This window comes from Cyclopterus lumpus, chromosome 11 (genome assembly GCF_009769545.1).
Source record: "Cyclopterus lumpus isolate fCycLum1 chromosome 11, fCycLum1.pri, whole genome shotgun sequence".
NCBI lineage: Eukaryota > Metazoa > Chordata > Actinopteri > Perciformes > Cyclopteridae > Cyclopterus > Cyclopterus lumpus.
In genome coordinates, this window is record NC_046976.1 from 3932322 (window position 1) to 4067587 (window position 135266).

Consider the following 135266-nt stretch of genomic DNA (forward strand, 5'->3'; position numbering starts at 1 on the left):
GACCCTGGAGCAGCCATGTCATATGTGTGTGTGTGTGTGTGTGTGTGTGATTGGACGGGGATGGAGGACTCGTATCCTCTGTGTCACCATGTCGTCCATTTCCTTTGCACCCTGAAGGTTGCCGCTATCAGCGATAACTTCTCACCACACACACCTGCCGTTTGGTTGTTTCCCCCTTCAGCTTAGAAGGGAAGTTTGGGTTCTCTATTGAAACAAGTTGACTCTCAGGCCTTTATAACGTACGCATAAGTTCTAAAAGTTACATAATGGCCAAAAAAAAACACACATTCAACCTTTATTGTCCACGGGGGGAAATTCCTCCTGTAGCAAAGCACATTCAAATCTCGACCCAAAGACCAAAAGGTCGATCCTAACACAATTGCAGAGGATGAATGGTAAACAAAGCGGGTCTTATCTTCATTTTTAAAAAATCCTTTATGTTTGTTGATTCGTGTCTTTTTATTCAACAGCAATAGTCGTGCCCCCTATAAGATTTTTAAACAGTTAATATAATTTTGTTCGGCCTTAGATCAAAGTAGTGGGACAGCTGCGATTGCTCTGATGTATAGAATGTGTCTCATCTTGAAAGAGGAGGCCATCAATGTGAAGTGAATTAGGCGTCTGGTTAAAGGTCACGCAATGACCCAGCAGCAGACGACCTTTCAGGCCCCGGTTTCCAGGTCTCCATCTGTGCTTACGCAACATCTTTTTCTAGGCCTCGTCGCCGCGTGCCGAGAGTGCAAAGTCGCCGGTCAGGAGACGCAAAGACCAAAGCACACTGTCCAGGATCTTCAACCTGGTGAGCCCCTCCTCCCCCACCCCACTTGTTTCACTCAAATACTCTTCCTCTTTCTATCTGTGAGACCGGGCCTCATAAAACACTGTTTCCTGTCTGTGTTTGCCCTCAAATACAACAGTGACGCTCTCACCAGAGGCCAGTGAGTAATGAATAAATATACAGTATAACAATTCACCTTTTCACTTCATCTGCACGCTTCCACAGCAGCCTGTCATCAGAATGAACTCACCAGCTTCAGGGGCGACATTCCTCATGTTCACACTGACACCGACATGTTATTACATTTCTCACACACGTCTTCATTGATGTCTGCAAATGCCATCTACCTCGACTTTTTTTCCGAGGGGTTTATTTCCAGCGTGGACGATCTGCTAGAAACCCCAATGAATGTGAAGTACTCGACAATCAAACCGCTCGAGAAGTTTCCTTACGCACAGTTGTAACTGAAATCTACTTCACCCCAGAATGCTCTTATAGATGCCATCTCTGGGGATAGAAAACACACTTTTCTCTCAGCCACCTCATCCTCCTCCTTCTTCTTCTTCTTCTTCTTCTTCTTCTTCTCTCCAGGGTGAAACCAAGTCCCGTGCACCCCCAAAACGCTGGAGCACCATCTTCTAAGCTCTCCGCCGAGGACCAGACCGCAGATCCGACTCCCACGGGACGAGATGAAGGAGGGGATCGAGCGGTGGACTCACAACCTCAAGAAGCGCTAACCCACTAACACGAGCCCTCCTCTGTGAAACCAAATCCACTCTCCGGGGTTGCGGGTGCTCACTGGACCTCTGTTCTAATCCTACATATAGCTTGTCTCGCTGTTTATGATGGTTTGTCATGCCTTTAGTAAAACACCCCCCTGTAAGAATCGCCCATCCCTTCGAGTGTCTTGGTCCGATGGTGCTAGTGTGTTTTGTTTTTCTTCGTCTCCCGTCACGCTTATTTTTGTACACGAGTGGCGCTTTGTGTGTCCCGCTGACTTTCTGGAACCCGACGTCGTAACGTGAGGCCTAAAAACGGAGAGTGATCTGCTCGAGTGAAACGTATGTCGCAAACCAACTGGAAACCTGCGCTATATGGACTCTATATTGTTTTAATTGTGCTTCAGTGTAATTAATGAAGATGTACAGGATGATGTCATTCCGGGAAAAAAAAGCCCTTTTCAAATGCACTGTTCCATAACCAAAGAATATTCTCTGTTTTCTATATTGTAGCTTGTGCGTGGATCTCGTTTGTCGCGAGTTATCTGTTTGCATCTTGAATTGAGTTTGAGTTTTTAATGTCATTTGTGTTTCCTTCAGAAGACGACAGACAGCAGTTGGTTTGATGGTCAGACAGTAAGTGGCTCAAAGGCAGAAGCGCCCGAGGTGGAATGAGGAGTACTGGATGTTGCATTCAAATGTTCTGACGCGTATTTTGTCGATTTCCTTTTAATGTAATAATAATAAATGACCAAGCCACTCTCTGTTTATGTTCACATTAACGGGATGGTCTGTAAAGAACTGTAAAGGTGGGTTATGTTTCCTTTTTCGTGTTCGGCCTATCTAAAAACAAGCATGTTATGTCTTCTCTCAGCTATTAAATGTTTTAAAATATGCCACTTGTGTTGTCTTCATTACATCATACCTACATTTTGTATTTATGTCTCACTCTATTTTGCCTTCAAATATTTATTTAGCCTTCGCTGGACCCAGCAGACGATTAGCTTAGCTTAGCATTAAGACGACAAACACTGGGCCAATCCGCCTCCCGGCAACTCGCCAAGTATCCCATAATACAGTAACTTGTTTGTTAGCCGTACAAAAGCCAAAGTGTGTAGTTTAGCACGGTGCTAAAGGTGGAGCCAGGCCAGCTGTCTTTATGGTTGTGTGTCTATATGAGAAAGACTGGACACCTGTCCAGGTGAACCTGAATATGATAAGCAGTTCAGATAATGGAATGGACTTTATTAGAGCTGAGCTGCTTTATTATTACAAGAAATACTCAATTTTGACTCTGAATGGAACCCTGTTTGTAACCATGACGATAGCAGAGACTGCAGCCAGATTCAAGGTTTACTGAGCAGCTGAATAACTGAAGAGGGAAAAATAATTGGATTAGCCCCAAACTCAACCCATGATCCATAACTGAACACGGACACACATCTGAGGGTAAACCCGACATCAAAGTGTTGTACGGACTGAAAAAGGAAAACACAGATCTCAATTAAGTCCAGCTGTACATTTGGTCCTAGTGAATTGAACACAAAACAGGGATGATTCTCAGAGTCGGGAAAAACAAAGTTTCACATCATTAGAAATAATGCTGAGATCGAACTTTTCAAGGACAACTGCCTCTCAGACCACAATTAGCCAAGCGCTCCGTCTGCTCTGCTGTTCCTGAGATAATGGGCTCCGTGACACGAGATCCTATTCAATGGCTCGTCATCTTTCAGGGTCTTTAAAGGAATATGCCTTCTTCACACACACGTGATCACAGAAGAAGGGATTCTGTAGCGTTGAGCAAGAGAGACCTCTGGTGCTTCACTGTTGTGCTGCAGAGGAACTGTTCTGAAATGAGTCCAGTGTTTTCAAAATCATTTAGAAAAATCTAAAAGGCTTTTATGACCATGTGTAGAGATTCCCTGCCTTTACATAGTGTGAAGAGACATCAATGTGTGGCAGAGAAAACATTGTTTGCATTTTATAATGCAGATCAATGGCAACTGATTTATGTGCAAAATGCAGATGAACTTTAATTGGGGTCAAGAAGTACATTCACAACACAGATGTACAGTTTACAGGATTTACTGAACAAGAACTTAGGCTATGCGGCACTGCACAAATTAAAATGGGCCAATTGATAAAAGCATACATCAGAACATCCACGGCCATAAAAAGAAATTAAACAAAAGCGGCTGCTCACAGAAGCCGTTGAGGATGTTTGTGTCGGCTCTTAATGCCATCCATCGTTTTTACACTCAGTTTCACATGAACGTTTAATTTCCGGTAAAACTCTCACTCGCCTCCTCTTTAAAAACATGACTGTCGGCATCCAGGTTTTGCGACTGAGTCCGTAGCTCGTTCACGATCCCAGACACGCTGCCCAAGAGGCCGCGCATGCCCTCCTCCATCTCCCTGTGGAAGTCCACCTCCTCGACTTTAACTTGACCTCCCGTCGCGAGAAAGGCCTCGCCGTCTTCAAATCCGTAACTGAAGCCGTCGTCCATGTCCGCCGCAGGCGCGCTCGCATTGTTGCCGTTAGCTGAGGAGCTGGAGGCGAGTCTCTCGCATCGGGCCTGATGCCTGAGGAAGCTGTCCCTCCAAATGACTTTCTTCCCACACAGGCCACACTCGTAGGGCCGCAGCCCTCCGTGAGTCTTAAGGTGCTTGGTTAGGTGGTGCTTCATCTTGAAGGACTTTGTGCAAACGGGGCAGCCGAAGGGCCGCAGGTTGAGGTGCTGCATCTTCACGTGCCGGTCACGCATGCTCTTCAGGGTGTAGGCTTTGCCGCAGTGGCAGAAGTGGACCTTGCCCGTGTAGGGGGCGCCGGCGAGGGACACCGAGGAGGATGAAGACGGAGTCGGGGGCGAAGAGGGCGGAGGAAATGCGGCGGACGATGGAGAAAGGTGGCGGCTCGAGGTGGGGGTCGACGAGCTACCTTGTCCCGTACCGGCGGAGGGCCAGTTCACCTCCGACCCCGCCATGGTGAAGTCAGGGGACGCGGGCACTAAAGGCCTTTGAGAAACCTGTCCCGTGCCATCTTCGATCTCATCATATGTGCCGCGGCTAAACGTCCCTTCTGTGAAACATTCAAAGTCTGCGTCCTCCTCCTCCTCCTCGTCTTCATCCTCGTCTTTACTGCAGCTGCCACCCTCTCCGTCCTGCAGCCCCTGCTCTTGCTGAGACCAGGCACCCGTCTGCCACTGCAGCCGGGCGGAGACCGGACAGGTGGGGCCCGGAATTCCGCCACCTGTTTGGCAACCGTGACCACTGGGAGGGACTGAGGGGGGGTCTCTTCCTGCCAAACTTCTCTGCACTTTCTCCTTGATCTCCTCCACGCTCGCCTTCCCCGTGGCTTGTCCTACACTCTCATCTGAAATCGGGCGGAAGTCTGCAGAATAAAAACAAGATCAGATCAAGGAGAAGTAATACGTGACCCCCGCATCAAAGAACAGACACACTATAAGGCTGCAAGCTCATCTCAATACCTTTGTTGGTGGCATTGGACTAAATGTGTCTGTGAGAATCAAAATCCCAGATGCCAAAATCATGTTTACTTATTTCTTAATCAGATTCCTGATTGAAATCAACTTTAAAATGAGTTTGGTTTGTCAGAAATACAACAAGTAATTCATTAATGATTTAATTGAAAACGTTAATACAAGGAACTTTTATTTTGTGTTGATTATGGCAGTCCCTGTGATGATTTCAACTTGATGGGAATAGTGATGTTGACACATTTTATTGTATTCAAATGTCTTAGAGGTTTGGCACAAGGAGGTATCAAGATGATGGCAGACTGTGAAAAGAACCAATAAAATGAAAGTATTCTGGTTGCCGTAGGATTTTCTGCTTTTGAGCACTAAGGAAATCTACAGCACCAATTTCTAAATACTTTCACAGTTCTACCACACAAGTGTAGTAGTTTTATGACCCTCTTTCCTACGGCGGAGTTCCTCTTTGGTGTGAAATGAGGCCTTTGTAACTTACCGCAGTGCCCCATTTGTGCAAAGCCTCCTCCCTTCTTCTCCACCGCTGCTGCTTCTCTGACTCCCACTACTGCCTCGATCTCTCTTTTCTCCTTCCTCCTCTTCTCCTGCGTCTCGTCACTGTCCCCGCTCTCTCTATTCTTGTCGAGCAGCCTGTCACTGCCCGGCGGCACTCCTCGCTGTTGAAACCTGGCTTTCTGCTTCAGAGCCTCGCCACTGGGGAACCCCCCGTGGTACCGGCTGTTGTGGCCCGGTCCATCTTGAGCGAAGTGGCTCGTTTTGCTGTGGCTTGATACCCACGCCTCCTCGCAGTTGGCGTAATCACTCTCCGCATAGCCAGCGAGGGCGTCCAGCTGGGAGTCGGCTAAGTGCTGGGCCGATGAGGGCCGAGGTCGCCCCCATCTGGGAAACTGCTGCGGACGCCTCCACGTGGCTAAGGGGGGCAGGGCGTCCGGCTTTCTCTCCTTCCTCCTTCCCTCCCTTTCCAGGTACAAGCAGTCGGTGCTGCTCGGGGACTGCTGGCGCGACGCAGTGCCAGGGTGGGCCGCGGCAGCCTCCCCGTGGCTGGCTTCTGTCGAGGGCCGGGGCCTCTTCAGGATCTCCGTGCATTTGTCCACGATGTGCCACATCTGGAGGAAACTCGCCACAGTGACGTAGTTCACGATGTCATCGTGCACGATGCTCAGCTGGCCCGTGTAGGCCGAGCTCAGGACACTCTCGAAGGCCACCGGGTCCATAACCGAGGGGAGGGAAACGGTCGTGACATTCTTCAGCAACACCTGTCGAGAAATAGCAGAGACGACACACTGAGTTTTTGAAAAGTTGGGGCTGAGCGAAACCTTATTGTAAATGAATCAATCGGATCCGCACCGGCCCACCTGGTCGTGAAAGTAAGGCGAGGATGCAGCGAGCACACAGCGGTGGGCCCGGAACACCTGCCCTTGCACCTGGATGGAGAGGTCACACAGCCTGCCCTCCTCCCGCTGGCGGTTCAGATTGTCCAGGACGGCAGCACGGGCACCGGGGAAGCACACCTGGACAGTCAAACCAGCGGGAGCAGCAGAAGCACTGCAGGTCGCATCCATGGTCTCACAAAACTAAAGAGAAGAATAAAACATTACAAAGCGCAAATGGATCATTTCTAATATTTTGTCTCAAACTAGTAGATGTGGAGTTGTGCTTTTTAAAATATAAATCATAAAACATTTACTACACAAGGCTACATGCACACCTAAACGTCTCACTGAAGATAATAGGACACGACAGTCCTAATTGCAGTGAAAAACTTATTAACTAGAATCAACTGAGACGGTTTCTTAATCGCAACATTCTCAGTGAGATGAGCATATTTTTACATTCCCTCAGTCAACTAATAAATAATTAGTCAACTAATCAATTAGTTGATCAACTAATCAATTAGTTGATCAACCGAATGTTCTTCTGAAACAACCTTAGTAATGAAGTAATTACATTATTAAGCCAAAACAAAAGAAACGGAAAGATTTTCTCATGAAAGTGTGCCGAGTCTTTTTGGGGAGGTTTGAATTGTTATTTGGACAAATCAAGTATTATCTAATTGCTTGTTTTCCCAACGAACACCAACGGTACCTAAACACATGCAGCTGTCAAACAAGATAAACAAAAGCAGTGAAGCTGGAAAACACCCCTCAACTATACATTCAAATATACCGTTATCTTAATGTAATAAAGCTAACGTTTAACTAATCGATTGATCGTTTCAGCCCCATCCTCAGGTTGCAGTGGGCACTGTCAATAAAGATATCGATTTGTGATGAGCTTCCACCTGATGATTATCTAACGTTAGTTCGTTGGTCCCAACACGGCCCGTCACATGAACAGCCGTCTTTAAAATCACTATTATTAACATGAGCTCTGGTGTGTGCTCTCGTTCAGTGTGAAGTTAGCTGGTTAGCTCACACGCTAGCTAGCTAGCGAGCTAGCTGTTACCGTTATCTTCGTTACTTTACCTTCGGTGTGTCGGTGTGTCGAGCTGTTTGTTTTACTTTTATAGAGAGCTTCGCTTGCTATGCGCAGCACAACATTGTCATTCGTGAATCCCAGATACAACGTCACGTTGCCGTCGCTCGTTTGTGTCAGACATGGCGATAGGAGCAGGCTCGTGAGCGCCAGCAGCAGCAGCCTGCCCGGAGGCGTAGCTGGTGCGAGCGGGTCGACCAAAGAGCATCGCCGAACGCGTGTTTGGTGATAAAGTGGACTTATTGTCATATGCCGTCACACCAGCCGGCAGCTAAGCCCCACGCTTCAGCTGCAATATTATCTAATTATGACTATTATTGTTATAACGGCTGAACCAGTTATTATGTGTGGGCAGTTATTGTAAGTTACTGACTGACACGGAGTTAGGACTCCTGACAGAGTGACGTCAACATTAGCATAATGTAGACTAACCCCGCCCCGCTGAAGCTCTGTTAAAGGGCCAGTACGCCCTAATATCAACTGCCCCGACTGTCAAAGCCCTTTGTTGCTCATTTAAACGCGCTGTAAACGCTCCTCGCGGCCCCCGCAGTGGCCCCTCGGACAGAGCTGCGCTTGTTTCGGTGTAAAAACAGCGGGGCAGAAACCAAACAGTCGTCACATACACGCACGTCCGTTTTTTCTCTCCCTTCTTTTACCGCAGTGCATCTGCAGCTTCCTGTGATGTGGCGCAGGAAGAAAACACACGCACACACACGCACATCCACATACACGCACACACACACACACAGACGCACACACAGACGCACCGTTAACAGGGACAGGACGGATCTAATAGAATAGCTTTTATTATTTTTGGTGTGGAGGGCTGGCGTCTCAGGCAGTTTTACCTGCAATGCCAGAACGAGCTAAGCATCTCCTCTCCGCGCGTGTGGGTCATTAAACAGTCGGACATACAACGTCTTTCCATCATTCAGCTGTCATCACAGGGGAGGACGGGATTGTTGTCTTCATTCTCTTCCTCCTCTTTTTTTCTACTCGGAGGAGACGACTCGAGGAGAGGATGCCTCGATTTCAGGACAGTAGGCTCTGTGTTCGGTGATCCGATTAAGGATAATATTTGCCCATCATATCGGTCTGTGTGTAATAGGCCCATTGGTAGCATCTAACCTGCAAAAGGTATAGCCATTTCTGATTCCAGAGCATGCTAATTATTTATATATGCACTGCATGTGTAAGTGTATTGCAGACGTCCAGTCAGTAGCCTGCATGTTGCACATTATAGAAACACACATAACCTTTGTATATACCCTGTTATTTAGACACAGGAGAAGCAGAGCATGTGGCCCCAGGCAGGTCTAATGGTTTCTCGGTCCATCTCACGTTAAGACCTCAGGGGAAGAATACAAATCTATAATCACATTTTAGGGTGTATCCGGATTGTTTCATCTGCTGCTGGATAATTAAAAGCAGAGAAAGAAGCCACCCCTGGAATGCACCAGTGATAGAGATACATCAGGGGGCGGCTTTGGCAAAAAAAAGCATCAAGAATTTGTGTCCCAAAAAAATAATTCTGCAACCAATAGGGTATAATAACTGTTGGCTCGAGGACGTCCTATCGGCCTGTGTACGGATACACTTTACAATGCATGTTAAGCTGATGCCGGAGCTTCCTGACGCTTCATCCAGTCCTCTGAAAACAGAAAAAGAAAACTAACACCTTTCCTAACATCTGTTCAACTACTACAAAAGCGGGGGTCAAGATTGGGAGTGTCATGACAATCATTTCAAGTTTCAACAACAACAGTCTTTCTACAGCAGGAGCGCTGCGGTTGAAGTTGGTATTGATTTTTGAGGCTCCTCATCACATATAACCGCTCCTCCAACATCCGGCCGATATGGCAGCATCAAAGCTACTACTGCTCCTTACTCTCCTCTGCAGCATGTTTGGTGAGTCGAGCCGACCTGTGGCCTTTCGTCATGTGTTGCTGCATCGTGTTCAGCCAAAGTAATGAGTGCTTTTCTCTTTTTTTGTTTGCAGCATACTGCCGTGGGGCCTGTGCAGAGCCGGACTCTGACACAGAGGCGGTCGCAGGCAAGGGCTTCAAACTGGGATGCATCTCCTGCAAGAGGAGGAGTGAGGTGGTGGGGACCGCCACCGTCGAATGGTACTTCAGAGGGAAAGGAGAGGCCGACTTTGTAAAAGTGTGTAAATCATCCTCCCGGAGAATTTCTTAATCTGGTGCCGACACGAAACAAAACTGACACAGCACATTGTGGAGTACAGGAAGTGTTTGTGCTTCCAAAGGAGTTTAAGTCGTGCAATCTTCTCTGTCCTTGAGACACAGACTTTTTATATATGCATGCATATACAGTCCACGCCCAAGCTTTCTGATCTCTCTCACATGCCCTCCATCGGATCATAGCGCCCAGTGTCGAGGTCATGGTGCGGTTCAGAGGCGATCAATCGTTATATGTTACACCACAGGGATCATTAAAGCTCCAGAGATGACATGGCCGCGTTGACCTCATCCTCTGTTTGTACGCTATGGTTTACACATATATACACATAGTTTTGTCTGGTCTCTCCTAATATCAGTTTATATATATAAATACATAGCTAGTGCAACTAAATATATCATCAAGTTTGAGGATCTGGATTTCCGTGATGAATTTCAGGTGACCTTTTTGGTCTTAATGCTCCTTTATGTTGCAATAAAAACATGTATTGAAATAGAAAGATACATAAAGACAGATGCAGACACGTCAGGCTCTCGAATATGTGATCTGTTACTTTTGTCTTTGTACTTGTTGTTTTGTTTTTTATGTGTATCTGTTCTTGTGATCACCATAGCACAGAATGAACTTGTGTTCCCTGTATATTAATCTTTTTTATTTTCTGCTGCTGTTGTTTTTTCCTTTTTAAATATACGGTATATATATTTATATGTTCTTTATAGATATATGTTATATATATATACCTGTCTATGGTGGTACAAATGACTTTTAAATAATTAATACAACAAAAGAAGAAAGTAAGGAAATTACACTGAAAAACTATGATAACAATATATGTATGTATGTATATGTGCATAACAATATATGTATGTATGTATATGTCACAGCAGCATTTTTGACTAACCCTGATGTCTCTGTGGCACCAGATCTACACCTACAACGAGGAAGGCCCAAACATCGAGAGCGACAACTTCATGGATCGGGTGGATTGGAACGGAAGTAAGAGGAGCCCTGACATCCAAGACGCGTCCATATACCTGCTCAATGTCACCTTCAATGACTCGGGCACCTACCAATGCTTCTTCAATCGCATCCTCTTCTACACCAACTACGAGTACAGCACCGTCGTCAGCAAGGTGGTCCACCTCACCGTGGTCCCTAAAGGTAGGCGCTCTACTGTCCGACTGTTTGGCCTGAGATATCAGAGCAGATTGCATCACCAACAGGATTTGTGGCCGTGGACCCCGATCCCGTCGCTGCACCACGTGCAGGTCACATCCCGTCCCCATTGACAGTGATTCAGCTTCTCGGTTATAATGTGTGCAGTTTCACTGTCAGCACATGCTCTATAAATAAATGGCACAGTCTTCATTTGCTGCACACACGGCGAGCATATAAGACCTCCGTTTACGAAGGAACAAGGCGGTGGCCCCTTGTTATTTGAGGAAAATTGTGAGATTTCACCATAAGCGGTCAATGTAAGGGGAAGTGTAGCAACGGTTTATGCATGACTAGAAATGTGATCTGTGGAGTTTGAGATCTTAAAGATGATGCGTTCAGGATGAAAGATGACTATGATTCACAGGTAGCCTAAACAAAATCCCAGAGAGAAAAATAATAAATCAGGAAGAATATAATGTAGTGAGTACGTTTTTTAGCCAGACAACAAAATGTACAAGGGCTGTGGGTCAGTGGTTAGCAGGTCCGTCTGTCAATCAGGGGATTGGCGGTTCAATCCCCACCCTAGTCGATGTGTCCTTGAGCAAGACACTTAACCCTCAATTGCTTGTGTGTATGAATGTAAGAGGATTGTAAGTCAATGAAATGTAATGTCATGTACAAGATGTCTCCAGGGCTACATTTCAGTGTTTGGTGATTTTCTGGCTTTCATGTGTGCAGCCACCAGAGTGACGGCGTCCATTGTGTCCGAGGTCATGATGTACGTGACCGTCATTGGCCTGCAGGTCTGGCTCCTCATAGAGATGATATACTGCTACAAGAAAATATCAGTACACGGGGAAGAAGCGTTACGAGAAGCGGCGTAAGTGTTTTGTTTCTTTATTGCGTACATCTGTGTGCACATAATCAACTCACAACATGTAAAAACCTTGTAACTCCAGTTATGCATTTATTGAAGGATTTTACAGTGCTTTAAAAAAAATTGTAGATGAGGCAATTATTTCTTTGACTATTGCAAATTACTTAGTGTTTAAGCTAAACACTTAGACACAATTGTCAGTTCTTGAAAAGCAGACAATTTAGAGGTACAAGGTTTTTATTTAAATAACATTGAACCCTTTTACAAGTAGTATGTGTGTATGTTGTTGAGCACAAACAAAGTGCTGGATTCTTAAGGCAAATACCTGCATAGATATTTAAGTCTAACAAAATATCCAGTAACGATATATCACAACATAAACACACATGTTTATTGATCAGGCTACCTTAAATGTGGTTTTTAAATTACCTCAAATATATCTGAAGCACTTCCATGCTGCAATTGTTTGTTACTTATTGGCCAGCATTTACACTGCTACTCATATATTGGTATATTTAGTTGCTCAAAGAGTAAGACCCAGCTACACAAGCATTTAAAATGCCTACATTTTTGTCACATAATCAATTCATTCCAACGTGATCTGTAGATTTACTCTCAGGGGCGAAGGCTGAGAAATCTATGCTAGCTTACTAGCTGCAGGAATACGTGCATGCTTTTTAAGCCTTTGTGTTTTTAAAATGGCAGTTGCTTACAAGTAATGAGACTATAAAACAGCATCATGGCGTTGAGTACACCTTTACAGTATCATTACTCGCACTTATGCAACGGTGATGTAGTTCTTTTACTGCCTTTCTTTAGCTTTTTGACAAGAGAACCAGTGCAATGCTAACTTCCTGTAGCACTCTAGCTCCACTTTTTTTAACCCTCAGTCTTCCTGCTCCACCAAAGACGAATGGTTTGTGGACGGTTTTGAGGAGTCGATATTACAAATATGTCTCTTGAGTACATGTTAATTTAATGTCCTGTTAGCGAGTCAGTTACCGAGATAACCGACAACTTGCTTAACTGACAGTTAGCTTAACTGACAGTTAGCAAGCTCTTTGGAGGGAACGCTTTTTTTCCCTTTAGTGAATGAAAGAATGAAATACAAAATAATAATAAAAAATAATATAAAATAGAAAGAAGCTTGACGAGTAATTGTGAGGGACTAGCAGTAGTGATTTACCAGCTCATTAGCAGTTAGCGCACCTTTAGTGGCAAGTATTTGCTACAACACCAAGCTTCGAAGGAAATATTTGTTTCTGGTGTTACTGGGCCGTTACTTTAAAAAACAACTCCATAACTCACTTACATGTTAAAACTGACAATAATGTATGCTTTGAAAAGTGTGTATCTCACCATGAATACTGCTATATGTTATTCATGTTGTATTGCTGTGAAGTCACACCTATAATTTAAAACTTTGACTTTGTTACATCCTCTTTGGTTCATATTACTCTCCTCTACTTTATACCCGTTCTCTTACAGCACTTATTTTGAAGATTATCAATGTTTCCATCTAGTTTGTGCCTTTTCACTTGTCTGTCTCTTTGTCTCACTCCCTCTGTCTGTTTGTCATGTTTTCGTCTTGTCCGTCCCATCCTGTTATCCTCCTCTCTAGTAAAAACCAAAACCTTCCACCTGTAAGTCAAAGAAAATGAATCTGTCATAGCTGTAATGTTTTTTTGTTTTTTGTATTTTTCACCCATTTTACTGTGCTAAAATTAGAAGTTTGTTGTTGTTTCACAATGTCATTTATTTCTCTTTCTCTCCTAGAAATGCTGAATATTTAGCGATAGCCTCAGAAAGTAAAGATAACTGTGCAGGGGTGCAGGTCGGAGAATAGCACAGGTATGTTTCTGAAAGTGCATGCAGCATTGTTTCCAGATACACTGCTTCCTAGAGCTGGGTATCAAACCTCATTCCTTCAGTCGTTTGGTTCCAGCTATGCCCTTTCAGTTTTTTCAGTTTTGTGAATTAAATAATGATTTTGCCTATTATAGACAGCACAGACTATGTTGTACAATTTTGTGAAGTAAGATAAAACAGCCGGCTCGATGTTCCCAATGTCTTTATGCTAAGCTAAGCTAACAGGCTGCAGTGAATATACTTGAAGAGATCTCTTGGCTAGCAGTTAAATGAATTGATGATAAATACAAAACAATATTCAGGCAGAGATCTTGTGTTACTACTCTTTTTAATTAACATTGAAAAAGTTTGTCTTTTTTTTGTTAAACAAAACAAAACAAAAATTATTTCTGAAAGGTATCAACAACAAAGTAGTCGGCACCAAAACTCTTGATTATGAGCAAAAAAAATAATACCCAGTTTATTTTTAGAGGTTCTAGTGTTTATGAACAATCTGAACAGTGCCATTAAATCCATTAATACATGTTGTCTTTATCTTCAGGCTTCTCCCGTGGGCTGAAAACATCCTTCCACCCTCTGACCTGCATGTAGACAGCCTCTATTTTCCCTTTTCCTGGACAGAGATCACACATGGATGTGACGTACAAAGAGAGCATGGTACCAGCACTGTATATAGTCTTCTGCGCTGCAAAAGCATGTTCTGCCCTTATTGGAGCAAGCCGTCATGCATCAATGAGCCACACAGCATATACTGTACCCACAGCCTTTCTTTAAGTATATGTAGTCAAACATTTATAGCAAACTTAAGCGGTACTATGGGCGTCTCTTGGAGTCCACGCGGCTGATTGTCAAAGAAAGCTTTATACTACATAATCACCACCTAATGTATAAATAATACAATACACAACATGTACGGAAATTTACTTTAAAAAAATAAATAAATAGAATGTGATGGACTACGATAGACTGTCTTTCCAGTTGCTAGTTGTACATTCAATGAAATCTTAAGATGTACCAATAAAAACTGAAGAAAAGTACACGTGATGCAGAAGTCTTCCTTTCTTCAGAGGGTTGAAATGGACGGCTTTTGTTCCAGAAGTAATAACAATGCAGACCTCCACCAATAATCTTTTTGGTTATTTTTAATTTTGTGAAGCTGAGGCAACCACCACATCAAAGCGCTGTGCTTTCACATGAACACAAGAATCATCCACAGATTTATTAAAGCTCTATTATACCCACCGCCATCCACTCAATGGGAACAGATCAAATCCCCAACATTTTTATTTGATATATTTCCAAAGTTTGGACTGATACTACTCTCTACTCTATTCAGGACAGAGCTGGAGATAGGAAGTGGAAATCCTGAACGAACATAACGACATGTTCAAGTACAAAATAGTCATTTTTCATTTCTGTTTGCGTATAAATGAAAACAAGGCTACGTGATAGCTTGTGAGCTTTAGAAGTTATTCTATGCTTACAGAGCCAGGCTAGCCGTTTCCAGTCTTTATGCTAAGCTATGCTATAGCCTCCAGTGATAACAAAAAAAATGTGGATGAGAATTATTTCCCCCATAGTGTTGAAAGACGACACTCTTCCTCTCATTGGCCCCTCAGCCCTTACAGCTGTAACACACAGTCCAGGCCCGGGTACTGAGGCAGGTTGAGCTGGTACTTCCTCTCCAGGCCCGGAGGCACAAACCGCCCTCCCAGGAAGTGGTATCGTCCCCTGAACAAGCTGGCAGACTTCTTGGGAGCCGTGAGAGAGATGAGCATGTCAGGCTGCAGTCCATCCGCGCTGCCCTTCTCCACATCCCACCCTGAAAATAATATGAATAATAAAACAAACAGGATGTCAAAACCCAGACCAGGATTCTTCTTCTTGTAGGTAAATATGCACAGTAGAAGTAGTGAATATCAGAGCACCAGTTTTCAAGATATTTTGGTTACAGGAGGTTTGGTCTGATGCTGCGTTATATATATATATATATATATATATATATATATATATATATATATATATATATATATATATATATATCTACATTGGTCACACACAGATGAATGACCATATACAAATCAAACCCTTTCCACGAGTGCTAACTACAATTATTACTGAACTCGCCAAATAACTGATTACTTTCTAAATATCTATTTATGTATGTATTTTAATATAATTAACTATAAACTGTACCCAAATCCATATTCTACAGTATGTGAGGACTGACCTGAGGGGATGTCGATGCTGGCGACGGGGGCTGTCGTCTTCTTCAGCACATCCAGGATGGAACCAAAAGGCTCTCGCACCGCCCCCTTGAAGCTGAAGCCAAAGATGGCGTCTACCACCAGGTTGTAAGCCTCGTCGATCACTGCAGCCTGAGGATTCATGGTTGTTCTTTTATTTTACATATGTTGCAGATGTGTAACTTGGAAACATAAGTCAATGATTCTGCATCCGTAGTGATCAAGAATATAATGGACTGCGTTGTTCGTTGCAATAACATCTTTAATCCCCACAGGAATTATTAAGACTTCATCAACTCTGAACTGCAGCCTCCTTAAGCTACATCTGACGATGTGTAACACAATAGCCGCTTAGCTTGACAATAAAATGCACACTTGTGTACAGAATGAGCAGAAGGAATTGTCTTTGTGTGAATAGTGCTGCTGCATTATTGATAAACGGCAAACCTCAGGCATCTCAGTCAGGAAGGGGATCTCCATTTTCTGGCACTGCGTGGTCAGGCCCTGGAACAGAGGCTTGTTGGGCCTCTTCGGGTACAGGACGGTGGGCTCGTAGCCCTGCAGAAGGACACAGATAGTTTGAACATTGACAGCCACAAGTTAGACACAACAATGGTAATCTCCACGCTGCACTGACGGCTTTTACAACAAAGGGGCAAAAGTTACGAGTAGCTATAACTGTCAGATAACTATACTGGAGTCCAAGTATAAAATACCCTAAAACATAAACACAATAACTCTTCAGGAACTTTCCAGCACTGCTGCAGAGTCTGTCTTACTGTCACTCAAGTGAAGGCCACTCACAAAGAGTTTAAGATGTCGTGCACAGACCAGGCCGTCGCCTCCGTTGTTACCAGGTCCACAAATCACCAGGAGAGAAGGTCTGGCCTTGACCAGGGAGGTGATGGGATAAGCCTGTAGGTGGGGGGGGGGGGGGGGGGGGGGGGGGGGGGGAGTAACGCGATCATTGCAGCCTAACCTCATTTATACACATCCATGCTCTGTAAACATTTTATTTTTTATGAATAAGATCCCCCGGTTGATGTCTCACCCTGGCGATGGCTGTGGCACAGCTGAGTCCAGCCAGCTCCATCAGCTGGTCCACACTGAAGCCATACTCACTGAAGAGCTCCTCATCAATGTGCTGGGCCTCCTCCTGCCTGTATATATATATATATATATATATATATATATATATATATATATATATATATATATATTCTGTAGCATAGTATTTCTGCTGCTCTGAATACAATATGTAAAACGTTACCCAAGGTATTTGATGGTCTGGGCCATGGTGGATGCTGGTCTGCCAGTGAACCCGTCCTTCTTGTGGTTGTTAGCTGCAGCAGACAGCGGACATGTCCTGGTCTGAGCGAGGACCGCCGTGGTCCTTGAGGTCACCAGGAAGCCAATCCCAAACAGAGCCCGCACACTCAACATCCAGGTGGATCCAAACTGTTGGGACAGAAGAGACCACAGCGATCTACCCTGAACCACAGCAAGCCAGTCCCCACGTCCAATCAGGGCTGAGTGATCTAACAGAACCCTACAGCAACGAAATGATCCTGGTACAGTGGGACACTGAACACCCTACTGAACACTCAATATCTATTATTCTGGAGATTCTTTTGTATTCATTGAGTGTGTCAAATGTAAAAAATAAACAAACATCTACACAATTTCAGAGTCCAAGGTCAAATTGTTTTGTCTGAACAAATGCTGAGATCAGTCAATTTATTAATCAAAACTACCAGATGTTTATTGGTTCCTGCTCGGATGTGAGGATTTACTGCTTTGCTTTCTTTTATATTATGGCGAATTTAATTTCTGTTGGTCAGACACACAAAAATAAAAGAAAACGTCAACTCATCTCTGGGAAACTGCGATGGACATTTTACAGACTAAATGACATGTCATGTATGTCTATTAATGCAGAACTATTAGGCCTACAAACCCAGAATAGCACAAATGTTCTCATTTGAGACGCAATTATGTGGCATGTTTTAAATAAGAAAACACTATTGATGTGACAAATTAACAATTACAATTTAAAAAATTAAAAAATCTGCCACAAATATGATGAAATGTAGCAAACACTGAGTGATAACTCGTTTTACTTGATAACATGGGGCTCTACTTTGTTACTGCAACATAAACCTGATTACTTAGTAAGATCACATCATATCAATACGCGTCAGCTCCCTCTGTACCAGCTTCACTGAGTGACTTCAGCAGATAGTTAGCCCCCGATGGACATGACGTAAGAGTCTGCTCATTAAAGATGTTACAGTTTATAAACAAAATAATATATCCAGTTGTCTACAGACTGTTCAGTTGTATGTTTCTAGCTAACGCTCGGCTCGAGCTTGACTTTGTTGACACTCACCAAATGTCAGCGAGCCGTTCTTTAAAACAACATCTCATGCACGCGTTCTCTTAGAAACCACTTACGGGTCAATACTATACAGATAAAAGGGCACAGGGGGCCGTGCAACAACACTGGCGGACCAACGGTGTCTCCCACTTCCGGGTTTGAAATAAACGCTGCTCTTTTATTTCAAAATAAAAGTCCGAGTACTGAGCATTGTTTTGAGCAGCGCTGATGTGCAGTGGTGGAAGACGAATTTACTTTTTTGTATTTTTTTATCCAAATGCTCTTAAAGCACAAAAGGTAAAGGTAGGCTACTCATCAGAGTGTTATATTGTTATATAATTATATAATTATATATATATATATATATATATATATATATATATATATATATAGTATTATTATTATTGAATTAACACATAAGCAGCATTTCAATGTAGATCAAATATGAATATGTAAATTAACTTAAGCTGGCTGATTAATGTAGAAATCGAATAACAGTAGAAAGCTTCATTGAAGTGTCTTAAAATGGCACTTAAGTACATTTTTTAAGTAAATGTACTCTATAACTTCACTCTCAATTTAAACCATGAATATGAACACCTTATCACAATAAAAGGAAAACATTCACCTCGGATTTCTCTTGTTTTGAGTGTCACGATATCAGATTTTCACAACATAATTATCGTGGCCAAAAGAATATCACGGTAATAATATAATCTCGAGCATTTGAAAAAATTATCTTTAGTCAAATTCATCTTTCACTTTTTTTATTGTGCGTTTGGGCTGTTTTTGTAAATTATTTACACTCAAAATATGAGTGTTGGGAGGTGGAGAGAGTCAGTAACCATAACTGTATATATAAAATTCCGTCAATACCTGTATGCTGAAACACCCCTAGTCTGAAGTAAAAGTGTTTCTTGGGTTGATGTTTTAAATGTTGATGGTTTTAAATAGGCAGCTAGAAATATGTCAAATATTTACTTTTTGTTGTATCGTTTTAAAAGGACCACCATTTGAACAGCCTGCCCATCCTAATATTTCTGTACTAGACAGTACAAATACTGCAAGTACTTCGGCTATCAAGTCATTATCGTTGAACAATACAAATTCAGAAAACATGTTTATTGATATCAGCAAAAGAAATACACAACATTCTGCAGATCTGTAACAAGGTTGGGGTCAATTTACTTTAACTAAAAGCACATTTTATATAGTAAAAAAAGTGAACACAAAGAAATTTACTGCAACCCTGCTGCAGCAGTATGTTCATAGAGTGTACATCTGATTTAACTATGATATGACTAGCATAAGAAAGTGATTTGTTTATCATCTGAACTGTTTAAATCACCTTTCATATTCAAGAAAGTATTTACTTAGCCTATGTACATTAGAAAAAAAGCAGTATAAAGTTTTATTGCATAGAATAATTGAAAATGATTTCAAAGTACATGAACTGAACTAAATAACTACAACTGGTAACTAAAGAAGTAATAACTAAACTAAACTAAATTAAACTAAACTAAACATAAAGAGTGTTTCAGCGTGCGTCCAGGTGGCTCACATAATTGGACATTTCTCCATTCTGGCTCCAGTCTAAGAGGAAAGATCGACAAAGTCACCATCATCTCAATCATTTCTAAATAAAGCAGAATAACTTGTCAAACACTTTAAAAGAAGGGCCCACCTTGCGAGGGGTGCTGGCGCTGAACACGTAGGAGTGCGGCAGTAGACCCTCGGAGATCCCTCCGCTGCGGAACGAGCGGGAGGCCGAGCTCACGGTGCAGTGGCTGCCGGATTTGTCGGAAGGAAGTCCGCAGGAGCCGCAGACCACCGTCCGGCTCCGCAGGTTGTACTCGCTGTCTCCACAGGTGCTGTGAGCCACCTGCTGAGATCGGGCGTTAATACGAGAACACGTTATGGAGGCATTGTTTCATCGCTGTGGTGAAAACTGACCCAGAATAACGAAGAGAAGATTGTTTTATTTTGAAAGGAGCATTTATCATGACAATTAAGTAGATGGTGAGTGCTGCTGACTGCCTTTTGGTCCTGCAGATGCATAGTATGTGATCAATACGATTGCGCTCACCATGTCGTCATCTTCCTCTTCAAACTGTGTGCGGGTGACCTTCCTCATTGCCATCTCCTGGAGGAAAAACTCAGTGTATAATACAACTGAACTATAAGGTTCAAATAAAGAACACAAGTCTGATGGGAAATTTAGAATACCTCTCCGTTGGCACTGATCAGGGTGGTCTGGAACAGGTCTCCGGTGCCCCAGGAGGGCTGAGTCTTCCACACCAGGTCAGAGGGAGGGTTGTGGGTTCCACCAGCACCAGAGGCCCAGATCTGTGACCCGGGGTAAAGGTACGGCACAGGGTGAGTTATCTGTCGCTGTGTTCGTTGCTGTTCTTGACTTGTGCGTGTGCTGAGTAAAGGTGCTGCTTACCGTGACCCTCTGGCCGGCCTTCAGGGTGAATTTGACCGGGAACTTGAAGATGATCGGAGCACCGGACCCCACCTGCCGCTTCACCTGCCAGTTCCCCAAATTCTGATCCTGGTGGGTTGCACAAAAAGTCAACGTGTCAATTCCTCCGAGCTCTATTCTCGAGGTGAATATTCTGATCCTCCCATGATAATATCAGGAAACTGCTCGCGTTGACCAAACACACAGTGACACTGTGACAGAAACATTGAATCCCCCTGGCGTCTCACCTCATCTGATTTGTTGCTGAGTCGGACGTATTTCCCGTCCAGGTCCACCTCGTCCACAGTGACCCGCCCGCTGGCCGAGGCCTGCTGGGCGATGCGAGTGCGAGCCACGGCTCCGCCTGCGATGGTCGAGGCCTCGCTGTCGGTGTCGTTGGGGCGCTGCCTCTTGGCGGGGGAGCTCTGGGCGCTGTAGTGGACCGAGCGAGATTGAGCTCCCGAGGTAGAGGAGCGACTCCCTGTCATTTTGGCGGGCGGGGGGCTGGGAGAGAGACGGAGCCTGCAGGGGCAAGAGGTGTGAGAGGTGGCGAAGAAGTCGAACTAGCAACTCTGTAGCACAGAGGAATGGTAGGACTCTTATTTTGGTTGGATAACGTACCTCTGCTCCTCTCCCTCCAGCAGCTTCCTGTACGCACATATCTCCATATCCAGAGCCAGCTTGACGTCCAGGAGCTCCTGGTACTCATCCAGCTGCTGTTGCATTTGCTGCCTCATCTCGGCCATCTCCCTGTCCTTCTCCCCCAGCATGCGGCGGCTGGAGTCCCGCTCCCGAGACAGGGCGTCCTCCAGGTCCCTTAGCTTGGCCTCGCGTGCCGCCAGCTGGATGGAACAGAAGGATCACACAGTCATCAAAGTCTGAAAGCCCAGCTTCATAGGAGCCACACACAATGAACATGCAATGTAATTATTGAAATCTGCACATGTTCATCGTGATGCAATGCACTGTGCATACAAGCATCTTGCATACGTCCCAATAAGAACTCTGGATGTGATCTGTGGGAGCTGCTTGTTTCCGGTCACCTGTTTCTGCAGCTGGCTGAGCTGAGAGGACATGGACTCCAGGCGGATCCGGGTCTGCTGGAGCTCCTCGTGTGCTGCCCCCACCAGGTGGCTGCTCCGGTCCGCTGACTGACGAGCATTCTCCAGCTGACAGAGAGAAACAACGAGGTAGAGCATGATTAAAATCCCAATGGTCACACGACTCTGCAGTCTGGATCTCTTTTGGCTTCACTGGGACCAGTTTGTAGCTCCTCCAAAACAAAACAGTGCGTTCCCTATTTTTATAATTGTTTTGACATGTTACGGATATTTGATCTTTTTGTACAACTTTTGTAAAGCTGATGGTTTACCTTGGAGTTGTAGGTCTTCTCGATCTCCTCTTTGTACATTTTGATCTGCAGTTCGTGCTGGCTGCGCATGTCCGTCAGCGCCTCGGCCAGCTTGCTTTCAAAGTCCTGCACGTGGCCGTTGTCCATCTCAACCATACGAGACTCATGACGCCGCTTTGTCTCCCGCAGTTCCTGTTGGAGGATCACGAAAACAATTTCACTCCTGACCACACATTTATGTTGATGCTGATGTGATCGAGACGAAGAAATAAGCAGTAGAGAAAGTTCCTTTTTGACCATGATTTTTACGTAATAAGAACTTTTCTCAGGGAGTCTGACCTCAGATTGGAGGTTCCTGCAAAACTCCAGCTCCTCTTTGATTGTCTGGATGCGATTCTCTCCGTCGACCCTCCTCAGCATCTCATCCTGCAGCTGCTTCTTGGCATCGGCCAAACTGGTGTCCAGCTGAGAGAGGAGCAGAATATTAGTGTGAAGCGGTGCAGAAATGTGAAGCAAATACAGAGTCTCTTTACTGAGAGTAAAGAGACTGTTCTTCAATCAGAATGTCTGAGCTCCAGCAGCCGTGACAGAAAGGCTGAAGTCAGCAAAGAAAACCACACACCAATACTGAAAAATAGATTTTACTTTTACTCGCTTTCAAAACTCCCAGATAAAGAGAAGCTAGTGGCAGAGGCAGAAATAGGGTTGTGAAATGGATCTCTGATGAGCTGAGATTGATGATCACAAAGTGGAAACAAAGAGTTGTTGAGCTCGTAGTCTAACTAATTGCAGAAAGATTGACCCCAGATGTGTTTCCACGGAGCCCGGAGTTGAGCGTGGGTTTTAGGTTACCTTGGCAACCTGCGCCTTGAGGTCCCTGTTTTCCACCTCGAGGCTTCGCTTCTCTCCCAGAGCCGTAGCCAAGGACGCATCCTTGTTGTTCAGCAGAGCCTCCAGGTCTTTGACCCTCTGCAGCGCTGTGGCCAAATCGGACTCCTTTTTGGTGTTCCTGCAACAGACAACACGGGTCTCAGGTGTTAAGTTTCATCTTCCCGGTCTGCGTTCACAAACACTGAAACAGGACATCCCCCTGAAACCGACATCCATTTTTCTTTGGAACTTTGACTGGAAAGTTCATTACTACAGTTTCCTTCACGCCGTCAAATGAAACAAACGCGAGCTATTTTTGAATAAGGATGTAGCCCGAGTAGGGAAAGACCCCGGTGCATATGACTCACAGGCCACAGTGATCCTCGTCCAACCCCACGTATGCCGTCGCCACAAACCACAGCCGTTGGTGTTTAGCTGAGACGCTGCCATGGCAACAGGCTTTGCCAAACACACATCGGCCCCGTCGTTTCAATATTTATGGAAAAGATAATGGAAGCCAGAGCGGAGCCCCGTAAACACTGCCACGTATTGTGTGCATAGTGATTACTGTGGCGAAAGGAGGAGAAACTAGGGAAAGAGTTAGTCATCGGCGTCTGGATGTGGCGGTATGGGAAGGAGTCGGATTCGAGCTCCGACGTCAGACTGCAGTGAGCAATGAGGAGGGTATGCTGGAGCCAGGGAGTGGCCCCGAGGCTCGCAGGGTGTCAGCAAATAAAAGCATGGGCTATTCGAAGCTAATGAGTAACTGTGTTCTACTGCTGTGGGCCGCATGCTGACACGTTGGAGCCATTAACGCAATCACAGACACCCTCACTCGCGCTTTAACAGGCACATGGCGGGCCTTTAACTGAAGAAGATTTGGATTTCAGAAGCCTCGTGCCAGCAAAATATCTGGTTTCTGGAGAGTCTTCTCCATTTTATTAGAGGGCAAACCAGGCTGATTTCTTTTATTTTGGACCAAAAAGCCTGCAAGCTGGGAAGGGAAGCAGCTAGTTAGACAATGCTCGCACAGTCAGTTATGCTGTAAGTCCAAGAAAGTTTGGTGAGTCTCGCTTTAAAGCGAGACTTTGTTACTTTAGCTGAACAGCTGTCTCTGTGGCCGAAAGTGCTTATTATGGGATAATAATGAATGCCCAGAAGAGTAGTGGAGAAAAGAGGCATCGGGACAGCAGTTAAATGAAGTTTGCTACCGTTAGCCAGCGTTAGCTACTGGTCGTACCAGACCACATTACTGTTAACTTGGTGCATTGAATTGAGTAAAAGTGCATTCGCTTGTTTATGAACTCAGCTTTTTTTTATAAGTATAATGAAATATTATAAAGTTTATAGTCTAAGAAACTATGTCTCACAGACACACATTGGCGCTTTAAATGGGTTCAGGAGCTTTCAGGTGCTGACGCACCCCTAAAAACATCCTCCAGCCCCTCAACCCTCGTCCACGTGATTTACAGTTTGAAGATATTCCTCCTTCATTGGGATTTGGACCGGACCGATGTGCTGCGAACCCACCTTGCCTTCAGCTCCTTGTAGTCCTCCCGCAGCTTGCCCAGCTCCAGCTGCAGACGCGCTCGCTCTTTGGCCACAGAGTCCAGAGTCTGGCGGGCGTCGGCCAGCTCGGTCTCGTAGGCGGCCTTCAGGCCCGACAGGCCCCGGCTGACCTCGGTCTCCGACTCGGTGATGCGCAGACGCAGGCCGGCGTTCTCGCTCTCCAGAAAGCGCACCTTGTCGATGTAGGCGGCCAGCCGGTCGTTGAGGTTGCACAGGTCATCTTTCTCCTGGAGCCGGGTGATGCGGTTGGGGGACAGTGGTGAGTTGGCACCTCGGGGAGTGTTTTTGGGTGTCGACGTTGCCATTTTAATCTTTCCTGAAACAGAGGACCAACTTAATTATCCTAAAAGTTTGTTCTTTTCATGCACAATAAAAGCACAGGGTTTTTTTTTTTTTATGTACACATGCATCAATAGGCATTGGACTGTTCAATGTGCCGGCTATAATTAACACACAGGAGGATGGATGGAGTTGGCTACAAATCTACATTCAGCATCCATCACTGTTACTATTCAAATAAATGAAACACAGGCCAAATCCGTCCAAGCGGATTTTTCACATTTAAGGAAAAGCATGGATCTGTGAGTATAAAAAAGTCATAACTTTTTTCTAAAGTTTAGAATTGGAAAAGGAAACATCATTCTCTCCGAAGGGGGTCATTATTTCCAGAAAAGCCCAAACTCGTTTTGAGTCCAATGACATCAAACGTGACAAAGACAAAGAGCACAATTGAGAGAAAATTGTCGACTCCACCCTAAAATCATAGTAAAGTCTCGGCACAAATGATGCCCAGGTTCACATCCAGGCCTACCTTTTTAGTGCTGGTCAGAAGAAGATAAACGTCTGTTCCGAGTACTTTCGTAGACTTTTCTGTTAATCGCCTTTGAGTTATCTTGTGATCAGAGTTTCCCCTCTTAGTTCTCCAGCTCGGTTCGGTCTGTTACTGCACTCTCTGCAAATCCATCTGTGGGTGCCCATATAGGAAGGAATGAGATGGGAGGAGAGAGGTTGGCCTCAAGTTTGGCACTGGTAGGTGGTTGTTCCTCCCTCCCTCTCTCTCTCTCTCTCTCTCTCTCTCTCTCTCTCTCTCTCTCTCTCTCTCTCTCTCTCTCTCTCTCTCTCTCTCTCTAATGGGTGTGCAATCTGAATGAATGAGTCACCCGCTCCTTAAAGAAATGCACAATGCCATGTGATAGATACACAAGATAATTTTAATAAGTGAGTTCTATTCATTTGCTGTGTATGGCTCAGGCTTCCTATCCGTGAAGTTAAAATGAAAAAGTTATAGAACAGGTTTAAAGTTTCCAGAGCCTGATGCCTCTTTATATGCACGCCGACTCGATCCCACTCTTATTCTTCAATTAAAATGTCTGAAAGGTCGTTTCAGGAATGGGTTTCTTACATAGACTGGGGCACAGCCGACCCCCCTTTTGCTGCCCCCGTGTTTGAAAGAAGTCCTCCAGGATGCCCTTCCAGTGAAGGAAACAGTGCAGTGCCATAAAGGCTGACCTACAGGCCAGGAAACTGGGATGCAACTGGTGCCGTCTTTGTCTTTGTTTCACCCCTGAGAATATACGCAACGCTTTTGGTGTGAACGCAGCATAAGACACGTCCCAATACAACAAACACACTATGTTTTTTTTATATGGTTAGAATGATTTTATTTTACATTTTGTGTGTTAAATATACATTCTTGTATTAATAAATATATATGTACACTTTTCAAAATATGTATATATACATTATTTTATGTATATATATATATATATACACACATTATTTTATATATGTATACGTTCCTTTTTTATAAAATAGTATATATATTTGTATAAATAAATCTCTATATAAATATGTATACGATTATTTTTATATATCTATTTATTTATATTAATACATTGTTTATTAATAATATGTATGTATATATACATATATATAATAATAGTAGTCCTTTTTTATAAAATATAAAATGTATATATTATATATGTATTTATATGTATGTACATGTATGTATTTATATATATGTATATATATACACACATCATTTTTATATATACATCATTTTATATATAAATTCCTTTTTTTAATAAAATATCTGAATTTATACATATTATATATGTATTTATATACATACATTTATTTATTTATATATATATATACACACACACATATATATACACATATATATATATATATATTTTTCTGTATGTATGTATGTATATATATATACATATATATATATATATATATATATATTTATTTTTCTGTATGTATGTATGTATGTATGTATATATATATATATATATATATATATATATATACATATATACACACACGCACACAAACTGATTTTGAAGTAAAAGTTGTCCCAACGCGACATAAAGCCTGTGTGTGCGCGAGCGGTTGCGGCTCGACGTGGACGATCCCTGTCATGTGGTTTGTGGGAAAACCCGTATTGGATCTCCGTGGTCACCTGGGCAGGGAAGTGAGGGGGGAAAAGAGCACGCCGAGGAGCTGATTGTCAGCGATATGTCCGTCAGATATGTACGCATTAAAAGGCCGGCCTACATTTATAAATATAGATGACACGGTCTCAAACACGCAAGGCAAATAATCCACGCGCGTGGGAGTGTTAATGCAGAAATAAACCGTGAATAAACACGACGGATCCATTCGAACCACCGCGTGGTGTGAATGTTGGGTGACGACCGCTGACGGCTCACAGAAGCCAAACGAAACCAAAAAAAGACGCGCACTCGTGTTTTTTGTCACATTATAAACGAACAAAATAGTCCACTCCGTATCTTATCGGCCGCATGTCGCAGCCCGCAGCTCTGCGCGGATAAACAGCAGCTGTGCGCCGCGGAGCAGCGAAAGAATAAAAAAGGGAAACCCAAGGACAAACACATTCCCAGCGAACGAATTGACAGGAAATGATCTTCCACCCGTTCATCGACATTACTCCACGGACCGGAGCACCGCCGCCTCCGCCGCGCCGCGCAAACACCCACAGAGGGGTTGTTTTTTAGTCTGTGTGTGTTTTTTTTCCGCACAGACGCAGTCGACCGCCTCCCGCTCAGCAGCGGCCTCCATTTTAGCTCCTTGCCCGGCCGCCGCCTCACGTGTCCTGGACTGTCTTCCTCACATGACCCGTGTGTTTGTCCCCGTGATCAGCGCTTCCATCTCCGTAAATCAGTGTGGTTGAATATCCGCGTGTTCGTGTCCCTCCGCAGAAAGCTCCATGGATCTGCTGGAGCAGAGTCTGGACAGCTCGGCGAGGTGAGAGGCTGCCGGCCGCTTCCTGCTCGGCACCACACGGCCTAAAACACACGTACACAGCCCTTGTTTCTCATCGCGACACCAATGCTCTGTTCACAACCACTGCATGATACCTTTTTGAAAAAAAAAATACTTTTGATATCTGTGCACTGTTTTTTTGGGGGTTTTTTTCGGGGTTTTTTTCTAGTAGTTTCCTCCGTGGGGTTGATGGTGCTCTTCGGCTCCCGTAAATACATTTCTTTCAGCAATAAACTGCGCCGTTGTGCAAATCTGTAACACCACGATTGCTGTTTTATTTACCTGACAAGAAATGCACCGCTGTAAATCGTATACATATTATTAGGGCGCTATTTATTAGCACTGTGTTGTTACTGTACGGTACGTTTTTATTTTTAGGATTTAAATGCTTAACTCTAACTAAGAGGCGTTATTAAGAGTTATATTTGATTGTTAAGTTAGTTTCTCATAGTGCCGTAAATCAAACCACTAAAGCTTCGGTTTTGATGATCAAAGTTGCAGTTTTCCGCCTGGAAGTTGCAGTAAACATTATATCTGTCACGCTTGCACGTTATGCATCACTTTTATTTATGTCTTATCCGTAGTGTCCCCCTCGTGACCACCTGGGGGCGCTGTTCACCCACAACTGAGATCTGGATCCACATTAATACACTCATGCTGATTCATTTTCTTTTTTCTCTTTTTTGTTTTGTTTTTTTTAGTCACGACAAACAGGAAACGGAAGAGGTGGTGCAGTTACAGGAAGGTGGGAGCCTCGTTTTCTTATCCTGACAAGTGAAAAACAAAAATCTGTTTTTAATTTCTAAATGTAAAGATATGTGCTGCAGATTCAGGTTGTTGCCTCTTTTTTTTTTTTTTTTTTTACTCGTAAGAACTGAGATTTGATCTTAAACCCATATTCTTGTAAACATGATAATCCTACTTTGAGCATTTCTGCGGTCTTTCTTGCAGAAGTGCTGCATTCCTCTCGCGTGTGTTTTTTAATTGATGGTTCTGCCCCGGTGCACCTCCACACATGTGAAACACCTTGACCTGTTGGTTGCAGGAGAGACGGTGGGGACGGAGGAGCAGACTGCCGTGACCATCACTGGTGTCCCGCAGGCTGCGTTCACTGACCACAATGTGCAGTACCAGTTCCGCACTGAGAACAGTGGAGGACAGGTGAGCATGGGGCAGTGTGTTTTATGTTAGTTTAGTTCCACCCTTCTACATGATAATATGTTAGTTAGCTACTCTCCTACATAAAATATGTTTTATATATTGGTTGGTTGGTTAATTAGTTCAGCCCATACATTCAGGAAGTCTCATTCATTTAAAAAAAAAAAAAAAAAAACGTTGGAAACTTTCCACGGGAATAAACAGGAATATACGGGAATTAACAGGAATAAACTGGACATTTTGGGGTAATTTAATTGTATTTACCTTGTCATAAGCAGACATGCATGTAAACATTTATAATACAACTTTTAAAAATGACATTTTTGACATTTTGTGAGTAGAACTTTATTCTTTCATCGAACAACAAAAACATGAACGTTGAATAAAAAATATGTTGCGAGCTATAATTTAAATCTCTCTGTCTGCAATACCGTTCTTGGCCTCTACGCAACTCGGCGCTCTCACACTTGCCAGGCATACGGCTGAAACGTTCAGAAGCAACACTGATGACAAAGACGTACAAAAACGTTTATGTTTCTGTCAGACAATGTTCCCAACCAGCTGCATTCAGGGTCCAGCTGAGCTAGGCGTGCATAGTCTTGTTCTCAACTACATTTAAGTTCCCTGTTATATGCTTTTGCAAATAAACTTTTTTTTTTTTCAAAATTCCCGATACAATATTCCTGTGGAAACTTTCCGGAAATTTACCGGAAACTTTCCGCCCCTTTGCAACCCTAGTCTAATGTGACAGAAACATGCTCAGTTTTGTAGAGCTTTCACGATATGGCCCATTTGTGTTAACGTGAGCTGGTTAGCGTCAGCTAAACTCGGTATGACTGCGCTGTGATGAATCACTGCTGGTGTTAATATTGACACATCTGACAAAATCTATAAAAAAAGTGACATTTTATGGTTTAAAAATAGCTCGACACACCAGCTACTGTTTAGACCATGAACGTTGCAAGGCCGATGCTGAGAGATTAGTCCACACTGGTTGACTCCATGACATTTATTTGTTTTGTAAACGCCCTCCATTCATAGGTGGTCAGCCTAACCCTATTCAAACATTCGCTAACATTAGTCTTACACTTATGCCCTTTTGGTTTCGGGAAGAAAGCTAGAGAACGCATTCCGAATTCTTAGACTGCTGACTGCTGCACTTTCTCCAGTCGCTCTCGTTCACTCCTTCAACGTGTGCGTTCACTCCTCTTCAGCGTGTGCGTTCACTCCTCTTCAACGTGTGCGTTCACTCCTCTTCAACGTGTGCGTTCACTCCTCTTCAACGTGTGCGTTCACTCCTCTTCAACGTGTGCGTTCACTCCTCTTCAACGTGTGCGTTCACTCTTCAACGTGTGCGTTCACTCCTCTTCAACGTGTGCGTTCACTCCTCTTCAACGTGTGCGTTCACTCCTCTTCAACGTGTGCGTTCACTCCTCTTCAACGTGTGCGTTCACTCCTCTTCAGCGTGTGCGTTCACTCCTCTTCAACGTGTGCGTTCACTCCTCTTCAACGTGTGCGTTCACTCTTCAACGTGTGCGTTCACTCCTCTTCAACGTGTGCGTTCACTCCTCTTCAACGTGTGCGTTCACTCCTCTTCAACGTGTGCGTTCACTCCTCTTCAACGTGTGCGTTCACTCCTCTTCAACGTGTGCGTTCACTCCTCTTCAGCGTGTGCGTTCACTCCTCTTCAACGTGTGCGTTCACTCCTCTTCAACGTGTGCGTTCACTCTTCAACGTGTGCGTTCACTCCTCTTCAACGTGTGCGTTCACTCCTCTTCAACGTGTGCGTTCACTCCTCTTCAACGTGTGTGTTCACTCCTCTTCAACGTGTGCGTTCACTCCTCTTCAACGTGTGCGTTCACTCCTCTTCAACGTGTGCGTTCACTCCTCTTCAACGTGTGCGTTCACTCCTCTTCAGCGTGTGCGTTCACTCCTCTTCAACGTGTGCGTTCACTCCTCTTCAACGTGTGCGTTCACTCCTCTTCAACGTGTGCGTTCACTCCTCTTCAACGTGTGCGTTCACTCCTCTTCAACGTGTGCATTCACTCTTCTTCAACGTGTGCGTTCACTCTTCTTCAACGTGTGCATTCACTCTTCTTCAACGTGTGCGTTCACTCTTCTTCAACGTGTGCGTTCACTCCTCTTCAACATGTGCGTTCACTCTTCAACGTGTGCGTTCACTCCTCTTCAACGTGTGCGTTCACTCCTCTTCAACATGTGCGTTCACTCCTCTTCAACGTGTGCGTGAATCCAGAGCTTGACAGACCTGCCATACCGAGTTACAGAAGCTGAGCTACGATTGGACGCTCGGCAGAGGGGTTTAGCTAACGTTTAGTTTCAGGTTGAAGTTCAGTGTGCCGGTAGATGATTGCAAGTCCTTTGGTAAATGTGTGTGTGTGTGTGTGTGTGTATGTAAGATTGTGTGTGTGTGTGTGTATGTATGTAAGATTGTGTATGTAATATTTATCTTTGCATCAGGGAAATTCAGAGTGACTAATTTGAATGGGAGTACTTTTTCAACTTTTTTTTTAATTCCAATTGTACACGTTTTATTTGCATATATGTTGGCATGTATGCATATAGTTGCATGTATTCTTTTCCATCTGTAATGCGTGTTCTCTTTAAAGATCAAACCGTCTTCTCTCTGCTCGGCCCCCAGGTGACGTACCGCGTGGTACAGGTGACCGACGACCAATTGGAAGCGACGGCTGACGGGACCGGAGCCGTCAGCGTCGTCTCCAGCGCGGCGTTCGCCGGAGCCCCTCAGGCTGTGGCTCAGGTAAGACCGGAGAGGGACTCGTCGAATTCCCACGGGGTGCAAATGCGTTGCGTAGAAGAGGAAGTGAGGGATAGCGGAGGGTTGGACTATTGATTATCTTAGTAATCAAGTATTCTATCAATTAATCGGATAATACATATGTTTGCCTTATTAAAGAGCAATCGTAAAAAATATAAATAAGAAGAAAAAACTAATTGGTTTCCTCAGAAAAATCTTTTTTTTTTTTTTTTTTTGCTTAAATTGCTTAGAATAATATTGTCTGTTAAAACTGAACCCTGTTAGATGCATTTTTGAATTGCTTTCTGGGTTTTAAAGAAAACGCTTCCTCCGCCTTTTGCCAGGCTGTCATCCAGAACCCTTTCAGTAACGGGGGCAGTCCCGGCGGCGAGACGGTGGGGGGCGAGACGCGCTTCGCTTATTTCCCTGCCACCACCGTCAGCGATGGGACGGCCGTGTCCGTGCAGGCCACCGCCGACCCCACGATAGCACAGGCGGGAGGTGAGGAAGCGGCGGCTGCCCCGCCTGGTTTTCAGTCACGCCAAACGTGCACGTCGAGCATCACTCCAGGGGAGAACCTCATTTTGGCCTCATTTTCTTTGTCTCTTAAAAAAAAAACCAGGCCAGTTTTACGTGATGATGAGCCCCCCCGAGGTGCTGCAGACGACGGCCCCCCGCACCATCGCGCCACGCACACACACCTACACTGCGTGAGTATGACCCAACACTTCCCAGCACGTTCCTCCCATCCCTGAAGTTACCAAATCTCTCTTTCTTTCTTTCTTTCTTTCTTTCTTTTCACCCCCTCCCTCCACGTGTTTGGCCGACTTCTCACCCCCCCCCCCAGCCCACCCTCTCCCATGTTAACTTCACGGTGGATCGGATGTCCTTTACCTCTTCCTCCCCTTGCTGGAATGATTAGTTTTGTCATTGTGTGTACAAATGAAGATGCCTAAAAATAAAAAGTACAACTAATAATTTAAAACGTCCACCATCTGAAAACCACACTCTGTCCTACTTACCTGCCATCCCCAGAGACCTTGGTGAGAGCGAGATGTTGCAGCATGGCAGTTCAAACTGGTGAGAAGAAACTTTCACATATGACCCCGCCTCCCTCACCCCATCCATGTGTTGTAGAGACAGACGTCTGGTGGCTCACTAATCAATCACGAGCACCCTCCTGTCAATCATTGTATGTTGACGGGTTTTAATTAACCGGCAGCTTGAGGCTTAATACCTGTGACTGGATTTTACTGCAACTAAATAGGAAAGAAGGCACTGTAAGGCTAATAACTAATACTCATAAGTCCTTCAGAGAACCCGAAGGTTCAGCTGTGCCTGCACCTTCTTCCCCGAGGCTAATAAAGACCAGTTAGAGGACCATCTGGGCTCTTCGTCAACCAGCCCAACATAACGGCAAAAAGGAATTAGTTTGATGCATCTGATGATGTATATTCTCTTTTCCTGGTTTCTGAGTCAGGTGTTCTATATTTGGTTAACACAGAGTCTGAAGTATTAATAATTTCACTGTCAAGTTTGTCTTGCTGTGTCTTGACAGGAAGGTGGAGGGTCCCCGGGCGCCCAGAGACGAGAGGCGGAGAGCACAGCACAATGAAGGTACGCCCCACGCGTGTGTGTGTGTGTGTGCGCGTGTGTGTGTGTGTGTGAGATGATCGTTGAAGTAAAAGATAAAAGTTCCATCTGAAAGTTCTGCATTTAAAATAAAAGGACTCGCAGTTTATTTCTTTCACAATTGTTTTTCCAGTTGAAACCAGTTTCTTTTTCTTTTTTTTCTCCGCAGTGGAGAGACGAAGAAGAGACAAGATCAACAACTGGATTGTCACACTTTCCAAAATCATCCCCGACTGTAGCATAGACAGCCGAACTGGAGCGGTGAGTGCGGTGCACAAATCGGCCCTCGGAACAATAATATTCTCTAAAAGACATTTTCCAAAGCAATGTGAAATAGTGTCCAAGGCTTCCCTTGGATGCAAGAATCGGAGCATCCTGTCTTTTCACCTACCGCATGCATAAAAGATGTCGAAAGTCATATTTAAGACAGCTGTTGTAACCACAGCCACGGACTCGCAGTCTCTGGAAATGTGGCAGTTGGTGTTCATACTGGGTTCATCAATCCGATATCGCCCAACGTGTAACCAAACAATGGTCTGGAGGAATCTGAAATGGGTTTAGTCACGAGATGTTTGGAAGTGCTGAGTCATGTTTGGCCCATTTGTTTAGTTTGAACATCTGGATGTGCGGTGTTTCTCAGAGTAAAGGAGGCATCCTGTCCAAAGCGTGCGACTACATCCGAGAGCTGCGTCAGGGCAACCAGCGACTGCAGGAGAGTTACAAAGAGGTGGAGCGGGTCGAGATGGACAACGAGCTGCTGAGACAACAGGTGAACAATTACATAAATATGTATATAGACATAAATAAAGTGGTCCAGGAGCTCTCTTTTCTTCCTGCTGTCTGTCTTTCTGCTGAGTGATAAAACAATGTCATGACAGTAACTTGGTTATTAATGATCAGATTCACGTTGTGAAACGTGTTTGCCAAAGAAAATATCTAATTTTCAGGAGAGAAATAAAATATGAATCTCCTCTTTCGTTTCCGTGACTCCCAGTTATCCCTCCTTTTTTTTGTTTTGTTTCTTGCCTCCTAGATTGAGGAGCTGAAGAACGACAACGCGCTGCTTCGAGCGCAGCTGCAGCAGCACGGCGTAGAGGTCAACGGAGATGCGACGCCACAGTGATCGTGGACTGGACACGCGTAACGCCACAAGCACAATGTCGCATCGTCCCCGCCACCTGAACAATATCGGGAAAGGAATAGAACGAGAGACAATCTCCATCTGAAATTGGACCACGCAAGAAGAAACGCGCACGGAGAAGACCGCTGAAGGACTCCTCCTCCTCCAGCTGTTCCGAGGCCGAACGCTCTAAATGCGTTTACTGTGTAGCTCGATGGACCTCTCGCCTCTGCGTGAAAAGGAATACGACCTCCGCACAGCACCACCACGCTTGCGCCAAACTTTCCTTTTTACTTTTAAATTATGAACCCGCCACAGAGAAATTTCCTTTTAACGACTTCACCATTTTATTTTTTGTTGACTATTTGAAACGACTAAATGTGACTCGACTGATGGCTCCACTTTGCTTTTAATTTATTAGTGTTTAAGGAACGTGTGCACAGAAAGCTGATTGTAGAATTAACTCTTTTTTTTCTTCTTTTCTTCCCCCAGCAACAAATTCATAACGGGCCAATCAGATATTCTCATCCCCCTCATCTGTCACCAAGGATAGTTAAATATTACAGTGGGTCGCGCGTATATATCGTTGATCTGTGGGAAAGTTGAGGTAGCTTTTTAAAAATCTATGCCTCTTTATACTGACAACATAATCCAAGGTCGGTAAATATAAAATCTATCATATTTTTCAGATTTGATGGCACAGGCATGCAGGTTGTACGTTTAGCCTGAACAGAAGCCAGTGGGAGAATCTAGGCGTTGACATAGCTCAGGTAATCGGGATCGTGCACTGGCAAATGGTTCAGTCTTCACACCGTTTAGTTCTCTCTCGTTAGGTGAATGATGATTTGCATGGTGGGGAATCTTCATTTTAACGGGTTGGTTTGTGTATCTGCTTAATACGTCACTGAAAGAGAGGTTCAGTCATGAGAGGTCTTGGTTTGAGACCAGCCTCTGGTTTGACTCACTAGTATTGCTGCATCTTAGTTGACGCCTGAGGTGGCTCTTTTGTTTTTGTTTATTTTCTCCTCTCCTCTCCCTCCCACACACACACACACACACACACACTTCCCTAATCTCTAAACGTTTGGGACAGAAGACCATAAAGCGACCACGGTCAGGAATGCGCTGAGAGCGGTCCGGATGCGAGTGATGATGGTTGTAACTAACCAGCTTATGTCTACACTGAAAGTCACCACAGCATGGAGCGAGAGAACAAACTATAACCACTGGCATGACTAATTCTGATACTCCAATAAAACAATTGTTTATACCCTAGTGTTGTTCGCCGCAGGTCCATTCTGTGTGTTTCTGCAGCGAGACGCATCGGGGAGCAAATGAAACATGGGTGTCTCTTCTGGCTTTGGTTTTTCAAATATCAAATGTTTTCACACCAAGTTCTAGGACACGTGATGGGCATTAAAAATATATATATATATATATATAATGCTCCTATAGTATTTATTACACAGGAGCACACATGTTGTTGATTATTGTATGAATATATGAATACCTTTTAATATGCAGATGCTTTTATCGTGTACTTGGTCATTACCTCTCCTGACAACGTTTGGTCGACACTTTGGGTGTCATATTTCACACCTATCAATATAGAACGTGTATCAGCTATGAGAGTAAGGGTGATTTTAAAAAAAACAAAAAACTTCTGAGGTATCAATACCGCTAAAATTCATAATGACGTCGCAGAAGTTGGAGTTTCTATGTGTTGCATAGTGCCGTTAATAATGTGTTAATACGTGACCGTCGCTCCGTCTTTACGGTTTTCGCGGAGAGTGACGTCACGAAAGTTGCCGCTGTGTTTTTAATCATTAAAGAAGTTGACGCGAACGTTGTGAGCCCCGTTGCCCCGGAGACGGCTCAAGCGCTCGTTGCTGTCGGAGACCCGGTCCGGAAGAACAAGCACACGCCGGCCTCTTCTGAAAGCTCTAGAATTCCGGTGAGTAGAATTCAATAAGAAACTTTGAAACTCAAATTATTATTATTTTTGTTAACGTCACGGTGTTTGAAATCCAGCTGCGTAACCCGCGGCTAGCGGTGCCGTGTTGCGACAGGTAGCGGTCACTTTACGGCCTCGTCAAGGTGAACGGTGATGTGCTCTTTGTGGCGTCTCCTAGCAAACGTATCAAACACGGCACGTGAAGTTAAAAGGCTGCATTCAAACTAACCGTACACGACGCGTTTATGGGAACACTACACTCATAACTAAGTCACTCAACAAGGTAATTGTCCTACAATAGTCAAACTTTAGGCTTAGAGCAAGACACGCACTTTTTTTGGTTAATAGTGCATCACATGAAACTTGGGAAACTATAACAGGAAATATCCAATTAAAGCGTATAGTGCTTTTAGGGAAACTTAATTTTCCTATACTGCACGTCGTATGTTGTACATCATGTGTCAACTTGTAGTGTTTTCTCGGTCTTTCGGGCCGAATGCTTTCTCTTTCCTCTTTTGAAAGTAACATGGTTCAATTAAAATTATTTTGCATAGCCCAAAACAGAAGTACAAAAGTTGTCATGTGACATTATGACATGATGATTTTACTCTGTAAACTATGATTGAAGAACCGTCTCAAATGTTGCATATCGACTACTTCTGCTGCATCATCTCTTTCTGTTGCCAAAGTAGCTCTGTTGGTGTGCCTCTGCTCACCGTGAACCTCCAGAGTATTAATATGCTAATTCCCCCCCCCCAAAAAAAACAAAACAAATCCTGCACATGTGACCGCTCGACAAATTCGGTGTGTTTTCGTGTCGCTGCAGCAGTGGGATGTCTGCACTTCCTGCAAAGCCCGGCCTGCGGCACAGTGTGTCCGAGTCAAACGGCAACAACCACCAGCTTTCTGCCACGGCCCAACGGGAGCGATTGGTTTCCAACGTGATCCGGCAGGAGGGGAGGTCGCTGCGCAGCGAGACCGACTGTAAGGTGGGTCCGTGTTGGCGAGGAGGCCTCCCGGAAAACATAAGCGGGTCGGCGTCTCTCTCCAGCAGGCAGGATATTACACAACGCCACGCATTGTCCACGCATTACTTAATATGGTGTGTTTTCCCTCCGCAGACGACCTGGGATGAAAGCGATACCTGTCGCAGGCTGAGGGACCGGGCGTGGGATGTCGCCCGCTGGAAAGAGGAGCTAGAAACCTGCGCACAGAAAGTGGATGAAGAGATGGAGGCTCTGACCTTGGTGATTTATCCAAAGACCTCCGAAACGACTCAGTTTGTCTCATTCCATGTTTATAATAGTACAAAGATGTCAGCCTTTTTTTATATATGTGTGTGGTTCCCTGAGTCAGTATCAATATTCCTGGAATCAGTTCAATATTAAAATTCCAAGAGAACTGTGAGCATAGATGTTGCTTGAGTCTGACAGAGCCGACGGTGTGGTGACCTCGGCCTCGATGTGTGTTGGGACAGTCCAAAGAGCAAACCGAGCACGCCCTGGCTGCGACTGCCGTTCCCCTGGAGGTCGGCAGTGAATGCTTGACGCTGAGGGACGGGCGGCGAGGGTACGAGCTGGCCGCCGACCCCGTGGACGAAGAGCTGAAGCGGGAGGTGGAGCTGATTGAGAGGATGCAGCAGGTTCTGCAGCAGCACGTTGACAAGGCCTTCGAGCACCTGTGGTACGGGAAGCTACGGCGGGAGGCAAACACTTGCTGAGGCTTTTTCTTTGTTGTTGTTTTCTCTCCTCTTGACAACCGCTCCATGTTCTCGATCCCAGTGTTTTGCAGGAGGCTCGGCACCAGCTGACCGCTGACCTCCAGAACAAGATGGACGCCCTGGACATTGACATGTCGTGCCTGTCTCTTACTATTAAGTCACCTCAGATCTCCCTGAAGACCAACCCAACTCGCGTGCCGTTGGGGTAAACTCGGGATGTGTGTGTCTGTGTGTCTGTGTGTGTGCATGATGAAGTAATGCTTTGTTTTTCCCAACTTTCCTGCTGAACACAAGCCTCCTTAGTTTAAAGGGCTGAAATATCCTTGTTGTAGTTCCTCCACCCCTCAGGAGTGGGTCCAGTTCAGCCAGTACAATGTGGCCCGTGCCCAGGAGGCCATGCAGGTGTCCCAGCTAATGAGGGAGGACTTGAGCCTCACCAGAACCCAGGTGTGCATGATGTAGATCCACCTGTCTGTATACTTTCGCTCCGGCCTGAAGGAAACACAGTTAGTGATGCAGGCGACGTCAACTCATTTCTCCTCTCGCGGCACATCGGCACTTCATTCCTTCTCCATCCTGTTTTCCTCAGTTGCAGAATGAGTTGAACGCTCAGCGCCGCGCCACGGAGTTTGCTCTTCGTAAGCGCACTCACCACGAAGAGCAGGCCCGCGACGAGCTCGAGTGGCAAATAGGAAATGTGAGTTATCAAGTAGTTCATAATAGCAGTTTTGTATTGTTTGTGGATTTGAGAGAAAACGTGCAGAGGTTGCAGCAGGTTTAAATCCAGCCATGTTCCTAGCTGGCAAAAGATGGCTGTTTATAGTTTAAGTGTCTCTGCCTGTAGACCGAAGATGAAATGGCAGAAATGGAGAGAGACATCCACGGGCTGGATGCAGATCTGCAGGGAAAGATGGCCTCCCTGAAACTGGCTCACACGCGACTGGAGAACAGGACCAACAGGCCTGGCATGGATTTGTGCAGAGACGAGGTTTGAAATATAGAATATTAGCAGGGGAGGCGGCGGTCGTGATTCGGTCAGGGTCGGGGTCATTGCGCATTCATGCAACCTTTATCTTTTCCCTTCCCGTTTGCCTGCAGGTGCAGCACGGCCTCGTTAATGAAGTCCATCAGCTGGAGGCCACGATCGTGGCTCTGAAACAGAAGCTGTCTGAAGCTCAGTAAGTCTGATCCCCACGTGGATCTTATTGGTGAACGTGTTGCACATACAGGGACATCAAACATCTCGTTCAACGACGTTAAAGATAACTTTCATTCATTCTGCGAGTTTACTCTACAGCGTGTACTGTACATGACGCTGTTTGAGACCCGGCAAATGAAACACAATGAAAAATGTAACTAACAGTTGGATTGTTTTGAATGCCAAAACCCTGGAAAGAAATCCCTCTAAAACGTTCCCCCATGCTTTGCTCCCGCCCCGCTGCTCAGGCACTCTATGCAGAAGATGAAGCGCCATCATTCCCACATGTTGCAGGATCTTTCCGGGAAACAGGAAGCCCTGTCTCTGGAACAACGAAGCATGAACACCCGCTCCCGCCTCGCTCCACCCACCTGCAGCGAGAAAGCCCCGGTGCTGCTGGTTCCACTCACCAACTCCAGCGGCAGGAGCAACCTGCAGCTGCTGGCTCAGTGAGATGAGCTGCTCTCCAGTTTGTGGGAGGGAACAACTCGGCACATTCCTTCATGTTCAGCTCAGACTTTCTGTCCACACTTGAGATTCATTCAACTCTCTTAAAGTCTTAAGTTAATTAATCGTCCCCATTACTGCTGGAGGACCAAACACAATGTTATCTATTTATTTCAAAAGTATTCTCCTGACCTGTCTCGACCTTTTGTGTGTTTAATTTGCTCTTTGTTGTGTTTTATAATCAATTATGTACTTATTCTGTGTCTATTTAAATTCCACAAAATAACTATAATGTGGATTATATGCGTCTTAATTAAACATTTAGTCGTGAAGATATTTCTGGTGTCTGAATATATGTTCACAAAAATAATAATTTTGATAATATGAATATGAATATATTTATTTATTTATATATATATATATATATATATATGTGTGTGTGTGTATATATATATATATATATATATATATATATATATATATGTGTGTGTATATATATAGTGTGTGTATATATATATATATTTATGTGTGTATATATTTATGTATATATGTGTGTGTATACATATATTTATATATATACATTTATATATATATATTTATGTGTATATATATATGTGTATATATTTATATATATATATATATATATATATGTGTGTATAAATATATATGTATGTATGTATATATATATATGACGTATATATATCGTCCTTCAATCAGAGGATCGGCGGTTCGATCCCCGTCTCCGCTAGCCAATGCTGATGTGTCCTTGGGCAAGACACTTAACCCCAAAATTGCTCCCGTAGCTGTGCCTACGGTGTGTGAATGTTAATTACTGCTGATGTGCAGGTGGAACCTTAGCTCCTCCCATCAGTGTATGAATGGGTGAATGATGTCATGTTAAAGCGCTTTGAGTGGTCGGAAGACTAGAAAAGCACTTTACAAGTACAGGTCCATTTACCATTTACAATACTTCAAAAAGAAGAGAAATTGAAACACATACCTCAGTATCCAATTTTCACAGTTGCTTTTCGATGGGCATAAGACGTTGATTTTGGCTCTTTGCTGACGGCCAGAAATGTACCCAAACACAGCAAAATAAGAAGAAGGACTACAGACAAGACACCAACACTCACTTTTGTGATTGACTAGAGATTTCTTTCTTTTTGTTATGCTGCATATCATACCTTAAGCACAATGCACCTGGTAATGCGAAAACATATCCTACCTCAGATCATCAGTGAGAGATATTTCCCTCAGGTGGTGGAGACCAAAAACAGAGACAAAAGAAAGTGAGCTTTCGACTTACGTTCATCCAGTGGACACAGACTCCAAATGAACGATAATATTTCTCCGAAACTGCCATAAGAACTTAAAAGATGATACGTCAACGTTGTGTTCACAACCTGTTTCCGCTGACCCCAGGTGTCAAGAAAATTCATATTTGTAGGTTATAATGTATATTATTACTGCATCAATTAAGAGGTCCAATGTTTTTGCCATGGCTTAGGAATATTGAAATATTTGTTCAACCAATATTTGTGAACATAAGCCAGAAAAGCAGAGAGGGAAGTCTCGAACTTGGGACGTCATCAAGTATAATGCACATGAATACCCTTCTGCTCGCCCCTTTCTTTCAAAGTGTAAGAGAACTACGGTGGCCTTCAGGTAAACACGGGAGCGGTTCCAGGTTTGTCCGTTCTGGGCTTCCTTAGAAACATGGCGTTGCAACCAGGCGCACTCTGTGGACCCGCTGCCTGTGTAGATATGATGGGCTCATTCTAATTCTTAGTTTCAGGCGATTTAACACAAACGTAGTTACGAATATCATAATCAATGTATTTATTTCAATAAATCCCCGGACATCATCATCCTACACACTGCTCATTTAAGTGTTTGGTTCTTGAGCAAATATTTAGATTTAGGGGAAATAAGAACATTAAAGAACATTGTGGGATTCATGCCTTATTTCAATATGAGCTAAATTAATCATTGAGTCAGTCTTCTGTGATTGAAACTTAGCTGGCGATAATAAATGGTCCTCGTGATGGGAACACCCACAGCAACCTCCCGAACGCTTCCTGAAAAACACGACTGAGAAGAAATATGAGAGGTGAATGACGCCCCGTACTAACTTCTCCTAATAAACGAGGTGAATGTGTTGTAAATACTTCACTAGATATCAGAAGAGTAACTCATACATTTTGAGCAGTGGTTCAACCGACCAATCCAACTGCTCGCATGTTTTGAACTTCTGCAGGTCTTTTCTTGGAAAAACCCCCTTCTTGGTACCCGTCACCCTGCTCCTAATAAAATGCTCCTGCACCAAGCCGCGGTGATTTTCTGCTCCATTTTCTACACCGAAAAGCTCTCTCTGCACGGCGCACCCACCTTTCACACGTACTCAGTAAAGAACTCATCCTCCACCATAAAACGGAGAAAAGCGCCCAACGCGACACAAACAAGTCAACGTTTCCCAAAGCCCAACCCATCCTGTCCTCGCATCGACCATCAACTTCAGCACATTTATGACTTTACTGCCCCGGCCCTCCAGTTCATTTAGACAGCCTCGGCTTTAAGGGGATGGCCATGTGCTTCCTGACACGCTGAATTAGCCTGAATCATTGCACTTAAGGGCCCAGATGCTACCTGTCTGTTGCCCTCCACTGAGAGGGCAATTAAGGCAGCCTGGTGCCTGCTAAAGGCCCCCCCCTTCTTCTGCATGACTGGATGCGTCTCCTTATCTGCATCTCTGTCACGATGTCGTGTGCACCTCCCCTTCCTACCCACTTTGTGGCCACCGCCTCCTTTTTTTTTTTTCTTCTCCAGTTTCAGAGTTGTTGTCCACCTCTCAGAGCGGAGTTTGACAAACCCTGGAACGACAGCAGCTCTCCCACCAGCTCGGAGAAGGACACGGCGGCCCCAAACGGACCATCTGTGCTGTTCGAAGACGTGGTTGATGGATGGGGAGGACACAAGCACAACCGTACACCTGCCCCTCAGATAATTCCATGATTTGCTCCTTGTGTGTCGAGACCTTCTTCCTGTTTTGAAGACACATCCCTGTCATGGTAAATTGGAGCCAGGGCTTCCCTTTGCTCCAATGGCCCTTGGCAGCGTCGACAACTTGCAGGTGTCTTCCAAGGATTGTGTCGCCCTCTTCGTCTACATCTTCACCTTCCTGCTGGGCCTCCCCGCCAACGTGCTGGTGCTGAGCGTGTATGCGCGCAAGGCCCGCAAGCGCGGCGCCACGCCCAACGTGGTCTATGCGCTCAACCTCTGCGTGGCCAACCTGGTGCTCGTGGCCTGGCTGCCCGTCAAGGCCCTGGAGACTTTGCTCCAGGACTGGAGGCTGCCGGCATCCGTGTGCCCCGTCTACAGCTTCTTCCTCTTCTCCTCGCTGTATGGCAGCTGCCTGTTCATCACCGCCGTGACGGTGGGGCGCTACCTCAGCATCGCGTTCCCGATCATCTACAAGAGGTACCGCCGTGCTCGGATCTCCTGCTTCATCAGCGCTGCCTTGTGGTTCGTGGTGCTCCTCCACCTCAGTTTTGCCCTTGTGGCCGAAGGAGGGGCTAACTTTGTCTCAGTTAAGGACGACGTCTCGGTCTGCTTCGAGCACTTCAACGCCTCCCAGCTGGCTGTCCTGCTGCCCCTGCGCCTGGAGATGTCCATCGTCTTCTTCATTTGGCCTCTTATTGTGACGTCCTTTTGCACGCTGCGCTGCGTCACGCTGGTGTGGCGCTCAAACCTGCGCCCCATTGGGAAGAGGAGGGTCCTGACGGTCGCTCTCTCCACGCTGGCCGTGTTCGTGGTGTGCTACGCGCCCTACAACGCCTCGCACATCGTGGGGTTCGTGTTGGAGGCCAACGTTGAGTGGAGGACGTACGCCATGCTGACGAGCTCCTTTAACGTTTTCCTGGAGCCCGTGGTCATGCTGATGCTGTCGCCAGCGGTGTCGAGGGGGATCGTGGGGAGAGTCTGTGGACGGCAAAGCCAAGTGAGCCGGAATGAGGGGTGTCGGCATCCCAACGGGGCTGCTGCGCATGTCAGGGCGCCGCACACGCTGTCCGAGAGGAGCCAGGTGGCGGCCGAGGTGACGAAAGAAAGTCAGGAGTGAGGTCACAGTGACTTCAGGGATTGAGGGGTGGAAAAATAGTGACAAATAAGAATTAAAAAAAGAAATTGGACAAAAGATGACCATAAGTGTGGACTGTTGATAAATCCCATTTCATGTCAGTGGTTTTGCTGGTGATACAAAGTGACTCATTTCACACATTGGGACTGGCCAACTATACAGACCTGAACCCTGCACATTTAAATGGAAATGTTCCCTTTGATTCAGCACGACTCGGTTTTAAAGCCGTCAGTGGAGAACGCGGCTGAACACCAGATGAGGTCGACCGATGTGCTGTCCGTCCCTCGCTGCTCGCTGTAACCGGGGAAACACTACAAACATCGTCATGTTCTCTTTTGGAAAGTGTTGTCAAAGCTTTTCCTGCTGCGACGAGTCGAAACCGCTCCACTGAGGCCTTTCGTCAACTTTTGTTTGACGTTTTAATTAATATCTGCTGGTGCATTTACCGCTCGGTTTCTGAACATGTTAATTATCTTTTAGGTCTTTTCACTTGTAGAATGATGTCCGTCAAAATAAAGTATGTTATTTACAAATTAATTTTTTTAGGATGTTTCTAGAGGAATACAGTATATATATATATATATATATATATATATATATATATATATATATATATATATATGGAATGGTCGTTTTGTATCTAAATATATACTATAAATCAAGTTGTATAAGTTATATTAAAAATGAATATACAATTCAAAAGGTTTTGCCCAAAAATTGTGAAATAGACATTAAATATGCAGGATTTTTTTCTATCATCTCAAGTGTGTCTATCAGACATATCTGAGAAACCACATTCAGATACAGTGTGTTCCTCTTCAACCCTCCTTACTGTTTCATTGTCTTATGCTTGACCTGTGACCTTTTATCAATTTCGCTCAGTTGATGAATGACTAATTAGCACTGAGGGCCCAAGATGACTGCCCCTCCTTTAGAAATCCACCATGCTTCATGCACTGGAGATTGGCCCTGACAGAATAGAGGAGACCTTGTTGCCCAAAACACGTCTTCTTATCTTCACTTGGCCTCACCAGGCGTCCATTCAAATGGTCATAAGATGTCACTGTTGCTGTTAGTCATCCTGACAGTAAAGTCAACACAGAAAAAACTACAATTCATCACACAAAACAAACAAGACATTTAGATATCATGACCATCACGTTACATCGATAAAAACAAAACGCAGGGGAGTTGTAGAATGCAAAAGACGTGAGGTCATTTTATTATGCTCAATTTGTGAAGAAGAGGCGTGAAGACGTTTATGCTGAAAAGAGAAAGAGAAGGCGGGACGTCGACATGATGAACGCATCATAATATAACTCTGTGAATGCAAAACAATAACATTGAGTACAGAGTATATTACATATTGAACACAAAAAAAAAACGCATTATATAGCCCCCTTAATAAATCAATGAGAAAGGTACACATCTCTGCTGTGTTGTGTGTAAAACCAGAGCTGCCAACTCTCACGGTTTCGCCGTGTGACACACGCATTTGATTGTTTTCACACGCACTCACGCCACACAACCAATTTCTCACGGCAAAAACTAATTGTGATTTTGGGCAGAGTGGGAGGTCTGTCCCCGAGACGCGTTCGTTCCTTTGTAAACTCCCCGACGATAGGTGGCGCTAAGGAGCGCATCTGTAACCCTGTTCGCTGCATAGACATCCTATTTATCCCAAAGAGTCCCGAAGTTAGCAACAGAAGAAGATGTTCAAAGAGACACTCGGGAGGAGCAGAGACTAAGGTATGTTAACTCTCTTAAACTTAGAGACTAAGGTATGTTAACTCTCTTAAACGTAGAGACTAAGGTATGTTAACTCTCTTAAACGTAGAGACTAAGGTATGTTAACTCTCTTAAACTTAGAGACTAAGGTATGTTAACTCTCTTAAACTTAGAGACTAAGGTGTGTTAACTCTCTTAAACTTAGAGACTAAGGTATGTTAACTCTCTTAAACGTAGAGACTAAGGTATGTTAACTCTCTTAAACGTAGAGACTAAGGTATGTTAACTCTCTTAAACTTAGAGACTAAGGTATGTTAACTCTCTTAAACTTAGAGACTAAGGTGTGTTAACTCTCTTAAACTTAGAGACTAAGGTATGTTAACTCTCTTAAACGTAGAGACTAAGGTATGTTAACTCTCTTAAACTTAGAGACTAAGGTATGTTAACTCTCTTAAACTTAGAGACTAAGGTGTGTTAACTCTCTTAAACTTAGAGACTAAGGTATGTTAACTCTCTTAAACGTAGAGACTAAGGTATGTTAACTCTCTTAAACTTAGAGACTAAGGTATGTTAAGTCTCTTAAACTTAGAGACTAAGGTATGTTAACTCTTAACTCTCTTAAACTAAGAGACTAAGGTATGTTAACTCTCTTAAACTTAGAGACTAAGGTATGTTAACTCTCTTAAACTTAGACTAAGGTATGTTAACTCTCTTAAACGTAGACACTAAGGTATGTTAACTCTCTTAAACTTAGAGACTAAGGTATGTTAACTCTCTTAAACTTAAAGACTAAGGTATGTTAACTCTCTTAAACTTTAAATCTTTAAAGAAATGATTTGTTGTGTTTTGTGTGTTGAATGTAAACTCAGCTGTCATAAAGCAGCAGGAGAGCACCTTGTTAACCTCTTGTATTCTGCATGCTCACAACATCATAGCATTGTTTATTAAGGCTGCTCACATAGCATTTATCTTTTTATTTACAGGCCAAAGAAAAGGACCCTCTCAATCATTTTCCAAACAGCACTTTGAACAGGTTCCAAAGAATTTAACATAAAGACAGGACATTTGTGCAATAGAATTAGGCATGTTTTTGTAAATGAGAGTAGTTATTAAAAAACATTTTAATTCTTTAAGGTAGCAAAGATGCCTCATAAAAGACCTTTGCCTGGCAAAATGTATTATATTATTTAAAGAACCAGCCACTGTCAGAACAGCCAGAACAGTTTATAGAAACAACAGGACAACAGACAGAGGAGCAACAGACAGGACAGAGAGAGATATGAAGAGATATGAAGAGATATGGACAGCTTCTGGGCTGGAATGGCAACAAGGAAACATAAGGTATACATTTGTTTTGGCAGGTGTGGCTCGACTACATCTGTTGCTTGTATTGATGCATGCATATAGTGTCATACATGATGCAAACTATGCATATCTGAAGTGTGTTACAGTATACTTACAGTATTAATGAAAACAAAATATGGTATGTTTTTCCATTTTGTTCTTGGTTCATTTTCAATAGGTGACAGGAGCCAAAGTATTTTAGAGGCTTGCTGCCGTCGCCAAGCTGGTCCTGGTGTTGCCCCATTCAAATGCAGATGCTGAGAGGGTGTTTTCAGTTGTGGGACTAAATAAAACAAAGACCAGAAATAGCCTGTGCCATAAAAATGGCCAACCTGGAGCCCTGCTTCAGATGGGAGCCCCCCTCAGCGGTCATCAAGGCCTCCAAGAAGGCCACAGGCCAGTACAACCTTGCCCACAAATCGTAAAATATTCTGCTCTCCGATACCTCATTTTTTGTTATTTAATTTATGTGTTGAACCATTGTTTTGGTTAAAAAGGCTACTGTTTAAGCACTTTATTTGTTGCACTTTTTTGTTTCATAATGACAAATATTTCTCCCTAACTAATCTTGTGTCATTTTTTGCTTTTTTGCTCTTAAGAATACAATTATTAACAATATAGGTTAGGTTTCAGTTAAGAATTAGTTGAATGTCATTGTAATCAAAATGTCAATCAACCTACCTTGGTCAAATCTTAAACACAGGTCTATTAATTTGGCTATATTGTGGTACATAGACAGACAGTCATTGAGGCACAACAATAGTTTTCTGGTTGAATGTTTAGCTCAAGTCTAGAAGGCCCTGCAAGTCATGAGCAGATGAACATGAATCAGAATAAGTTCAGGTATTGCACAACTTTAGCATACCACCCAAAAATCCTCTAGAATGCATGAAATAACATCTACTCAAACCAACATGTCCTTGAGGCGAACCACCATGTCTTTGCTTCACAGAATGTAACCAATGTCGTCCATCTCCAGTAGGCCGCCCCTATCAACGACTATGGGCCCCACAAACCACCAGAATGCAGCGCACAACATGGGTACAACGCCAAATGAATTCCAATTTCCTGATCTTTGAGCCACCAACGTGTGTACATTTTGGTCACCCCGACAAAATCTCACTCCAAGGTTTTTTGAAAAGTTGGCAACTCATGTCAATTAAAAACATGCAAGCCCTCGGCTCAAAGTCGTTGCATAACACACAATCTTGCTAAAAACTAAATGAAGTGAGCAGCAGAGCGTGTGTGTACCGGTGGCTCCAGTAAGCTGTTAATGGTTAGCCAAAACGCAGCGTACAAAACAACTGACCACTGGCGACGTGAGCCACTAATGGGCTGTAACACGAGGTCACACACATTGCACTCAAATTTAGAAACAAGCAGTCACCGGGCTGCGTGGCCGAGGTGCAGCAGTGTGTGTGTGCGTGGGAGTTGTGTTAGCCGTTAGCGAAACAAAAGCATACAGCGGTACCGCAGAGCAACAGGTGTTGGGAGACGCACTCGGCTGTGTTGTCACGTTGTGAGCTGTGAGTGAGGAGCCGGGAGGCGTGTGAGAGAGTGTGAGTCGACCGCAACCACAAGAGGCCGTTGAGCGTGCAGCACACATATTATGCGGTCTGCTGCGGCAGAATGCGGGATTAGCCGCGGACAGACGTAGAGGTGCACGCACACACACACACGCAGACACACCCATCGCCATGATCCTCCTGGTCGGAGATAATATGCCAAAGGTCAAATGTCAAAAACCAAAGGACGTGGAAACAACCAAATAAATGCAAATGATCCAAAGTGAATATCAAGAATACAAAAAAATGATATTTTGAGAATAAAAAAGATTCTGATTGGATAACGTTCTCTGCTGAAGACTGCAGCCATTTGGACAACAAAGACAGACCCACTAGATCGTGGCGTGTAAACTGTCAGATAATAGATAGTTTTTATGTCCCCCGATTACACACTCATCTGTAAATTAAAGTAGCGAAGCAAGGCGTAACTTTGAAGCCAATGCATATTTGCTTAAGCGTCGCTGTGAATACAAAATAAAAAAAAGTCGGTCTTTATGGGAACCTCTGGTGGGCAGTGCAGAGAGATGCCCGTATTCAACACCTGCTCTGCTCTTTGTCGCCGCCGTAGCCTTTCACACACAGAATAGTTCATACGACACATTTTCCAGCTACATCACGGCGAGAGTTTGGAGCGGTTGCTGAGATACGTTGTTTGGACAGGGAGGATCACAAAGATTGTGTCCGGGAGCTAATTAAACCCCCCCCCCCCATCCCATGACGGTTATGTAGCAGATATTCAGTAGGACGTGCATATCAAGTGAAGCCTTGGGATCTGATCCGACACTCTGCTCCCAGGAGGCCACGCATGCTGCCACAGGGCTGCAGCGTCTGGCAGGACAGCCGGTGATGGAGAGACGGGTTCTTCAAGCTTTAAAGAGGTGAGTTAGCGTATCAATGATGTGTATTCATATTTCCGTCTTGTTTTTTTAGAACCGATGTGGGCCTTGTTTGATAGTAAGGTGGTGAAGGCTGGAATTCAAAGACTTTAGATGTTGACAGTCCATTAGTTTAACTTGAAGGAGTGTCGGTTTCAAAGACTTCCAGCGAGTATTTTTAGAAAAATGTTTTCTAGTATTTGTGACTTTTTCATTTTTATTGATTTTCTTTAAAAAGATGACCCTTTCCAGGCTCGGGGCTGAGTGCCTCAGACGGGGGAAGTACTGGAAAGTATTTAAAGACCGATTAACATATTGCTGTTTGTCTTTTCAAAGGCTTTTTTTGACATTAAGAAATATAAAAAAAGAATATAGAGTAACGTATCCTCGTACCCCGAAACCAACTCGCACTTTTTCAATGTTGAATTCTGTATTCTCGCCTTTCTCAAGTTGTATGCATCCACTTAGATACCTGATTTCAATTGAAAGAGAATGACTATTTCAAATGAGACAGTTTGTGAGATATTTGACGCAACACTTCTACATCTTTACTCGCAATAGTTACAATGAGCGAGAAGAGTTTATTGGAATAAATAATTAATCATTGCCACTAAGTTGTTGAGGCATTTCTGGAGCAACTTGGAACATTTTAATTTTAGGGGATAGAAAAGGAGGATAAAAGACCCATTGCCTTTCCAGCAGAACTAAATCTGATTGATATTCAGATGAATGTAACATCCAGGGTTTCCTTTTTTTTAAATTAATAAGCATGCTTACATGCTCCCAATGGCAATGTTAACATGTTGAGCAGGTATAGTGCTGCAAGGATGACGTACGTTATGTTGCACTGGTTCTCGTTACACAAAGCCAATGGGATCTTTCCATTGGATTTTAGATTATTTACAAACATATAATAACATGTTTTGATACGTTTTGTTCAGCAAGATAATCTTCACAAATAAACGCCACTTTTATGATTATTTTGTTCAACCACAAATGGTGGATACACACAATAAAAACACAAAGTGCAGCTCAGGCGGATGGGAATGTGATTAGTTTTGCTTTGTTTTGGTCAAAAACCAAAGCATTGGAGCCGATTACAACTCATCCTCCGGGGACCATGAGCGTTGGTTCATTGTCGAGACACCTCACTCAAAACCACAAAGGTCAACCCCATGGTGGCGCCAAAGGTAAAATCATCAGATAAGCAAAGGCATTAGGATTCATCCTCTGGGGACCATGACTGTCTATCCAAAATCCCATTCCAATCCAATCAGAAGTTGTTTCCGTATTTCAGCGGCTGGTCGAACTACAATACCCGTAGAGCCATAACCAGACCAAACTTTAGAAAGCCCTCGATAAATGTCATCAATAACAGATTCAGAATATGTTTCTAAAATATAAACTATTCAGCTTCAATTATTCTTGTTTTCTAGTGTCTGAGAGAGTCCGTGCTTGGTGTGAGCAGCCGCCATGTTGCACAGTCATCGCCTGTTGCTTGCCGTCTACATAGTCACCTTCCTGATGGGGGTCCCTGCCAACATCATGGCCTTCTGCACCTTCTGCCGCAAGGTGCGTCGCAGGGCGGTGCCGATAGACGTCCTCCTCCTCAACCTCACCATCTCCGACCTCATCTTCCTGGCTTGCCTGCCGTTCAAGATGAAGGAGGCCTCCGACGGCATGGTCTGGCTGCTTCCCTACGCCCTGTGCCCCTTAACCGGTTTCCTATTCTACGTCACCATCTACAACAGCACCCTGCTCCTCACAGCCGTGAGCGTGGAGCGCTACCTGGGGGTCGCCTACCCCCTCAGGTATTCCCTGTGTCGCAGACCCCGCTACGCCGTGCTGGCCTGCGTCCTGTTCTGGGTGGGGACCTCTCTGAACCTCAGCATCGTCTACATCATGCCCTACGCCCAGTGGAGCAGAGGAGCCGAGCGTGACAACAGCACCATGTCTGCCTCGCCTCCACCCACATGCTACCTGAATTTCACCCAAGACGAGCTCAGCATCGTCGCGACGTTCCGCCTGGAGCTCTTCCTCGTTCTCTTCTGCGTCCCCTTCTTCATCTGCTGCTTCTGCTACATCAACTTCATCCTCATCCTGTCGCGTCTCCCAAACATCGGCAGGCGGCGGAGGCTGCGCGCCATCGGCCTGGCGCTCGGCACCCTGATCGTATTCGCCGTCAGCTTTGGGCCTTACAACGCCTCCCACTTGGTGGGCTTCGTTCGCCGGGAGAGCGAGGAGTGGAGGAACGTGGCGTTGCTCTCCAGCGCCTTCAACGCCTGCCTGGATCCCATTATCTTCTACTTCTCCTCGGCGGCTGTCAGAAGCATGTTGAACCACTGCTACAGGAACATCATGGCGAAGCTGCACATCCTGAGGTGCGGAGCTCCTCACCAGAGACCCTCCAAGACGGACAGATACAAGGAAGCCCCTCTTCCTTGAACGTTCTGGAGAAATGTTTAAACGTAAAAGGTCTGTTTGTTTATTTCATGCAAAAAAAAAAAATGGACACGATGAATAGTTGAGAATTGTTATTCCACTCTAATGAAAGAGGCTTTGGGCAAGTTTGAGATGAACCAATCCCTGTGGCTAACAGAGCGGTCGGTGTCCTCGTTTCCCGTCATGTTGGTACTTTGAGACTTCACTTTATTAATCCCAAAGTGCTCCACCTGCTCCAGAGCTTGAAAGGGATGGAGGAGTCACTTCAATGTGCACGTTTAGTTTTCAGGTATTTATCTGACGATTCAAGCTGCAACATTCAAAGTTTAAATTGAGTGGTGTCAGCGGAGTCATTTCCGTGCTCATTAACACTAATTTAATACAAACATAACATTTTGGTTCCACCGTAAAAATAGGAAAGAAAATCGTAAGTTAAGTAAATGCACAGTTTGGAACAAAAGGCAGTTAAGAGTGAGACTTCAGCATGGCGTCACTTTCTTAAACGCTCTGGGAGTCAAACTGACGCTCCACTGAGCGCGTGGGTCACACCGTGAAATCAAACAAACTAAACTTCAAATAAATAAATAAACTAAGCAAAATGTAAACAAGGTGACATAAGTACCGGAAATAACTCAACGGTACTTTCGGACTCACACACCGGCTTGAGTCCTGCGTTTGCTTGATTTTAGTGGTGGACAGACAGAGAATCTCTCACTCACTCACTCTCACACACACTCTCTCTCTCACTCTCTCTCTCTCACACACACACACACACACACACACACACACACACACACACACACACACACACACACACACACACACACACACACACACACACACACACACACACACACACACACACACACACACACACACGACCTTTGGGTACAGGTGACGCAGGAAACCGTTTAATCAAACTTGAGGGTTTAACAGGAGCGAGGGATAAAGCAATTAAAAACCAGCGGATGTTACATCGGCAGGAAGTGGAGACGGCACACCGCCGAGCTAATTCGGAGCAGGAAGTGTAAACACCGAGATTACACAAGGGAACAGTTATAAAGTATGTCTTTCAAACAAGAGTATGATAACCGCCCTGTGGCCACTTCCTGTCCAGTAATAGTGAAGGCAGCGCATCCTCTGAAGGTGGAGTGCATGAGCACACAGATAACATCCCTTTATAGTGTCCCGATGTATGCTGCACCGCCACGGTTCGTTTATGAGTTTATTGTGCACGCCTACAATGTATAAAAACACCTTTATGAATCTCATCTCCTGTTCCAGGTAGTCTGCTGCAGAACGCTGCATGCTGGATGCAGTCGGCTCGACCTCCAGTAGAACCGCACTACGATAGACGGCTCAGAGCAGCTCTTCCTTTCACGGCTCCCAAAGTTTTCAAAACCATTTCCTTCGAAAAGTAACTCATTTCGGAAAAAAATTGTCGTTAACCTCACGATGGCGCAGGTGGTCGACCAAAATCATGAGGATGCATCGTCTGGGGACCATGAATGGTTATGCAGACGTGTCCCTCTGGACAGATCTTGCCAACCAGATGATAAAAACGGAGCATCCACCTCAAAGGCTCCGTCCTCTTACCTGCAGCGCTATTCATCCACCAGGGTTGTTTTGGGGTGAGAGCGCTATCGGCCTTCTTTCCAGTGGGACTGTACGACCTGGCCCTCGGCATGTGGTGCTAGTAGTGCACGCGCCTCGTTGGGAGGAGTTTTGTGTAGGAACTAAATCGTTCTTTCACCAAAACTAGATTGATAAGTAGCAGCACAGGTCAGATGGAACAATATGGATTTTTGAAAATGTAACTTTAAATTCAAAGTGCAGCCAGTACGCCGTGACAATCCGTGAGCTGCTGATGTCGGCTAAATATCAAAAACAAAAAAAAACACACGTTTCATACATAGAGTATTTATTCCAAAAAAAAATTAAATATGACAACGGCTCAACTTAGGACCAGGATCAGATGAGTTAAGACCCCCAAAAAAGAAAAGAAAAAAAAAGTCTTGACGGACAGTTTTACTTCTAAATGTGACAACATTTAATAATCAGGCAAAGAAAAAGAAGAAAAAGCACATTAATATACTGTGAAACCCAAACACCGTTTTCTTTGTGTATGATATGGAGCCAAGCACAGAATTATTGTTGTGGGGAATCCCTCAACGTGGGAAACGGGCACTCGAGTAACAACTCAACCGAAGAGCTATCGCGGGTCTGTAAACGTCTAAATAAAGATAAAGGAGGAACATACAAATAAAAACAAGTGGGGGGGGGCTAGTAGAGACGTGCATACACTGAGGGAAGGCAAAACTGGTTGCACAGAAATCTTTAGGATTGCCTCATTATTGCCGTCCATTCAAGAATGAACACTGAAATCAAAAAGAGAAGAACGGGTTTGGAGGAGTCGTGTCTCGACAGAAATAAAAGATAAATAAATACTGCTACAATACGTCTAAACTGAGCTACTCGTTACCTACAGAGTCGTGAGTGTTCCCCCATCTTTACTGTATCCGTTACGAATGTTAGTTCTCGGTTGTGCTTTGAGTGCCCGTCCACTAACCCCACCCCACAGGCCTTTTGGTCCGGTCAGCTCCACACTGATCAGTTCTGCATATTTTGTGTTCTTGGCAAATGTCAGAGGTAGCCACACACACACACACACACACACACACACACAAAACAAATACATATATGCACACAATCACGCCTTACAGTATTGTCATGTATCAATATATACTCGTCAATGTAGACTCGGGCCTGTGGGCCCTTTTCTGAAAGTTAGGATTTCTTTGATTTACTTAGTACACTTTACTTTTTTTCTTCAGCACCATCAGGAAAGGCACAGTCCGCTTACGGATAAAATCGGTCCGAGGATGAACTTTCAACCCTCCTCCGCCTCTCATGAATACAAGAGAAGAATACAAAGAAGAAAAAAAAGGCTTTGCTTAGCAAGTGCATTGAGAAATTGATCAAATTCAAAGTTCACTTCTTTGATGAGCTTTTGAGATGATAAAATAACAGCAGAGGGAGGTCATCACAGGTCGTCTTCACAGAGGAGGGTCGGCGGGTCATTCCCCCCCAAAGCAGGTCGACGGCGCAAAATACACATCAGCTTTGCTTTTCACACACGTAAACCTATTGCATCATCAAATCACAGACCACCACAATTATTAAACGGCCATATTTCCACACAGCTTCCGTTTCAAATAGGACTTTGTTAGAAAAAAATAAGTGGTGTGTGCATTACATTAATACATCTACATATAAATATATCTCAATATTTATTTATCAGACTTAAAAATGCTTTTTATTTCATGAGGACAAACGGCATCTGATGTCCAGCTCCGTCAGCCAAGCGGCTCTACAGGTGGATTTACTGTACGTGGCTTCATGGGCCGTAAAAGAAAAGAAAAGGGGACTAAGGCTCCAGATAGACTTTAAAAAAAACAAGCAGAGCATTAGCCAACAATGTTAGACAATTCACGACTAATCCTCTTCAAGTGAAATAAAATGCTGGTAATGTCTGACATTAAGAATCGGATGCAACATGACAACAAACAGAGGGAGACAAACTGCTCGGATATATCCTCAGAATTAAAATGTTTTAAACCGTGGGCGACTTCGAACAAGAATCCTGTCTCTGTCTAACCATAAAAACTACTCTTTAAGTGCAGTAAAATACCATTATTCTCTTAATCTCTCTGTATTAATATATAGCCTATATGCATCTGATGAAACATTAAATAAATGTGTGTTTTCTTATAGCAGCTCAAGTTTGGTTGTGTTGACACGTGGCTTGCACAGTTAGCAGTACAGAGCAGATCAGCTCGATGCTGTAAGGCCCCGCCCCCAAGTCCTCCACCCACCCCCCACCCCCCTGACCAGGCACGTTGGTTTGGTCCAAGTGATGAAACCTTGAGGCTTCGCCTGTAAACTCTACTGCGAGGCCGTGACTTACCACATTTCAACAGCTGGGCATTGAACAACCGCGGCGGTTATTGCAATAATGGCAAATTAAAAAAAAGGCGTGAAAATTATAGATATACTTCATAATGTTGGTGTTTCCATTTAAGTGATATGTGGGATGGATTAGCAACCAGTGTGTCCAAAAGTAGCAGAAAAATCAGTTTCCTCTACTTTTCTGCAAAGTAGAGGACTATTTCTCAGAACGAGGGCAGCAGTGAGTCGCTGAGGAATTCATGGAAAGGAAAATAATTGAGACCATTTCGATTAAAAATTCATAATTAGTTTTTTCAAGCAAAAAAAGCTCAACATTTTGAGAACTTTGAGCTTTTTCTTTGTCATATATGACAGTAAGCTGTGTACCTTTGGAGTTTTTGACATCTCCATGTGGGGAACCAGAACAGACATTTCTGATACTTTTAGACAAAACCATTCATTGATGGTGAAAACAAGCAATTAGTTGCAGCTACCACTCAGAACTGTGAAAGAACTGAAACTGATGCCCAGACTTCCTCTGAGGACAAACGCAGCAAAGCCACCGTAGGAGATGAATGTGAACATGAAAGTCTTTGACTGGCAGTGAGTCCTGTTTCCGTGCACCAAGTGAAGACAATCCAATAGTCCAACACAACCGTCCTGCAATAACGTCTCCCTTAACGTTTGTAAAGTTCTTGTTGACAGTCAGAAATGTCTACATTAAACTACGCGTCAACAAATAAAACCAACATATGCACCATAAAAGTAAACTGTATGGCAGAACCAAAGTATCAGATTGCAATATATGACTGGGGGGAGGGCGTTCGCTAAGTGTTGGAACAGAGGCGACCCAACAAAGCTTTCCATCCGACAGACCGCTCACACTCTTAACCGAATCAGGCACTTTGTTTAATCTCCGAACGCCACCAGACCTCACGGCCGATCCTTCGCGTCTGCGGTCGCTCCCGCTCGTCCACGAGCGCGTCGAGCAGCCGCACACGTACGTCTCTGAACGCCAAGTTTACAGCCACTTGCCAAAGCTCACTCATAACAAAACTAAGTTGTACCCACGCTCCCCACTGGACCTGCTCGCTCTGCGCCAACGCCGCATTGCACCGACGGAGTTTCTCCACGGTCTAAAACTGTAAAGTAACTGGTGAGAAGTCAAAAGGCTTGTGGTCGTGAGAAGACACCAACCGCTCTGCTCTATTGCCGGATGTCGATTTAAGTTAGAAAGAAAAGACGATTCATAAATAGCAAGAAGAGTAAAATGCACACGGTTTGGTACAACACAAAGTGAACTACGAGAGGGAAGTCTAAAGCGGTCTGTTCCGCCGCCATGGCATTGTATTCAAACAGTCGTCTTCATGCAGCTCGCCTCGCAGTAAGGCATCATGCGATGTACAATGCTTCATCGATGGCTGTACGTGGCTTTGTCTTAAAAAAATGTAATTACATTTTAAAAAATGTAATTCAGTGCTGTGCGTCTTGCGGTCTGGCTGAATGACAGAGGAACCACTGGCTTAAAGGGAGACAGGAGAGCAACCGCTGAGGCCGCCTGTCGTTTGGAGGGGAATCAAAACAATAAAATGGGTCAAGCTTTAGTTTACGAGCGTTCTGTTGCCGTGGCAGCAGCACATTCATGAGAGAGAGAGAGAGAGAGAGAGAGAGAACACAGACAGTATCTAGAAAAGCTGAAAAGTCACAAACAAAACATATAAAACCGTCTACAATATGAATCGGCAACAATCGGCTCAACGTGAGGCTATGGAGCGGCTCCGGTCCTCACTGGTTCTGCTTCCAACCACGCACCAAAAATCTTCAGTTTTTGTATTCGCCTTTTCTTTTTTTTTTCTTTTTTTTTTAAACACAAGGCGAAAAGAACAACTTTTGAGCTGCTGTCAAAACGGGAAAGCAGGGATGTGACTTGTGAGCTTTAAAAAGTAAAACAGAATCCATTGTGTAAATACAGCAGAGGAGGTAAAGGTGACAGAGAGATGCAAAACAACTGGCTGGTTTCAAATTGCATAATGTGGCTGTAACTCCTCTCTGGCTTACTGCACCCCGACGCAGCCTGCGGTCGCAGCCGTCCTCATCGGACGAAAAGCTGCACCGGCACAAGGAGGGAGGGGAAGGGGGAGCGGGCGGGGTCACTCTGCCCGATGAGTCGATGCGGCTGGTGGGAGTCAGACACCAAGACTGGCTGGGACAGATGGAGGGAAGTCGAGGGGGGGGACGTTCAGGCAAAATACATGGTCGTCAGTGTGTCGTGGTGGATCTGAACAGCCTTGGCCAGCGCCTGGGGGTCCCTGCCGTTACTCTGGCCTGAAACATGGCTGCCCTCCGCACTGCCAGGGGGAAATGATGGAAGGAAGGAACGGTGAGTAACATAGAAAAACAAAAACATTATTATAACTACATTATTTCCACTTAATAGGGTCAGCACTGAAAAAGTAATGAATCCCTCTTGGAGAATGTATCAAATAAATCTGACTTCACAGAAGAAAAAAAGAGGGGTTCTCCCCACCTGTCGTGCTCTTTGTCAACCAGGTGGTAGCGGGCGCGGAAGGCCACCAGGTGGGCGTAGTAGGCCGGTGCTGGGATGGAGACGGAGCGCGTGCATCGGACGTAGGTGTGGCACAGCTGGTAGGTGAGGAGCTGGAACTCGTCGCCGGTGAAACAGTTGTCGTCCCACAGAACGTGGTAGTGGGAGGGCCGGCTCGTACCCTGGAGGTATAACATACAGCAAATAATTAGTCATTTTAAAGAACGTGTCAGTGTAGCTTCAAAAAGGTATTTAAAGTAATAGTTTGGATGTTTTTAATTGGGTTTGTATTAAAAACAGATCCATAGTCAGAGCTTCGTTTGGAGAAACAGACTGAAGTACCGACATGGAAACAAAGCAATGTACTGCTGTGGATGGGGGCAGCAGCAGAACCTAAAATAAATAATCAATATCAGTTTTTAAATGTAGTCTATACTTAGAATATCTCTGTCCCAGAATTACACTTTGAGATCCCATTTATTCATCCATCGGTTTCCAGTTCTTCCTGGGGTTCCCTGAAGCGCTCCAAGGCCAGACGAGATGCATCATCCCTACAGCGCCTTCTGGGTCTAACCCCGGAGACTCTTATGAGTGGGACGTGCCCAGTCAACCTCTAAAGGGAGGAGTCCAGATCAGATGGCCAAACCACGTCAGCTGGCAACTCCTTCCGGACGTCAGACAACGGTAGCGGTACTGTAAACACAGGAAGGAATAGCGTACCTGGATTCCAGCGTGACTGCAGAGGTAAAAGTCAAACTCGTAGGGGTGGGTGATGTCTGTGTCCACTGTGGTGCCGGCAGGAATGTTTCCACTTCGTCCAACCTGAGACATGATTTAACAAACCGATTTAAGGGAGACGTCAAACTGCCTGAAAAAAAACACTTTTTATGATACCAGATCCCTCTTTAATCACCCCTTTTGATAGTTAACCTTCGACCCAAAATGATCAACTCAATCAAACAGACGAAGATAGTGGGCAGCCATAATATTTTACACTGATAGTGTCACTCCTCGGTGTTCCTCACCCGCTCGTTGCGATCTGCACAGAAGAGACGCGTGTGATGGCGTTTCTGTACAACAATGTAAGTAATCCCCGGCTGGTATTCCTTCTCTAGACTGATGCACGCCTCCCTGATGGCCAGCAGCTCATAGTACAGCACCTACACGGAAAACACCGTTAGACATTATAAGTAAATAAACAGGCAATGATGTGGTTTTGTGAATATGTTGCCAGGGTAGATTGAGAGTAAGAATTAGACAGAAGACAACATGCAACGAGTCAAGAACTTAAGATCTTGTGTTCATTCCATATAAGGAAACAAAACATGTACAATTTCAGCAGAAAAAAAGAAAAGAAAAAGAAACCTGTCTGAACTGTCCCTCCGAGACGCCGTCCCTGTAGAAGATGATCCTGGTTGGCTTGTAGCGGGTCGATTTGTAGAACTGGATCAAGAGCTCTCGCACCATGGAGGCCAAGTCCTGGATGACCTCCTGTCTCGGCCTCTGGACCCGCACCGTAGCACAGTACCTGCTGGGGTGGGCGTCCATGCTGCCCACCACCTGTAGAGGCACGGTCAGTCAGACGGGTCAAAAACTAAAATACATGCAAAACTATTGCAACGGAAGAGCAGTTGAGAAATGATTTCCCTGTGCTTCTCAATGCCCCATTCAAAACCCACGGTATGAGACCTGTACATTTTACAAGATCACATTAGAAGACCTTATCTAAAACTAATTTGTTCTGAATGGAGCTTGAACACACCATAAGGAAACTAAATCAAACTTAATATTTTAATGTTAGGACTGTGATGCCAACCGATGCTAACAGCTAACGTTAACTAGCTCTCCTCCAGCTGATTTCAACTGTTCACATGGAGCATTGTCGGAGGGGGGGGGGAATTTCAGCAACTACTTGGTTCCAAAGTGTTGGTTCTTGTAGCTTCCCTCGTTATAAACATTCAAACTAGGACCTACAAATGTACAGGGAACACTGTTCTGTGCTTTGTTGTAAAAAGGCCACAGCCAGGCCTTTACAGATGTAGCTTTGTACTGAATTAACAGTTGTGCAAAGAGTCAAATCAACATGAACACCAACATTGTTACTAAAGGTCCAACATTTTTTAAGGGCGAGAAAGTGCATTTTTTGGGTAGTAGACACAAGCTGATACGAGCAGTGCAAGTGAAGACAAAATAAAAGATTGTTGGCCATTTGTGTTTTTTTTCCCCCCTGAAGTGAAGTCTCACCGCTGCAATAGATGGCTTTTTCCCGTCTCCTGCTGGAGGATGAGTGACATCCGCCCCGAGGAAGATGACAGGCTGCTGGAACACAGATGGTCTGGATGGATGAAAAGAGGCACGGAATTATCTCACGATCGATCCGTCATGTTGCAACACGGTCTTTTTAACAACCAACAGACAGGCAGTGAGCAAAGAGAACAAGATTACTGTCAATGTGAAGCAAAATATCTTGTACAAAGAACAAAGAAAAAAATGAAAAACCCTGGTTTATCTTTATTTGATCTGTTAATATTTACCGCTGGTGTGGAACCAAGATGTTGTTGATGCCTCCCAGCTTGACGTTGATCTTGAGGCAGAGGTTGGAGAGGGTCTGAGGGGACGTCTTCACCACGTTCTTCACCTGCACACACTGGGTTGCCATGCCAAGGAGGGTGTCGCCTACTCGCTTCACCTCAGCTGTGGGTCAAAGAAATGGGATATTCCTTTTACTCTGCAACCACCGCTTACTGTATGGACATGAACGCCTCACAAAAGGTCATAGCACTGAAGTGAGCCTACTTTGAGCTTGTAGCTATAATGCGTAGCAGTAGCCTCGAGGTCAGCTCTGATTCGATACACCCCCACATGATTCACTTTTGTTACCATCGTTGTGCTGTTGGTTTATTGGTTATTCCTCTCACCATAGACAGGCGTTTTCCCAGGCAGGATTACGATGATGAGCTGTAGCCCAGCGTAGGTGTTCTTCAGGTGTCTGAACATGGGCTCCACGCTGTCGGCTCCCTGGGCGTATTTACAGAAACATGGCTGGCCTTGGATTGGCATCCCAGCGTCCTTTGAGATTTTGCGCAGCTGGTCAGTGAAACTCCTGAGCGTGATGACAAATTACCATCCATGAAAATGTTGTTTTTAAATGTCACTACCAGTAGAGTATTGGTTTAATTCGATCCATGGATGTAAAGTCTGACAATTCACTTGTCACTTCAGTAACTAATGTCATTATTAAAAGAAAAAAAAGAATCGGCAACTGAAATACCCTTCAAAAGTACTCTAAATCAGTATAAATTTAACTTTTTAATTCTCAAAAAAAAGGCCATGCTCTATTTATCTAAATACATTTGACTGTTTACTTTAAATGTTATGTTTTCATTTGTAAATACTTGCATCATCATGTTTTTTTTGTATTTTTTTCACTCCAACTAAACTGAACTAAGCGATAACGGTCATTTCTGTGAACTCACTTCAGGATCTCTTCTCGGCACTGCCTCTGGGTGGCAAAGCAGGCGATGGCCCACATCTTGATCTCCACTCCGGTGTGAAACTGCTTCCCCCTCATGTCCCACACGCCGTGGCTGGGCGTGGCCACCGTGCGGTTCTGCAACGACAGTGCAGGGTTGATCTGCTGGGACTGGCAGTCACACGGACACAAACAGTACAAAAGGACACAGACAACGTATGGATTCAAAGAGTCAAAAAGGATTCAGGCAGCCAGTGGGATCTCAAGTTCAAGTTCTACTGCGTGATCAATAGGCTCTGACATTGACTGATCATGGCTTCTCATTGGCTCATGCATTAATTGTATGGCAGACATGCAAAACAGAGACGACTAATGAATAAAAACAGCTTCTATATGTGGTCTCTTTACAAAAGCATGCATGTGTAAAACGAAAAATAGCCAATTCAAAACTGATTAAGACGTGTAAGATGCAATCAGAGATAACTCTGGTTTACAATGTGAGCAAATCAAATGTGAGAAACATAAAACTATAGACTGTTGTCACAGGGTTTCCCCAGAGTGTGGCTCGTTTTAAATGTTGCTCGTACTGATCACTAATAAAAGGACTGACTTTTTGGTTTTGGCACTGAAATTCAGAGCCATCAAATGAGTCAGGGTTGTAAATACAAATTAAAACTGGGGGCGGAAAGCCTACAGTCTCGAACGCACACAGAGAACAACACGCATGCAAATAAAGAGTAATATAAAAGGGAAAGTACCATAAAGGGTTCAGAGCTCACCCTGCCGCCATATTGCAGCATGGGCGCCGGCAGGACGCGGCCCGTCACCTGAGCCATCTCATCTCGCACGCGGAACTGAAACTCCTGGACGAACGGGTCGGCCTCGTAATTTGCACTCCTCACCTTTGCAGAGAGAAAATTATCTTTATTTAAAAACAGGAAAAAAAAGCGAAAGAAAGCAAGCTTTGTGTCATTTTGTCTCATCTAGTCACCAGTCTGCTGATCTCCTCCTGTCTGTCTGGGGCAGAGCGGGCTGTTGCTTTGATCATGGTCGATGTCTGGTTGTCCGTTAGTTTTTTGATGCAGCGCTGTCCAGGTACAATGTTGCACACCTAAATCATTTAAAAAAAACATCAGTCCAGGTTCATTCATATTTTAATCCAGCCTGATAATCAGACTGAATTACCACATGTTGTGGTCGCACTTGTGACCAGAAATCTGGATTGTGCGACGAAAGGATTTCATTGGTCGCCTGACATTTAGCTGGTCTGTTTGTGTGTGTGTGTATTATTACAGCCTTAAAAACGCAACACATTTTTATTTTTTTTAATCAAGAAAAATGCTGCGGTACTTGTTACACTTGTCCAATGAGAGGCCCAACCCAGACCTGACATTATTTGTCACTATGAGCATAGCTGGTCCACCTTAAAAGATAAACCCTCCTTAAGTGAGCCGGGCATCAATTAACTTTCAGTTTAATCAACAGGTGGCAAGACAGACAGGGGGGCACTTGTACAGACACAGCACTGCTACCTTCACAGCTACAACCTTACTGCCAACTGTGCGTGAAAACGCTCATGCACACCCTGTTGAAAAGGCCAGAAACCAGGCTAACCTTCACTCAACACTATCAATATGTTGGGTATAAAATGGGATTTATTATTCATGGTACCGATTGTATTTTTTATTTCACTGGTTCATGAGTAAAAGTATAAATGAGCTTTGAAAGAAAGATTTAATAAAAAAGATTTAATAAATCTCAGAGTAAAAATGTTGTCAAAAAGCTTGACCAGCATGTGGCAGCATACAGTCCCCATAGGTCCTTACCTCCAGGGGCAGGTAGGTGTGTTTCTGTTCCTGGCCCACCTGCAGACAAGGCAGGTGAGGGTACTTTAGCTGCAGGCTGTACTTCTCTCTGAAGTACTGCGCCACGGTACGCTCAACTGTCTGACCGCTCTCAAGCTGCAACGGAAATCTGTGGATTTGAAGGCAACAAAGAATCTCCTGTTAATGCAAGCCAGGGACAGCTTTGATTCAGAGTTAGCGGTTAGCGGGGTGCGATGTAGAAACATACGTCTGGAGGCTGGCAGGGCGTCGTGTTACATTGCAGACTCTGTACTTCCTACGCATGGTTCCACAGTGTGTCACTTCCACTTTAAGACCTGTGAAGATGGTGGAATAAGCATCAGCAACATTTAAGTGACTGCAGCTTCTATTTATAGAGTGGAACAAATGAACAGGCTTAAAATGCCTGCTTCACTAAGATTCAGCTTTAAGCAACAAATAAACTGTCAAAACATACAAAGAATAGATACAATTCATGACGCTTCCTAGTACAACCAGTTTCTCTTGCATATTTCTTAAAATGAAGTCAATGAAGACAGTTTTCTAAGAGGTACCGTAAAAAGCTAGATCCTGGTGAAGCTAAACGTTACTCACTAAGCATCTTTAGCCCTGAAGAGAGTTGCTAAGGCAAAGAACTGTGGGAAGAGGACTTTTAAGAGGAGTTTCTTAAGCAGAGGAGAAAATGATGGAAAGACAGAAGGAGAAATATTCCCCAAACGACTACAGATGAGACCGTCCAGGGATGATGTTTGTGGACTGATCTTGTTAGAGATGCGCTCACTCCTCCAACCCAACAATGCCAGAAATTAAAGTAATCCCAACACTAAGATATTTGGGTTCAACCAATCTCACTTCTTTAAAAAAATGTCATGTGGTCAACCACACCTCCTCACCTGTCCCTTCCTTGCTCAGGAATGCTCCTAAATCATTCCCAAGCTCGGACTCCTTTCTGGAGATTTCCAGGCTAAGCTAGGAGGTCTCTCAGAATGTTTGTGAATACATCCCCCGGACGGCAGGGCCACGGTATACCTTTTAATTATACTACTAGTATGCTCTGAAACCAATCCGTCAATCGATTGTGGGTTGATTGCACGTTACAGTACATACGACACGTTGGAAGGAATCCCCTCCAGGTGTTCCTGAGATATCGCATTCATGTTTCTCTCTGTTCGCAAGTACATCAGAACAGTAGCTTCCCAAACGACGACACAAAAAGCCAAATAGGGCAAGGCAACACAAGCTGCCTTTGCTTGGCGACATACCTTTGATCTCTTTGGTGAACTTGACCCTGTGAGAGTCAGTGAGAGGGCGGGGCTGCTCGTCAATGTTGTGAATGTCCAGGACCTCACACATGAACTGGATGACTGGCTGGGCTTTGTAAAAAGCTGTGGCTGACACTGAAAAGACATGGGAGGAGATAAAACGGTCACTATGGCAATAGCTTTTTGGGGGTTTATGTCGAGTCATGAGGCGCACAGATTACTCTTTGGGGCTTAATGGTATTGATCTACTTATCACCTCATTTGAAGCTGCAGCCAGCAGAAAATTCACTTAGCATAACAACTGGAAAAAGCTAGCCTGGCTCTGTCCAAGAAAAAAAATCTAAAGTTCTGATTAAAATGCGGTTTGGGTTTTAAGATGGTTATGTGCTGGACTATTTCTCAGCCTGGTAAAGTAATTTTCTGGAGTCTCCGCTAGCTGATGGTAGAGAAGAGTATAATGGTCCAGCACATACCCCCACAAGGTGTTGTTTACAACCTTTAGTTTTTGTACGGATTAAAAAAGGAACAATATATATTGTGTTAACTACAGAATTTAAAAAGGGGCTCATAGGTATGTTTCCTTTGGACAGAAGCAGGTTAGCCGCTTCCCCCGGTTTCCAGTTTTCTAAACTAAGCTTACCAGCTGCTGGCTGTAGCTTCACATTTACTTTACAGACATCCACATAAATGCTCACCATCGATATTGAGCATCATTTTCCACATAGCTGGCCGCACTGACTGATGGAATCCAAACCAAACCTCTCTCCCTCCACCTAGCGGGTGGTCGTAGCCCTCTGGGGACGAGAAGAAGGATCGTCCGACAGGCGTGTACCTGGCGAGGACAGACAGGGTCACAACGGTGACACACCGGTTAGTACCAGGATAAAAGTCAACCTGGGATTTGAGTGTAGCATAACACAAGCCCGAGGTTTTAGGATTGTTTATGTTACTGAAAACTATTTCAATTAATGGATTTACCAAATGGCAACTTGAGGTAGATTACATGAAAGATGCTTTTAATCTTTTCTCTCAGTGTTGTATTTAAATCCCACTTGGGCCAACTAATATGATAAAAATACATCTCCAAACTACTCGTTAAAACATGGGACAAAGTTGTAGTTGTTGTAACTAATTAAAGGAAGCTATACGGCAACTCTAGGATTCAATTCAATAAGATATGATTGGAGGAATTTTAGTATGAGGTCTGAATTTCTTTAATATTCTTTGGAAACATTCCTAAGAAAAGGAACCTACAAACAAATCTTTCAAGGGAGAAAACTCACTTCATGGAGGGCAGGTGTCGAAGAACCACGTCCACGGCGTGAACGGGGTTGGTGCTGATGGGTTTCTCCAGGTCCACCGGCTCAGCCACGGCGCGTCCCGTCAAGACTTCGTGCAGCATGTGCCAGCTGACCAATGACACAAACCTGATGGTGACTTTAAAGGGGCGGTCCTTCCCACCGTCACCTGGCAGGGTGACATCAAGATCGACCTGAAAAGGAAAAACGAAGATTTAGGATCAATAAAAAAAAAAGAGGCTCCAGCCTATGAGCCAATTTTCAGGATGTCTCAAGCTGAACTGTATTCTTTTGTTGGCCAAGACAACACAAAACACCATTCTACAAACATCTGATGTCATGTCTTACCCCACCAGTGGCGACAGGAAGTGGGCTAGCAGTGTAGAGGCTTCTCTTCCCATCGTAAACTGGCAGACAGTCGCCAAAGATGGTCACCTTGAAATGCTGGACCATGGAGTCCACCACCTCTCTGAAAAACCAGTCAACATGCAGCATGAATCTAGGCCCATATAAAAATAGTGTGATTCCTTTGTGTTTTTAAGAAGTATCAACTCTGATAGATTGACATTCCAACTGGTCTCCAGCTCTGTCTGGTTACCTGTTGACCCGGCGAGGACATTTATCAGGCTTGATGTCCACCTCATACAGATAGACATCGATCTTGGGTATTTCCACCTGGAAGCAGTTGGCCAGAAGCTTGATGGGCTTCCCAAGGGTGCCATAGCAAGGCCGCTTTGGCAACGAGAAAAGGACTTGGGGTTCAGCGGCTGCTCCAACGTCTCCTACAACAGCAAATACCAAAAATAAATAAAATAACACCACACATAAATGATGTATATTGTTGTAATGATAATTTAAATATGCTTGTATATTACAGGAACTATCTTGATAATTCAAAAGCATAGTGTTCGGACTAAAGGTGAACGCCAACGTGGCGCCACGTCTGTTGGACGTAGTTAGGACACTGTGCACGGAATTCATATCAACCGCATCCAGGCTTGGCATTTATGTAAATTCGGGACCATCAGAGTCCCAACATTCAACGTAGCCCTATAATAGAACCTAAACCAGTTAACATTAATATCTTCTACCCTCTCAAAGGAGCTGAGAGAGGAAGGAAGTGGTTAATAAGGTGGAAGGAGCAGATGGTGGGTGCTGGCACAAAAGATGGTCAGAGACGATAAACATTGACTCATGTCAAACTGACAAAACCGAAACAAAAGGGCCGACGCTGTGTAGACCATATAGAAAAAGGTTACGGAGTTAGTTGACATTTTAAATAAACACCCGCTCAGCGGTCACAGGCTTCTCCTGACTGACGTGGCCTTTGCCAGACGGAAGGAGACGTGGGCCGGTGACACACCACGCCACGCCAATCTGACACCAATTTTCAGAAATGCCAAACTGGAAAGTACTCAGAGCAAATCACACAACCACACAATTTCCATACATGCGAGTCAGAGACCCACACACATGCACACAATGACCTATATGACAATAAGTCTGCACACAGACCTCCAGCTGTTCTGATGCCAAGAGGTGCGCTTTGTTTAGAATAGAAGAAAACTTTAAAAACTGACCGGTTGAAAAAGAGCATTAACAATGAAAGTGGCCAAGATGAGGGCGACAGAGCAGCTGTGGGTTGAACATATAAAAGCTGCCGTCAGTGTCGAGGGCTGACCCTGAAATTGCCGTAACAGCCAGCAACAGAGTGCTCTTCCTGCTGATACGTCCCCAGGCCGCCTCTTCCCCTATGCCGTTGCCATGGCGATGATGCCCATGTTGCTACAGTTTCTCCATGGCAACTATAGGCACAGCAAGAGGGGAGAAACAGGTGCACACAGATTTGTCTCTTTCACCTTGGAGCTCAAGTGACAAAAACTGTTATAATTTTCTTTGAAACTATATTTGACTGTATTTGTATGTTCAGTATTTGTTGATTATTGTGATGTCATTTTGATAGCTGTTTTCTTGGTTACTTCATTATGTGATGCACTATTGGTTGTTTTCAGTGTTTCTTCTATTTACCGGACCTGTTTTTAACATTTCAGAAATGATGAAGATCCTGTTACTTCACTGGAGATCTATGTTTTAACCAATACGCCTGACTAAATAAGCTTATAATCGAAAGTGCTCACCTTGCTCAGAAGAACATTTTCTTTTATGCAAAAAAGAAAAGAAAAGGTAAGCCAAAAAGTGACAATAGGAATTACACCTTCAATTTCTATGTTGAATTATGGAAAACATCCACAAATATCTACAGACAGATAAGCAGCTACTGCACCATTAATGAAGTTCACTGTAGAATGAGCAACAATGCAGATATAAATGACCTCTAAAAATATATATACACCGCACATCCAGTAGCAGACCACAAAGAGATGACATTCAACCAACCCACACACTTTAGGAGAGTTCTTCACTGATGAACCGTCTTACAGTCCGAATGTCGCTACTCTAATTGGGGGCAGCGGTCCTTGGGGACTTGTCTGGGGAACCACAGGGTCCCCGATTCAAGTACGGTGTGTGGACTGATAGCTGGAGAGGTGCCAGTTTTGCCTCTAGGGCTGAGGTGCCCTTGAGCGAGAAGCCAAACTACATATAGGACGATATGGAAATGTTATGTCCCGATTATCCTGCCCAAAATAATTCAGATTGCCCGCAATATTATAGCGTTATCATCAAAATGTGCTTAAAATTGCACTAAACCAAAGAGAAACCCTTTACCCAACAACTAGTTATGAAACAGATATTGTACTGCATCACAGAGAGGACGTGTACATTGTTTTTGTGAATGTTACTTTTTACAAATTACACACGGACTCAGAGTAAAGACATTTAATTTCCCCCTCTGGGATTAATAAATGATGTATTTTTCTTTGAATACTGAAGACTAACAACGTGTAAAACTTAACTTGTATGTAATTTACATTTACAATTTACAAGTTTTAAATAAACTTGTGAAGTGCGGACGTTCTGAAAAAAACAAACAAAAAAAACCAAAACATTTTAAGCTTCCGGCTTCTCAACTGCCATGAGCTACAGAAACAAATCAGTAATACATGTATGTATGTATGTATGTATGTATGTATGTATGTATGTATGTGTGTGTGTGTGTGTATGTATATATATATATATATATATATATATATATATATATATATATGGTTTCTACAGTTTGACACTCAAATTTCAAAATGTATGTTATTGTATCTTGGATAAAACGATGTTCTTTACTGCTCATTCTGTGAAAAATGGGTCATTTCAGTGAACCAGACCCAACCCGACTCCCAGCCCACCACTGACCCCAACAACAATCAATAATGCACAAGCTGTGGCTCTCAAATTGTGGCCCTTGGCAATACAAGTAAATCGACTGCCATACTCAATTGACTTGTAATTAACACATGCAGCGGTTAAATGAACATTATGCAATAACTAGGGTTGCTATGACAGCAGCTGGTGTGAAAGCCTGCCACACACACGAAAGTGAGCCTGTCTCTTTCAGGCTTCACGCACACCTGATGGGTTCACCACCTGCCTTTGACAGCCCATGACGTAGACATGAAGAGGAAGATGATAAAAACGTGAGACGTTTGGGACCTTCACACACACACACACACACACACGCGCACACTGAGGCGCAAAACTGACCGGTAAACCCCCCTCAGTCCACTATGTTACGCCTGTTGGATCTGGAGATGGGAATGCAGTTTATATAGAATACAAGTGTTCACAAAAGCCTGGCAACTTCTTGAAACACAAGTGTTAACTTGCACCCCCCGAATACTAGCCTGGGGGTCTCACTCGTGTCTCGCACTGTCTGCAAATAACCCAAGTTATTAACCATGGCGATTATTCGGGGATCCCACCTGTTGTTCCGATTTCCATTCATGAGGTCTCTGTCCGGATGACCCGGCCCCCAGTGATTACTTCTCCCTGCGCAGGTTCAGACTTCAGCACGGCCCTGCTGGCCGACACGCCGCCCTCCGGCTACGCGGCCCCCCTGCTCCCCGGCTTCGGTCGCTGATGTGGAACCGGGCCGCTCGGGGGTCCCCTCGGCCGTAAGTCTACTCCCGCGACCCGCCGTACCGCAGCTGACAGCTCGAAGTTGCACGAAATGGCCCCGCTCCCGTTCTCTTAAGTTCTTCCCGTTGTATCTGAAAGAAAAACCACCATTGCGTCCAGCGTCGGAAACGTCAGTGACAGTTTCGAAACGGAGTTGGTGAAACTGAACAGAGTCGCTAGCGGTGAGCTAGCAGCGATAGTTAGCTTCAACAGTTAGCCGACGAAAACTAGCAACTCACGAGCAACTCGACACACGAGACCGAGGCGAGTCGTTACCCGGTCGGTGACTGAATCCGTCGTCCCGGTTGGTCACCGTGACAGTCCGGTGAAAAGATACGAGGGCTCCGGTCACCGTAAATCCACTATCCCCCGGCGTTCTCCTCGGTATCGGCGTAACCGGTCTAAAATCTGCACTTACACCGCCCTCACGCTCGCCGACGTAAAACTCACCAGAATATAAAATACAAGACTTCCGGGAAATTGTTTAAAAATAAAAGCATATATATCGAACATCTTGTGAGGTTTGTTGCAAAGCCGATGTTTTGGCGTCTGTCTAATAGCTATTATTGTTCAATACTAATAATCAGTGGTGGAAAGGACATGTACTCAATAACTAAATTACTTTTGTTTTTCAGATTAGGATTTTACAAACCATCTTGTAAAATATGAAATAATCCAACCTTTGAAATTATGTTTCCTTACAACTGCTCATAAATTGAAGACCTCACTGGGTGATGGTCAATAGTCCATATTTAAAGTAAAAATACCAGACAAATAAGCACAATTTTGTGCAGCAGAAATATATAAAGTATTTGTTTCTACTTTCCAATTCTGCATATTCTCAACCCCCTTCAGATTGGGAACCAGATCAAACTACACTAAATACACACTTACAATTATATTTAAATTATATCATACACATAATGAAATACAATCATCTCAGAGGGCCATTCTGCACTATTAGTATAGATGTTTGATACAGGACATGTTTCTGATGATTTTTACTTGACTTGAATCTGAATGCAGGACTTGAACTTGAAACCTTTGTACTTTTACTTAACTTTTACTATTACTTGCATTTACATTCCAATAGTATCCCCCTGACTGTAAAATGTAAATCTGACAGGGACGGTTGTGGGATCTCCAGTATTGCCCGTTTTAACTTCGTCTAACTTGATGAATCTCGCTCCCTCCTCCTCCTCCTCCTCCTCCGAGGGAAATCCGGCAGGAAATACCAACAGTAGAAAACAACGTCACTTCCGGTAAACTTTCTTTTTTTTCTTTCCCAACTACGTTATGTTTTTAAATAACAGCTTGTATTTAAGGTTGTGTGGATTTCCATTCTGTCCTATTAATCTATGTACCATAAGTCTTTTTTTTTTTTTTAAATAAAACGCAATACACACTCCATACAGTAGATGTCTCCAAAATCCATATGTCATTTCTTTTTTACAGATCCATACAAAAACATAGAAGAAATACAACCAGGAAATGTTACACTTCATGAGGAATCGTCACTGTTTTCCTGGGAGAAGTTGATGGAGCTGCCAGCAGCAAACAGGTGTGACTTGACACGCTCATAAATACCTGGCTGCAGTCCCAGCAGATGTGAATCAGTCTTCTCCATCGTGTTGAATCAGAATGGAAAAGGTGATCAGCTGTTTCAAGAAGAGCCCAGATGCTGTGGCCAGGCTGATCTGCTTCCCCTGGGCAGGTGGAGGCTCCATACATTATGCACGCTGGGGGAATGTCCTCACCAGCTCCATAGAAGGTAACGCGCCATGTTCAATTGCTGCACTTTGCCCTGTTTAGCCATACGGGTTGGCACTATAATGTCAATAATACAAATGTAGTAAAAAAAAAAAGAAGAAAAAAAAAAGATCAGCAAAAAAGGAAACATCAAGGAACTTTAACTCTAAAAAACAACAACACACACACCATCACAAACATATTACATATTGTAACGTTTGTTCTTGTCACTTTCAGTGTTTGCTGTCAAGCTCCCGGGCAGAGAGAGCCGCGCCAAAGAGCCCTTCTTTGAGAACATGCAGCAGATCGTGGACGAGGTCATTGGTGTGTTGTTACCGGTGCTGAAAGAGAAGCCGTTTGCTCTGTTTGGACACAGGTGTGATAACAAGGATCGGGGCTCCACGAGTAACTTCAAATCCATCATGACATCTTACTACTTGTTTTTCCTGTTATTGTCAACTCTTCCCTGATCTGTTTTCTAGTTTTGGTGCCTTCACCGGTTTCGCCGTGGCAGATGCTCTAAAGAGACGGCACAACCTCGAACCAGTTCACATCTTCCTGTCCGGCGCTTCTGCACCTTACGTGAGTGAATTAATTACGTTTAACCGTATTGGGGCCCGGATTATTCACTCGGCATCAATCAGTGTCAGTGTATGCATGCAAGGAAGATTGGAGTCTCTGCAAACTCTGTGGATTAAGTGTACCAATGTCCAGATTTCAGTTTATATTCTGAAGCCTGATGGGTCGATTGAAACTGATTGAAGAATGTCACCATAACAACGGAGGCTTGTAATTAACCTAAACAGTATCAAATCTTAACCATCATATTTTTACATCCCAAACTTTTGTTTTCAAATTTGCTGGGGTTAAAAATGAGAATAATGTGGTCCCTATGATGCTCTTCAAAGGTATTAAAAAAACTAATTTAAATTAATCAGAGACCAAACGATTAAAAGCTGCATTTTGAGGATTCACAGTTGTCTGATTTTAAATCCTCTAAAACATGTTTTTATTGTAATAAATCAATCAGTGCAGTTGAGATGTGTACACCACCGCCTGGAGACAAATAATGACATGTTAATAAGTGAATACATTTAATCCATCACGCAGCCATCTGTTCCAATATTCCATATATATATATATATATAATTTTAGGGTTATTATGGCTTCAGAATATAAACGGAAATCTGGACATTGGTTTGCAGAGACTCCAATCTTCCTTGCATGCATACACTGACACTAATTGATGCTGAGTGGATAATCCGGGCCCCAATACGGTTAAACGTAATTACATACATAAACACATACACACACACACACACACGCCACCATCGACACGTTGCCCTGTCAGTCAGAGACGCGTACCAAGGCCCCAAAGAGAAGCGAGCTGTCCGACGACGATTTCCTCAAGTGGCTGGTTTCGATCGGAGGGACTCCTCCCGAGCTGCTGGCGAACCCCGAGGTCCTGAAGCTCTTCCTCCCCGCCCTGAAGGCCGACCTGCACGTGGTGGAGAACTACAGGTAGCCGCGGGCTAAAGTCGAACCATCCATTGGAAGCGATCTGTGAGTGTCTCGTGTCGTGAGCGGAGCTTCTGACTTCTGCTTGCAGGTGCCACCAGCCGGACGGTCCGCTGCTCTGCTGCCCCGTCACGTGTTTCGATGGAAAGGAGGACGTTCCCCACGACTTACGAGGTCAGATACTGTTTAGGTTAATTACAAGCCTCCGTTGTTATGGTGACATTCTTCAATCAGCAATCTCCCGCTCACTCGGCCTCGTTGCACACGGGGATCGGGTAGGTTTGCGTGAGGCCCGATGTCAGACAGTGACGAACATTTGCAGCGTTTATTCACGCATTTGTGCACGATGCAAATACGGCTACTCATTTTCAATGATAGTTATTAATCAGTGGGTTTTATTTTCTTTTCTTAGTTAGTTTATGTGTAAATCACTTCGTGCCGCACGTCTTGTATGACAGGTGCGATACAAATCCTATTGTTGTTGTTCTCATTATGTTTGTACGGGGCTCTCTGTGCCCTCTGACTCGGTGGGAGTTGTCTCTCCGTTCATTTGTATTCTTTCCAACAGCTTGGAAAAGCATCACATCCGGAGATTTCACCGTCAGGATGCTCGATGGAGCTCACTTTTACCTGAAGGAGTCCAACAATGAAAAAACGATATTAGACTACATCACAAAGCAGGTGGAAACATCCGAAATGGACTATTTATGATGAATATTATACATCGAATGACTTCATTGCTGTTTCATTAATTCAAATGTGGATACATTCCAGAAGTTTAACATTGTGTAACAAAGTTTGATATTAAAAAGTAATTCATTCCATCTTGATTGTGGATATATCAATACTATGGCTGCAACCGAGAATTATTAAACAAGAGATTCATCCGATGGAGGTTATATTAGGTAATAGGTTAGGTAATAACAGGTTATTTTGTGAAATAGAAAATAGTCACAAGTTCCTTAATGATCTTACTTTCATGTGTTGGCTCCATCTCACACGTTAATTAACAGTGTGATGCAAGTTTGCTGCATTAAGCTAAAAGACTCATGCTCATCTGCCGGAATAATATATAATAATTATATTAAAAGAAGAAGAAAAGAAGCCATGTTTGACACATTAGTTAATAAACGATTAATTTTTTCAAGTAGCTGTGGTTTATTTTTATTACAATCTACTAATTAATGAAATGACTTTTTTAACCATTTCACTCCACAAAGACTGTTTTTTAAATTTTTATTTCTTAATCCATATTTAAATGCGCACAGTTCAAAAGCAGTCAGTAAAATGTTCTTTTTCGAAGGATCATAATATATATGCAGAGATGTCCACACAATACCAACCTTCATTTGTGAATAAATATAATATGTCTTTCTCGTATATGTACTAAATGAGAAAACACACACACACCAAAAATGTAACATTGCGATTATAGAGCTGGAATAATTTTCATTGGACTCTTGATTAAATGTGTTATCTTTATGAACAACGCAACACATAGATATCTACATTCTTGCATCACATTCAGGGATGAGATACTCCAGGGACCTGCAATGTTTGACGGGTTTACTGTGAACCTGAGGGGGGCAAATATGACAATGTTCAACATGTGCTGGTCGATAACCGGCCCGGCCCGTGCACGGGGCCTCTGGCTTTCGCGTGCAGCTTCCCTTTGCTCAGTGGAGGGAGACGTTAGAGCAACAGGAGGAGCTCAGGAGACGGGCACAAAGGTTGTGGGACTGTGAATGTTTGGTCAAGAGACTCGGCGGGGGATGGAGTAAGGTTAAGCAATGGGATGGAAACAAAAACATTCCCCCATCAATATTTTGAGAGTAGACGCTACAAAATCTGAGGTCAGGTGCTGAGCCTCAGGCGGCTGGGTTAAAGGGAGAAAGAGGAGGGGTGCTGGGTGCTGCTACATATGAGAGGGAGGCGGAGGAGGTGTGCTGGGTGCTGCTACATATGAGGCGGAGGCGGAGGCGGAGGCCTAAGCGTAGGAGGCGGATCGTCGAATGAGTCGGTGGAGCGGATGCTGATGCGGTGGGGGGCCAGGCGGCGCAGGTCGCTGGGCGTCCACGGCAGCCTCAGCTGGGCCCGCTGCGAAGGGGCCACCGGGCCGCTGTCGAGCTCGGCCTCCGCCAGCCACGGGGGGATCTGCGCCGGTGCCATGGGGTCCAGGTCCGGCATGTAGGCTGGATTCGCAACGCCAGCTGGGAGAAAGGAAGGAAACTGAGTCAGTGATGAGAGGGTTTGAGGGTTACAGACATTTACTCAACCACTGTACTCAACTGCTACTTTATACTTCTACTACACCACAATTCAGAGGCAAATATGTTACACTCGAATCCACCACATTTATCTGACAGCTGTAGTTTCATTTTAAAATGTTTTTACAAAATAAAATAACGTTTTTTTGGCTTGTGCCTATATATGAATGTGATACTATACTACAGTGTTTAGCTGAGGCCCAAAGAGGCAAAACAAATAAAGCAATGTTCCACAATACCAGCAAACCATGCCAAAGGGGCCGGACCCCCAGGTTCAGAACAACTGGACTAAAATACTAGTATTAAATCTTGCTCCAACAGCAAAATGCTGCTTCCACATCGAGGCAACCGTGTTAACGATCTAGTTTATTTGATTTTGACTTTTACATGTCATGGAGTATTTCTAGAATGCTGTCTTGGGACGTTATTTTAAGTTAAGGATTAACCATCGGTTGAAGATATGTGGACAAGATGGTGGATTCATTATACCTCCTGCTCTGTAGGTGGCCATCATGGGGAAGGGGTAGGAACCGCCCGATGCCTCAAAGCCAGAGGCTTTAAAAAAAACAAAATTAAGATAGTTTATTTAAAAGCACTTGGACAAATCAGGGCTAATGTATATTTTATTTCAACTGAAACACAGGTACCAACCTTCATCACCAGAATAGTAGCTTTTACTTTTGTCTGTTGATTTTCCATTTGAAATCTGCAGGTGGTAGAAGTTTATTTGTGGATTACATCGTTAAACAAAGTCACAAAATGTGAAAAGCGAATATGTAAAACACACGTTTGGACAGAATGATACTTTTTTCATCTATCTATTTTGTAATTGAAAAAAAGAAATCAAAGATTACACAAGAAATTGAGAATATCGGGTCCTCTGTGATCAGAAAATGAAATATAAATATTATTAGATCATAAACCTGGCCTTTTTGGCTATGGCAGTCCATGTCTGTTGAACTGTAGGTTGTCTAATAAAAATGACCTTTTGCTGCTGGTCTTTCTTTATGTGCTTGGTGATCTTATTTGGCGGAGCGACGCCCATCTTTGCAGACTTAAAGGACTCCAAACGATTCCTCATGGTCCTCTGGAAGATCTCCTGCACCTCGCCATCATCCTGGTTGACGTCGAAATGGCTCCGGCTGTATCGGTGCCGGTGCTAGATGCCAGAAAACAAGAAACAGAAATGTAAAGAGTCAGCATGACCCACAAGCTTGAATGAGGCCGGGTTTGCGCAGAGTTCCCAGGGATTTTTTTTAACCTTCTGGTTATATAATCTATATTATAGCACTGGCCTGACAGTTTTTGGGCTGTGCTGAACATTCGGTAGGAGAATGTCGGAGATCGTGTCACAAATATATATTTTTTGGTTTTGTAAAAGGGGCTCTGGCCCAAAACTGCGGCCATGGTTCAGGCTCAGGATTGGGTCAGTCTTGGACAGAAACTGCGGGTTCATGAAGGGTCGGGTATGATTTCTTTTTTGGGCGGGGGCCATCATAGCTTTTTCGAAAGCAAATTACAAACTGAGGGTGGATGGTTTGAAAGAAGTGGCCAATTATGAGGCAGGTGGCATCCAGTGAAACAAGCTACTTTGTTGTATTCTGGGGAATGTAGGATACAGCATTGAGACACAGTCAGGACTAAAAATCTCATACAATCTAATTTCTCTTATGGTGCAAAGCAAATAAATATAAATAAAGTGTGTATAGCTGACCTGTTTCCTGCCCTTGTACAGATGCTGCTGCAACAGGTGGTGAGTGTTAATGTCCTCTGTTTCCCTCACACTCTTCATGGTCTGCTCATGCATTTCCAGGCTCACCGATGGCACATGATCTCTCCCACTGAGGGGGAGGGGGGGCATGTGAGTTACTTTTTGTCTTTATCACACTAAAAGCACAGCTCTGGTCTAGGCTTCTCCTCCAAAATGTGTTGGGGGAAAGACATGCAGTAGCTGCTTGTGGTCACCAGGGAGCAGTGTCTGGACAGATCTTGGAAGTAGGTGTTCAATCCAAATAGTAGATCGACCCTTTTAAATTGTTCTTTTTTTTTTCCAGGAACAGAGGATGTTGTACATGCTGTACAGATAGATGAATAAATAAATAAAGCCCTCTGGGGCAAATTTGTGTTTTTGTGCTGTAAAAATACATTAAATATAAATTCATATCTGAACAAACCAAAATAAAATGGTTTTGCTCTCGTATCGTCAAACTGCCTTCCCCTGTGATGGTGGTGCGAATCGGGGATAAACGTTTGCCCACCTCATCGCGCCGTGATCGTCCGACGTGTCGGCTGTGATGTCGGGCATGACCTCTGAGAAGTCGTCGGCAAACTTCTTCTTGAAGTCGACGAACGCGGTGTCATTGCGGACAAACTCCAGAGAGCCTCTGCGTTCGCCCTGCAACATCGAGACCAAAGGACTTCCTTTACCGACTGCCAACAGGGCCGCACCGCTTGTACGTACACGAGACGGCGCGGCGGCGGCACGCGGCACTCACCTCAGCCACGTAGCTTATGGCATCCTTGAGGTTCAGCTGATGGAAGACGTTGAAGACGTAGTCGCGGGTTTTCCTCGCCGACGGCTTCATCAGAATCCTCGACATCCACTTCTCCTCAAAGTGATTCCACCTTCAGAGCGGGCGGAGAGAGAATTTGGAGCTTCATTCAAAACAGTTTAAATTGTAGGAGTTCAACGGTTCTGAGGCGTCTCTACATACTTGTCTCTCATGTAGTTATGTCCTATTTGTCCAGATATATCCTCTATGGCAACAAGCATGTGATCAAACACCTAAACAACAAGAGCGGAGCCTCTGTAATAGTTGCCTGGTACTTTATGCTTCTTGCTGTTGCGCTTGTAGAAACAGATTATTTCTATCTTTACCTTGTTCTGCAATTTCTCTATGAGAGTGAGCTCCGTCGCTGAAGCTCGTTTGACTTTCAGCCAGTTGACGAGAGGTTTCATCGTTATTCCCTGCAGCAGAAAGAGATTCACAAGAAAGCTATTATGCGCTTTGTATGAGAAAGCTACACAAACTAATGTACCACCATACTGTTTTGAACGTGGTTACCTGGAGAATGACAGTGAAGTACACTACGATGAGAGTAGTGGAGATCATCAGATTCTTCTCCTTTATCTTGCTGTCATCCAGCATCGCAGCCAGGCCGTATGCGACAGCACCTCGCAGGCCCCCGTAGCTCATAATCACCTGATCTATAAACTCCACGGGGACCAGTCTGAACTTGTTCAAGATCCAGGTGAGGAAAAAGACACCTGCAGTACAACAAACAAAGCCTGCTTCATGACCCCTGACATCGGACCGTTTGCACTCAAAACTGACGGCGAAAGACGAGAATCCCACCGATAATTCTGTACACAAAGATGAAGAGGAGCGTGAGGAGGATGAAGCCCGTGTTCCACACCCAGATCGACTTGTCAATGGCTGAGATCCCGAGGAACACGAAGATGATGGTCTCCGATCCGTTGGCGAGAACCTTCATGACGTATCGGACTGTGGCGACGGACTTCTCGTCCATGTTCGCATTGATGTACTTCTGGCAGCACATGCCACAGAAGACGATCCTACGGAACAGAAGCCACAGAAATAAATATGTCATTCTTCTTCCATAACACGAACAATGAACTCAAAAAGGGGAGATGTTTGTCGTGGTTTACTCACGATAGGATGGCAGACAGGGAGAGCATCTCAGCAGTGAGGTAGGCGAGGTATCCCAGGACGAAGACGAAGGCTGGCTCAATGATCTGGATGTTCTTAGTGCCCCGGGTCAGGAGAGAGATCAGCAGGCCGAACACAAAGCCCACGAGGGAACCACCAAACGCCACCACAAAGAAGGAAACTGGAGAAATAGGGAGCACACGTATGTTATCCATCATATACAACACCTTTGTTCAGCTTAGTCCTCTGTAAACATGTTTATATGTAGAGTGTAGTTAGTCAAGCAGGACTAGCTGCACCACAAGCACGTGTTACATATTATTCACTGGCAATGTGTAAATAAATGTCACTTCTTACTGATTCCTTTAATGATCTCCACAGCATCAATTCCAGATCCTCCCAGTGACACGAACGCGTCGAATACATTGAAGAGCACCTAAGAGAAGAAGAAGATCAATCTTAAAATAAGGTAGAGTAATTACTGGACTGATGCACATCTATTCATATCAAATGCTTTCTTCCAGAGGTATAAGTCACATGACTTGGCGAATTTGATGACTTTAGACTCGGCTCGACAAAACCGAGACTTGCAGCTCAACTTGGACTTCAACCCCAATGACCCGTGACTTCAGTTGGACTTTTGTCTTGAAAATATTTGATACCGTCGTCGGAGCCCAATGATTAAAAAGTATTATAATTGTTAGAACAGCATCTCGCTAATTAATTCCATTTCCTGAATCTACTAACGTTAACGCTATTCATTCCCCGCAACACGTCATTTCCCAAAGTCCTCTTTGTCTGAACCAATCTGACAGCATCCAATCAGGCTGATCGTTATATTAAAAATTATTTTGTTATATGCGTTATGCAAATGTCATCGCGTTATGTCTTGTTTAGGACTAAAAACTAGACGTTTAGGACTCGGGACTTGAGTGCAAAGACTTATGTTTGTAATTATTATTTATCTGCAGCTTCTATATTGATACACCATATATGAATCGCCTGTCACAAGGTTTCCTCAGTTTTTGCAAATTCTATTAGAATTTCGGCTATGCAGATAAATTCACTAAACTCTTTGTTTACAAAATGTATATTTTGAATTGAAAAACATTTTAGAAAAATGTTTCTTTCACTCCCATCAGATAAAAAAATATACGTATTATCCTCACATGTAGAATGACGACTATCCTATAGAAGATGGTGTGTGACGAGTCATTGCGGCTGATATATAAAGGTTTGTTTACACTCCTTCATCTATACACAAGGAGGAAAGGTCACCTGGGGTCAAAACATTGTCACGCCCATGTCGAATGAACGAGGAACTGGGAACGAAACAGCAGTGTGCAGATATCTAAGATTATTGAAGCCGCAGAGTGTTCAGTCTGTCATTAGAAAGGTGCGGAAAGTTGATTCATAAGTCATACACGCAATATTTCTTATTTGATTTACCTCTTCAAATAGCTTTTCATCTTGACCAGTGAGGGACAAAGTTCAGAGTAGGCCTTTATATTAGTTATTAGTTATACTTTATATCTTGGAAGTGTACCTTCCAACGATGTCTCAAACCAACTGTTACGAGACAAACAACAACGTTGCCGACGTACGCACCACTGTCACGCCGTCGTTGAGCAGCGACTCTCCAAACACCATGATGAAGAGGACCTCGTTGACGTGGACTTGCTCAAACACGGCGATGACGGCCACGGGGTCCACAGCAGCAATCAGACTGCCGAAGAGAAGATACTGCAGCAGGCCGATGTCCAGGTCACCTGCAGCGACGCACGCAGGGGCAGGAGGTCACACATGGAAATTTAGATTTTAATTAAAGAGGGACTAATCTCCCATCAATACACATATTGTGTTATTAATATAGTGACTGCCCTCGGCTGCTTGTAAGTGTATTGGCCGATCCGGATCCATGTGACGTATATGGAGCCAGCTTTCGTCACCAACTGACCAATCCTGGCTCTTTATTAATTTGATGTTTTGGCTGCGTACAATCATGGTAATAATTAGTAAAGCTCGTCAGACCTCTCAACAATCCCTCTCCTCAGATTAAGGTATTTCCCACCAATTGTGTTTCAGAGCCACCGTTTTTTTTAAAAAACCTTTTGGCAAATTGGCAAATTACATTGTATGTGTAATTTTTGTGTTGAACATTGGACATAATAATATCCCTTTTCTCCCCAGAAACTGTAAATTCACACTGAATCTAAAATATGTGTACCGTGACTGTGCGTTCAGTTGCTGGCCCAAAGTACAACAACTAACTTCCTGTTGTAGTTAACAGTTATTTATTTTTTATTTTTACATTTATTGTCACTCTGAATAAGGCCCCTTCCTATCTTACACCCTTTATAGAAATAAACAACAGAAATAAACAGCAGAAATAAAATACAGAAATGTATCTAAAAATGGCAGTGGGTCCCTCAATCTGAACATCCCAGAATGATCCTGACCCATTCCACTGGAAGTAGCAGGGCAGCCTGCTCAAGCGAAAGTCTCTTACCCATGGCTCCCCCCTTGTGGCACCCCCACAGCGACAGCCCCAAGCTGGCAGCGTTCCAGCAGGTCCCGATGACGGCGTAGATCAAGATGGCCCCCATGTTGCTGAAGAAGAGCTTGTTCGGCATGGAGTAACCCGCATCCAGGATGACTTGAGGCAACAGGTAGAAGAAGAACAACGTCGGGGTCAGCTTGAAGGTCTGCACCATGTCTGCACCCCAAATCATCCCACCCAGAATGAAGCCGAAGCAGATGAGCAAGGCGCTCTCTGGGATCACGCTGGTCACATGGTGGTTGGCCTCGATGACTAAGAGAAGATGAGAAGAGAGAAATCGATCAAAAACAAATACAATTTACTGTGAGGCTTTCTCTAGTGGGCTCCCACATGAGAACCAACAAGAGTACATTCATAGTAACCAATAATAAGATAATTTTGGGTCTTTGGAATGACAACGTTTAAAACTCATTGCATCATAAAAAATATATAAAACTAAAACATTGGGAAGTTGCAAAATGTGCAAATGATCAACTGTTGCGCTCGAGCGAGAAAGTGAGTTTTTTTGTTTCCGGGCATATGATTAACCAGCAGGGTGACGCGTGTGAAGGGTTTATTAATCTCTCTGCGTAACTAAAGACAAACTTTTGCTTAAGGTTGCCTGACAAAGTTTCCATTAAGTTTATTTAGTAATCAAACCGACTGAACCGTTTCAAAATGTTGATTTCTCAACGTTTGCTGTGCTGATATGATCCATTCAAAAGTGGTTGACGATTAAAGTCAGAAAACTTTGGATTTGTTTCAATGCTGGTCATATTTGTGCATGAAAAGTGGAAAGAAGTACAAGTTCAGTGTTGCCTTTAAATGTGGTCGGAGGACGGGGGAATATTAATCAACCACATGGTGAGGTGCAATTTGAAAAATGGCCGCGATGCCAAAACATACATTCTCACCATTGAAAAGCTGCTATGTGGTCGTTTGACTAGGTTTGCCAGTACTATCATTCTATCAACGTGCATACACACACACACACACACACATATAAATAGTCTTGCTGAAGCAGATAACCTGAGATTTTGTTGATCCAATCTAAAGGTTTATGCTTATTTGGTCTATCATACAGAACCACTGAGGTTGAAAATATACTTTCAGGGGTTAAAAGAAAAATGTTAAATCAAAATGAATTTTCGCTCATTTCACAAAACAGTTCATGTTTTTTCATTTAAGAAAGATGTATGGTTTCATACGAGATAGTGGGAAAGATTCCTGCACATGTGAAAGATCAGAGTCAGTCGTGGCAACAGGATTACATTGTCATCTTTTGACATTGTGGGTTAAATATGATCTTGTTTCACGGTGGAATCTGTCGGACTGCAACATCCAAACTATGTGTGGCATAACTCTGACAGGCTGACGCTTTGCTGTTCAAAAGATCAACAGTCATATGAGTGAATAACATAATGGTTGTCCATATTTACCAGTTTACATTACATCTCGCACATTCTATTTCCTAAACTGTTCGTTACGTACCCAATTTAGCCAAACCAGCCACCAATATCCACAACGCAACTAGATAGGGAGTCTCCACATGGTGCCACTTAAAGGTCACGACGGGTATTCCTGTGATGGCGACGGAGCCGTGGCCGTGTTCGGTCTGACTCCAGTTGGATGTGGACTCAGGTGGCGGCTCCAGTTGGGAGTCTTGGTGCGTTGGCGCCACGTCCCCGTCGGCGCTCGCGATCCCTGACGTGAGGCAGATCAACGACACCGACCACAACAGCCAAAGGTGCACATATCCGCAGCGTTGCATTTGAGGAAAGTAATGCACGAAATAGAGACGAAGAAAAGGAAAAGTCCTCTATCTCGGATGTCGAGGAGGTGAACTGTCTGTACCAAGGCCGGGCCGACAGTGTGTCACACCTTCTTATCCCTCCTTGTTTTTTTGTGGCTTTGTGCTTCTTCTGTCTTACTCACTCTTGTTTACTATCACTTGCTATCTTTTCCCTCTTTTCCCTCTAGTGCTTCATCTTTCTCTCTCAGTCTGCCACTTCGTAGCTTCCCAGCAGCCGTGCGGTGAGTTCAGAAGTGTGCAGAGCCTCGGACTCAGCCTTTTATATGTACAATATCTCTTCTCTGACCAAGGTTACGCTTCCGTGTGTGCGTGTGTGTGTGTGTGTGTGTGTGTGTGTGTGTGTTCTTAGGATTAACGGATGTGCAAGAAACGTCTCCGGTTATTCAGTCACGTTTGAAACGTTCGCCAGTCATTACTCTGGTTGTGCTTTCCGGCCTCTGAATGCATCCACTCAGGTTTGTTGTGTGTGTGTGCTTTAGTAATGATTGACGGTGACGTTACTTAATTCTGGTTAAAGACTCACGATCCCTTAACGAGAGAGAGATGAGAGATGAGAAAGCTCACATCAATAAGCCACACAGTTGAACTGGGTGACATGTTCCTGTCATTGTGATGCACATGGCCACTGTAGTTTACAACCTGCATAAAAATAGTTGAAAATAGTTCCCAGAAAAATGCGCATTTTACTCCCGTTTGAATAACTTTGGCTAAAAGCTACAGTGCCCTGCTGTTTAAAAAGGTAGGATTGGTAATCTTCTCCGAAAGCAGTTATGGAGGAAGGGCTGCCAGTTTTGCAGACTTGGCGAAATTTCTTTGCTAGATTTAGCAACTTTTGGAGCTAGCTACTTTCATTGGAAAATAGTTGGCAACACTGCGCTAGGATTTTAGGTTGGATAGAAAAATTGTAATCCTATATTTAGAAAGCATACTCTTATAGTTTCTCAAGGTTACCAACCCTCTAGCTTTAAGTTAATTACTAAACCCCTTTAAGAAAAAAGAAACTTGAGAGATTTATGTTGAAACCAGCCCAGCCTTATCCTTTACATGTCCACAACAGTGACATCACTCCAAAGTCACCGTAGATTAGTTTCCCTATCTGAACAATTAGGCTACATACTGTGCTTCTTCCCTTAAGAGTTGATTCGTCATGACGGTGGTTGTTTTTTGTACAGATGTCCCATCGTGTTCGAGCATGACAAGGGACAATAGCCTCAGTGTTGAGACCGGTTTAGTGATTCGATACGCAAGCTCTCTCGTACAATCACACACAGGTGTGAACCAGATATACAAAATATCTGAGGTTGCGCATATGGAAATATATTGTATTATTTGACTTGTATCACAGAGCATGATTACTAATCACATAATGACAGCTTCATGTGTGGGAGACAGCTTCTTGGTTTCTGACCGTGGTGGAAGAAGTGTTAAAAGTACTAAAGTCCTACAATAAAAATCTTACCGAAAGTAAAAGAATCTAGGTATCATCTGCTAAACAATCTTAGTACGAAAAGGGAAAGTACTCATTGTGCAGTAAAAAGGTTCCCTGTCAGTGTTTTACTATTATACTCTGGATTAACATAGTTGCTGTGTTAAGGCGAGACTATAGACTATGGTCTATTCTGCTTCCATAAAATGGAAAGAAAACATCTGAAATACACTTTTCTCCTAAATTCACCAATAGTTAGCATTAGATAATACCCCATTTGCATGTTTAAACATCATATTTCAATAGGAATTGTTGTCTTAATGGAAGTAATTAACTGGGGAAGATTCTTAGTGATAGCTATTTCTTTTTATCCTATTCACTTCAATTCACTTCAGTCGTTTTAAGCTTTGTGACGATGCATTTTCCAGCCGATCCAACCGGCTTTAAAAAAAGTTAATTTAGCCTCATAAGTAGGTGAATTCTCTCAACCCATAAAGCAAACACTTCATCCTTAAGTTTATCAGAAAAATTAACAATCATGAAAAGTAGCTACAGGTGTCAAATAGAAATAGTGGAGTGGAAAGTACCAAATAAATATCCCTCTGAGATGTAGTGGAGTAGAAGTATAAAGTAACATCAAATAGAAACAGTAAAGTACCTTGAATTTGTACTTCCGTACAGTAGTTGACTACACGTGCACTCCACCACCGGTTTCTGATGTGTTCGAAATTCTGTAGATCATCTTTATGAGAACGTCTGGCTGCACAGCCGGCCACGAGCGACCCTGTTCGGCCTTATTAACTAATGACCTAATATGTCTCGCTGAATAGTTGCTGGCCTTCAACTTAAACCGTTCAATCATTCTAAAGTGGCCACAGCTCTGTGCACACAAAGACTTGATGGTGAAATAAAGAGAGGTCGTAGAGGTCGTTTTTAGATCAGGAGTTACAACAACAAAAAATAATTGCTATATACGATTGCTACTCGTCAAATGAGTAATAGAATATAAAATATACCTAAATTACAACATCACCAACCACATAAGGGGGGCGGGGGGTGTTATTATAATATAAATTCAGTTTATTTTGTATAGCCCAATATCACAAATTACAAATCTGTACACATACGACATCTCTGTCCCAGGACCTCACATCGGATCAGGAAAAAAGTGCAGAAACCTTCAGGAGAGCAACAGAGGAGGATCCCTCTCCCCGGATGGACAGAAGCAACAGATGTCATGTGTACAGAAAGTCAAAGGTCAGAGACACTGACAGTGTCAGGAAATGTGAAAACATGTCCGTGAACATTTTGATTGTACAGAAAAGTATAACACCTAAAAAAGGAAGCTTTCCGGCCCGTGAGAGATACAGACACCTGCAGTTACTGTCCATTGTCCTTCAATTAGCACAGAGCAGAGAATGCAAGAAAGCAGGCTTTGTACATCTGTGAAGAGGAAATAAGGTCTGAAGAAACTCGTCATTGTCGGCTCTGCAAGCTTCGATGAGTACATATAAAGTCAACATTTGAATTGCGCACTGTTTGAATTCATGCAAGTTTACTCTATAAAGGCGATTTGTTCCTTTAAAGATAAGAAAACAAGCACAACATGAATGGAACAGCACTCCCAACCACAGTGTATATCAAGTTTCTAAATACATTTCAAGTTAAAGGGTTGGCTAATGATCTCCCGTTGCAGAGCAGTCAAACATTTATGAGTCCTTTTATCTCTGTGTCCATAAAGATTTAATCCCTATAATCAAATAGCGGATTTAGTGGTAACATTTGAGGGATGTGTCTAATCCCGGAGTCAATGTTTGATTTCTACACAGCCTTTGCTCTTTCTAACGTTTTTCTTTCGACAAATTCAAGTGTGGGCTCAATATTTCCTCAAGGACAATGTGGTTGTTGAATGTTTTCTTTTGCAATCTTGGGAAAATATTAAAAACCAATGCTCGCAAATATAGATTTTTTGCATTCAAACCAATGTAAACTAGGCTGAGTGAAATTTAAAGTTTGCAACCTCTCAAACTCGCAACGTTTGGAAGCATCACTTTCCACAAAACCTCAATGTACAAATGTCAGTAGCTACAGAAAGTCACTTAAATCATACATAACTGTATTTCCATGTTATCACTTATAATCTCTCGTGCAAGTTACTGTCAGTACAAACAAAGCTGTAACATTTTCAACCAGAGGCAGCACAGATAACCACTGAAGCTGCCAAGGCGTCTGATTTCATTGTTTGCTTTTCTGTCATTTCCTGCATCCTATACAGCCAACCACCGTCCCATATTTATGCTGGTGGAGGTGTACACAAACACATGCACGCAGACCCCCACACACACACACACACAAATGCATTCTCATTCATTTACATTGTCCACAGTGCCGCAACCCATTTGCATCTGTTGTGTATACATGAATTGCTAATGACCGTTCTAGGACACGACATCTGGCGAAGGTCGATCTCTCCTAATGCCTCCAATTGTGTCCAAAGCCTTACTTCAGAAGTGGAGTTTGTCCAATCAGAGCAATCAAATTTGATACACAAGCATCTTAGAAAACGTGTATCGTGACCTTTTTTTTATCCCCACATCTAAATATTTGACAAACCCAATTGAACGCAAACCCTAAACTTTGGAATGAGGTCGGGTGACACGATGATTGAATTCAACCCCCATAACCACATTAATGTTGTCATTTTATACTTTAACGCTGGCTTGTTTCCATAAAGACCACTCCGTCACCCCACGTATGTCATCATATACATTTTAATATACGGCTTTGAAGATTTTATACACATCGCCGTTGGTGGAAAGTAACAAAGTACATTTCCTCAAGTGTGAGGTACTTTAGTTAAAGTTACTCCAAGGAACTTTTAACTTCAGATTTACGGCATGAAGGTTCGCCAAAAACTCCTTCAGCTAAGACTCTAACAGCAGGAACCACCCAACGCAGACAGACCCAGATGTGGCTTCACGGCCGCCTTCCCCCAATAATTGGTGCTTTGACGGGAGGAGGAAAGCTCAGCTCACAGAGCCCAGCGGCTCTTTCTCCGGCCAGTAGCAGAACAACACTGACACCACGCTGCTGGAGGCCCAGGGTGGAGGGGGGGGGGAGGCACAGCAGAACCAGAACAAGGGCTTTGAGGGGCAGACTGTCAAGACCCCCAAATCCACACAAAATTAATGTTCCTCGTAGCAGCTTTAAGTATTTCTACTTATGTCATACTTCTACTCCACTTTTCATTGAAATAAGTGAGATGGACAACATATTAGAGAAGCCTCTGACTATAATGCGATACAAATCAACAACATCACAAACTCCAGCTTCCGAAATGACCATCAAGTTTATTCAACATCTCAAAAAACTGACCATTATAACCTACATGAAGGAAGGATTTATTGCAGGACCGTTGAATTGGACTGCATTCGTTTTAGCTACAGTAAATGTGCCTAATAAACTGTCTGCTGAGTAAATGATCAGCTTTTGAAATATGATGTTATTATTAAACTACCCAAAAGAAATTCAAATCAGCTCTATCTCACCCCGTTACAACGTTAAAATGCTAATGCGTCAGTAATAACCATAGACTTATGAGAAGCAGACGTAGCCAACGGGATGCCATCCTGTGGTTTGTGAACTGCCGCTTTGAAGCCTTGAGTTTGGCGTTTGGGCCGTCGCAAGCAACTCAAGGACTCTTGGTATCCCCGAAGGCTTAATGAGACATTTCTTGGCGACCAATTAATTTGCAGGACGTTTACTTGCTGTAGACTGTGGTATTGATCATTTGACTAAACTAGAAGTTTAGAGTACTTCTTCTAAAGCTGCTATCAATCATCGTCACCTCGGAAGTGTGAATTCTGCACTCTACTCACTGACAATCTAATGTTAACTCTAAAAAACTCAACTAAATCAGATTTACTAATAGACAATACTTGACTCACTGAGCTTGCAGAGCCAGCTGACCAGGATCCAAAGGGCCACCAGGTACGGGGTGGAGACATGGTGCCACTTCCAGCTCACAATAGGTAAAGTGGTTATGGGCCCCCCTCCATGACCACTGTCCCCTTGTCCACTGTCATGGCTGGAGTTTGTAGTGGTCTCCTGATGGTGGCCCGTCTCCTGTCCCGTGTCTGCAGTGCCAGTGTCGTGTCCCGGGTCTGCAGTGCCAGTGTCGTGTCCCGGGTCTGCAGTGCCAGTGTCGTGTCCCGGGTCTGCAGTGCCAGTGTCGTGTCCCGGGTCTGCAGTGCCAGTGTCGTGTCCCGTGTCCTCACTGGCCAGACTGGGGCCTCTGGACAACATCAGCAACATGCAGAGAACAAGAGCAAATCGCCTTGTAGCTGCCATGTTTGGGGAAAGTCACGACACAAAAGTTATTTAAACTGTTGACTCTCAAGTGCCCAGGTCAACCTTAGATAATGAGTCTTTCATTCCTCTCCCGTGTGCCCTCCTTCCCTGTCAGGTTTAGGTCCACATCTTCACTTGGCCTGAGCGTTGTGGCCCGCTCTCTCCTCTCTGTTAAGGATGCAGCTATTTACAGCAGGTGAAGCTCAGCCCATTCTGATGCTTGTCTGACTCCTCCCACTCTGCACCCAGACCAGCTAGTTTGGCTACTTTACTAAATGGAAGATTTGATCCTCTGGTCCTTACTTAGATATTATTATATTTTGGAGTTAACGTGTTAATCGGGTGTTCACTGATGTTAAACTTCCAGATTTATTGTTGTCCTATTTTAAGAAGCTTTTTTCCCCCTTTTGAATATATTTTAAGTCCGTCAACAAACAAACATCTTAATAAGAGCTTGGATAATGTTTCTCGATAAATAAATAAAAATCCCACACATCTTATTTTCTGAGATTAAAGGGGCACCCCACCCATTTTACACATCAAGCTCAGTTCACTAGTCATGAGTATAAACAAATACTTGATTGGTTGATTGACAGAATTAAGCAAGTATTTTGATAAGTTTCTCAGTTCTGAAGATTTGCTGCTTTTTCTTATATTTCTCATATTTTGGGATTCTAAATTATTCCTAAAAACAAGCAATTCAAAAACTACACCTTGGGCTTTAATAAGTTGGAATGGGCATTTTTCTTTACTTTCTGTCATTTCATAAACCAAACAAGTAATCAGTTAATGGAGAAAATAATGAAAATTGATCATTTGTACGTGTCTGAAAACATAAAGCTATCATACCAGTGAGATAGTAAGTGACCCATCAAGTGATGCTATTAGTAGCATTATGGGCATTTTTTTAACTTATCCCATATTATGTACTAAAAGTTAGGATATCTCTGCTGTACTGACCATTCATTAAAGATGTGGGTGTCCAATAGGGCCAGCAGCACAATCAAGTTTACCCATATTATCTAAAAACCAACGGACCAAGGCGTCAAATCTTGGGGACAACAAGATAATGAAACGGAAAGAAGACTTTGTTTTAATGTTTCCCTTTTTCTTTGTGAGATACCGCCTAGCTCTTTATTGATTGACATTCTAATAGAAGCAATAGAAACATCACTCTTTGGTTGGGCTGGTCACCACTAATGAGAGGTTACAGGAAGACGTGGCTTCATTTTAAGAGGCCAGAAGCCAAACATATTGGTAACCAGTGATCTAAACCACTTAGTTGGAAGGCACATATTAAAGTAATTATCCAAATTGTTTGGATCACTTCCTGGTTAAACTCTGACCCATCACGTAGTTGCGTGTAAAGACAGTTTTACAGTGCAAAATAAAAATATATATATAACACACATTTCATGTATCTTCACCTTCATATTTCTCTGTCACTTTCACAAGCAATATATCTACAGGAATGACACTTGTGAAATCTAGACAGAATGACAACGATAACTACAAAAATATGATCCAAGTTCTAAGAGAAATACCTTTCATATATTCTATGTGGCCTCCTGGAGCAAATGTTCTGTGGAATGATTGTTAATTATTTGTGAAATAAATAATTAGTTAGGCTTGTGATTTTCACTGTGTGTGTGTTTCTCAGAGTTTGACATAAATGTGTATTCAGAAAGAATCAAATGATGTGAGGGCAGGAAGGCAGTGTGACTCGTTTGTCTCCCTCATTGAAAAGGACCCCCAACATCCTCTTGGCCACACTGCACAACACTGACTGTGTTGAGCCTTCAATGCCACTATGCATGTGTGTTTAGGTGACAGAGACTTGTAAATCAACCTTAGTTTGGACATGCTGTTTCTGTCCTCATAAGTGTTATGTGCAGCTCGACAGGAACACTGGACCCAAACGCCGTCAACGATGGAAAAGCAACTTTATTGCTAGATTCCAAAAACAGGCTTCAAAAACCAGGATACAAAACACGCACACAAGATCTTCCACGATCTAGACAAGACGAACCGACCAAGGGGAATGACACAAACAGGACTTAAATACAGAGGGCTGGTGCAGATGATTGGACACAGGAGGAAACAATCAGGGACAGGGCAGACAATCACAGGGACAGGAAGTACAGAGAAACAGAGGACACGAGAGACAAGGACTTCAAAATAAAACAGGAAACACGACACAACACTACAGATCCTGACAATGAGTTGTTAATTAAGGTTTGCTGGGCACAATCCCTTTAGTTAAAATGTATACAGCCGTAATCTCCTTGGAGGGATTAGTCAGAGCAGACGTTTGGGAAGCTTGAGGAAATGTTCAATGGGGACCTTTCCAGAAATCAAGTATTTAACAGAGATCCCAAAAAACAAATGTATAAAAAAAGCATAAAACATGTCAAACTTGGTCTCAAGTGCTGTCGATAACAAGAAAATAGCAAACAAATACAAAATTCGTACTGCATTGCAGTGATAAGAAATTCTTAAAAAATAAGAGGCAAACAATCAGCAAAGGTTTTGGTAATTTCTCATGGATTTGCACCAAAATTGTTCTCCTAATTACACAAACTAACTTTTCACTACATTCCTTTCCGTGTCCTGGAAGAGAACACCAGCATGGACTTCAGGGGAGCTGTTTGCACGGCAGCTCTGTTGATAGTTTATGAGTAAACTGGCTACATTGATTGCTACCCTGGCTAAGGAAAGATCTGGCACCTGTATCTCAGGTCAGTGGTTGTGACTTGACCTTTATTAACGGGAAACTGGTTGGAAGGTCTTCCATATAAGAGCAGGAGTAGCTGGAGAACGAGGAAGGAGAGCGGGTAGCAGATGCCTGGAGCTTTCGCAAGCAGAAACGGGACTGAAATTAATAAAACCTGTTACTGCCCTCAAGATTGTGGGTGTGTTGCCCTCTTTTGTGCCTGCCCGAGACTCAAACCTTTCACAGTGGTACATTGTGGTACATTGTTGTACAGTGTCGGCGATGCAGAACATCGGGAAAGCCGCTACATGCCGTGTTGCTTGTAAAGTGTATTTAGCGCTTAAGAAACTTATGGATGTGTTCATTACGTTCCCTGTTCATGTCCAAGTAAATGCAATAAAAGTGATATATGGTCATCTCCACACACATGTACATACACATACATATTATCTACTTGTTCTGAAAGAGTTGAGATAGTTCTTTTAGATCTCATTCTAACTGTTTCCACGGAGATAAGCCACGCCCCCTCTCCAGCGCGAATGAATTGAATGAATAAACCACAAATAGTCCAGCGAGTATAATCACGCGAGTAGACTCGTTGCGAATATTCATGTGAATGTTATTCATATGTTCGTTATTCATATTCATATGTTGCCATGCTTCTTGTCTAGCCCTCGCAGCGCTGGCGGTGTTAGATGTTCCATGATTATGGTCTGCAATTCCTCATATGCGTGCATGATCATCTCCTGCTCGTCAGCGACACACAGCTTTACATAAAAACTGCCCCAAGCCCCTCTGCAGCCATGTCATGTCTCACCGCCTGTCTTGGGGAGATAAAGACATGGATGAGCAACAACTTTCTCCAGCTAAACAGTAGCAAAACTGAAGCCCTCCTTGTTGGCACCCCACACCAGGTTCAGTCACTAATCTGGGAGTTAGGTTTGACCCTCACATGACCTTTAATGACCATATAAAACACCTGTGCAAAACCTCCTTTTATCATCTCAAAAACATCTCCAAACTCCGCCCCACTTTAACCCTGTCAGATGCAGAGAAGCTCGTCCACGCATTCATCTCCTCTAGACTGGACTACTGTAATTCACTCTTCACTGGGATCACTGGCAAGAACATCCAGAAACTACAATACATTCAAAACAGCGCTGCCAGGATCCTGATGAGAGTCCAGATATATGAGCACACAACACCCGTTCTCCACTCACTCCACTGGCTCCTTGTCTCAACCCGGATCGACTACAAAGTCCTACTACTCACCCATAAATGCATAAATGGACATGCACCTCCCTACCTACAAGAACTCATTACTTCCCAAACGTCCAACCGCACCCTCAGATCTACAAACAGCTCGCTCCTTCGGGTCCCCAACACCAAGCTCCGCCCCATGGGCGACTGGCCTTCTGCTCAGCAGCACCCCGCTTATGGACCAGGCTCCCTGACCACCTGAGGGCAACACAGACACTGGACTCTTTTAAGACTGGCCTAAAAACCTTTTTATTCAGGAAGGCGTTTATGACTTTGAGTTGAGTTTTATGACTGATGTGTCAACTATTCCTTTTTTTATTATAGTTGGTTTTAACTATGTACTGGCTCTGTGGCACTCTGAGATTCTTGAATGAAGAGTGCCTTAGAAATAGAATGCATTATTATTATAGAACAAAGAGGCTCTTCCTTTATTTGCCTTTGTGCTGTTAGAAAATCAGAGTTTCGGTGATCGACGCTTCCCCCTTTTGAAGTATGACGGACACGCGCAATTATCCAGAGTACTGACGTCTAGCTCGAATTAACAAGATAGTTTGAGCGCGGATCAGCCTTTGAGAAACAGAGATAGCCTGATTTCAATCATCGGGTTAATTTAAGCTGGCTAATAGGACATTTGATCGACTTAGTTGAACCACGTATGAGAAATAGGGCCCAGGTCCGGATACAGCGCTGTCTGGGTCCAGACCTAGATGTCCGTCTATTAGTGACCCCTGCTATCAAGTACTAAATTTAAACCCTTTCTTTTCCAACTTCATTCCATACCCATCATGTGAATGGAAGTATTCAGTTGAGCAAAATGGCACCACCACAGCACACTCAGCATGCCGAACAGCCAACTCAAAATACTCAAAACTAACTGAGCTTGTGATGATTGGCTGCGAGCAAAACCATACAATTGTCATTTGACCGGAGAAGTTGCATGGTGTTGGAGTATTTCGGTCGATATCTTAAAAGGTACCACATAAAGCATGGACACCAAGGGGGGGGGGTAGTATCTCACTCTCTTATCATCTTGAGTACGGACTCGCATTTGAAGTGATAGGACATTTAAAGTCGAGAATGCTGAGTCACGAAGAGGAAGAAACTTCAGTGAGTCACAAAGAAAAAATAAATATCCTCGTTCTTGTGATTGGGATCATTCACGAGTTTTCAGTGTAATTATTTGGATACGTTCTTGTCCCGGACGATCCCTTATTGATAGTTTTGAATTACCAGTGAGAGTCTGCTTTTCTTTTTTCTTGTGTCATACAAAATCATGCTCACAAACACACTTGAGTTTTTAATTCTCTGCCACAGAAAAGTAGTTTCTGTCATGACAAAATCCAGATGAGGATTTTGTGTCTCCCTACAACAAATAAAGAAATGACAGGGATTATACCTATCCGACTGATTTGTCTTGATATCTTCCACATAGATGACCCAATTGCCTGAAACTTGGCAAAACCAACACAACTGTATTTTTCCCACTCCTGAATGTAGCCATTTAGGAAAAGTCCCTGCATGTCCATCTGCCACCCAGTCCGTCGATGGTGTCAAGTTGCAGAGGAGGTGACGTTACATAAGAGCAGTGAAACCTGCATGGACTTGAGTCGGATGAGGGACACGTCTTATTTTACGGTTCAAGTAAGTGACAGAGATGTTGAACCAACAGAAGATAGGTGACCTTTGATATGTGTTCTATTACTGAATATACTGTGTACTGTAAGTGTGTTATTACTGAAGAACAGGCAATACTCTACAATAAATCATTCAACCCAAAACACGACTCACCTCCAGCTGGGTGTTTGAGGGAGACATCTTTTATTTCATAAGATTATTCACCCACCACAGAGCATCAGTTCCTTCATGACGTTGTCTGCAATCCTAATATTGTTGATGGTTCTGAGGAAAAGCTCGGCCTGTGATGCTGTTCAATGACATAAGAAAGCAAATAGAGGAGATTATAGAAAATCTATTACCTCACATGTGCCTGCAGATTGAAACACCTGAGTTCACCCTTTACATTATATTTGACAGACTTTACGTAGTATATCATTAACATGTTTTCACTTACAGATGTATTTATTCTTTTTTAGAAATGTGGTTCAGAGGACATTTGGCCAATTTATACTTCAATGCAAATTCTAGGGCATACAATTAATTATTTTTCTATTGAATAAATAATAACATGTAGAATTATTCAAAATGTTATATTAATATAATCCATATACAATATAATCCATTAACTATATTTCAGAAAGTCACAATACAAATGATAACAGAGCCCAACTCAAAGAAGACATTTACATACTTTTTTGGGGGTCTTTTTGACACATTTTTGACAGTTCACCCCAAAAATAAAGAAAACACATGTTTGATCCGGTTGCTCAAGATAATCCACAGAATTTGTTGTGAGCAGTTGAAAGAAAATAGTTCACAACAGTTTCTAAAAGAATAAGTACTTTGGGGAGAACTGTCCCTTTAATCAAAGTGTAAGTCTGCAGAGCAAAACTTGGCCCAGAGAGTTGCAGATAAACTGATGGCCACTAGATACTCTCATAATCCCACCACACACTGCAGTGTACTGCAGAGCTATTGCACAACATTCTTACTCACTACTGTTTGGTGTATTCTGTGTAACAGTGAGGCGGAGCAAGTGTCCCATACAGTACACAGAACACCATGGCGCATGGCAGGGTTTCTACAGAAGTCTGGAAGTTGGTAGGACACGAGTATAGAGGCCTTTGTTCATGTCACAGGAGGAAAAACACAGCTGTATGATGAAAAATGTATGATGGCTGAATTCCATTTAGCTGCTACAGTTTCAGGGTTCTGGTATTGTGCACGCTCTGATGCATTTTGTCTGTGAAAAGGCTATATTTAATAAGACTCCTCAATAAATCAGTAGCTTGACACAACATTAAAATGACAAACCAATTACGTTATAACATTTACTTGGTGTCATAATTTTTTGACTTTTTTTTTGAAAATAAGAAAAAGTAAACACTATCTCATAACGTCAGTATTTTTTCTATTGTTACAAATGTTTCATATTGGAGTTTCATTTCCAGACTTTATGATATTGTAAAATTATTAAAGTAGGTAAACGTTGCAATGCATACTAAATCACTCTTTAATCAAACTCATGCAGGGAATAAAATGTATGTGATATGATCCCAAACTGCCATGAGTCAGGCCTCTTTTCCAATATGTTCATCATTAAAACACTACTCGTTGCAGTGGTGGAAGAATAACTAATTTTATTTAAGTAAAAAAATAAAATATATATATTAAAGTACAAAAAGAAAAAGTACCAATGCAGAATGGTCTTTCAGAATCATGTAGCCTATAATATTACTGAATTATAATTATTGATGCATTAATGTGTACATCATTTAAATGTTGGAGCTGGTGAAGGTTGGGCTTATTTTAGACAGGTACTGTGTATACATATACATATATATATATATATATATATATATATATATATATATATATATATATATATATATATATATATATGCTACTGCCTGGTGTCTCGTGAATTTTACTGTCTTTTTCTATAATATATTATCATTAATTTGTTGATGAATCTGCAATGTAACTACAAATTAATGGTATCAAATTAGTGTATTGCAGTAAGAAATACAATATGGAACTTCTGAATTAGAAGTATATACAAGTATACCATAAAATGTAAGTAAGTGCCTTCAAATTGTCCTCAGTACTTGATTAAATGTAGTTACTTTCCACCACTGACTCTTTCTCATTATTAAAAACCTACTCTGAGCAGTGGGACAACTGTACATGATGTAAACAGACTAATATCAAACTCTGTAAAAGCAAGTAAAATGTACTCAACGTATCATAAGTAAATATAATCAGATTTTACAAAGTCCTCGTCACAACAATGAAGCTGTCAAATAAAAAGTTCGTGAAGTAAAAAGGTACTATTATACTATATTTTTGTCATACTATTTTCCTCTAAATTATAACTTTTGGTGGAGAAACGTTAGAAGTAGAATAAAATGAAAAGTAAAGTATCTCAAATCTGCATCGTGGTTATTGATTTCCACCACTGACTTTGTGACTAGCTAGCTGTTACCTGTTGATCCCTTCATGACGCTAACAGCCTGCTCGCCAGGGCACGCGCAGACGCCGCGCGCGCGGCTCACATGACGTTACCCAGCATTCTGCGGGCCGCCCTGACACGGAAACATCAAGGAAGAGGATGCGGGTCGGGTAACTCTGCGGTCGGTAAGAGAAGTCTCTTTAACCGCAGCTTGTACCCGTGTACATGTACGTGTTTCTCCCGTCCACCGTGTCGTATCGCGACGGTAGACGCTCGAGACGAACGCGAGACAATGTCGTTGTGTTTTAACGTGTTTACTCGCCTGTGAGCAACAGGGTGAGGCGACGGTTTAAAGTCCTCCAACTTCGGGGGTTGCGGGTGAAGTTGTCGCCGACCGCTGCTCGGTAACCACAAGAGCGAGGAGGATTACGTAAGAGACGTGCCGTGTGAAGGAATGGAGACATGTTGGAGGAAGAACATATGAAATGTACCAACAAAAAAAATCAAGATGCGTTTTTATCGTTATGGGAAGCCGATCTGTGCTGGAAAGTGATATGAGCGTTGTGCGGTGAGTGTGTTGACAGGGTTACGTCAGTTATCAGCTGTTTTTTGGTTAGAGGAGGCTGCTGGAGGACAACCGGGGATTTTTTTATTTTGTTAACCAAAATCGTTAGATTCAAGAACTGAGTTTTACCAAACAGAAACTGAAAACCCATGGACCAAATGAGTAAATATGAAACTAGGCTTTTGTTGTTGCATAATTACTTTTATTTTCATTTCATGCTTTCGACCATTTTGCTTCTAATCTAATTCCAACAGAAATGTATAACACCTTCATGTGTAAGATAATATGCAGTATGCTATCCTAGAATGGTGGCCTAACGGTAAACATTAATGCATTCATGTACACATTGCATAAGACGCATTCATATCTCATTCATTCACCTTCACACAATTCTTGATTTAGTGTAACGTTAGATAGGAAATGTCAAGCAAATCAAGCATGTGACAGAACTGTGATAAAGCCTACAGTGTTAAGAAACAGCGTCCTGATTTCAGTCTTTGCTCGAGGCTGTTTGTGATGTAGCGCAGCGGTTCCAGTGTACACATGCGCTTTATATTGATGGCTTTCCTGTATCTTGGGATTATGTTTGACTGATGTCATCCAAAGTCAATCGAACAATCTGACAGCAGTAATGAGTGAGACATCCGGACGTTTCATCTTGTCCGAGTCTTTGTGTTATTTATTTAAACAAAAGAGGCTCGAGTTGATGCTCCATCTGGACTTTTGTGACTTGAATCATCTCCAGTACTGACTGGCATAGTTTGAGAGAACTATTCCCAGGCTGTTGCGAAACTTCAAACCCTGACGAAGCAGATAAGGAGACTACGATGTTGTTTGAGATGTAGTCCTTGACTTTGAGTGATTGTCCCTCTTCTTCCAGACAGACATCACATCCGCATCACATGTCTGCAGATATGGATTACAAGGTTGTGTTTGCAGCCTTGGAGACAGTATGTGAAGACAACATTTCTATTCTTTGTGGGCCCTCCGATCTGCCATATGGCGCCGTTGCCAGGCGCCTGGTCACATGTATGAGAGAGATTCAGGAGCACGGCCGAGTCCTGAAGCCTGTGGTTGCCGGCTTCACCGCCGTCTTCCACCATTATGACTTTGATGCACAAACGCCCGGGAATGGCTACCGCACCCTGGCCAAGGTACGACTGGATGTATTGCTGCACTCACAGCTGATTTATTAACATAAGTATTACATGGAAAAGTGCTGTACAAATAAAATCAATTATTATTATTATTATTATTATTATGGAACAGTTTGAATCATTATTATAACATTCCGGCTGAAACTAACGGTTATTTTCATCATTGGTTGTTTAATCTATTTATTATTTGCTCGATAACATGTCAAAACATACTCTTATGTTACAATTTTCTCAAAACTGTGGTGGAATTGTTTTGACCAACAGTCCAAAGCCTAAAAATGCTCTGTTTATTATTATATATTTATTAAATCAAAGTACTTTAGGGAGCACTTGATGTTAAAATGTCTCACCTTATTGCGTTCTTATGACTGGTGTCATTCTCCATTTTTTGTATTGATAGAAATCTCATGAAAAGATCAAAACCAGAAGTGTGTTGCGAGTCATACCCTTTCGGTGGCTCTCTGTGTGGCTCTTTGTTTTTTGCGACACAAAGCTTTATATATATATATATATATATATATATATATATATATATATATATATATATATTATATTGTTGGTCTTTTCATGGTTAAAAGTTGCATTGCTTTTCTCTCTGTCCTTTCAGGTGTTGCTGTCTTGCCTTTTGCACATCATCCACAAGGGGCGTTACATCGCCTCCAATTACAACGGTGCCTTCTTCAGGGCGGACCACAATGCGTCTGAGATGGAGGCGTACTGCAGCGCTCTGTGCCAGCTGCGCGCGCTGCTGCACCTCGCCCAGCAGCTGATCAACGACAACGGCTACGGCCAGCTGTACTCCCTGGAGGACGGGGACCTGAGTCGCCGGTTCGTGCGCGAGTACAGCTCCATGCACAAGGCCTGCTTCTACGGCCGCTGTCTGGGCTTTCAGGTCAGCCCTCGTTTTCCAATTTTCTAGCGCGCTAACGGTGGTTTTCTCACTAAAATATTATTTAAATAACTTGGATGCAAGCCTGTCGATTGCTCTCGTCAGGTCAAATTATGTAGCCAAGGAAATCAGATTCCAAATGGCCAGTTAAGTGTTATAATTCAAAGTATGTGTTACTTGTTTTAATGATCTGAAACCAAAGTTCTTATTGTTATCTGCCCTTCTTATCGCAGTTCTCGCCAACTCTACGTCCATTCCTCCAGACCATTGTCATCAGCATGGTAACATATGGAGAGACGTACAGTAAACAGCAGTCTGGTTTGGGTAAGTCTTTGTTTTGCCTATAACGTGATGGTGTTGATGGACCTTTCCTAGAAGTGTTTCATGCTCAAGACCATCACCTCCTCTTCCAGGTTTGGCGGCCCTTTCCCTCCTCACATCGGGGAAGTATGTCATCGATCCGGAGCTGCGGGGTGCCGAGTTTGAACGCATTACCCAGAACCTGGACATGCAGTTCTGGAAGTCCTTCTGGAACCTCACAGAGTCCGGCCTTATAGCAGTAGGCAGGGTCGATTATCCTTCTACAGACTCTCGACTCGGCTGGAGTCCTCTTTAGTGTTTTCACTGCTCAATGCCCTGCATGTGTCTCCCCCTACAGGGCTTCAGCCGGATAGCCTCTTACCCAGTGCAGGTGAACTTCACCCTGACCGTGCCCCCTGTCACTCTGCACCTCCCGCTGGCCTCGGACCCCAGCCTAACAGCCACCGTGTCACCTCCGATAGCCCACTGGGGCCCCGGACCAGTCCACATGCGTCTGATCTCCCATGAGCTGCGAGAAGGGCAGGTGAGGCTTTACCTGTCTCGTACGGGGGTGTGGCGAGGAATACAAATCTGGACCAGACATAGTGTTAGATTTACTGAGACAAATACTCCTACGAAGAATATGAATAGACATTTGATCTTTGATCCATTGTGATTAGTTCTACAGGAATCTTCTGTCTCTTTTTGTCTGTCATGTGATGAAATCTGAACATGTCTGACCTGATATTGACTATTGACAAAGGGATCTTTGTCAATATCACAAACGTATTGACAAAGGGATCTTTGTCAATATCACAAACGTATTGACAAAGGGATCTTTGTCAATATCACGACCCGATCAATCTGCATGAGAGATATGACACAAAGACAAAGGAATGTACAAGCAGACCCAAATTGATATTTTACTGAGGAATTTCATATAAAGTGGTTTTATATTATGCCGAAAAAGTTTTGGAAAAGGTCATTCTCCTAAAAGAGAATGTCAAGGTTTGTTGCTTTTGTGTCCTTTTATTATTAATTGACTATTCCTCTCACTTTTTAGGAGAGCGAAGAGTTGCTTGCCTATTCTCGGAGCGACCCCCCCCCCATCACCGCGTCCCACCTCCCCTGGGTGCAGAAGCAGCCTCGCTCCCCCTGGCTGCTCATCCACTTCCATGGAGGCGGCTTCGTGGCCCAGACTTCCAGGTCCCACGAGGTATGGCACACGCCGCCGGTGTTAACCGTATCGCAGGGTTAATACTACTACTCACACTCTTAATCCTCTTATAATAATACTCGTATTTAGCACCACCACTTTCAATTCTACTTAGTGTTTCACTAATTCATAATAAACGTAAGCATGATTTCCATTTATCACACGCATTTATTCTGCTCTCTATGAATCAGAATTATCTGCGGAGTTGGTCGAAGGAGCTGAGCGTGCCTATCCTCTCCGTGGATTACTCGCTGTCACCCGAAGCGCCATTTCCCAGAGCTCTGGAGGAATGCTACTACGCCTACTGCTGGGCTCTGAAGAACTGTCATCTGCTGGGTGTGTGTGTGTCTGTGTGGGAGATCATATTTGGGTATTAACTGAATATGTATATGAATATTTTAGCAGTTACTTACACTATAAATATATATATATATATATATATATATATATATATATATAGATATACATACATACATACATACATACATACATATAACTGCCCAGATATGAGAAGAAATACATTTCTGCACAAAGCAATAGAATCTGTGCACCTTCGCCACAAATGTTCCCTTCAATATATATATATATATATATATATATATATATATATATATATATATATATATATATATATATATATATATAAATTATATTCACACTTGCATACATACATACAACTGCCCAGATATGAGAAGAACAATTAATTCTATGTATATATATATATATATATATATATATATATATATATATATATATAAAAATAAAATGTTGCTATGTATATATCTATTGAGCAAATTCAGTTATTTCTTTCAGTTATTTGTCTATAAGATGTCCCAAAGTGACATCTTCACATGTAATGTTTGTGTCAAGTGATCGGTCTAAAAACAGCTTTTGTTCTGTCTTTGACAGAACAAAATTCTCCCCGTTGTTCACGCACTAACCGTTCCGCCCGTGTGTCTCAGGCTCTACGGCGGAGTGCGTTTGCCTGGCGGGCGACAGCGCCGGAGGAAACCTTTGCATCACTGTGTCCATGAAGGCCATATGCAGCGGCATCCGAGTCCCCGACGGCATGATGGTCGCCTACCCGGCCACCTTGCTCACCACTGATGCCTCGCCATCCCGCCTGCTAACGCTCATCGACCCGCTGTTGCCTCTAGGTGTCCTCACGAAGTGCATCAATGCCTACGCAGGTATGTGGGAGTGTGTGCGTGCGTGCATACAGCATTGTTTCACGCCTCATTTAACACAAGAGAACTTTCCGGCGCCACCGGAACAGAAAACAATTTCTGAGGGATTAATGTCTAAACCGGATAACGTGAGAGGGAAAGGAAAGGAAATATGAAAATAATGAACCTGCTGCTATGTGGACTGTTCTGCTCTAAATATAATGTCTGGGACTCCACCTAGCCTCATGTAACACTGAATATATAAACCGTTCATCTTCCTGGCATAGAGAGGCTCACAGCAGTAGCTTCTCGTAGCAACACATTGTGTTGGAGAGCGTCTCTCTGTGTGCTTATTGTCACTGAGTATCACTGGGAGAATGCTTTTAGAGAAGTAATGACAAACGGTTTCAGAACATCTAAAACTATCTGTTTCTACGCTGAGAACCGGGAAATCAGGTGTGTGTTTGTTACGTTTCACTCCCGTCCCATGATCGCCCTCCCAGGTGCAGACACGCAGACGGTGCAGACCGCTCTGGGCAGCGGCAGTCTGAGCGCTCTGGGCAGAGACACCGCCGCGCTGCTCAGCGATCTCACCCAGGGAGCCTCCAACTGGATCCAGTCCTTTCTGGACCCCATGCGGGCTACGGGGGGAGCGCGCTCGCTGCCGGCGGCGCAGATGGGGTCCCCCGGCGGCGCGACTCGCGGGACGCCCGCTGACGTGGCGGCGACAAACCGCGAAGGTCACAGGGATTACCCAGAGGGCTTTGAGCCCCTGCGCTCCGAGTGCCTGGCCTTTGTTCGCCCGACTTCCTGCCCCATCATCCGGAACCCGTTCGTGTCACCCTTGCTGGCTCCTGACAGCCTGCTGAGAGGCCTGCCACCCGTACACATAGTGGTAAGAGTTTAGACCTCTGCCTGTGATAGATATACTGTATGATAACGCTAGACTGATCAATATTAGCTTATTGCAGATAAGTAGAAACTAGGTTTGAGAGCTTGTTTCCTGATTCCTCCATGTGTCCCCTCGCAGGCCTCCGCGCTGGACGCCCTGCTGGACGACTCTGTGAGTTTTGCCAAGAAGCTGCGTGTCATGGGCCAGCCTGTGCACCTGACGGTGGTGGAGGACCTGCCGCACGGCTTCCTCAGCCTGTATCAGCTCGCCAAGGAGACGGACGTCGCCGCGGATATCTGCGTGGAGCAAATGAGGACGATTTTCCAGCAAGCAAACCTTCGCAAGCGGCCAAAGCTGGGAGAGACTTCTCCCAGAGAGACTTCTCCCAGCACCAGTCAGTCAGGCTGATTTCCTCTTTTTTTTTTTTAAATGTGTATATATACCTGCCGTGGGAAAAAAGAGATCTGACATAATGAGAGAGGGATGCAGTCGATTTGAGAAAAGGAAAGAAGTCGGGGAGAATTATGAGGGCCGCGACGAAACCAGAAGCTCAGGGACACTGCACTCTGTCATAAGCTAAAATAAAGACAAAGAGGGAAATGCTTTCTTTACCAGCTCTGATATGATCTAAATTGAGGATTGATGATTTTGTCTCTCCCAAGATTTACATGTTCAAGATCCGGATAGAAAAACCGCACATTGACACTTACAGGCAGTGAGGAAGTCCACCGTAAGCAGCCCCCGTTGTCGTTTCCTTACTGTATGTCATGGGAGCTGCTGTGCCTTAGAACTTAACGTGCTGCTAAATTGTGTGAAGAAAAGCTTCGCCGACATTATGCACAAACTGACTGAAGGTTTACACTTCAGATGCACTCTTCTTTTTAATATAGTAAGTTTTTGTTTACCAGCAGTATGTGGACGTGGATTATGAAAGTTACTCGCTGTACTGTAAATGAATTCTTAACGGTTGGTGAATATTTAACACTGTGTTTATATTTAAAGTCTGCATTAAATCAAAACTTCCAAGAATGGCTGGTGTTTCTTTCTTGTCAGCAGCTGATGTGAGCGTTCCCTCCTGAAGAACCTCTCCACCCGATTTAAATGATCTGTAACGTGTATACCGGAAATGTTGTTGAACCAGCCAACCCGTGAAATTGAAGCCTGTAGTATGTAGAGACATTATTCTATTATTACGATACACAAGCTTGTTATTGCTGACCGAATACCTGTAACCCAAACTTTATAAAAAATGTCCCCCATGACAGCTTGACATTTCCCATGCTCCATGGTAAGTGTGCCCCTGTCCCAGTTGTCCCAGTTCCCATATCCCCCCCCCTCCCCCTCCCCCTCCTCTTATCAGCTGTTGGTGATGCTGACATGTGGAGCAAAACACTGATCAGCGCCGGCACACTGCTATAAGTGTACGGGGGGGGGGCTGCATGACCCCAATCGGTTGCACTAAGTGCCATCTGGGAGCATTTCTGTCATCATTTCGGGATCACGGCGTTGTTGTCCCCATCTCCTCCTCCGGGGAGATTCTGGTGGCCCCCTGGTGTGTGACGGGGAGCTGCAGGGCGTGGTGTCCTGGGGATGGGGCTGTGCTGAGGAGAGCCGGGCCAAGGTGGGTCCACTCCACAGGCCTTAACCATCCACACTTAAACTCCTGATGTGTCTGCACAGACTTTAAGCTTTTCGTCCAAAAAATTGTGGACTTGAAGTAACACTTCAGAAAATGGCATTTACTTTGACCTCAAAACTATTTTATGTTGCGTTATTAGACATTTTCTGATTTATTGTTTTGGAAATTGCTGTTCAGATGGTCCCCTGCCATTTTTATAATATGGCAGGAGAATAATAACATGCCCTCATGTCGTGTTATACTCAATCAAATCTGAAGGTATTAGACTCAATATTAGCACAGATATGGATCATGATATCGGTCCAATGCTGACTCAAATAGTTTGATCCAGTGTTGCTGACAATGGGGATGATCTATTCAATGTTTTTATACATGATATAGTGGATTTCTATTTCCTCTTTAAGTTGTGTTTACACTTTTTGGAATTTGCTATTGTACATTTTATTATTTTATAATAAATAATGATCTTTATATCTATGTATTTATTTGTCATATTTAGTTGTACAGAGTTAAGAAAAGCAATGTTTGAATCAAGCCTGATTTATTGTCTGCAGGTCTGCCAGTTTACGGACTGGATCTGCTCCACGATGGCCGCTCACTGACAGGAAAGGCGTTCCTCCATTACTCACATGACATCATCATATGAGCACACTGCTTCACTAACCAGTCCATGCCTTCTCTGACCGTTTGCAGATCATGTTTTAACAGAGACAGTTAAATAGCTTCTTTTTTTTTTTACTCAAGTGACAGTGCCCAAATAATAAAATATTATGATTGTAATCATTTTAGCATCTTTGAAATCATTTTTAATGACATACATTTTTGGTTTGCAGAAAAAGTAAACGATCCCTGTGCAGTTGATTTCAGCATATTCACCCCCGAAAGTTAGACCATTTCAAATTCTCCACCTATTTCTTTTTGTAAACAATGAAGGCAAGTGGTGACATTATTGATGACCACACGTGAGCAGCTGTTTTTATTTATTTATTGAAGGGCCCGGAGACATAAAGACTCTGTTGGACATTTGTGATAAAACAAAGAGTATCACAAGCTATCGCTGATCCTGGAGACAATAGGCTGAAACCAGGTCTTCAGCTCCTCCATCTTGTCCTCCAGGGTGGATCGCAGGTCTTCGCTGGTCTTCTCGAAGTGCTCCTTGATGTCCTCGGCCACCGTCTGCATCTTCTCCTTCACCTTCTCCGCCTGCGACTTCAGCAGATCGTTCAGGGTGGTGACCTTGGCCTGGGCGTTCTCAAGCACCTTAGCAAAGTAAGGGTCCAAGCGCGTCCTCACGTCCTCCATGTTGTTCGAGGTGCTGGCTCGGAGCTCGTCAAAGAAGTTGGCAACGTGTCTATGGCGAGGACGGAAAGAAAAGACTCAACTACGTGAAATGTATCACATAAGTCCATTAAAACGTGAGTATTTAAACATAGATGAGGACAACGTGTGAACTAATTTCAAGTTTGGCTGGTAAAAGTTTGAGAAACTATCAGGTCAGAGTTCCCTGTCGGCCTCCGCGCTCCACTGGGTCTCACTCACCTCTTGATTTCCTGTGTGTCCTTGTTGAGGCGCTTCCTTAACTTGCGGGTGTATGCAGAGAGCCTGAACCTGACGTCTTCGACGTTCTGCTCCATCACGCTCTGCAGCTCCTTGCCGGACTTCTCCATCTGATCCCGGGCCTCGCTCATGTGATCGCCCAGTCTGTTGGTCAGCTCCTGCAGGTCTCTGCCCAATTTATCTGCAGCGTCCTGGGAGTAGGGCACCACCTTGGCCTGCAGGTCGTCTTTGTACATGGCCAGCTCGGACATGCTGTCCTGGATCAGGGTGCTGTAGCCGGGGGGAGCCAAAGGGGTTCAAGAGCAACCAAGGGCCTTATTAAAGATACAACAGGAGCTGTGTTTGTATTGAGCCCTCCCATATCTAAGAAATCAATGTGAAAATCTGAAGATTTGAATTGAGGAGTTGAGAGAAGATTCAATAGTGGCTGGGTTTGAACCAATAAAGGTCCACATCAGAAGTCAGAGATGTGGACTTGAGACCAGGGTCTGAGTCAGCAGCTCCGTACATGTGTCATCACACTGATTATTAACCTCCTCGGACTCAGCTGAGGACACAATGTGTGTTGTGTAACCAAGCAGAGGTCTAAAAACAACATTGTGCCGATGTGTTCCAACTTACTCCAATAGGTCAGACAAGGAGGCCAAAAGTCAGATAAATAAGAGTTGGTTTTAGTCACAGTGTTTAGAGGGATTTTAGACAGAAACACCACAATCTAAAAATACTCCAAGAGAAAAAGTCCTAGTTTACCTCTCGTGACCAAATGTATCTTTATATCCAAATATGACTTGTAGCAGTCCGTCAGAGCAGGTCTGGGTGTTTATAGCACACAGGATTACATATTCAAAGGTGCAAATAAACTGACGTGTTACTCTGATAGCAATTGAACTCACTCCAGTTCTCGGCTGATCTGTGAGTTCTTGATGTCCGTCATCACCTCGTCGGCCTTGCAGATCTGGTCCCGGAAGTAATCGTTGAACCGGTTAACCACCTCCTCCCAGGGGTCCTGAGGCACGCTTCTGGCATGGCAGCCTACATTCAGACGGAGACCAACACACTCAGATATTCACTTCAGACAAACCTTTGAGATGGGACAACCAAACAAGATGAAAAACCTTCTCTGAATCAGTGGCTGCAAAGTGTCATTTCATTTCAGGATTTGGGACCCATATTTGGACCACATGGACACTGAGGAGTCCAAAGATATTTAGACTCTCGGACCTGCATATGGCCCACTGCTCAGAAACAACGTGACTGTCATTCACTTTACTAGCTCCTTTTGCTTCCTTTGTATTATTACTGTATGCGTTATAGTAGTAGTAGTAGCAGCAGCAGCAGCAGCAGTAGTAGCAGCAGCAGCAGTAGTAGTAGTACAGGTAGTAGTACAAATAGTCTGAGATCTTTCAAATTCTCACACCATGTGAAGCTGTTAACTGTGTTTTCATTCATTCAGGCATTTTGGACTCACCTGATAGGACAGCCAGCGCAAGGATTACAGCAAAGACCCTCATGATGACAACTGGAATATCATATAATGAACAGGTTGAAATGACATCAACTCGGGTTTTTGGGAAATTCAATAGTTTTCTTACAGAAATCCCATTGAACATTAATTTCAAGACTTCAAAAAAATGCAATGCAACATCAGCATAACTTTTTCTTTTAATCGTACTATTTACACATCTCGTAAAAATTACAAGAGCAACCAGCTGTTAAAGCTGTGAGACGTACCTCCGTGATCCAGATCTGTGACGACTGTGAAACGGACAAATCTTTGTACTCCCTATTTATACACCGCAGGAGGCTTTAATGCGGTCCAATAAATGTCAGGAGAATCGATAACTTGCGTCCGAAGTTCCCAACGTGAACTACGTCATCTTTTATTGCTCTGCGTGTGTGTGTGTGTGTGTGTGTGTGTGTGTGTGTGTGTGTGTTTCAGCTCCACGTCGCACACTGAAAGTACACATGCAAGCACGCGTTCCAAGAATTTTGGAATATTTGATCAAAGTTTGCATGGGGTCGAGGCCCTTTGTGATAGTTTGATTTATCAGTCGCGCACAGTTCCTTCCATGCAATGCAGTTTATGTGCAAATTAAATTAATCACAGCGGCATCAGATAATCACACAACCCTTGTCTGTCACAACACAATGCTGTTGACGACAGTGAAAAGGCCAAAGGTCATTCTGGTTCCATATCATTATCTGTCTGTAAGTGTGGAAATGTACTTTTGGCCGAAACAGACGTGACATTAACAACCATTAGAAGATGCGTGGGCACTAGATGAATGCTTTAATATGTATAAGTTAAATGTTGTGTTTGTGTTGTTGACCAAGTGGATCCTAACCTGGGGGTTGTGAGACGATGAGCAGGATATAAAATAAAGAACAAATGTCCTCACACAAAATCAGACATTCCTCTAATCTTTGACCTAGTCAGGCCTCTGATGATCTGGTGGTTAACAATCCAAAAAGGTTGGATATTGGAAACAAGTTTGTGTGGTAGATATTGGTGACAAGACTGCAAAGAGCCCGGAGGATATTAAAAGACAACAGCCACGGCATGTTCACCCTGCGAACATCTGGCTAGAGATACTGAAGTAACAACTGTCGCATCACCGGCCTTGGAGGACCTTCTTTCCTGCCCCACCCTCCACGTATGATATAGTTTGGTTTTGTTTTCAGTTTTTTATGACGCAGCCAAATGGGACGTTTTGGTGCACGATAAATAACCATGTAACCCTTGTGATTTGAAAATGCTTTTATTTGCTTCAAAATTAAAGCGTTTATATTTAGTGCAACACTGGTTGTTTACAGAGTCATTATCATCAGGAAATACATATATATATAAAATGGGGTATAAAGCAACAAATAGTAGTTGCCAAAATTGTATATATATATATATATATATTCTTTTTTTACTTATTTTTGGTGTGCAGTGCAAACTTTTCGCTCAGCTGTAACAATTTTGGCAACTGCTATTCGTTGCTTTATGCCCTTTTTTACATTTTCAACAGCAGCAACTGTGGCCAAAAAGGCCTCAAAGACGAGACGGCTTCAAAACACTGTAGCTCAACAATTGCACAAGTAGAGCAGAGTTGTAAAGTCAACCATCTGACTCGGTGGTGTTAGTTACACAGCAGCACTGCTCCCACCAGACCACATGAAAACCTTGGAGAGTTGATTTGAGCAAGTGTGTTTTCCCCTGCTTCTGAATTTAACTTTTTATTAAGAAAGCTAAATAAACTTGCATTAATATATGTGAGATATTATCTTTGTTGAAAACATTTTGGACAGACATAGTGTAGTGGCCTTCCTGGATTTAGAGCTCTTTTCCAAACTGATGAATACAAAGAAAATGACATTTTCACATTTCACCTATTTATTGTTATTTCACAGATGAAAGTTGATCGTAAACAGTAAGACAATAGAGGAAATATTGACATCAAAAACAGAAAATGAGGTATTGCACTTTTTTGTATCTGTCCCATAAACTCAGTAGAGATATTAGTCCGTTTACTGGGTCATCTTAGTGAAGGACTCCCACAGAGCAGTCAGCTGCTTCTTCAGGTTCTGGCTCTCGGCGTCCAGCTTGGTCCTCAGCTCCTCCCCTCTTTGAGCCAGGTTCTGCTGGATCTGCTGGGTTTTCTGGTTCAGCTGGGTCTCGAAGCTCTGGGTCAGGGGGACCATGCTCCTCTGAAACTCCTCCAAACTCTGCTCCATCTTCTCCTTAATCTCCTCGGTGTAGGGGACCATCTGGGCCTGCAGCTGGTTCATGCTCTTTTCCAGCTGCCCCCTCAGCTCCTGGCTCTTCTGCAGAAGGACGGCCTTCAGGGCCTCGGGGTCCATGGTCTCGGCGTAGGGGGCAGCGTCCTTCTTCAGCGCCTCCACCTGCTTCTGGAGGTCAGCCACCAGCTCCTCGGCGTAGGGCTGCAGGCTGGTTCCCACGGCGGTCAGGTCCTTCTCCAGACGGGTCTTCAGCTGCTCGGCCTCCTGGGTAAACTTAGTCATGAGGTCCTGGGTCAGAGGAGCCACCTGAGTCCGGAGAGCGTCGGTGAGCTTGTTGACGGCGTCTGTGCTCTCGGAGATAAGAGTGCTGCAGAGACACAAAAGGAAATCAGTCCCGGAAAACTCTTCATGGATTCATCACACTGTCCAAGCTGATGAACAATAACTCATTGATAGTTGTTGTTCATCACAAATGCTTAATGTTATGGAGAAATACTTAAGAATTGTAAGATTTCAGGGGCTTTCATTTCCTTCAAGGCTTTCGTAAACTCATCTTTATCCCTCTGAGACTCTTACTTCATTTCCTTTCCCAGCTCGGACTGCCTGATCTGCTTCAGGGAGTCCTCGGCGGTCGTGGTTGCCTCGGCGACGTAGTCCCAGAAAGCATCCTTCACCATATCGACCTGGCTCTTGGGCTGGTTTTGAGGCACAATGTTGGCATTGCAACCGGCTGAGAGAAATAAGTCAAACGCATTTATTATCACATTGAATACTTTTGATGTGGATTTTCACAGAAATGACAAAACTCTTCTCACCGGTGAAGACAGCGAGGACGAGCACCACGAGGACTTTCATGACTGCGGCTGAGAAGAAACACGCAAAATTAGCTCTTCGGTTATTTTTGATACGATAACCTGAAAAGGGACGTCGTCCTACCGGCTTCTCACCTTGCTGATCAGTCCGTGAGCGGTTGAATAGTGTGTGTGTTGTATACAGCTCATGGCTGAGTATATATACAGGCAGCCGGGTCCTACAGGGCACACGCAGGAGCAAGGTTCACCGCTGAGTGCCGTGCTGTCACTGCTGCCTCCACATCACAGTAACCGTGGCAACAGTTGACCACAACGTCACCACTGTATGATGAAACCCTGTCTAGCTTACACGTCATTACACGTCTCGCAGAAAGATTTGAGGAAATAATTCTTTTTTTTTGTGGGTCTATTATTAGAAAAGAAACAAAAAAATGTCAAATTAAAACTAAAGTATAGACATGATACAAATAAAAATAAAAATGATTTGTAAATATATATAACTTTTTAGGTTTTATGTCCTAGCTCTGAGAGAAAGCTGTATTTCCTGTGTTTAAAATGACAAATTGATGTTGGCTCTATTGTTGGAGACAGGAGCCCAAAATTAGATTAGATTTTTTAAAGCTCTGAAACATTTTTAATTGACAATAATAATAATCTTGGTAAAGAGTCTGCAGCTATGCTAGCAGAATTGCAAATGCTACTGTTAAACAATGAAAATGCTAAATTTCTTATGTTTAATAAATCAGGTATAATTTTTGCCATGTTCATCAGTTTTAGTGTTAGCGTGCCAACATGTTCACAATGCCATGCTAACATGCTGATGTTCAGCCTGTGTGTTCCTCAGTTTTAGTATATAGAGTGTTAACATTTTGTTTATATTGTATTTGCTTTATTAGTTTCTTTTTTTACCATGTAAAGTGCCTTTGAGAACCTTTTAAAGCGCTATACAAATGAAATGTATTATTATCATAAAATGTTCACAATGACGATGCTTACGTGCTGATGTTTAGCGGGTATAATGTTTACCATGTTCATCTGTTTAATTTATCCTGAAGGGGAACATAGCTTCAAAGTAAAAATAATAATAATAAATAAAAGATATATATATATATATATATATATATAAACAAAATGTTAACACTCTATATACTAAAACTGAGGAACACACAGGCTGAACATCAGCATGTTAGCATGGCATTGTGAACATGTTGGCACGCTAACACTAAAACTGATGAACATGGCAAAAAGTATACCTGATTTATTAATATATATATATATATATATATATATATATATATATATAGATAGATAGATAGATAGATAGAGAGAGAGAGATAGTACAGTAAATAATACTTAGAATATAATTAAATCAGAACTAGTGGAAAGACACTCAGGAGGCATAAAAGGTCACTCATTATGTAAGAAATGTCAGCATAGATAATGAAGCTGTTCCTATTTTACTCTGTTGCAGTGCAAATACTGCATTGTTTTTATTGATTACTCCATTAATGAGCAAACATACATATTAACCACATGAATGCTCTCAGCGTAGATACAAAGGCTATTCTTGTTAGATGTTTCACAGGGAATTTGGAGCAGGACTTTGATCCAGTTGTGTAATCAGACCTGCAGATAAAACTGAAGAATGTGAAGTCGTCTTTTTTCCCCTCCTGACAAACTGATAACACAGAGGACCTAAAGTCTTTCTCCCGGGTCGAATTACTGATAAACATCCAACTGTTTCAAGTAACCGTGAAGCCAATTATATGGTGAGGTGGATGCCGCTGAATATGTCCCAATCAATACCGTTGGAGGGAATACATTAAATGGCGAAGTGGAACAAAGTCATATTACTATTATTGTTTTTTTCCCCCTGTCCATCAAAGTGTCCGAGCAAACCACTTTTTACAACTCCCTAAATACATTGTCATCAATTCTTTTGGTTTTACAGTCCTCGACATAACTTTACTGTTTTCATCGACCTTCATTGAAGCTCTAGCGGCCCACTGTACAACACCCGCTCGCTCGTCATCGAACAGCAGCCGGACGCAGTTAGCGACTAGCTAGTGAACGACGTGGAGCATTTAGCGGAAAAAGAGACATATTTCCCACAGGAGTTGGTGGAGACCAACAAATTAGCTACAAGTGGGGGAAGAGTGGACACAACCGCCACTCCAGCGGGATGCTAATGCTAGCTCCGTTAGTAACTGCCGGGTGTTCAAAAACGCAACCGTTTGCCAACACGTTCCCCATACCACCTTCGGAGTCCTGCCAGGATGACATATCTGTGTAGGCCAACAGGAAGTTAGCCTGAATCATGTCTTTAAAAGTAAAAACATGAGGCTACAAACTTAAGCTAAGAGCTAAAGGCGGCCTAGGGTTCGACGAGATGACTCGAGTCTATTGAGCCTCTTGTTAGCGCCATGACCCGAAAAAAGCTTCAGGATTCACAAGAGGGTTTTCTACTGACGTATTTTAAATTGTGAAACAAAACTTTAAAATCTCTTAATCTTGTTTCAAACAACCTATTGACGAGGGAACCGTCAATGACGGGTTTTTAGGACGCATTCCTTTCGCACTCAATAAGGTGATAATGATCCATGATATCAGCTCCCAAGACGGCAAAATCAATTAATGCAGCTTTAAGTGACATTTTTCGGCACATTCATTTGCTATATTTAAATCAAATTTATTTGCTACAACGTGAATACCCATTACTTAATATGCCAGAGAATATGGATGACAGAACAAATAAGGCTATGACACGTATTATGACGTGGAGTGACACCAGTGACAAAAATCTGTCCAGCAGGGCAACTAGAGAAGGACTTTACCCTTCAATATGGGTATAAAAAGGTCCTAACGGAGGTCTGCACAACACCAGTCATCGGACTCAGAGTGAAGAAGAGACAAGCTGCCTCTCTATAAAAGGTAAAATATGTTTACTATTAAAACACTTCATAGCTAAATACGAAATGTCATAGTATAACTTTAAAGTGACTTTTTTTTTTTTTTTAAATTGTACATTCATTTTCTTTTTCCACCAGAGCCAAATTCAATCATGAAGGTACTTGTGGTTCTCGCACTTTTCTCTGGTGAGTGGATTTCTTTCTTTGAAGTGAAAGTAAAACACAACTGGTCTGGGTTTCTACTAAAGCCTCCTTTTACCCACAGTCTGCAATGCCAACATCCTGTGGCAGGAGCCCAAGAGCAGTCTGGATTTGGTGAAAGATGCTTTCTGGGACTACGTTGCTAAAGCGACACTCACCGCAGAGGACTCCCTGACGCAGATCAGACAGTCTGAGCTGGGACAGGAAGTGAAGTAAGAGCGATGGAGGCTCGACGACTTTAGAAATATACCAGGAGTTTCGATTTAATAACTTTTCTCTTCTGTGTCCGTCAGTGTCGTGATCTCACAGAGCGCTGACACAGTGAATCAGTACACCAGTGCTCTGCGGACTCAGGTGGCTCCCCTGACCCAGGAATACATGACCCAGTTTACCCAGGAGGCCGAGCAGCTGAAGGCTCGCCTGGAGAAGGACCTGACCGCCGTGAGCACCAACCTGAGGCCCTACGGAGAGGAGCTGGTGGCTGAGCTCCAGAAGCAGGTGGAGGCACTGAAGAAGGACGCTGCCCCCTACGTCGAGGCCATGGACCCCGAGGCCCTGAAGGCCGTCCTGCTGCAGAAGAGCCAGGAGCTGAGGGGGCAGCTGGAAAAGAGCGTGAACCAGCTGCAGGCCCAGATGGTCCCCTTCAGCGAGGAGATGAAGCAGAAGATGGAGCAGAGTTTGGAGGAGTTTCAGAGGAGCATGGTCCCCCTGACCCAGAGCTTCGAGACCCAGCTGAACCAGAAAACCCAGGAGATCCAGCAGAACCTGGCTCAAAGAGGGGAGGAGCTGAGGACCAAGCTGGACACCAGCACCCAGGACCTGAAGGCTCAGCTGGCTGTTCTGTGGGAGTCCTTCACCAAGACCACCCAGTAAACCGAGGCCTCCGTCAGCCTCAAAGCCTCCACACACCCTAATATTTATTTCAATGTATATTTTACTAAATAAAAATTCTGACAAACAAGTTCAGTCTTTTAGTGTCTTAATTAGCATACAATACTTATTGTGATTCACACAATGAACATTTTTATATTAGAACTGTAAAATCAAAATGCAAATTCATGAATTTGAACGAAAACACAGACAATTTCATGTCTCCGTGAAACACTTTGTGAAAAAGTGATGAAACAAAGGAAGTACGTTCATAAGTTGTTTTTTCTAATGTGATTCTTTACCAGATTCAATAATGCATCTCACAAATCAAAGGAAATCACAGCCGAGGACAAATCATCTCTTAACCAATCCTTAATTTCCTAAATCTATTAAAATGCATACAGGGACAAAACATTTTTTACCTAATATATAAATATGTTCATATTTCTTATATACTTTTGTTTGCATCACTTATTTTCACTCTTGCCATAAACACGCCTTTAATGGATTTGTGACCACTGGCTAAACGGCACGTCACTGTCCTGGTTCAGGTCCGCGCTTCACACTAACTCACTCCCTTCACATTAACTCACTCTTCACATTAACTCACTCTTCACATTAACTCACACCAGCAGAGACGAGATCGACTGAAGAAAACGACCAAAGACGTGCAGGTTTTCTTTTTTTTGTAAGAAATGGCATTTATCAGTTTCCAAGAGGTATATACAGGTCATATATATACTGATCCATATGTATGTAACATAAAAAAGGCAACAAAACAAGTGATGATTGTGTGACATGGAGGGTCGGCTGGTAAACTGGTCTGTAACCAATGAATCCTCTTTAAACAAACAACGGTGTCATCCACTGCACGCCAAGACAGACTTTACAGTAAAAAAACTAAAACAAAAAACAAGAATAAAACTCAAGACTGGAGCGACAGGCACTGAACTCAGTGAGGAAAACTATGAGTTCTGTAATGTCTCTTCATGTGTTTCTACTGCCTACTGGTTTGTGTCGAGACTCCGCAGTCAACAAATTCCTGATCAATCACATCGTTTATTTCGCTTCGGATCATTCAGGCGGCGAATCGTACAGGATTAAACTCACTGGATTTGTATTTACCTCCCCCACTACCTTCTGAAACCAGTAACGCGATGAAGGCCGAATGGAGCGACAGATTGAAGTAGTGATGGGACGCGCGCACACGCGTGCACACACACACGCACACACACACACACACACACACACACACACACACACACACACACGCACACACACACACAGCGTTGTACACGGCGTCATCTGTCCGTTCTGCGGGCCGGTGACCGGCCGCTCTAACCGATGGTGATGCCAAAGCCGCACTGGAACTTGTTCTTCTGGTGGTTGAGGAAGGTGCAGAGGACCAGAGAGAGCGGCAGCGGGAGCAGCTTCTTTTCTAGCGTTGCTCCGACTACCCAGTTACTGTCTACTGAGCCTGGAGGGGGACAGAGCAGGACACGGCTTATACTGTATGCATGTTTACCTGTGTACTGCCCATACAAACACAGCAATAAAACATTAAAAGTACATCTTTCTGCAGAGGTGGAGCAGTAGAATGTATTTGTATACAGTGTATTTTATTTACTTTTAAGTATATTCTGATGTTTATTATAATTATACATTTTAGGAATTTTACTTAGTAAAGCAAATGACTCTAGAGTAGAGTATTTGTAGACTGCGGTATTACTACTTTTATTAAAGTAAAATATGAGCGTTTTTCTTCCATCACTGGTTTTCTGTGGTCATATGACGGTTTCTCACGCTCATGTGGTTTGCATATTTACATTCACGACTTCACTGCCAAAACACTAATGGCTCTTGAAGGAATAGTTCAATATTTTGGGAATATATAAGATATATTATATTTGTCACAGCTGTCTACAAACGTATGCGCAAACATTTCAGCTGCTGTTTTTAACATCCATCAACAGTGTAACAGTTTCCTTTGAAATCTGATTACAAACAATGGCTGCTACAAAAAAAGTAATGCTCCCTGTGCAGGAGGATCGCCACGGTGATGAATGTTTATGGAAGTGGATGCACGCCGTACCTTTAAACAGCAAATTAGCTTTCGGCACATCTAGCTGGTAGCCGAACGACACGCTGGTGTCCTGCATACGGGTGCTCGCCTCGTACTCCACGCCGAGCTGCAGCTGTGGGAGAGCGGAAGACCGGTTAGACCCTGAAGGCAGCGGGTTCATGAAGAACGCCAGGAGCGCGTAGCCACGTGCTGCCTTCAGTTCTAGAAGGACGGTGGCGTCGCTGCACAAGACGATGAGCTTTGTAACGTTAAGGGGATTATAAATCCCAGACTCTGCTCTTACAATCAAAAGCTGCTTGCGTTGTTTGTTAACGGAGACAAAGTTACCTGCTCGTTGGCTTTGTGATAGTATGACGCATGAGCTCCCGCTGAGCCGAGTGTCAACGTGGCGATGTAGTTGCTGCCTGCACAGAGGGAGTTCACGTCAGTACTGGATGAACCAAATGAAACAACAATAATCATAATTTCGGCCTCATTAAGCCTCTTCCTGCGCCTCACCTGTGTACCTGCCCACTAAAGAAACCACGGTGCCCTCCTCTCCCGGCCTGCGGTGGTAAACCAGCTCCCCTCCCAGAGCTAGAGCCGGCGTGATGGACTGGAGGTAGTGTGTTACGACAATACCTGACAGGTGGACAACAGCAATGAGCATGAGGAGTCCAGGTGAAGTCCGTCTTTTGGCTCAATTAGACAAACATTAAAAAAAACAATCCTAAAACATTTCAGGATAGAAAGTGAGTTCAGCCTTTGGGGGACAGGATGGGGACAGGAGACCTACCAGAGCCGACGAGGACATCGGGGTTTCCAAGAGTAACCGTCGCAGTGAAATCTTCTCCCTTAATCTCGGCGTCGCCTTGCCAGTTCACAAACTTGTTTTGTTGCGTCTGTGGACGTGACGCGTGGCAAAGTTAACATCACGGTCGGACTGATGTCAGATTTTAAAGGGCGACGCCCATATCTAGATTTCGGATTCATTTAAAATCAGCTGGTTGTCGGGTTTTAAAATCGACACACAACATAAACAAAACTTCTTCTTTTTTGGTTTAAGGGGAGACACTGCCGGAGAGTAAGGCAGCACATTCTATGACCACTTAGATTCAGACAATTATGATTTTTTTTGACGGAGTCAGGTATGCTGCCACTACTTTACCGCCGCATGGAGAAAGAAAAGGTCTGCTGTGTGGTTTCGGTTTGGGGCCTTCATCAGGGTCATCCAACGATGATGACGATGAGCTTGATGAAGGCCACAAGCTGAAAGGCTTTGGTCAAATCAATTAAGTTGTATACTGTAAATGGAGTTTTGACATTTTTAATTACAGGGGTGGGGGTTACATTTTATTTTTAAATACGCAAATGAGTCATGTATATATATTTTTTAAAGTGTCACGTTTTAGTAATAAAATGCTGTATAAATATAATATAAGAACAAACTCCTCCGTAAAAACCTGAAGAAAGAACAGAATGAAAGCGGAACGTTTGATATTTGAAGAGCTGCTGAATTTTGGATTTTGAGCGTCTCCCCTTAAGATGTATTGTAAAAAAAAAAAAAACCTGAATGCTGCTCTCTGGTGAATAAACTATGTATTGCACCTAAATCTGGTTCAACATAGCATTTCAGAACTACCGATTGGCCCAGATACCATATATCTGTGATAAACTAGAATCTGCCAGTTAACATCATCTAATAGAAAATAGAAACACATTATGTTTGGAACAGAAATTCGTTACACAAAAAGATCCAACAGGGGGAAACTTTACCTGAAAGGCCAGTTTGGATCGTACTCTGTTGGCGACTTGGTGGATGATCTGGGCGTTAAGGCTGCCACTGTTGTCCATGTCTCCAACCATGACTGGAAAAAACTGAACCAAAAAGCCAGCATTTGTTTTACGGTTCATAAAAAAAGAATATATACAGTTATAAAATACCTTTCAAGTCGACTTTACTGCAGCGTACCTCTGCCGGACCCATCTGCTTTGTTCCGACGTATGTAGCCCCGAACCTGTAGGTGGAATCTCCCGTGGTGCTCAGCAGCAATGTGTGATTCACCTTAAGAGGGTTTAGGAACAAATGAAACATTCACCATTTACACGTTTGAAATATACTTTCTCTGGTCAATCTTCAAGGAAAACTCAAGCTTTTGAGATGGAGGCTGTGTTTTGTTTATCAGCTGGTGAAAAAACTTTCCAGTTTGAGTGGGTAAAAGAAATGTGTGTGTAAAGAGAAACTCAACTGACCTGGAAGTGGTTGCTAAGTCCCTTGTTGACGAATAGCCTGACGCCCTCCATCTGCATCGGGAAAACCTCTGTGAAGAAAATCACAGATGCACTTAGATGCTGAACAGACACATAAAAGATAAAACCAAGTTATAAACCATTTAGTGTATTATTTGAGACGAGGCTTCAGAAGTCACACCACACTTCTCATGAGTGTCTTCAATTATCACCAGTCACCTTTGCACTTGCGATGGCACTCATCAAATGCACCGGGGTTGGGCAAGGGGGAGTCTGCCTCCTGCTCTTGTCCTGAGGCGGCCCCTATGGGGGGTAGAACTGGGGAGACCGAAGGCATCCCGAAGCCTGGCGGCACCGTCAACCCGGGGGCGGCGCCAATACCGCCAGAGGCGGGTGGCGGGGGGTTGGGGGAGCTGGCAGCCAAAACACTGCCCATTCTGGCAGAGAGAAGTCAGGAGAGGAAGCAGGAGAGTGTTTGGCTGTTAGCACCATAGAGTCTCAGCATCAACACAGGAGAAAAGTAACATAATGTCAGCTGACATACTAAGAGCTGTTAAGATGTAGGTAACTGCCACACTATACATAATCAATAATAGTGTCATTGATGCAGGCAGGCCAGATCATTTTTTAAAAAGTAGTTGAATTTAACATGTGTAAAGTTTGGGGACCCGCAAGAGACAATTTAATCTGAGAAGCAGGCGACAAGCTATCCTCTCAAAACACACATAAAACTACCCAATAGTGTCTGTCATTAGACTCTCCGTGCACGGTTAACACACTCTTTCAAAGCACACTTCGTCACGAAAAACATGTAATCACTGATGCAGTGCTCAAGCCCTGATCCCTGATCAGATAAGACTCAAAGTGCAGCTGTTGCAGCACAAAGAAAAGAGTGCACGTGTAAAACATTTTTTTTAATCAAATCAATAAGTTGATTTGTTTTTGGCACGGTTTACATTTTGGATTAACTTATTTCTTAGGTTGCTTCTTGGTCCCCTGAAATTACAAGTGACAATGTAGCATCATCATCATCCATTAATTGGTTTAATTACCTTAAATGACTGATAAAAGGGGACAATACCTGCATTTTCAGGCACTTTAACATTATTCAAACACCAAGTCGGTTAAACCCAAGCTCAACATCCAACACCTCATGTTGACCTGAACGCTATTTTAAAGTGAGAAACTGGTCATTTTGATAACTCCGATAACAAGAGCACAACACACACACACCCTGGTGACATCATTGGGGGGTTATTTTATCAGAAGTGTCCCTCCATTCAACATACTGTGGCACAGGCCTCGCAGGTAAACTAATCTTCACGTGCACCGTTACAGTAGGTGCAGTGCCCCTTTAACCTTTCACACAGATCATGTCCATTCATATGAAGTTAGAGCAGCTGAGAAAGGCCGGCTCGTGATAATGAACCATCACGTTGTGTGACGGAACTTGGTTTCTGCTGTCTGTGAGGAACTGCTCTCTGTATAAGACTTCGCTCATGTTTTGAATGAAAGCTGCTTCACCTACAAGCCTGTGTGAAATAGTTAGCTAAGCAAGCTAGCTTCCAACCAGCAGTTGACAGGTTTAAAACAAATGGTTGCTGCCAGTTTATTGAAACAAATATCACTTTGAGAGATTCAAACTGCTACAAAACAGATAATATCTTCATATATTTCCAGATAAGCCTTTTATTACGTAAAACACATAACCTAGCTAACGGTGGCTACTCACGTTGTGGTTTCCAGAGGACGATGCAGCCGGAAGTTAAATCCGGTCTCACCAAAGAAGAAGACGCGAGTAGCGCTCGGACCCCGCCTATTTTCTTAGGTTTCTTAGTTATGATTGGATGTCACAACATGACCCTGATAAATGATTGGCTGAAACGCCTGTCGGTAAATTATTGTACCAGAAGTAACGACTGCTCAAAGACTATTGGCTCCTGGGAGTCTAGCCCGTTGCAGAGGGGCTGGATGTTTAAGTCTGAGGTTATTGATTGGTGGAGAGCAGCAGACAGCCGAGCGTGGGATGTAAAATGTTATAAGAGGAATACCTTCAAGGTCAAAAGGCAGCCGGACGGTTTTGTATGTTGCAACCTTCTCAAAAAGCCTTTATTTTTTTAGCCGACACACAACACCATCTCTTTAGACACAGCAGCAGCTTTCAGGGGCCACAGCCCTGCCGTTTTTACTGTAAGCACGTATTATGTGGTAGTGTGCACACCTGTGTACCATAAACATTATATTTGTGTCATTCCTTATGAATATTGTCAATAAATTAATTTATTGACCACTAATTACCAGAAATCGTAGTTCTGTTTGTCTGATTTCTATGTTTTCAAATGGTCCGGGAAGTACTTCCTGGAACTATCTGAAGTCTACGCGAGTCATGTGACCAACAAGCATTTTGAACTTTCGTTGAGGTCTTGAACGGCTCTGCTGGATACAAGGGAACGTATTATTAGGAGTGGAACACTGCTAATTAGTTATTAATATTGTGCAGATATGATGGATTGTCCTAAATATATATTTTGTAAAATATGAAACAGATTAAATTTCGACGTAGGGCCCCTTTAAGGCCACAATATTATATAATTAAACAGGACCAAGTTGATATTGTCCTCAACATTACAGCCATTTTGCATCTAAAAGAATATTCCTTCCTTCTATCCTTCCTTCCTTCCATCCAAACAAACAAACAAACAAACAGAGAGACTTGACTGCACTAGTATTTAAAATGTCCTTAAAAAAAAAAAACGTTACAAAGAGCACAACTTTTGGGGCTCCAGGGCTGGGATCCACAAAGTAATGAAAAAACCAGCTCCGTCTTATCCCACCATGGCTAAGGACTACCTATCCCTGGTCAGAGATTTCACTAATTAGTACACAACATTCAAAAACATTGTTTTAGTCCTATAAGGCTGGCAGACCATGCATTTGTGTAAACAATAAAATAAAAACACCAGCCTGCGTAAATTCCAAATCAATTTATTGAATGTTATAACCCCTGCAAGTATTTCCAAATTACAACAGTAGAGGACAGAGTGATCAACACAAGTGGATGGAATACCTTGTGCCTCTCCAATGCATTTTGGAAGGAAAGAAAAACAAACAATAATTACTTTCTTCTTCCTGGTACCACCAGATAGTAACTGAGTTTCATTCTAATGGTATGAGAAGGAAATCCTGGGACAGTGAAGGAGGGAAATTAACAGACATCCAAAAACATGGAGTCTGGTTTTAGGTCATTACAATTGAAGTCCACAAATTATGCAACTCACATTGTAATTATGCAACTCACATTGGGCTGAACATCATTTTGGGAGCAGCAGGGGCACCAATAAGTAGAGTGAACTCAAATACAAAAGGGAGTTGTTTTTTTAAAAAGAAAATTTAAAGTATGAGACATCAAACCGAACAAACAGTTTTGCGAGCCAAATTAGAATCATACTGCATTACCACTCCTTATCCACGTTGTAGACAAACTGCAATCTCAACTTTATCCTCAGTTACATAAAATAAAATAAAAATGTAAGCGCCAAGCACCACTGTTTTCTGTCCATGTTGCAGGGGAAATACAACTGAGACTTAACCCTCAGCTTACTACAGCAATTCTGCCGAGGTCAACTTTAAGTTTGGCTGAATTAGCCTGAAGTGTGGGCGAGTCTTCATTAGTGCAGCAAATCAAGAGATCCAATTCCATTTGGCTACGCACAGTACAACTTATGGGCAGTTCAGCCACTAATACCTTCTTTTTTTAAACAAAAGGTCAAGAAGATCCCACCAATTTAGAATTTGCCAAATCCCAGAACTGCCATTTAATATCCAAATCCTCACCCTTTTATTTTAAAGTTACCCTTTTTAAACAAGTTTGACAAATAACCCCCCCCCCTACGCACTTCTGTCCCCACAGGCCAGAGCACGCGCACACACACACACACAAAGACGTCTCGACACCACCAGATGACGTCAACAAAGAACAAAACAAATAAATCAACGAGTCCCTCCACAACATTAAGGACTGCATTCGTCATGAGCTCCTTTGTGATGCACGACGCGAGCCGGTCAGAGTCGTAGCTCCAGTCATCAGCTGTGTGATGACACTGCCATCAGGACGGGTAGAACATGGGCGGGAGCGACTAACAGTTGAATGAAGTTGGAATAAATGGTTGAGCGTTTTGAGAGACAATTCCTGGGATGAAGTCTAATATTTAGTTAATAATGACTGCCTAAGGCATTTATAATTTATATGGTGTAAAGTCCACAACTATCCCCACCAGGTCTCGATGGGTTCAGCTAGAGATCCTCGTCTATTCTTTGCTGGTATTTGGGTCACAAAGGACACGATGGAATGACCGTAAGAGACATGACGATGAAGAGGGACATTGACAGGAGAAGAAAACAAAAGTAAAGTGAGATTTGAGTCCACAGACTGAAGCTCTTGGAGGAAGAGGGCGATGGAAGAGGAGAAACAAAAGATCCTGTCCCTGACACCTGTAAACATCCTCCACACTGATATTGAAGACGTCGCTCGCCCAAAAACAGTCAAGTTTGCACATGAAAACATTAAATAGCTACGCTTCCATGCAGCCACAAACTGTTAAACTTCCACATTACCACACTCACTCTCTCCTGCTCACACACACACTCTCCTGCTCACACACACACTCTCCTGCTCACACACACACTCTCCTGCTCACACACACACTCTCCTGCTCACACACACACACACACACACACACACACACACACACACACACACACACACACACACACACACACACACACACACACACACACACACACACACACACACACACACACACACACACACACACACACACACACACACACACTTTTGGTTTTGCTTCAATGTAAATTCTGAAAATATATTCCAAGGAAAAGAGAAAAAAAAAGAACTCCGCTCATGAAGCAAAATATTTGAATTTTTTTTTTCAACTAGTGTAAACAATGAATAATTTACAATTTGGTTTCCTAAAAAAATTATTCATAACACCTCGTATAAAGATTGCCCTGGTGGAAAATGGATCGAGTTGCTGGAAAAGAAAAAAGACAAAAAGCACTTTGATCGTCCGTCACACAAACACGGAACAGGTTCAAGAAGATCAACGTGCTCAAACGCTTTCCTGAAACTCTCTCCAGTATAACGTAACACTCTCTGGCACTTAAAACAAAGAAAACTAGGTGTTGTGTACTCGAGAGAAAGAAAAAAAAAAATCAAAGCTTTTGTATTTGCTTTAAGTACCAGAGAGACAAAGATTCAAGACGCCCAGAGAGCATCTGATAAAACACTTGGCTCCGGATAACCCCCCCCTTCCACAAGTACCCTGTGCTCATAGACCCTCCCTCCCCTCTTCAAACTGCTTTAAGCAACATCAAAAATAAATCTTAAAAAAGCAAAAATACTCTCTCTCACCGTTAATGACGCTCTGTAAAAAGGAGGACAAAAACAAAGAAGTCACAGCTGCCTGTTCAGAGATGCTACAATTTAGCTTTCAAAAAGCACGGAGCCCACCCCTCGCACGTTTAGAATTAGGAAACATAGCTGTGCTGGGGGAACAAAAGAGAAGGAAACTAAATAAAAAGAGATATCGCTGCTGCAGCAGAGAGAACAGACGTTTCTAGTTATAGTAGCAGTTCAATTGCAGGTCAACGCGGTCCTTTCCACACCGAGTGGACTCCCCGCTCCTCGGCCCATGAAACCAGTTCATATCCAGCACAGCGTTTCAGAAAGCCAAAGCCCGAAGAGGAGTTCCTCGTGCAACAGCAGCGATACGACTCAAGAGCTTGGCATTGAGAGTATTCACATTGGCAACTAATACATTCACCAACTTCCATTTTGTCACGACGGGGCTGAGAAAGTTTTTCCTCAGTATTTGGGGAAAAAAATGCTTGAGTAAATAATACCAATTTCTAGATGAAATTGACTCGTAAGCGGCCTGCAAAAAAAAAAAAAAAAAGGAACAAAATAAATAGTAAATTCAAACTATTGTATTGCACCAACTTCTGACAAAAACTATTTATCCCTCGGACCCGCCAAATACTCAAGTTGTGTACCAGCTCAGTGACGGCAGACGTTGGTATCAAAGCTGTTCTGAACCAGCCGCTGCAGGCTGCTCCTCCCCCAACTTCCATGAATCAGTGTGGGGGGGTTCGTGTCTCGAGCGGTCTGCTCGTAGTAACGCTGCTGGGGTACTATTCGTAGTGAAAGGGGGGAAACAGTCACGCAGTATTTAAATAAAGCTGCCCTTATTTTATTTCTTCATTATTGCAACGTTCACATTCAAAATAAACGTTCACATTCAGGATGGTTGTTTTTTTCTTTTCTTTAAAAAGGAGTCCGAGCTGTGTTACTACACACACACACACACACACACCTGTAAGCAGGAGAGAGTGTGTGTGTGTGTGTCGTCTTTTTTCCCCTTGCATAATGGATGTTTAAATAAACTTGGGTTACTATTAAAGTCATCTTATTTGTGCTCGTACTCTGCTGCCTGACAGAAGACAGCAGGCTGTGAATGGATGAGTGCACATGGAGTAAGTAAGGCACTTGAGTGACGACAGTGTGAAGTGGACCGGTGGGAGTGCACCATGGGAACGTTAAAACGGCCTCGCTGCCGACGGCGGCTTCACAACCGCTTTGATACTCTGCTGCCTGCGTTTAACAAACACTAAGCTCATACGCACAGTCCAGTCTGGGGTTGGTGCAAAACAATATGGTTTCTCAATTCATTATGAAAAAATAAACGAGGCAGCTCTTTGTGGAAAAGATAAAGAAATGCTTAGAAAAACCAAAAGAAAAGCGCCTTTACGTCCATTCGACGGGCTCTGGGAGAAACATGGAACTGAAGAGTTGCCTGTGTGTAAGTGAAGATGCCGATGCAAAAGTCCGTAGCGTCCTGGAGGGGAAGAAAAAAAAAAAAAAACTCTGGTTAGGAAGACGATTCTCACATTTGTTAATGCAATAAAAGTCGACAAATCATCTCGCCTGTTTTAGGCCCTGTCCTGTTGGCGTCCTGGTTTCTCCTCGATCTCCTCCACGTCGCAGTCGGCGCCGGACGTGTGGAACTCGGCCACGTAGAGGCTCTTGTCGATGCTGCTGGGAATGGGCTTGATGTCGGTCACCAGCTGGTCCTCGATGGCCTTTAGGTTGAAGCGGTCCTCTGATGTGATCAGGTTGATGGCCAAGCCCAGGTGACCGAACCTCCCTGAAAGAATAGAGTCAAGAATCACCGTCTTCTCACCATCTCATTTAGTTCATCTATTCCGGGAGTTAATCCTTGAATGAAAAAACTATTCAGATCCTGTTGAGTGTCCAAAGATTTTCAAAGTAAGAGGCAAACCGTGCAGATGGTGTACTTAAGTCATCCCACAGGACCAAATGGTACACTTCCAGCACAACACATTGCATCAAGCATTCATTTGAACAACTTCTATTTAAACTAGCGGCCGATTCTTTGTGCGTTTGTATTTCTTTAAATCAAAATTCCACTTTCTTTTCTTCTTGAGTGAGGCTTTCAAATAATAACAACCTACCTGATCTTCCAATACGATGGAGGTACGTCTCAGCATTCTTGGGAAAGTCAAAGTTGATGACTACATTGACAGCTTGGATGTCAATACCCCTGGTGAAGAGATCTATGGAAGAAATTGGATTTCAATCTCTGATGACCTTTGTGGCTTTCTGGCATTAAACAAAAACAAACAATATAAAACAATTGTATACAACAGAAACTCACCAGTGCAGACCAGGTTTCTGCACAGTCCATTTCTGAAGTCATGAAACACACGGTTTCTGTATTCCTGAAAACAAACAAGATGTCAAAATGCTGCAAAAGAGGCCATTTAAAAAATAAATAAAAATCCTTCAGTTGTTTCTTGTCCTCACCTGCATCATCTTGGCGTGGATGTAGAAGCAGGAGTAGCCCAGCTGAGTGATCTTCTTGGCCAAAAGCTCCACCCTCTGAGTGGAGTTACAGAAGATGATCGACTGGTTGATCTGAAGCTGTGAGGGGGAGAGGTTATAGATCACTACAACTAAGACCATGTGTCTCGCGGTTCTGATCAAATTGCTAAATTGACCAATTTACTGTTGAAAAAGAGGAACTGTGGCAGGTTGTTAGATAAGTTAAATTCCACACACTGGGATGCAACCTTAAAAAAAAAATAAGGTCAACTAGATGGTTCATCCACTACAAATGCACTGCTGCATTATCATTATGATAAAGTAAAACACAAAGAGGTTAAAAATATTCTCCCACAGAATTCTGAGGAGAATGCTGTGGTGCAGTACATTACAGTAAAACGCATGGCTGGTGAATATATAAAAGTAGTCAGTTACCCTGGAGAACAGTGTGTTGAGGCAGTGGACTTTCTGCCTCTCCGTGACGTAGGCGTAGTATTGAGTAATGCCCTTAAGAGTCAGCTCCTCCATCAGGTTTATCTCGTAGGGTTTCTGAAGATGCTTGGCCTGCAGGAAGGACAACGCAGGGAACACAATAGTTTAGAGGGAATTTTAAAACTCAGATCGTAGAATTATTACAAATGTACAAGCATGGAGGACCTCTAGTTTGTTTTGTTGAATATTAATCTCTTAACAGTTAAATATATCAGAACAAAGTACACATATAGTTTTCTTTTAAATAAGTCAGCATTCCAAAACGCAGTAAAAAGTCTTTGAATCAATTACATCCTGCGACTGTTGGCCGAGATGCTCTCGACAAAGAGCGCAGACGAACACAAACACAGATCTGAGAACAGCTAGGTCTGCAGTGGGAGCCGAGCGGTGCCAAGTGGCCCCGAGCCACCGGGCTGGCCGAGTGGTGCAGCAATTAGCCGACTACCCACCATGAACTTCTGCACGCTGATGGGAAAGGTTGCGGAGTAGAGCAGGATCTGCCTGTTCTTGGCCAGGAAGCTGATGATATCCTCGATGAGCACCACGAAATCCTGAGACAGCAGCTTGTCGGCCTGAGAGGAAACGGAGACAATTCAACATGAAGCAGGCGGCGCTCCGGTGTGGAAAAACTGACTGATTTCGATAAACGAGGAATGACAGATTTGTAAAAAAAAAAATTTTAAATAATAAAAATGATAGAATTGAGAAGCATTAGACTTTATACTGCTTATGGGCAGATGTCTTCATATTTCTTGTTCCCGTTTACCTCGTCCATCACCATTATTTGGACTCTATCCACCTTTGCCACTCCCTTCTTTATCAAGTCCAGGATCCTACCAGGCGTGGCGATGACAACATGCACTGATGTGGAAATGGGAAGGAAAAGGTGAAAACAATTCAATATGTGTATCCTTATATTTGTAGTACACACTTTCCATGAAGTCAGACAGATTGGCTCCTTACCGGTCTCATCCAGACGCATGATGTCATCTCGCAGGTTGGTGCCCCCGGTGGTGGCCATGACTTTGACTCCCCCCAGGTGTTTGCTGATCTGGATGGAGATCTGGCTCACCTGCAAAGCCAGCTCACGGGTGGGAACCATGACAAGTGCTAGGGCATACAACATAAATACAAAAAAGTACTGGTTACAAATATGGTTACTGGTAGAAAGATTTACAAAGAAACAGCTTCCAGACAAGAGAAAAGATCATAATAGGAGGGTCCAGGTAACGTAGTGAGGGGCAAGGAAGATGGAGAGTAAACCAAATGAACGAGGGACAACGGCGACGTTGAGAGGATGGGTGACTGTATAAAACATGCAGTGTCTCACCCTGTATGTGGTCCTTTTTCAGGTCTATTCTCTCCAGCAGTGGGATGAGATAGGCTCCACTTTTCCCTGTTCCGTTCTTAGCCCGAGCTAGAATGTCCCGTCCAGACAGGGCGATGGGAATGCTCTCCTCCTGGAAGGAAAAAAAAAGAAAAAGAGTACATTATCTTTAGTCTCATTCTGTGACTAATGTAGTCATAATGCTGCAACAGAGAGCTCATCTAAATGAGGACTTGTTCCCATTGGATTGCATAAGAAGACCTTTTCATTCAAAAAAATGAAGATGTAAACTATGACAATCCAAATACACTTTTACCGCAATACAGTGAGCCCAAAAAAAGATTCCAACAATATATTTGCAAGGCAAACTCCTTAAGGCAATAGCCATGTGCGATCCCAGTCCTTTAGAGGTTAGGATGCATAGCCAAAAACTGCAACACCACGAACAAATTAGGTTAATCTGGCAAGAAAATACAATTTTACATAACAAAAAAGCCATACCTGGATAGGGGAAGGTTTCTCCCAGCCCATCTCAAAGATGCCCATCAGGAGTTCTCTTTTGAGACAGTAATCTTCAAATTCATTCCCCTTAGTGGACGTCACATCCTACAGTAGACACAGAGCAGTTAGGATGACAGCAGAATATCAGCTTTAAGACTCAGTGAGAGGAGACAAACCGCTATCGAGCTGGACTCACTGAGGTTTTGACCCTGTTGTCTTTGGGTGGGAGCTTTAGGCTCTTTTTCCAGTCATCTCCAAACTTGATGCCTCCTCCTTCCTGAGCAGCACCGCCGACTATCTGGGGTGCACCCAAAGCCTTTCCTAGAGTTGTGGGTGCTGGCTGGACTGAAGCTGATTTGGTCTGTCCTCTGAGCTGCCCATTCTGCTTGTTCAGTCCCATGACGATCGGGCCAACGTTTTCTGTTCTGGCGGTTGCCATTTTGTCCCGTTTTCCTTGCTTTTGTTTTTTTTTCCTTCTTCAAAAGTATTAGATTTTTGCCTCTTAGATTTTTCTTTTTTAAAATTCTCTTCAAAAGTAAAAAAGTTTAATAAAGCATTAACAAACAATATTCTCTATTCTTTTTAAGTCCAAAGCTTTCACAACTGAAGTCAATTGGTAGTATTTACATATACACATGTAAGTGCAGTTCGGTCCCCTTCAACAAAAGAGTGACTGACTTACAGGAACAAAAAAAAGAAAAACACGTTTTTACACAAGAGCTCTTCAAAATGAAGAGAAATTTGCATTCATATGCATGTATATACTTGCCCACAATATAGAAAAATTATATGTGAACAAGTATCAAAGCGGTTCAAGTCCTGAAATAGAACAACTAAGGCAATCTGAACTTGGGGAACAGCCTCTTCAATATAATCTTAGTTCAATGCTTAATTCTAAATTGAACAACATTTCCTCTTTCCACTTTGAGTCCATAGAGTTGCTCAATATCCCTGTTCTTCCTGTTCTTCTGTTTTCCCCAATATCCTATAGTCTGGAATGCTCTGTTTGTTTCCACTGGGTGTGGATATGTCGCTCCAGTGTGAGAAAAAAAAAACCTGGATCCTGAATTCACAGATACAAAGGGGGTTTCTAGTCCAAAGCCAAAAAGCTTTTCACCCCTTTTGAGTCCTCAGTGTGCGCTTCCTTTCTCCTCCAGGTGTTCGACTCTCTCCCCAGACACCGCAGGTCTTCCGGTCGGTGTGTGAAGTGTGTGAGTGCGGCTGTGATCAACCCGCTACCTCCTCAAAGTCAGCCAACAACTCAAACTTGTAACCTAATAAAAAAAAAAAAATAGAACAATTTAAATCAAACTCTTCATTAGAGATTGGCAGAATAATCGGTTTGGATGTGGAGAATTTTTTTCAAACTATTCTTATTGATATGCCAACGGCTGCCACATGACATACCACGGCTTTACAGAGAAGCTTCATACACATGATGATGACGTGTATATATACACATGATGATGACGTGTATATATATATATATATATATATATATATATATATATATATATATAATATAAAGAGAGAGAGAGAGAGAGAGAGAGAGAGAAAGCGAAAGCAATAGCAAGCTATACTGACAGGCGCACCTTTGATAAACACTACGCCAGAAATGAGCGAGAGGCTTTAATTAACAGCTCATTTGCTAATTGCACAGGTGAACTTGCCAGGTGTCAATCTTCTGAGGCCGATTAGCGAAGCCCAAACTGACAGGATTTAAAATAAGACTGGCCTACAGTAAAGACTCTAGGTTGAGTGAGGTCAATCAGATCATTACAGTATCATTAGTCAAGAACTGCAAGTCGGTCAAAGTCGCTCCAAACAGCTGGCTTTCAGTTAATTTACTTCGGCTAGCTTGAACTCGTCGGCTCGTATTGATCGGATTTTCATTCAGATGACCGTCAAGTTATTCTTGTTATTTCCAAACTATTTCGGTAATACGGTTAACGTTTACCATTATTAATTATGAAGTAGTCCAACCATATGTGTAGCTGTGTTAGTTTTTACTAATGTCCCTTAATAAAATCAATAACGTAACGTCTTAGGTGAGACAACATGACGTTGTTGGGCTAACGTTCCCAAAGCTAAGCTCTAAGCTAACCAACCTCTAAGCTGTTAAAACAGAGGGTTTTAATGAGCTTTTAAATAACCAAATATGACAACATACGTGTTAAGTATGGCGACTATAGAGTTACATGTCGTAGACGTAGCATTATTATGAAATTGATTGATAGTCATATATGGCACAATTAGCACGCTCGGTAGCCTCGGGGCTAATCTAACTCAACAACTCCTCTCGCTAACGTTAGCTGTGAGCTAGCTCTCAACAACTCGGATGTTTTTAACGGGAATCGGACGGTTCCGTGTCACCGCAAACGTACCTTAGTTCCTTTGTTATTTTTACAAGGTGTATTCAGTGTGCGGTTGATGAACTGCTTCCTTTACAATCCCCTTTATTAACTGATTTTTACTTGAAATAAATCTCCTCTATTGTGTTTCTTCCTTTAAATCAACATGGTCGCCTTCTTCTTCGTCTTCTCTTCCTCGGTGCCTCTCTCCAGTTTATGACACGTGACCCTCTGCGGAGCTGCTGCCACCTGCTGTCACACCTGGTTACGGCACAGATTATTTGGTACTGTCGATGGTCCGTTTCAAAAGAAACTTGTATTTTCATGGAAACATTCTCAATTAAATACCAGACCATTTAAAAATGTCAGTATTTACGAAGGTATTAGTAAATATGATGTTGTATTTACCTTTCTGGTATTCTAAAACGGTATGATAGAGTTATAATATTTCAAACCGTTTTTATATCATTCAAAAATGTCTTCTTCGACACTACAGCAACATAATACATTATGTATTTGGACATTATGTTAACATTGGACATTTACTTTTCTGTTGTAATGCGCACGTGAAGCTAATGCACCGTGAAACCAAACCTTTACACTACGTCACTTAACCACATCCAATCACATTTCTTCCTCCGTTTCTCTGAGCCAATCACAGAAGCTCCTTCGTTTGAGGCACAACGTCGCGTTAGGTTGTTGCGGTTGTCAGTGTTGTCATTTCCAAAACCGATGTGCCAAACATGTTCACCATGCTCGAACTTATCGACGACTTTACATTTGATCCCGATTGTTGATTTCCGCCACGATGAGTAACGTTTGTAGAGAAGTCATCACGCTCCAGTTGGGACACTATTCCAACTTTGTTGGGACTCACTGGTGGAATTTACAGGTAAGCGGCTAAGCTAAGCTAACGTTAGCTCCGTATGACTTCAGGGAGCAGCGTGACTCAAAGCTGTGCTCCAAGCTGCACCCTGGGGTCTTTTCCAACAGACCGAAGACACACGGCGCAATGAAGCTGCCCCACAACGATCACGGTAGCCACCGGGCTTTGTGATGCTAACGCTGCTACTTGTCGAATCTGAAGTCAGCAGTATATTTGTCATCAGATTATTTTTTGACCGAAATCGGCGAGATTCTCTGGTAGAATAAAACCCCTGTTCCTGATAAACTGGATTATAAAGTGTTCCTTCATGGGTTGAGAACATTCTCCCATTTCTTAAGCCAAATAAACGATCTCAGAATCATCTTTGAAAAGCTGCATTTTCACAAAGCTAAACAAAAATAATCTGTTTTTCTGAACTCATAATGAAACGAAGAAAAAGAGACACTACAACATATGATGATTTTATCATTCATCAAACTACCCGACGATCTATAGAGGAGATAAAAACACAAAACATATATATGAACTGCGGTAATATTAATACAGTGGCCTCATATAATGGTGAAACACTGAATACTTATACCTCTATGTACTTTTACAAGTTTCTGAATGTGTGCATTTTACTTTCATTAGTATTCTCACCGTTGTATTTTTACTTGTAGTAAAGGATCTGAAAACGACATCATTGTGTAAATGCACAATACACAGCCCAGCCAACACATGAGACAATGCTGTACTGTGGCAGCAATACTGATGATGATGGAAGCTATCAAAAACAGAACATATAAATTGTACACAATAATGTAGTTTCTCTGTCCATTTGTTTTTGTTTTTCATTTTCTTTTCACTGTTGAGAATACTAAGCCGTTTTAATGTGTTGATGCAAATTAATGAATACAATGGAGGTTTTGTGGTATAAAAGAAAGAAAGAAAGAAATTATCATCACAGTCTGTGTCTGCATGCAGGATGCGTCTTTATCGTACGACCCAGAGACGCCACCGAGCGAGATCCAGAGCGACGTCCTGTTTCGTGAAGGACGGACAACGGGCGGACATGTCACCCACACGCCTCGCCTCATCGCACTGGATCTCAAAGGTAACTTCTTCCCGTCACACATGCTTTTTTACATTTTTATTTTATGTACGGTTTCATGTACTAGTTTAAATACATAATGAATAGTTCTCTGTGTTTTGGGTTTTCGTTAGTTGGACTCAGGTCCAGACAGTAACTTGGGTGTGTCTGCTGCTTGCCTCCAACAGGAAGCCTCCGGACTCTACGGCAGGAGGGAAGTCTGTACGACGCCGGCAAGGACACCTCCGCTGTCACATGGTGGGTAACAGCCTCTGCACGCCCACACGTGTACATATTTAAGGGCCCAAGAGAATTACAGGTGCATCACTTGTGGATTATTATTATTATTATTATTATTGCACCTTTTTTAAACATTAAGCTTTTGCTCGACTCTTTCTGTTCCACCTTTGTTTTTGGCCTCATGAAAAAGACACCGTAAGAACGTAATGAATAAAACCCACATTGATGGATGTGTCCATTATTACATTATTTTTTTTTAACACCGATATTGAAACCAAATATTTGGACAATTCTTTGTCTTTTTTATTTTTATGTAAAAAAATAGGGAGGGAAGCCTCATGAAAGTCAAAGAAAGTCCGGCTCAGAAGAACTCCTTTCTCGAAGATCTGGACAGGCTGGATGTGAGTATTTATGGTGACGCAGGAGACTTTCCTTCACAATATTGTCTTGACACAGTGATGATGCCAAGCCAGTTATGATAACGGGGATTGAAGGTGTGTCTTAATCTAGTATGAATCGTATAATACATTACTGTAATTGTAACAGTTTATGGTTTTCCTTGTCTCCAGAGAGGGGAGATCCTCGCTGAAGATGATTT

General features: G+C 43.4%; 19 protein-coding genes across 38 annotated transcripts in view; 10 read left to right on the forward strand and 9 right to left on the reverse strand.

Annotated features, from left to right (window-relative positions):
* mbpa (myelin basic protein a) overlaps nt 1-1420 on the forward strand; it is a 5114-nt gene extending 3694 nt beyond the window's left edge. Inside the window, exons 5-6 of the mRNA XM_034545854.1 lie at nt 716-799; nt 1370-1420. Of these exons, the coding sequence (XP_034401745.1) occupies nt 716-799; nt 1370-1420 (135 nt within the window). The remainder of the gene's footprint in view (nt 1-715; nt 800-1369) is intronic.
* Nucleotides 1421-3507: 2087 nt separating this feature from the next.
* On the reverse strand, nt 3508-7898 carry LOC117739603 (zinc finger and BTB domain-containing protein 22-like). Of its 3 annotated transcripts, none has more exons than XM_034546118.1 (4): nt 7475-7898; nt 6365-6583; nt 5488-6265; nt 3508-4888 (listed from the first exon to the last, which is right to left on the reverse strand). In XM_034546118.1, exons 2-4 carry the CDS (start codon nt 6569-6571, stop codon nt 3774-3776), a joined length of 2100 nt encoding a protein of 699 aa, XP_034402009.1. In that variant the 5' UTR covers nt 6572-6583; nt 7475-7898; the 3' UTR covers nt 3508-3773. The 3 variants fall into 3 exon arrangements, with proteins under 3 accessions (XP_034402009.1, XP_034402010.1, XP_034402011.1); XM_034546119.1 differs by having other exon boundaries at nt 6365-6585; nt 7485-7875; XM_034546120.1 differs by lacking the exon at nt 7475-7898 and having other exon boundaries at nt 6357-6468.
* Nucleotides 7899-7946: 48 nt separating this feature from the next.
* Nucleotides 7947-14628, forward strand: scn1bb (sodium channel, voltage-gated, type I, beta b). Of its 2 annotated transcripts, none has more exons than XM_034546128.1 (7): nt 7947-8621; nt 9261-9392; nt 9484-9647; nt 10607-10844; nt 11580-11721; nt 13495-13569; nt 14129-14628. In XM_034546128.1, the coding sequence occupies exons 2-6, from the start codon at nt 9341-9343 to the stop codon at nt 13562-13564; spliced, it is 666 nt and encodes a 221-aa protein (XP_034402019.1). In that variant the 5' UTR covers nt 7947-8621; nt 9261-9340; the 3' UTR covers nt 13565-13569; nt 14129-14628. The 2 variants fall into 2 exon arrangements, with proteins under 2 accessions (XP_034402019.1, XP_034402017.1); XM_034546126.1 differs by having other exon boundaries at nt 8169-8621; nt 9264-9392.
* An 83-nt stretch (nt 14629-14711) lies between these two features.
* naxe (NAD(P)HX epimerase) lies at nt 14712-18366 on the reverse strand. 2 transcript variants are annotated; one of them, XM_034546125.1, is made up of 7 exons: nt 18288-18366; nt 17104-17291; nt 16885-16993; nt 16638-16748; nt 16281-16391; nt 15818-15965; nt 14712-15409 (listed from the first exon to the last, which is right to left on the reverse strand). In XM_034546125.1, the coding sequence occupies exons 2-7, from the start codon at nt 17274-17276 to the stop codon at nt 15210-15212; spliced, it is 852 nt and encodes a 283-aa protein (XP_034402016.1). In that variant the 5' UTR covers nt 17277-17291; nt 18288-18366; the 3' UTR covers nt 14712-15209. The 2 variants fall into 2 exon arrangements, with proteins under 2 accessions (XP_034402016.1, XP_034402015.1); XM_034546124.1 differs by having other exon boundaries at nt 18223-18358.
* A 947-nt stretch (nt 18367-19313) lies between these two features.
* Nucleotides 19314-26029, reverse strand: LOC117739604 (lamin-A-like). 3 transcript variants are annotated; one of them, XM_034546122.1, is made up of 14 exons: nt 25867-26029; nt 25276-25428; nt 24426-24780; nt 22878-23034; nt 22365-22490; nt 22047-22217; nt 21718-21843; nt 21296-21516; nt 20923-21196; nt 20657-20764; nt 20437-20556; nt 20297-20353; nt 19895-20095; nt 19314-19803 (listed from the first exon to the last, which is right to left on the reverse strand). In XM_034546122.1, the coding sequence occupies exons 3-14, from the start codon at nt 24767-24769 to the stop codon at nt 19768-19770; spliced, it is 1941 nt and encodes a 646-aa protein (XP_034402013.1). In that variant the 5' UTR covers nt 24770-24780; nt 25276-25428; nt 25867-26029; the 3' UTR covers nt 19314-19767. The 3 variants fall into 3 exon arrangements, with proteins under 3 accessions (XP_034402013.1, XP_034402012.1, XP_034402014.1); XM_034546121.1 differs by lacking the exon at nt 25867-26029 and having other exon boundaries at nt 25276-25486; XM_034546123.1 differs by lacking the exon at nt 25867-26029 and having other exon boundaries at nt 19339-19803; nt 19895-20092; nt 25276-25486.
* A 1075-nt stretch (nt 26030-27104) lies between these two features.
* Nucleotides 27105-35719, forward strand: usf2 (upstream transcription factor 2, c-fos interacting). 2 transcript variants are annotated; one of them, XM_034546129.1, is made up of 11 exons: nt 27110-27740; nt 28460-28503; nt 28804-28919; nt 31576-31695; nt 32037-32193; nt 32315-32402; nt 32728-32772; nt 33251-33309; nt 33494-33585; nt 33965-34093; nt 34358-35719. In XM_034546129.1, the coding sequence occupies exons 1-11, from the start codon at nt 27703-27705 to the stop codon at nt 34445-34447; spliced, it is 978 nt and encodes a 325-aa protein (XP_034402020.1). In that variant the 5' UTR covers nt 27110-27702; the 3' UTR covers nt 34448-35719. The 2 variants fall into 2 exon arrangements, with proteins under 2 accessions (XP_034402021.1, XP_034402020.1); XM_034546130.1 differs by lacking the exon at nt 32728-32772 and having other exon boundaries at nt 27105-27740.
* Nucleotides 35720-36199: 480 nt separating this feature from the next.
* On the forward strand, nt 36200-40099 carry tekt2 (tektin 2 (testicular)). 2 transcript variants are annotated; one of them, XM_034545298.1, is made up of 10 exons: nt 36200-36398; nt 37225-37387; nt 37520-37645; nt 37876-38081; nt 38180-38323; nt 38451-38565; nt 38708-38815; nt 38963-39106; nt 39217-39296; nt 39565-40099. In XM_034545298.1, exons 2-10 carry the CDS (start codon nt 37232-37234, stop codon nt 39767-39769), a joined length of 1284 nt encoding a protein of 427 aa, XP_034401189.1. In that variant the 5' UTR covers nt 36200-36398; nt 37225-37231; the 3' UTR covers nt 39770-40099. The 2 variants fall into 2 exon arrangements, with proteins under 2 accessions (XP_034401189.1, XP_034401190.1); XM_034545299.1 differs by lacking the exon at nt 36200-36398 and adding an exon at nt 36471-36681.
* A 2764-nt stretch (nt 40100-42863) lies between these two features.
* On the forward strand, nt 42864-43880 carry LOC117739136 (free fatty acid receptor 3). The gene has a single exon (XM_034545432.1). It carries the CDS (start codon nt 42864-42866, stop codon nt 43878-43880), a length of 1017 nt encoding a protein of 338 aa, XP_034401323.1.
* A 7003-nt stretch (nt 43881-50883) lies between these two features.
* On the forward strand, nt 50884-51855 carry LOC117739428 (free fatty acid receptor 3-like). The gene has a single exon (XM_034545822.1). It carries the CDS (start codon nt 50884-50886, stop codon nt 51853-51855), a length of 972 nt encoding a protein of 323 aa, XP_034401713.1.
* Nucleotides 51856-55141: 3286 nt separating this feature from the next.
* On the reverse strand, nt 55142-70733 carry ago3b (argonaute RISC catalytic component 3b). Of its 4 annotated transcripts, none has more exons than XM_034546019.1 (20): nt 70566-70733; nt 70094-70381; nt 66820-67003; nt 66570-66690; nt 66207-66415; nt 65619-65755; nt 64924-65058; nt 63891-63978; nt 63644-63791; nt 62809-62928; nt 62576-62719; nt 61822-61988; nt 61264-61448; nt 60880-61039; nt 60590-60680; nt 59711-59905; nt 59371-59505; nt 59066-59167; nt 58328-58527; nt 55142-58148 (listed from the first exon to the last, which is right to left on the reverse strand). In XM_034546019.1, exons 2-20 carry the CDS (start codon nt 70110-70112, stop codon nt 58040-58042), a joined length of 2649 nt encoding a protein of 882 aa, XP_034401910.1. In that variant the 5' UTR covers nt 70113-70381; nt 70566-70733; the 3' UTR covers nt 55142-58039. The 4 variants fall into 4 exon arrangements, with proteins under 4 accessions (XP_034401910.1, XP_034401911.1, XP_034401912.1 ...); XM_034546020.1 differs by having other exon boundaries at nt 62597-62719; nt 70529-70733; XM_034546021.1 differs by having other exon boundaries at nt 61822-61955; nt 70529-70733.
* Nucleotides 70734-71415: 682 nt separating this feature from the next.
* Nucleotides 71416-74706, forward strand: olah (oleoyl-ACP hydrolase). Of its 3 annotated transcripts, none has more exons than XM_034546024.1 (8): nt 71416-71551; nt 71745-71850; nt 71930-72060; nt 72276-72414; nt 72521-72620; nt 73390-73559; nt 73648-73730; nt 74125-74706. In XM_034546024.1, the coding sequence occupies exons 2-8, from the start codon at nt 71828-71830 to the stop codon at nt 74265-74267; spliced, it is 789 nt and encodes a 262-aa protein (XP_034401915.1). In that variant the 5' UTR covers nt 71416-71551; nt 71745-71827; the 3' UTR covers nt 74268-74706. The 3 variants fall into 3 exon arrangements, with proteins under 3 accessions (XP_034401915.1, XP_034401914.1, XP_034401913.1); XM_034546023.1 differs by lacking the exon at nt 71416-71551 and adding an exon at nt 71582-71614; XM_034546022.1 differs by lacking the exon at nt 71416-71551 and having other exon boundaries at nt 71623-71850.
* Nucleotides 74707-74778: 72 nt separating this feature from the next.
* On the reverse strand, nt 74779-89769 carry slc9a3.1 (solute carrier family 9 member A3, tandem duplicate 1). Of its 2 annotated transcripts, none has more exons than XM_034546015.1 (16): nt 89220-89769; nt 82004-82306; nt 81103-81263; nt 79852-79930; nt 79498-79675; nt 79180-79400; nt 78889-79091; nt 78702-78791; nt 78538-78608; nt 78319-78448; nt 78082-78218; nt 77538-77664; nt 76809-76982; nt 76475-76529; nt 76313-76378; nt 74779-75766 (listed from the first exon to the last, which is right to left on the reverse strand). In XM_034546015.1, the coding sequence occupies exons 1-16, from the start codon at nt 89620-89622 to the stop codon at nt 75513-75515; spliced, it is 2652 nt and encodes an 883-aa protein (XP_034401906.1). In that variant the 5' UTR covers nt 89623-89769; the 3' UTR covers nt 74779-75512. The 2 variants fall into 2 exon arrangements, with proteins under 2 accessions (XP_034401906.1, XP_034401907.1); XM_034546016.1 differs by lacking the exon at nt 89220-89769 and adding an exon at nt 83525-84444.
* Nucleotides 89770-97761: 7992 nt separating this feature from the next.
* Nucleotides 97762-104878, forward strand: lipea (lipase, hormone-sensitive a). Of its 6 annotated transcripts, XM_034545397.1 has the most exons (12): nt 97804-97849; nt 98000-98232; nt 99110-99383; nt 99994-100278; nt 100509-100599; nt 100689-100834; nt 100934-101119; nt 101639-101791; nt 101983-102127; nt 102754-102981; nt 103461-103852; nt 103988-104878. In XM_034545397.1, exons 2-12 carry the CDS (start codon nt 98150-98152, stop codon nt 104255-104257), a joined length of 2253 nt encoding a protein of 750 aa, XP_034401288.1. In that variant the 5' UTR covers nt 97804-97849; nt 98000-98149; the 3' UTR covers nt 104258-104878. The 6 variants fall into 6 exon arrangements, with proteins under 6 accessions (XP_034401289.1, XP_034401290.1, XP_034401287.1 ...); XM_034545398.1 differs by lacking the exon at nt 98000-98232 and having other exon boundaries at nt 97762-97849; XM_034545399.1 differs by having other exon boundaries at nt 97778-98239; nt 99108-99383.
* Nucleotides 104879-106532: 1654 nt separating this feature from the next.
* On the reverse strand, nt 106533-108556 carry apoea (apolipoprotein Ea). The gene is made up of 4 exons (XM_034545369.1): nt 108514-108556; nt 107939-108077; nt 107028-107315; nt 106533-106839 (listed from the first exon to the last, which is right to left on the reverse strand). The coding sequence occupies exons 1-4, from the start codon at nt 108554-108556 to the stop codon at nt 106533-106535; spliced, it is 777 nt and encodes a 258-aa protein (XP_034401260.1).
* Nucleotides 108557-110501: 1945 nt separating this feature from the next.
* Nucleotides 110502-111963, reverse strand: LOC117739086 (apolipoprotein A-IV-like). The gene is made up of 4 exons (XM_034545368.1): nt 111719-111963; nt 111587-111634; nt 111348-111501; nt 110502-111138 (listed from the first exon to the last, which is right to left on the reverse strand). Exons 2-4 carry the CDS (start codon nt 111624-111626, stop codon nt 110559-110561), a joined length of 774 nt encoding a protein of 257 aa, XP_034401259.1. The 5' UTR covers nt 111627-111634; nt 111719-111963; the 3' UTR covers nt 110502-110558.
* Nucleotides 111964-114644: 2681 nt separating this feature from the next.
* Nucleotides 114645-115566, forward strand: LOC117739244 (apolipoprotein A-IV-like). Its single transcript, XM_034545539.1, has 3 exons — nt 114645-114678; nt 114758-114905; nt 114987-115566. Exons 1-3 carry the CDS (start codon nt 114645-114647, stop codon nt 115564-115566), a joined length of 762 nt encoding a protein of 253 aa, XP_034401430.1.
* Nucleotides 115567-116238: 672 nt separating this feature from the next.
* Nucleotides 116239-121651, reverse strand: tomm40l (translocase of outer mitochondrial membrane 40 homolog, like). Its single transcript, XM_034544779.1, has 10 exons — nt 121608-121651; nt 120095-120312; nt 119879-119946; nt 119598-119690; nt 119402-119503; nt 118422-118527; nt 118145-118267; nt 117974-118050; nt 117656-117758; nt 116239-117040 (listed from the first exon to the last, which is right to left on the reverse strand). Exons 2-10 carry the CDS (start codon nt 120309-120311, stop codon nt 116901-116903), a joined length of 1029 nt encoding a protein of 342 aa, XP_034400670.1. The 5' UTR covers nt 120312; nt 121608-121651; the 3' UTR covers nt 116239-116900.
* A 4670-nt stretch (nt 121652-126321) lies between these two features.
* Nucleotides 126322-132695, reverse strand: LOC117738713 (probable ATP-dependent RNA helicase ddx6). The gene is made up of 13 exons (XM_034544777.1): nt 132504-132695; nt 130316-131393; nt 130120-130224; nt 129622-129751; nt 129255-129401; nt 129058-129152; nt 128741-128863; nt 128235-128363; nt 127782-127898; nt 127633-127696; nt 127430-127531; nt 126882-127101; nt 126322-126792 (listed from the first exon to the last, which is right to left on the reverse strand). The coding sequence occupies exons 2-12, from the start codon at nt 130556-130558 to the stop codon at nt 126887-126889; spliced, it is 1470 nt and encodes a 489-aa protein (XP_034400668.1). The 5' UTR covers nt 130559-131393; nt 132504-132695; the 3' UTR covers nt 126322-126792; nt 126882-126886.
* A 469-nt stretch (nt 132696-133164) lies between these two features.
* The window catches only part of msto1 (misato mitochondrial distribution and morphology regulator 1), a 6759-nt gene continuing 4657 nt past the window's right edge, over nt 133165-135266 (forward strand). The window contains exons 1-5 of the mRNA XM_034544776.1: nt 133165-133362; nt 134323-134452; nt 134617-134686; nt 134994-135069; nt 135238-135266. The exon at nt 135238-135266 is cut by the window's right edge and continues 29 nt beyond it. Of these exons, the coding sequence (XP_034400667.1) occupies nt 133279-133362; nt 134323-134452; nt 134617-134686; nt 134994-135069; nt 135238-135266 (389 nt within the window). The 5' untranslated portion in view covers nt 133165-133278. The remainder of the gene's footprint in view (nt 133363-134322; nt 134453-134616; nt 134687-134993; nt 135070-135237) is intronic.

Bases quoted from the DNA above. Each gene is read 5' to 3' on its own strand.
- LOC117739603 (XM_034546118.1), bottom strand. From the start codon at position 6,571: ATGGATGCGACCTGCAGTGCTTCTGCTGCTCCCGCTGGTTTGACTGTC. The intron at 6,266-6,364 runs GTGGGCCGGTGC...ATTTCTCGACAG, and splicing joins CGCCTTACTTTCACGACCAG to GTGTTGCTGAAGAATGTCAC. The intron at 4,889-5,487 runs GTAAGTTACAAA...TTTATTCTGCAG, and splicing joins TGCACAAATGGGGCACTGCG to ACTTCCGCCCGATTTCAGAT.
- scn1bb (XM_034546128.1), top strand. From the start codon at position 9,341: ATGGCAGCATCAAAGCTACTACTGCTCCTTACTCTCCTCTGCAGCATG. The intron at 9,648-10,606 runs GTGTGTAAATCA...CTGTGGCACCAG, and splicing joins GAGAGGCCGACTTTGTAAAA to ATCTACACCTACAACGAGGA. The intron at 11,722-13,494 runs GTAAGTGTTTTG...TTTCTCTCCTAG, and splicing joins GAAGCGTTACGAGAAGCGGC to AAATGCTGAATATTTAGCGA.
- naxe (XM_034546125.1), bottom strand. From the start codon at position 17,276: ATGTTGAGTGTGCGGGCTCTGTTTGGGATTGGCTTCCTGGTGACCTCA. The intron at 16,749-16,884 runs GTGAGACATCAA...CCCCACCTACAG, and splicing joins GTGCCACAGCCATCGCCAGG to GCTTATCCCATCACCTCCCT. The intron at 15,966-16,280 runs GTTTGCCGTTTA...ATGAATCCTCAG, and splicing joins TCCTGACTGAGATGCCTGAG to GCTGCAGTGATCGACGAGGC.
- LOC117739604 (XM_034546122.1), bottom strand. From the start codon at position 24,769: ATGGCAACGTCGACACCCAAAAACACTCCCCGAGGTGCCAACTCACCA. The intron at 22,491-22,877 runs GTAACCTAAAAC...CTCCTCTCTCAG, and splicing joins TCAAGGCGCAGGTTGCCAAG to CTGGACACCAGTTTGGCCGA. The intron at 20,557-20,656 runs GTAAGCAGCACC...CCCGGGTCACAG, and splicing joins AGGCCGGCCAGAGGGTCACG to ATCTGGGCCTCTGGTGCTGG.
- usf2 (XM_034546129.1), top strand. From the start codon at position 27,703: ATGGATCTGCTGGAGCAGAGTCTGGACAGCTCGGCGAG. The intron at 28,504-28,803 runs GTGGGAGCCTCG...TGTTGGTTGCAG, and splicing joins GGTGGTGCAGTTACAGGAAG to GAGAGACGGTGGGGACGGAG. The intron at 31,696-32,036 runs GTAAGACCGGAG...GCCTTTTGCCAG, and splicing joins CCCCTCAGGCTGTGGCTCAG to GCTGTCATCCAGAACCCTTT.
- tekt2 (XM_034545298.1), top strand. From the start codon at position 37,232: ATGTCTGCACTTCCTGCAAAGCCCGGCCTGCGGCACAGTGTGTCCGAG. The intron at 38,324-38,450 runs GTAAACTCGGGA...TCCTTGTTGTAG, and splicing joins CCAACTCGCGTGCCGTTGGG to TTCCTCCACCCCTCAGGAGT. The intron at 39,107-39,216 runs GTTTGAAATATA...GTTTGCCTGCAG, and splicing joins TGGATTTGTGCAGAGACGAG to GTGCAGCACGGCCTCGTTAA.
- LOC117739136 (XM_034545432.1), top strand. From the start codon at position 42,864: ATGGCCCTTGGCAGCGTCGACAACTTGCAGGTGTCTTCCAAGGATTGT.
- LOC117739428 (XM_034545822.1), top strand. From the start codon at position 50,884: ATGTTGCACAGTCATCGCCTGTTGCTTGCCGTCTACATAGTCACCTTC.
- ago3b (XM_034546019.1), bottom strand. The intron at 66,691-66,819 runs GTAACCAGACAG...CTGGTTTTTCAG, and splicing joins TGTCCTCGCCGGGTCAACAG to AGAGGTGGTGGACTCCATGG. The intron at 59,906-60,589 runs GTGAGACTTCAC...GTGCCTCTACAG, and splicing joins AAAAGCCATCTATTGCAGCG to GTGGTGGGCAGCATGGACGC.
- olah (XM_034546022.1), top strand. From the start codon at position 71,708: ATGTCTCCAAAATCCATATGTCATTTCTTTTTTACAGATCCATACAAA. The intron at 71,851-71,929 runs GTGTGACTTGAC...GTGTTGAATCAG, and splicing joins GAGCTGCCAGCAGCAAACAG to AATGGAAAAGGTGATCAGCT. The intron at 73,731-74,124 runs GTCAGATACTGT...TCTTTCCAACAG, and splicing joins CGTTCCCCACGACTTACGAG to CTTGGAAAAGCATCACATCC.
- slc9a3.1 (XM_034546015.1), bottom strand. From the start codon at position 89,622: ATGGCAGCTACAAGGCGATTTGCTCTTGTTCTCTGCATGTTGCTGATG. The intron at 78,792-78,888 runs GTAACCACGTTC...TTTCTGCTGCAG, and splicing joins ACTTCACTGTCATTCTCCAG to GGAATAACGATGAAACCTCT. The intron at 75,767-76,312 runs GTATAATGAATC...CCTTTCTCCCAG, and splicing joins GGCCACCTACAGAGCAGGAG to CTGGCGTTGCGAATCCAGCC.
- lipea (XM_034545396.1), top strand. From the start codon at position 98,150: ATGTACCAACAAAAAAAATCAAGATGCGTTTTTATCGTTATGGGAAGC. The intron at 99,384-99,993 runs GTACGACTGGAT...CTGTCCTTTCAG, and splicing joins GCTACCGCACCCTGGCCAAG to GTGTTGCTGTCTTGCCTTTT. The intron at 100,279-100,508 runs GTCAGCCCTCGT...TTCTTATCGCAG, and splicing joins GCCGCTGTCTGGGCTTTCAG to TTCTCGCCAACTCTACGTCC.
- apoea (XM_034545369.1), bottom strand. From the start codon at position 108,556: ATGAGGGTCTTTGCTGTAATCCTTGCGCTGGCTGTCCTATCAG. The intron at 108,078-108,513 runs GTGAGTCCAAAA...GTCTGAATGTAG, and splicing joins TGCGCTGGCTGTCCTATCAG to GCTGCCATGCCAGAAGCGTG. The intron at 107,316-107,938 runs GTGAGTTCAATT...CCCCGGCTACAG, and splicing joins CAGATCAGCCGAGAACTGGA to CACCCTGATCCAGGACAGCA.
- LOC117739086 (XM_034545368.1), bottom strand. From the start codon at position 111,626: ATGAAAGTCCTCGTGGTGCTCGTCCTCGCTGTCTTCACCG. The intron at 111,502-111,586 runs GTGAGAAGAGTT...TATTTCTCTCAG, and splicing joins CGTCCTCGCTGTCTTCACCG to CCGGTTGCAATGCCAACATT. The intron at 111,139-111,347 runs GTAAGAGTCTCA...GTGTCTCTGCAG, and splicing joins GAGCTGGGAAAGGAAATGAA to CACTCTTATCTCCGAGAGCA.
- LOC117739244 (XM_034545539.1), top strand. From the start codon at position 114,645: ATGAAGGTACTTGTGGTTCTCGCACTTTTCTCTG. The intron at 114,679-114,757 runs GTGAGTGGATTT...TTTTACCCACAG, and splicing joins GGTTCTCGCACTTTTCTCTG to TCTGCAATGCCAACATCCTG. The intron at 114,906-114,986 runs GTAAGAGCGATG...TGTGTCCGTCAG, and splicing joins GAGCTGGGACAGGAAGTGAA to TGTCGTGATCTCACAGAGCG.
- tomm40l (XM_034544779.1), bottom strand. From the start codon at position 120,311: ATGGGCAGTGTTTTGGCTGCCAGCTCCCCCAACCCCCCGCCACCCGCC. The intron at 119,504-119,597 runs GTACGCTGCAGT...TTTTTGGTTCAG, and splicing joins AGCAGATGGGTCCGGCAGAG to TTTTTTCCAGTCATGGTTGG. The intron at 117,759-117,973 runs GTAACTTTGTCT...GCTCTCCCACAG, and splicing joins ATCACAAAGCCAACGAGCAG to CTGCAGCTCGGCGTGGAGTA.
- LOC117738713 (XM_034544777.1), bottom strand. From the start codon at position 130,558: ATGGCAACCGCCAGAACAGAAAACGTTGGCCCGATCGTCATGGGACTG. The intron at 130,225-130,315 runs GTGAGTCCAGCT...TGTCTACTGTAG, and splicing joins ACAACAGGGTCAAAACCTCA to GATGTGACGTCCACTAAGGG. The intron at 127,899-128,234 runs GTAACTGACTAC...TCCCCCTCACAG, and splicing joins TCAACACACTGTTCTCCAGG to CTTCAGATCAACCAGTCGAT.